Raw genomic sequence first — 131,779 nt, forward strand, 5'->3', positions numbered from 1 at the left:
TATTGAATAATATTTGAGCTTTTAAAGTAAGTTCACAAAGAATCGCAATGTATACTTAATTTTAGAGGAGATTTAATTTCCTGTGATTGCTCTATTTCCAATCCCTCATCTTTAATTTATCAGTTATTTCTTTCATGAATGCCATAGTCTGTGGAAGCAGAAATCTTAAGCGTTCATAGTATCACGTGCTTGTCTGTAGGATGCCAGATTTTGTCATTAAAATAGTTTGTATGCCTTACCTAAAACAGTAGTTTCTTGGGAAAAGTCTAGAATGCTTGTTTATGTAGATGTTAAAGTGCCTTTGTGTAAGTGGTAACGTTTGGACGCTTCATGCAGAATGAAGTAAAGAAAATATGTAACAGTCTTAGACAAAGGTCTCAAGGTCTGCAGAGGAGCTGGTAGCAGAATATAGTCCTTTTGATTTCAGCATTTGTACTTCAACTAAAAAGCCATCCTTTGGGGCAGAGATGGAGCTGAATTTACTCAGAATAGTTTGTTAGCATAACTAACATAAAATGTTTTGGCGCCTCTGTCTTCCAGAATGTTTTTCAGGACACCGAGAGGTATAAATGACTGATTCCTCAGCGTCCTTGAAAAATGTGTGCTGTAATGCCCCTTGATCCTTTGACAGTTTTTCCTTTGTTTCCTTGTGTTTGCCTGGTTTACAAGCTCTTTGCAAGAGAAATTGTTTTGGTTTGTGTAATCACTTTTCAGCTTGTAATAAGTAACATGCTCAATAAATAACAATAAATCTGTCCTGAAATATATAGTTAAATAATAACAGCAAATGCAATGAAAAAAAATTACAAATAGAAGAAAACAGGAATATGTTTGCCTATGTAAATACTTCCTGATGTTTAAAAGTAACTTTTCATGTGACGTGTTTGTCTGTTCCAACTTGAGTGCCTGGATTTTTAATGAATTCCATCCAAAATTTCACACAGGTCACTTTGTTCATCAGCTCAGAGCTTATTTCTTATTTGAAGAATGTTCTGTGGAATTACACTTTCTTTACATGGTTTATGATTTGAAAGGAATTACTCAACCAAGTCTCCTGAAATGTTTACCTCTACTGTTCTCGTATATTTCTGCATACTTTTTAGTATCTGTCTGTGATTTGTTTTGTTCTCAAAGAATACAACTGTTAATTATCCTCTGTTATTTTGAATTCTGATGTGACTTCTTATTGCATGCTAGTTAATGCATACTGTTTTTTCACAGAAATTCAAGGAAAATTTGAGTTTGTTCTTTCACACTTGTTTAAATTTTAATTGCTTTTTCAAGTAACAAACAAGCTTCAAGCTAAGACTTGCAGATGTTGAAAAGTAGGTCATCTTGTTTATGCACAAACTCTGCTTGCTGTACTGCAGAGTGATGGTCTATAAAAATAAATTAGAAGGATTTTCCTAGGATTAGGCAAGTCAATAAGAATGTTAGAGTATCCTTATTGCATCCTGCCATGAATTAACCATTATTTTTTATTAGTTACTCATCTATTGTAATTCTGTTTTTTACTTAGTTAGATTTACTTTAACTATCAGACTCTGGATGAGTAATTTTTAGGGAGATTCGTCACTGAAAATGTAACCCATCGAATCAAAGACTGGTATTTAACCAGCATTGATCCAATGCTTTCCATAATTTTGTTGTCTTGGTAGGGTAACTTTACACAGGACCGGGGAGGGACTTTTTATCAAGGAGCGTAGCAACAGGACGAGAGGTAATGGTTTTAAACCAAAAGAGGGGAGATTTAGATTAGATATTAGGAAGAAATTCTTTACTGTGAGGGTGGTGAGGCACTGGAACAGGTTGCCCAGGGAAGTTGTGGATGCCCCATCCCTGGAGGGGTTCAAGGCCAGGCTGGATGGGGCTTTGAGCAGCCTGGTCTGGTGGGAGGTGTCCCTGCCCATGGCAGGGGGCTTGGAACTAGATGATCTTTAAAGTCCCTTCTAACCTGTATCATTCTATGATTCTATGATCCTGTGACTGGTGACCACGAAGAGAACAGGATCATGCCAGACTACATAGTCATACCATCTTTTTAACTATGAAATTCATTTGAAATATGGGGACGTGAAGCTTTTTCCTTCCTTCACCTCATGTTAGTCATACCATATCCCCAATAAGCCATTCAGTTTGCTAAAGTGATGCATAAATAGGGTAATAGTTCCTGTCTTTACTGCAAAAACGTATTATTTAACCATTAGTCAGAAGTGTGAGGGTAAGTGGTAAAATACTGATGTTACAACTGGTTATATGGAGACTACATGTGAAAATGATGTTTAGTGTCTTAGCAGCAGTTCATACTTAGCTTGTGCTGTTTCTTAGATTTGAGCTGCCATTTGTTGAGAGAGAGTAAAAATTCAGGATCGCATGTGGTAAACTTAGGTAAACACTCAAAAGGCATGGTCAGATTTTTGAAAATTTTGCTCCACCTTATCTATGCTGCTTGTTCACAGACAATATCATCAGTGAACTGATTCTAGTGAGTTGCAGTTCCAGTGATTCTAGTGAACATGAAGCTCAGTTTTGTTTTCTTCTTCTGAATCTCTTGCCTCTTTATGACAGTAATAAGAAAGATATTAAGAAAATTTTATCAGATTTCAGTGCTTTTTATGTCAGCTTGGTAAACAGCACAAGAATGGTGATTCATTTACCCCTGCTAGTTTCCAGTCTTGTGCCAAGCAAAACTAGAACTGGAAGAGAAAAAATTGTTAATACTTCATTAGTCGTAAGTTTTCCATATTATATATCTCAGACTGTAAATGAGTAGAGTGCTTCTGCTAAAATCCATATTAATGCCAAGCAAGACTGGCAAACTGGTAACAATGGATGAGGAGAAGGCTAAGGTGCTCAACCACTTTTTTGCCTCAGTCTTCCCTGGCAACCTTTCTCCCCACACCTCTCAAGTGGATGGACCGCAAGGCAGGGACTGGGAGAGAAAAGTCCCTCCCGCTGTAAGAGAAGATCAGGTTTGTCACCACCCGAGGAACCTGAACATACAGAATTCTATGGGACCTGACAAGATGCATCCCAGAGTCCTGAGGGAACTGACTGATGTAATTGCCAAGTCACTCTCCATGATACTTGAAAAACCATGGCAGTCAGGTGAAGTCTCTGGTGACTGGAAAAAGGGAAACATTGCACCCATTTTTAAAGAAAGTAGAAAGGAGGACCCTGGGAACTACTGACCTGTCAGCCTCACCTCTGTACCCGGCAAGATCATGGAACAGATCCTCTTGGAAGCTATTGCAAGGCACATGGAGGACAGGGAGGTGATTTGAGAGAGCCAGCATGGCTTCACCTAGGACGCGTCCTGCCTGACCAACCTAGTGGCTTTCTATGATGGAGTGACTACATCAGTGGGAAGAGCTACGGATGTCATCTATCTGGATTCTGTAAGGCCTTTGACAAGGTCCCCCACAACATCCTGCTCTCTAAACTGGAAAGAGATGGATTTGATGGGTGAACTGTTCGGTCGATGAGGAATTGGTTGGATGGTTGCATTCAGAGGATAGTGGTCAATGGCTCAATGTCCTAATGGAGACTGGTGACAAGTGATGTCACTCAGGGGTTTGTACTGGGACCAGTACTGTTCAGTATCTTCATCAGTGACATAGACAGTAGGATCAAGTGCACCCTCAGCAAGTTTGCAGGGGACACCAAGCTGAGTGGTGCAGTCAACATGCTTGAGGGATGGAATGTTAGCCAGAGGAACATGGACAAGCTTGAGAAGTGGGCCTGTGTGAACCTCATGAGGTTTAACAAGGCCAAGTGTAGGGTCCTGTACCTGGGTCGGGGCAACCCCTGGTATCAATACAGGCTGGGGGATGAAGGGATTGAGAGCAGCCCTGAGGAGAAGGAATTGGGGGTACTGATGCATGAAAAGCTGGACGTGAGCCGACAATGTGCACTTGCAGCCCAGAAGGCCAACTGTATCCTGGGCTGTGTCAAAAGAATCACGGCCAGCAGGTTGATGGAGGTGATTCTGCCCCTCTAATCTGCTCTCATAAGAGTACTGCATCCAGCTCTGGAGTCCCCAACATAAGAAGGACATGGCCCTGTTGGACTGAGTCCAGAGGAGGGTCACGAAGATGATGTTAGAGTTAGAGGACCTCTCCTATGAGGGCAAGCTGAGAGAGTTGGGGTTGTTCAGCCTGGAGAAGGCTCCGGGTAGACCTTATAGCAGCCTTCCAGTACCTAAAGGGGGCCTACAGGAAAGATGGGGAGGGATTCTATCAGGGAGTGTAGTGATAGGATGAGGAGTAATGTTTTTAAGCTGAAGGAGAGTAGGTTTAAATTAACTATTAGGAAGAAATTCTTTACTCAGGGTGGGGAGCCAGTGGAACAGGTTGCCCGGAGAAGTTGTGGATGCCCTGTCTCTGGAGGTATTCAAGGCCAGGCTGGATGGGGCTCTGAGTAACCTGGTCTAGTGGGAGGTGTCCCTGCCCACGGCAGGGGGGTTGGAACTAGATGATCTTTAAGGTCCCTTCCAATCCTAACCATTCTATGATTATCTCTCTCCGTTTCCCTGCCTCCTCCCATACTGCCTGCTATATTCCCATCTGCTTCTATTTTAGAAACACATGAATATATGTAAATAGATGAACCTGTACAATTTTTGATTTATTTAGTGATTCCTTCACTTTCTTACAATGTATGGGGTTTAGTGATAACATTAGCACTTTAAACTCAGTGGGGCGATAGAACAAAAATGGAGGAAGTTGGCTTTGTTGTTTAGACCATTGCTTTATTTTATTATTTAAGATTAAACTTGCAAAAATGACAAGGCTAGCTTGATGGCATTCTGTTTTTTCACCGGATGACTGGGTTTTAAACAAAACTTTTTCTTTATGGCAAATGGCTAGTTCCTTTAAAACTGAATAACTAAAAAATGAAACGGGTCCTGTTTTCAGCTGAAATTTGATGTGTTTCAATGTAAGTAATACTCTAGTAAGTAAATAATTTTCATTTTTGATGCCACTGCTTTCACTTCTTTTTGTACACTGGGTTCTTTGATTTCACTACATAGTCTGCTATGCATACTGAATCTTACTCTCCCTTCTTTCCCCCCCTTCACTAGGAGGAAAGAAATAATATTTCCTAGCTATTTTATTCTTCACTCCTTTACAGATCAAGACACATTACAAGGAAAAGCTTAAGGCAAAGAGCACATTCAATAGCAGCCACGTGACTCAACTGTCGAAGTATTTAGACGTGATTTAACCCTTGCTAGCACTTTATAGAAGTTCTAACCTGTAATGTCTTTTATTCATTTATGCACAAATTTCCATTGCATGATGTGAGTGACTATGCAATGCAGTCTGCAGAAATGCCATAATTGGATAGGATATGTAAAGTGGGGCAATAATCTCTTCATCTCATTGTCTCATTCTGAATTATTAAAATAACTACACAGAAGTTTTTACAATACTGACTGCGTCTGTTTTAGCTACCAGATGCTAGATTGGAATTGTAGGTCTAGGTGATATGTTTTCCTGGAACAATTAGTACAGTTGGCAAAGTGTCATTTGGTCACAGAAGCCCCTTTTTTGGATCTGAAATAGAAACAACAAACTTCAAAATTAAATACTGTTGAGAATAATTGATCTCAGGTTATATGAGAAAGGAGATAGCTGGTTCCTATGGAGTGAAGCTGAGAGGGAGGATATAAGCAGGGCAGAGAGGTGCCAAGGTGATCATTTACTTGGGCAGAGTGATGGGTAAATTATAGCCTGTGGGACAAGAACATGTTTCAATCAGAGTTAGTAGGAAAGCCAGAAATAACATAGCTTGACCTTCAAATTCTGTTTCTGGAATTTGAATTTGGAAGGAAAGGGAAACACAGAACAGCACAACTTAGTGAATGATTTACTTCAGTTTACTCGATTTGCAGTCTGAGTAAATGTAATATAGGTAACAAGCACTGAAGCAACAATACTATTTTCGTGCAATTTTAAAGGCATTTCTTCAGAGGAAGTTTGCAGTTGTTCAAGTTGATCTGAAACATCTTTTGATGTATTGCATATTAATTTTTTGCAAATAAAATACAAGAATAGGCTGGGATTTTTTGGTGTTTTGTTAATTACTTACAGTTCTGGCAGAGATATTCTTGATGGCATTTATCCTCTTATAATACAGTTGATTTGCTTTAGAGACTATGTGTCTTGAGTGTGTGTATCACACACAGACCCCCTGAAGTCCTTTGAAATCAAAGTAGTTAATAGTTAATGACAATGTATTATGTGCTGTACTGTAATTCTTACTGCTGGTTCTATTTGCAGAATATCTGGGTTTTGGGCCAAAACTAGCTAACTGCATGAACCATCTTGGTTTTTCTTTTCCAGCTGTAGTGGTGTTATTTATTCCTTTTCTCAGATATTCTCAGATATTTCTCAAATAATGTAAAATGCATTAAATTAGAAAGTAATTGACGGTATTCTGTTTTGATACTGCTGTTCATGTACTAGGTTTGTTACACTGGCTTGTTCATGGATGACTTGGTTTCAGAATTTTTTTGGCATCAGTTTCATACCTTTTTCTCCTTTAAAAAAAAAAAAAGAATTATTTTTCTAAATAGTTTGCCAATTCTGTGTGCCAGATGTTGTCAAGCATATTGTCTCTAGAATATGTCAACAATGTTTAAGAAATGTGTTTGAGAGGGGCATCTGGTATTTTGGTAGCTCATCAGTATTAGAACTCAAACTACAGTATCTTTTGATCAAAATGCATCTATGAGGTATATGGTATGACTCGGTGATTTGTGTAGCACTGGCTCAATAATTGCAGAAGAAAAAAACCACATAGTGTACTGAAGATAGTGCCTAGCTATTTTGGAGGTTATTTCTCTTCTTTTGATTCACATAAAACTGAACTCACTATCTGTTTGCTATGGCAACTATCTCTTGATAAACCTGTTGCCTTATCTGTATGAGTCACTCTTGACAGGTGTGATCTGACTTGTCCTAAATGGTGTAGAAACATCCATAGGCTCTCTGATGGGTCGGCATGAGGCATGCTCACATGTAGGTGGCAAGGAACAGAATCCCTATATTGAGGTTACAGATTCAGATTTAATGTCTGTTTTGACCGTGGGAAGACATCCACATAGTCTCTTGCACCCATAAATGAGACATTGTTGTCACTTTTGTCTGTGTAACACTGCTGAATACTTGTATGTGAAGTTCTCTGAACTGCATTTTGTATGTGTGTATATAATATACGCACATAACAAGGGAAGACAAAGTTATACATAACTGAAGAAATTTATTTCAGTTGATATTCAGTGTCATTGTGTGAAGCATTTTTAGAATATATTTATATTCAGATATCACACAAAAATCAATGTAGGATGCCATGACTGGTACAGAGATATGGTAAGAATTTTTATTCAAAATCACATCTCATATATAGAATTTGGATTTGCAAACAATACTTAATTTTAAAGTGAACTGAACCAAAGTCTTGGCAGTAATTCCGCTGAAAGATTAGTAGCTCAAAATCCATGTCTTGCTTTTGTGGCATACTTACATTTCTGATGATATTTAACTGAAATTAACCAATACTCCAACTGATACAACACTCATAAAGTGAGCAGAAACAATACAGGTGGATTGTACAAACAAATTACAAAATTACACGCTTTCGGCTGTATCTGTGTTATATCTGAATTTGTATCTCTTATAGTTCTTTCTTTTTAAAAGTGGAAAAAGATATTGTCGTCTTTGACCTGATGGGTATAATCATTTTTTGCATGGGTAAGGCAGAATTTTGACTCAGCAGGCTACCAAGCTAGTCTGCCATGAAAATATTTAATGTTATCATTAAATCAAATCAAGCATATTATTATATTGGCCTATCCCACCCCCTCCTTCAAATCAGCTGCACTGGAGGTGAGAGGTGACCAAAAAGAGGTCTTCTACTGACCTTGTTTTCCCTCTGACATAGTTTTTATACCCAGTCAGATTCATTCAATGACTCAAAAACAGCAGCATATCTGCAGTGTCTTCATGTCTATCTACTGCTAGGGTTGTTATCTTTGTCTGGGTAAATAGCCAAAAGCTCTGTAGATTTTTTTTTTTTTGAGTCTGAAAATACATCCCAAATGTTCATGACAAAATTATTTTTTTTCTTTTCTGTTTTTTTCTTTTTTCTTTTGAATAGCATTTTTTTGTTTGGAGGGATATAACAAACTATCGAGCAAGGCTTTCTATTGCTGTTTCTTCAGCCTTTTTCTTGCTTTCCTGAGTCAAGCTGGCTATTTTGCTTTAGCTAGCCCATAAAGATTCCAGGTTTCTAACCCAAGAATGAAGCTAATTCCTTAATCCTGCTTAAGAAAAAAGTGAATTTCTTCCACAATACTTACACAAGTGACACACATCATGGCTCTAACAGTGATGGTTTAAAACGCTATTTGCCTGTACTTCGAGTCCATTTCTTTCTTTTTGTTAAAGCAACCTAACTACTTTTACTAAGACATAATCATAGTTTGACTTCAAAGTGTTAAAAAAGTGAAATGTGTTAGACACATGACATTCGGTAATACTAGATTATTACTCCTATCTAGTAGAAATATTCCCATGAAAGCACCACAGAAGACTTTGCAACAGTCATTATGATCAGAAATGAGGAAAAGTCTATTAATGAAGGATTATATTGAAATAAATTATCTGTATGTAAAGTATAATCAATGTTTTACTGTTAATTTCAGAAAGAGTTTCCACAAGTCATGACTAGAGAGAGATTTTCAGTAGAATGAAAACAAATATTAATGCACGTGAGGTGTGATAGCAGTTTGGGAGTTCCTGCCAAGCACTAAGATTTCAAGACACTGTTGAAATTAGTCACCAATTAAACTAATGTAACTTCATGACATTGTTTTGACCTAATGTAACACAGGAAGGAAAGAAGGGTTGTTTGCATTTTAGAGCAGTATTTAAGCACATTTGTGAATTTATTTTTTTCTTTGATGGTCATAATTTGTTGACAGTTATATATATGGGGAAATCCTTTTGACGTTTCTACCATTGCGGATGCTGTTTGGACTTTTGAGGCTTTGAGCAGCCTGGTCTGGTGGGAGGCGTTCCCTGCCCAGGGCAGGGGGGTTGGAACTAGATGATCTTTAAGGTCCCTTCCAACCCAAACCATTTTGTGATTCTGTGTGATTCTGTGACTTTACCTTTGCATTGATGCTTGCTCTATCCCGCATCCAATTTAACCAGCAGCCAAAGCAGTAACGAAGTTGTTACTCAGCAACTCATGAAAATGTGCTTTACAACTTGTGTTCAGATTGAATGCAGTAGTAGTTCCAGGTGGATTTAATTTATTAATAGAGAAGTTTATTAGCCAAAAATAAAACCTGAGTCTTGTTGTACTACTAGATAAAACTCACTGCTAGGTTTTGATTCCATCTCACATTGAAGAGATGACACATTTTCTTGACTGCACTTTCTTCCTGTGTTTAGAAGACAGTCTGACTTATTTTTTCTGTTTTGAGTTACACTGATTTATGACGTCGTTAAATCATTGATTATAAATGTATTGTTAATTTTTGAGAGTGACCAAGAGTCTAGCCTAGAGTGTCTCCCCAACTAGAATTAGTACTATATCTTGGGAAATATTGGTCTGTGGTTACATCTTTAGGATGTACAATACCCATTGTGTATGTCTTACCTACCAGATGGTAGATTGTATTTGTATCTCCTGCTTTTCACTCAGAAATCTTTCACTGTCTACTCTTAGTCAGTTAATATACAAGTCCAAGATACTAATTTGTCTGTAATAAATTGTATAGTAGATATTTAAAAACAGTGTATTGTGGTATATACCCACAAGATGGCAGATTAACTTTAGCATATGTGACCTTCAGCATTTGATGAATTTTGTTTTTAGACGTGAAGCCTTAATGTTTTATTGATGCCAGAAAGCCTCTGCCTGCCTGTTAAATGGGTATCTGTTGGAAAGAGAGTGACTATAGGCAGAGTGCATAAGCACATCCACTTTGTGCGGTGGTAGAAAGTCAAAATTGAACCAATAACATATCTGAGAGCACTGAACCACTCTTTTCATTCTTCCTAACTTCATCAAAACTCTGTCTTCTCTGCTAACTATTTGAAAGATAAAATGTTTACTGTTTACAAATGGTGTAGTAAAGGGTGGAAGAACACCTAACCTGATCTTCTTCTATGACAAGATGGTCCGCTTAGTGGATGAGGGAAGTTGTCTCCCTACACTTTAGTAAAGCCATTGATACTGTTTCTCACAGCATTCTCCTGGAGAAACTGGCTGCTCATGGCTTGGTTGGGCATATTCTTCGCTGGGTAAAAAACTGGCTGGATGGTCAGGCCCAAAGAGTGGTGGTGAATGGAGTTAAATCCAGTTGGCAGCCAGTTGCAAGCGGTGTTGCCCAGGACTCAGTATTGGGGCCAGTTTTGTTTCATATCTTTATCAATGATCTGGATGAGGGGATTGAGTGCACCCTCAGTAAGTTTGCAGATGACACCAAGCTGGGCAGGAGTGTTGATCTGCTTGAGGGTAGGAAGGCTGTACAGAGGTATTTGGACAGGCTGGATCGATGGGCCAAGGCCAGTGGTATGAGGTTTAATAAGGCCAAGTGCTGAGTCCTTAAGTTGGGTCACAACAACCCCATGAAATGCTACAGCTTGGGGAAGAGTGGCTGGAAAGCTGCCTGGTGGAAAAGGATCTGGAGGTGTTGGTTGATAGTCAGCTGAATATGAACTGGTGGTGTGCCCAGGTGGCCAAGAACGCCAACAGCATTCTGGCTTGTATCAGGAATAGTGTGGCCAGCAGGACTGGGGAAGTGGTTGTCCCCCTGTACTTGGCACTGGTGAGGCCCCACCTCAAATACTGTGTTCAGTTTTGGGCCCCTCACGGCAAGAAAGACACTGAGGTGCTTTAGCAGGTCCAAAGAAGGGCAGTGAAGCTGGTGAAGAGTCTAGAGCACAAGTGTTATGAGGAACAGCTGAGGGAACTGGTGTTGTTTAGCCTGAAGAAAAGGGTGGTGACCTTAGCACTCTCTACAACTACCTGAAAGGAGGTTGTAGCGAGATGGGTGGTGGTCTCTTCTCCTAAGTAACAAGCGATAGGAGAAGAGGAAATGGCCTCAGGTTGTGCCAGGGGAGGTTTAGATTGGATATTAGGAAAAATTTCTTCACCAGAAGTGTTATCAAGCATTGGAACAGGTTATCCAGGGAAGTGGTTGAGTGACCATTCCTGGAGGTCTTTAAAAGACATGTAGACGGGGTGCTTAGGTACATGGTTTAGTGGTGTTTTTGGCTGTGTTAGGTTAACAGTTGGACTTGATGATCTTCGAGATCCTTTCCAACCTGATTCTATGATCTTCCACACTGTCTACCACACTGAAAGAAGTTGTCCACAGTATTGAGAAAGCCAACACATGTGAATGGATCCATAGGAGCTGTAGGTATCCAGTAACTCTTGCCCATTTAGGGAAATAGAGGCCCAATGCAATTCAGCAGCACAACCTCTGGAAAATCTAGGTATGGTCTGTGATGGTAAATCTAAACCACAAGATGGAGAATTCTGCAGCTTGGCTTTTAGTTGTGGCTCTCCAGTCACCCATTTCAGGAAACCTGTTGAACACTGCAAATCCCTACCAGCCTGCATTTCTTTCCTGGGGAATCCCAGCGTGCTGGGAAGAGAAAAGAGATAGTCGCTATGTCTTGCCCAGTGTAAGGTCAAGCTAAGGTAGGGGCATGCACCCACATCTGAGAACTGTGAGGTGCTGCCTAATTCCACAATGTATGCATAACCTGAGGAATAGACTAGATATATAGGAATAAAAAGGAGGAGTTCCTCTGCTCCCATTCTGTTTAGGCTGTCTCCTGTCTGTGCTGAGATGATTTTGCCTGCTTATTTAATGATTTATGCTGCTTACTTCTTCCCTTCACTGTGTGGTACCATGATAGTAGTTTAGCCGGTTTCTGTGTGACTTTTGGTCAGCTGATGTTTAGAGTCTCACAAACTGGCAAAATGCTGAAAACTGGAGACTGTTAACTGCAGGCAAACAGTATATAATCATGTGCATTTCCCCTGGAAGAAAAGCAACGTGTTGTAACAATTGCAGCCCATTGTAAAATCTGTTTCTCTAATGCCTGCATTTTAGACTTTTGGACATAAAGCATCCCTGTTATAATTTTATGCTCAAATTTGCATTTTGAAGCATATGCAATAGGTCCATTTATGTAATTTTTCAAACCACTGTTTGTTTTATTGATTCATTTTCATAACCCTTTACAATTAAATCTGGAACTTCAGATTTTGTACTTTGAAAACTGATTTCATTTTCTTTGGTTTCTGTTAGGATCAGGTTATTTGGAAATGTGCTGTATGCATTCAGCAGCAGCAAAACAAAGCTTTGTGTTCTGGCTCATTGCCTCCATTGCAGGGGCAGACAGGTGGTGATGTCCTGTCACCATGACTACATACAGCCCTTAGGGAGGGCTCTTGTAAGATGATAGTAATTCCTGAATGGGGGGAAGGGCATCAAGATATACTCCTTCTAGCTGTGGGTTCTTTTGTATGGGTTGTGCTTGATTACACACCTACCCTGTTGCATATGTGTATGCTCACTGAAACACAGGAATCTGAAAGAATACATCACTGCAGACAGTGTGACAAGAGCTGCTCACATTTACCATTTAAAGTCTTTACACGGATTAGAAAGGCAAACGGCCCATTACAGTCAGCCTGCCTGAGCTTCTGCATTATATTGACCATAGATTTTCCCAGAGTTAGGCGCTTCAGAAGGAAAGGTATACCTGTTCTGAGGTGAAAGCAGGTTAATACGGTGGTGGTTTAGGGCATTAGTGGTTTAGGTCTGAACGGGAAGGGAGGGCTCTGTGGCTGTGACCACATCTAGTGACAGAAAGTATACATGCCGTTGTGGGAAATGCTAATGAGAGTAAATGGAAAAAGTCCTTCAGCTCTGTCTTCCCTCAGTACCTCCCAGCAATTTAGTTTGGTTGAATTAAGAAGCTGGACAATGCCTAGCACACACAGACTGCCAGCTTTTGCTTGTGAAAGAGGTCTAATAGCATTTTCAGTGATTAAATGTGGTTTGACCTTGTTGATGCTATAGCTGAAAAATGGGATTACATCATCTTTGGCTTTGGATTTGAGTGTCTCAAAAAGTGCCACCTAGTGAATTGCCAGTGTTTTCCCTTTACGTGCTTTTCTGTGGCCTGACCTGGCATGGCCTTGTTTAAACTGAGGTCTGCTGAGACCGCAGCTGGAGTTGGTGTTGCTGCAGGATACTTGTCGTTTCAGTTCCATTCCTCCTTTGCAGCAGCACAGGTAAACATCTCTGCTGCTGGAGGAAGTAATGCGTTTGAGTAAGGAGAGAAAAGCTTGAGAGGGTTGTAAGAGAGTTAAATAACATAAACTTAAAAATGGAAAAGGACTTTCAGACTTGAAAGGGCAGAACAAGCTAAATGAAAGCTGGCCTTGTGGTTCAGAAGGGATTTTTTTTGGTGTCTACATGACTGAAATTTTACTTTTAAGGCCCATGCAGGTGTCACCACAGCAGCACATGTCTACATATAATACCTGGTGATGATGAGTTGTGGAAAAGAGTTTGTAATCTGTGATGTTACTAATATTATTCAGCATTGGAATTTTCAGCCTAAAGTTCAGCTAGGAATGCTGTTCACAGACAACAGGAAGGTCTCCCTGACTCAAATTTAACGTGAGCTGACAGAAAGAAGGAGAGTATAGGGCATGAGGAGAGTAAAGATGGGAAGAAGCCCTGCCTTTTTAATGGAGAATTAATTAGAGAGAATTGGCTAAATGTAAGAAAAGTCTCCAGCTAGTACTTCCTTGAAGTGTCTAAGTCCCCGTGCTGAGTGAATGAGAGTTACCACCTGGATCCTAGTTTCCCAAGGGAAGAGACTCTGTATGTTTTCAGTGCTGTGGAGGAGTGCGGGAGCAGTGGTGAGCTGCGGAGAATGATTGGTCTCTTTGTATCCATCTTCAGATGCAGCAGTTCCGCCAGTCTGCTGTTTGCTCCTAATGATTCAGGAACAGAAAGAAGCAGTGACCTAGAAAATATAGAAATATTATTTTACTGTAAAATATTTACAATCTCTAGCTTCAGCTCAACACATTCTGCAGAACGATGAATTGGGAGCAGCCATACTAGGAAACTGCATTGTCTTCCAAGATTGTCAGTTACATATTTTAATTTGAAGTACAACAAGGAGCATTCTTGTATATACGTACAAACTGTAAAATAGAAGTAGAATGGTTAGTACCAGAAATACAGGATTGCAAAATCACTTTGAAAATTTACTAGCCCAGCCATCAAATTGCCCTGCCTGGTCGATTGACAATTAAATAGCGTAAATCACCTGGCTAAAAAAGCATTACTTGTTCTGGGCAAGTATTCTGAGACTAATAGAACAATGGGGGGCTTTGTATTTGTGTTACCTACTATGTTTTAGGACTTGTTCTTCCGTGCCAATCATGAAGACTTATCAGGTGTCAACATCAGAGTCCTTATGAACTCAGATCACAGTATGCAAAAGGCTATAATCATGCTGGGTCTGGGAACTGAGAATTCCCCTGTAGTGCTGTCCATTGGAGGCTGAGTACCCTTTAAGGCTCTTTGCCCTCAGTATTTATTTCCATGTATATGGCCAGCAAGTGGGATGTTACTTCACGTCTCCATTTGGAACTCTTGAGATTCTTCTGCTGTGTATCAGAAACCTGGAGGGCATGGGCAGAGGATGCAGGTAATTTAAATACCACTGCTGCCTTTCTGCATTTCCTATTGCACAACTTGGATGAACCAGATAATTTGTTCTCATTTTTTGTAAGAGAAGAAAAAAAAAATGTGCTAAATGGAGCAGTTAAAGGTTTTTATATCTAAAACATATAATTGAAAATATACATGTAAATTAAGCATTTAAAAATATGGACTCTGGGTTAAAAAGCTGCATTATGAAACAAAGATAACGGTAAAATAAAAATCATTGCTTGTCCTCATTTCTGCACAAACTCTGCAACACATGAATTAAGGATGTGCCTAGTGCAGATGGGAGATGTTAGTAACATCCTTTCTACACAGCGCACATTCATGGAAGTAGCATATGCTCTGCCAGTTTTGTCCCTTGTCACTTTCAGAGTTCGAAAAGAATGTGCTGTTCCCTGGTGCCTGGAGTTGCAGTAGCAAAATCCTGTCCAAAGAATAAATGATACCTATGATGTGTCCCACATGTTAGGATCTGACTATGCCAACTAAAGCTATCATCCCTTTTTTCTTCTGTATCTTTTTGTGCTTATGTATTTCATTTAATGTCTCTTAGTTGAGAGAGAGAATTTATACAGCTTTCCCGTTGAATACCTTCACATACTTCTCAGATCCTCCTCTGCTTATTTACGTGAAGAGGCAGGATAAGGCCTTTGGTGTTCAGCAGAGACAAAAAGCTGTTATTTTTTCTGGGTCAATCAATTTCCTTCCTTAGATCAGAGCTGGGATCTGAAGTGTATACCAGAACTAAGCTTCCTGTAGAGTCGTAAAATTAGACCTATCACTGTCATCCCCTGTAATAGCAACAAGAGAAAAAAATGTGAAGAAGTGTAAATTTTTGTGGCTGTTGAACTCAATCAGTTCCAGTTCCCTGGGAAAGCAACTCATAATACAACCACTTACAGTGTTTGTATGACATAATTAAAAAACCTGTGCATGTTACCTTTGAATATAGCTGCTATTATATGGCATGTTGTTAAACTGCATCTTTTAGTTTGCTGGATTTGATATCACTGCATTAGACTGAGGGGAAAAAATGGCATGACCCACTTTGATTTAGGATGGCCGATTTCACTCATTAGGACTGTACTTTGCTTGTACTTTGCTGTAGGCACATACCTGGGGCTATGCCTTCTGAAAGCAAACCTGACATTTCTACATTAGGAGGCTGGTAGGGCAGAGTGTTTGTGATCTATGTACAGGCTATAAGGGTTTTAGAATAAAGAGCAAATAACCCTCTGATACTGAAATTCTCATGAGAGGCTTATGGTTTTTTTTAAAAAACAATGCCATGTAAGATCTGGTAAATGCTTTTTTTATTTTTTATATGTGTTTCCTCTAAGAACAACGAATACGTTTTAGGGCTGATACCATTTTCCCCCTTTCCCCTTAATGTAGGTTATGAGAAAAAAACATTAAATGGTTCTTATTATACAGGAAATGTACATGGGAATGGATGCCTGCTTTACTGCTATAAATTGTTCATGATATGTCTTTTCTTATATGCATCAAACATAGCACTTGCTGCAGAGATGCATGTGATTTGTCTTCTCTCCTGAGAGATGGTAATTGGCTTCAGTTTACTTAGGCTACTGCAGTACAATTTATTTTCTTAGCTTAGCTGAGGCTCATGTTGCAGCATGTGTTCTTCTGTGAGGGTGAAGTATTTAATTTGTAAAGTGGTGGAGGGTATGCGTTGCATTACAAAGACAAATCACATCCCTGCTCTGTGGTGTTTAGTGGAAACAGATCAAAGCATTCCATGATCCCCCTTTACCTTGTCCCGTCTTGTTATTAAATTGTACATGAACTAATAATGATCTTTTAGAAAACATCCATTGTAACTAGCTCAATAATTTGAACACATGACTAATGAACTGTGGTTACTATTTGCTTTGTCTATTTATAATGAATTATTTCTGTGGTTTTCAGCCTTAGTGTTATTTCTCTTTTCTGAGTCCTATCTCTGTCTGGATAACCATTCTTCAAACAGGCAACAAATAGAAAATAATGAAAACTCATTTTAAGTATTAGGTTTTGTTGTCAGTTCAGTTGTCAGTTCTTTTTCTGCTGGGATTTCTTTATGGTTTTTCAAATTTGTCTATCTAGATGAAGAACTGAAGAGATGAACATAAAAATCACAACACATGGCACTTCAAGAGAGTTAAGCTCTTCAGTGTAAAAATATTCACACAATTGTAACAATCATGTAGCAATAATAAGGGTGTAACATGTAAGTCATATACTGGAGATGAGCACTTTGGCTGAGGGCTTTCTTGATTTTATTAATTCCCGTCATAATTTTACCTTCTAAATGATTGACTGTTGTTTTTTTTTCCAATAAAATACAAAACGCAATTCATAATGGACTAAAAAGTTCTGAGTACTCACAATTTCCTTTAATGGATTAATGAATTTCACAGTAAATACATTTGACTACTGGGGATCCTAACTTGCTCTAATAGCAGTCCCGCTTATCGTTATTGTGGCCAGTCTGCTACTACTTGGAGGAAATGTTTTTTTTTGCCACCACACGCTGAGCTTTCCTCTTTTGGTAATATTACTTCAGTGCTGAATTAGCTTCAGTTAATTCTGCAAGCTCATTACTCTTTTATGACTGTGCACATGTTAGTACTGCTGCATTAGCTCATGTGAGGCTCTAGGACTTCTGGGAACACTTGCTTGGGAACAGCATTAAGCTATGCTGCCCTATGAATTAATTTGCAATGTACTGAATATGTCTCCTTTCTGGGCATCCATGTGGAAATTTTTTAATCTAAAAACTCATTAAATAAAAGCAGCGAGTAATGAACTTATACTATGAGAGTGACCTAGCTCTACTGTCAGCCTTACTAATACTCTCATTTTGGCAATATGTGACAGATAAGAGGTTTAATACCTAGTGGAAAGCATTTTATCTGTGGTTGGAAATGTTGAAAATTCACCTGTTCATGGACATGGCTCAGTATAGTCATACAACAGGGATTTTAGTAGCCATAAGGGATCCTTCTTTGCCGACTGGAACCTGTGGAAAGGGACTCCAAGCACAATGTGGTAGGAATAGAAAACCATGCTTGACTGGGATAGCCATCACTATTGTTTGCTTAGTACCACATAGGGAGTTCTTTCAAGTGGCATTTCCGTTCAAATGATCTGGAAGTGTAGGAGAGGAGTGTATGACGTGAGATTTAAATTATACAAACTCTATTGATTTCTGTGGAAAAAGGGATAGAAAGGAAGAGGAAGTTCACAGAAGCAGCAAAGGATAATTAGGAGGAACATACATGCCCTCAAAGCAGTGAGCCCATTTCCAGTCCAGGTTAAAACAAGACTCTCTGCCATTCCTGCTGGTCCAGGCTGAAAGCATTGTCGATATTTTCCCTAATACAGTGCTTGGTAATGAAGTTGGGTACAGTAATCTTACTTTGAAAGACTACTGTAAGAGACTCCAGGCTCCTGAAAATGAACTGTCATTCCTCATCAGAACACTTGCCAACCTGTTCACAGAGCATGAGTTCTGCAGATTTTAGGTGCTATTTTGAACAGCTAATATGAATAGGTATGAGTAAAATGCAATTGTTAGATGTGAAGTCAGGGACCAAAGAGGCAGAAGAGCTCCAAAAGTCTCTGGAAGTAAATTGAATCATTTATGAGGTTAGATAAGGTACTCAGAGGAGTGCTGGAATAAATAATGTACATAACTTTGACTTCAAGGATTTACATACTGACATTAACACAATGTGATTAGAGGATTTTCTAATTCGGGCCTGGAGGCCAGGTACTTGTAAGGATGCCCAGACAACTGTGGGAGGCCATGTCTTGAGCTTTAACCCTGTTTTCTAAGAGGGACAGGGACCAGCTCCAGGAACTAATGGTATGAGCAGGCTAGACAATTCTGTGTGTTCTTGGTAAGGCATTTTTTCTGGTGTAGGTACAGTCATTCCTGTAAGCAAATATGGCTTCCTTATTGCATGGAATACCAACTCAGAGACTCTGCTGCAGCAATTGCTGATGCTCATCATATTACAGATTTTAATAGATTGTAGTGTTAATATTTCATCAATTATTTCATAGCTATCCAACCAATTTAGGGTTTGGCCAAAATATGGCTAACATGGCATAATATCCACAGATGAAGAAAAAACTGAAAGCATGCTGGTGAGCAAACTCCAGGAATATTCTACTTACTGCTATTTTTGAAATATAATATTTTAAATTTAGTAAGATAATATTGTGTTTCAATGTACTATAGCTTTCTGTCCTTGAACAGCATCAAGACATCCATTGTAAGTCAAAACTTCTAGTATGTAACATCTGGATATTATGACTGTGAACACTACTTAACACAGCTGAGTTTCAGTATGGTCCCTGTCTTGTGAGATTAAGTGAAATGGTATTTATTGCTTTTGCAAATTACTGGAATAAAAAGAATCACTGTACAATTAAAACAACTTCTGTCTGTTTCTGATGAGCCCTTTAGCTGGATGTTTTAGACAAACAACTTTTTTGCAGAGTTTGTTTGCACATTTAAGACTCATAAAGCGTGGGCAGCTTTGGTAGCAGCAGTGTGGCGAACTAAAACAATACCTTAGATACTGAGCGGTGCCTTTATGGTTCAGAAGGGCTCTTGAGGGTTAACAGAAAGGCTGTTGGGCCAGAATGTCTAGATGTCCTGTGTTATCCCCAGACAGTATGCTGGTGACAAAGAAGTAGAAATCAATAGGGTGTGGTCAAAGTTCTCAGATTTTTTAAAAATTGTTTTACATAAAAAAGGTCAAATGTGAAGAATAAGGTATTTAGCTCTAGTGATAAAGAAAACATTCTTTATTTGTACCAAAGCCAGTTTTTATCTTGCTTTAACCAACAGAAGGACAGAGACAAAGGAAAATAAATACAATAAAAAATGAAATCTTTATTTTTTGGCTCATTTGTAATATTGTTTACGTTGTTTATGATAATAACAATTTCCTGCATGCATTTCACCAACACATTACAAGTCAGAAGCATTTGTAAAAGAAAAAATCTACATTTAATGTTAGCTTGTGTATGAAACACAGAATGTCCTGATGTTCTCGATTTTACAAATGTGCCGTTTTGTTCTTGGGAAATATTGTGGATCCTATTTGTACAAGTCTAGTGCAGCGTGATCCAAAAAGAATAAGAATAGGCTATGTAAACAGACACTGCAAGATAGCAAGGATTTCATGAACAATGAGACTATCTTGGAACTTCTGATGCAAACAGCGCTAGAAATTCGCACATTCCCCTAATACTTTCCTTGCTATGTCCTGTTACCAGATATAACTATTTGGAAACAAGCTGGGTTCCAGATTTACACAATTTACTTCACATTGAAATATATGCAAATATAATATTAAAACAAGATAGTCTACAAATACTCATTTTTTTCCTCATAGTGTGATAATGCCAGTTTGAAATTACCGTGGTTAGAAAGTAAGCCAAGTGAATGAGGAAAGAAATATAAGAAACAGTGGTCTAAACTTGAAGACACTTTTCTTATATACAAAACTGTTGCCAAATGGTATTTCTTTACATTATTTATATATGCTAACCACATTTTCAACAGGTTAAACAGTTTGCAATATGGCCTGTATAGTCTGATTCTACACCATATAGTAGCCACTTCAAACTTAAAAGGCAAAACTAAAAAAGCTCATAAATAGCTGCAAACTATTGCTTAATGATTTGAAAGAATGAGGCCTGGTTGGACAATTTGATTCACTTCACCACTGACACATGGCTTCCTATAGTGGAGACTGTGGACAGTGGAAGGAGCAAGATACAGCAGCAAAAGCATTGACATGTATCAGTGATACTCTCCAAACTATCTATAATGACATAGAATATAACATGTCCTGTTGGGTTCTTGCAAATTACCCATTTAATTCTATACTTAAATATGCACGACAGTATACCATTAATATTTACATGGAAAAGGGTATTTTATTGATTCATTGGATGTTGGCCATAATGAGAGAAAACAGTAAGTAAAGAACAGTCTAGGAAAAAATTTGAGCTGTTAAAAAACCCAAAACCAATAGAACCCCCAGGTATATTTTGGTTAAGCTATTTTTCCAGTGCAGAAATTGCACAATATTTTTTAAGCTGTGAATATTTTAACAAAAACAAGAACTTTTTCATGTTTAATGATTTGCATAAAAATAAGTCATTGTAGATTCCTGTAAATTAGAGGAGACTTTCCAGGCACATTAATCTGGATGCACATAATCTGGATGCAGCTGTACGTGTAGTTAGAACGCCTCAAATTTAAAAGCAACCCTGAAACATGGAAATTCTTAAAATCTTTAGCTTTGTGCAATGTTATATTTTCATTTATCCATGATTGACAAGTGCAGCATGCCTATGCAAATCACTTATAGATGTACATTATAGAGAATCTGAGAGCAGAACACCTGGTCCTCATACCTCTTTCCCCAACATAAAACCTATTACAAAAATAGTCACATATAATAGTAAACAACTTGTGAATTAAAAAATGATAAATACACTAATACTAATTTTGTAAAAATATGACAAATGTAGCAGTTGCATTACAAACAGTGAAGAGAATTACTGTTCTACGTGTTTTGCAATGTGTGAAACACAAAAAAGTATCGTTTTGCACGCATTTTATGCTCCGTTTTCTCTGTGGAGCCACTTTTCCCCTCGTTCTTAGCAGTGTCAGCTGTAGTGAAAACAGTAACCTCTTGTCAAGTTTGTTACCCTCATTCACAGAGTCACAGTTTGATGATGAAGGTTTACTGTTTTGTTATAGGCACTGACCTTAAGTATATATATAATGTATATATACGCACACACACTCACGCGCGCACACACACACATATATATGTGTAAAAACTGTCAGTTTGGCATAAACCTCCTGCAGGAGTCCAGTTGATGCTTCACTCTCAAAGACTGTAAACAAGTTGTCCCACAAGCAGAATTCTTAGATCTTTATTTTTTATTTTCCCTGACATCTTTACCTTTGTAGTTCTTTTCTGCTTTATCTTTTTCGTATTTTTCTTTGTCTGGCTTTGTTACACTGTCATAAGAAGGTGGGGAAGTTGTAGAGGAACTCTCATCCGTTTTTTCTGGAGTGGAGTTTCCATTTAGTTTATCAATAATTATCTCTTTTATAACTGGTCCATCTCCTTCTTTGTTTTTATTTTTGTTATATATACTTGACACCTTTTTAACTTTTTGCATTAAAAGGTAACGCCTGTAAGCACGCTGAATAATGACAGCAGATACCTCCTCCTGTTTTCGTTTTAATGTGGTTGTAATTGGTTCATAGGAGACTTTAGAAGGATTGGCTGCCATAAACCGATCTTCCATCTGTATTCTGAGGGCATCCATCTCCCCACTTTCCCCCAAAACACGCTTTGTGAAAGCAAACAAGATGTCAAGGCAGTGAATTCTGTCGCCGCTTACCATGGGCAGATCCATTGCAATAAGCTGGACTTTGTTTGGTTTTGCTATAAGAAGAGGAGGATCTAACGAAGCTGCAAAATCTGATAGCTTACTGTATTCTATGAATTGTGTTGCATCGGGATCAAACTTCTCCCAGACCTCATAGAACATCTCAAAGTCATCCTCGCTCAAGGGTTCAGCGCTTTCTTCAGTAGCAACACTGAAGTTCTCCAAGATCACAGCAATGTACATGTTCACCACTACCAGAAATGAGATGATAATGTAGCTGACAAAGAAGAAGATCCCAACAGAAGGGTTGCCGCAGTCGCCTTTCACAGAGCTCCCCGGATGATCTTTATGGGGGTCACAGTCTGGCTCCCCACTGTTCAGAATTGGGGCGAGCAAACCATCCCAGCCAGCAGATGTGGTAATTTGAAAGAGGCAGATCATGCTGTTGCCAAACGTTTCAAAGTTGAACATGTCATCGATGCCAACTTCCCTCTTAACATAGGCAAAGTTGGACATGCCAAATATCGCATAGATAAACATGACCAGGAACAGCAGCAGACCAATGTTGAACAAAGCAGGAAGAGACATCATCAAAGCAAAAAGCAGAGTGCGGATTCCCTTAGCGCCTTTAATGAGACGCAGGATTCGACCGATTCTGGCAAGTCGGATCACTCTGAATAGTGTGGGGGATACAAAATATTTCTCAATCATCTCAGCTAAGAACATACCTAGAGAAAAGAAGTGAATGTTTAAAATATAGTTTTAAATCTATTCATTCCTTACCTGTAGAAAGATTGATTTATCACTATCTCTAAAACAATCAGTATAGGGATTCTGTCCTATAGCAAAAATTCATACAAGTTGCTACATTTTATTGAAAGCTGTTATTAAGGTGAAAGCACTTTCCTTATGTTGAAATGCTATCTAGGAGAAGGGAAATAAGTAAAAGAAGGAAGACTGCTTGTGGCAAGGTAGCTAGTGTCTGTCTAAGCTTTCAGTTATTCCTAAAGCAGCCTGGAAAGAGAAGTTCCTGTCTTAGATTTAATTAGTTCTTGAAGCTGAGCCTAATACCACTGTCTTTTATGAAGGACTATATTGGCTTAACTTCATCATTTCAACATGTAAGTCATATAGGAAACAGGAAAGTTCATATTCAGTATCATAACATTCTTGAAACAAATGTTCCCTTTTCCTTCCACTAGTTCTTTCTTGTAAGGGAATTGCTCTTACCTACTATGGAGAGAATCACAACCACAAAATCAAAAATATTCCAGCCTATAGTGAAGTAGTAATGGCGAAGTGAAATCAATTTCAGGACACATTCTCCAGTGAAAAGGATAATGAACACAAGGTTAATCCGGGATAAAATTGTTTCCATTTCTTTACTCTGGTCATCTGTTTCTACCATCATTGTGACCATGTTAAGGCAGATGAGTATCATGATGCTGATGTCAAATACTTGTTTGGTAACAAAATCAAAGACCATGCCTTGGAATTTGTTCTGCAAAAACAAAGATGGAATACAGTTTATACCCTGAAAATACTTGCCTTTACAAATGCCAAATGTGAAAGCAAGTAAGTCCCTGCAAGATTTAGGAGTGCACAGCAGGACCCATTCACAATGCACCAAACCCATGTTGGTTTAGTATACACCAAACCCATGTTGGTTTGTGTCTCATCCAGTTAGAGTGGATCAAAAAGTCTACCACTGTTGGCTGAAGGGACAGAAGGGAAACAGTGCAATAATAATAGTAATAAAAGTGTCAATTTATATTATTGGTGTTATAACTCGATACCCAGCAAGGGTACCAGCCAAATAGAAACTCATTTTCTGATCTTTATTCTTAGATGGTTTTAGAATACTAACCCCCACAGATGTCTCTCTCTTCCTTAAACTAATTATGCTTGGTGAGATCGTTGGACCATTGCAGTTGCATGTCTCAAATACGCCACGACTGCAATATCCTAGTTTTCCTTTAGTACTTATTTATGTTTATTGCCATATGTCTCTCCCTAGAAAGACTATTTTTAACCTCTCAGTGCATAAGGTGCAACAAGTTTTTTTTCCAAACACTGTAGGAGTTCAGTAAATAACAGAGTAGTTTCTTATCTTAGAGACAAATTTATCCTAGTTTATGCTTTACTCCCTGGGGCATTCTTTTATTCTGTAAGATTATGTGCATCTGTCTTTTTCTTTCACATTAGGTGACCACTGCCCCCTTCTGTCTTCAGCAGCAAGGGCCACTGCATCCCCATTTCCTACAAATTCTCTGGGAGGAGAAAAAACAGAAAATGAAGTTTATCCATGGTTAACAAGAACCAATAAATTATCCAATCAACTTCACTTTTCTAGGAATTAGGCAGGGAATTATGAAATTTATCTCATCAACCTTATTAAATCCTATAGTTCATACTTCAGAGTGTATGTTTTTAAATGAAATATGAACGATCTAGTATGCTGAATTAAAAAAAGTGGACAAATTCTATCCTTAAAAGAAAATAAATGGAAAAAATATTTTCTTTCCAGACTTATACCTTTCTCTTATTGGATAAAATCATATTCCCAAATGAGTATTTAATATTAGGGGTATTAAAATCAAATCACTCTTACCACTGGCCTCGGTATAGGTTTCTGTGGCTTTTTGGATCCCAGTTTTTTCATTGCATTGTAATATTTCTTCTGTTCTTCTGTCATAAATATATCCTGACCTCCAAAGTAAAGAAATAATATCAAAACTAATTACTGTCATGTCCACACATACACTTAACTACAGTATGTCTCTCTGTAAAATAATCATAGAATCATATTTGATTTATATAACAAAAGTGATTTTTTCAGGTATTTACACTGTGGATGCTCATATGCATTCCTAACATACAAAACCCCCTGTTACTGGTGCCTTGCCAGGCTGACAGTTGCATTTTTCCAGTGTCTTCATGCTCACTTTTGCTGACATCGCTAAAATGGTTCTTACTATACCGGTGCTGTTAAATAACCTGCTGATTAGGCTATGTTTAGTGCATAGGAGCCTGACTGGTGCCTTACATGTCCTAAATTCTAGTTGGACTTTTAGGATTACAGCTAGCCAGGTCTAAAAGTGGGGTAACTCTGAGGCACAAGTTGTGTCAAGGGAGAGTATTTGGGTCTCTTTAAAGACAGCAAAAAAATCACCTTTGATATAAACTTAAGAAAAGTAATCCAAATCATGCCATGGCAAATTCTTAATTAAAACACCACTGGAACCTTGACTAACTCAGATTAGCTTTTGTTTGCAGATGCAAATGCTGCCAGTCAGATGTGCAACTGACTGCCCGAATTTCAGTATAACGTAAATCGTGATTATTGATGAGTCTGAACTAAGTCAGATGGAAACACAATGTCAAAGTCACTGCTAAACTGGATATCAAAGCCCAAAGAATTATGTGTTTATGGCTCTTTTAAGAAGCTAAAGAATATTTCCAGAAGGAGAAATTTCTGTAGTTCCCGGTTGACTTTTACCATAGATTCTGTTTGCTACTGCTGCTTTTTATTTGGTGATCAGATAAAACCAAATCATATGAAACTGCTTTTTCACAGCATACAAAGATTTTGAATGATCCTGAGGTTCTAGTACTTTTGGGCAGTTGAAGGCTAAGAATTGTGAGGCTTCAAAATATTTTAAATGTGATTATTCACATTTTTAGATTTTTAAAGTTCTTTTAAATAAAACTATATGCGTTATCAATATAATTACTTTAAACATGCTTTTATGTCAAAAAATATCCTTCCTTTTATACCTTTGCTTAATTATTGCTAATAAATTATGGATTCTATATGTGTCTAAGAAGTTCGCCTCATTTCTTACAGAAGTGTTAGAAAAATAGAGCTCTCGTACACATTTTTTCTTGTATCTTTAGGACTATTCATCTTTCGGCTCTATTGGACTTACTCTTAACCCACTGTTTAATCAGGTCTCAGAACTATTATCTATTTCATGAACGCGGTGCCATATTGTATCCTCATTAAGTGTCAACATTTTATAAGATTAATTAAAATTAATTTATCTTAATTTTTTAAAGTTAATTAAATAAGAAACTCTTCCATGCCAGACAATATTACATCTAATCAAAAGAACAATGCACATTCCCTTTTTGCATCTTCATTTTAACTCCTACACGATTTTCAAATTATTATGAACCAATTCATTTGTCCCTCTTCACTTGTCAAAATCACATCCACAAATTTTACACAGATTATGTTTCAAAAAGAGACATTTTTATTCAAGAACTTGAAATAACTTTTGATTTTTATTAGCTTTACATAAATAAGCTATTAAAAGCACTATGGACACATTTAAAATACTTATCTTCTTTTTTTGTTGGTTGAAGTTGTCTATAATGACGCCAATGAAAAGGTTCAAGGTAAAGAACGATCCAAATATGATAAAGATGACAAAATAAAGATACATATACAAGTTGTCCTCATACTTAGGTTGATCTTCTACCTACAAAATATTATAAAGTTTTATTACCCATGAGAATACTAGATGTAAAAAACAATATATAATTTATGAATAGGCATATGCTATCAGTTAGAAAAGCTATAAACTGCTCTCAGTTATTAAAAAGACCCAACATGTCCATTACAATCAATATTTGGAGAACTGGAAGCTGACAGAATGACTTTTAATGAATTTTAAAGTAAATGTGCACACAGATATGTTTATGTATGTATATATACACAAAGTCCCTTGTCTAGAAGGAAGAAGCAATGTGCAACTGAGAGCAGTCATTAGTACTAAAAATTTTAACAGCACAAATCTAAATATTTTATATTGTGTTCAGTATATTTTCATGCAACAGAATCAATCAATTTTACTATTGCCTAAATCTCCCTGGAACTCTTTTGATCTTACATGAGTGTTCTTACATCCAGCTAAAAACAGATGCTTTCAGTAAATTTCTAGTGAGTATATGTTTTGTGAAATCCATTAAATTGAGGCAAATTTCTAAGGAGGATTTTTTTATTGTTTTGATTCTTTCGGATTCCACATCTCAACGCCTGCACTTCTACTGCACAATGTGCTAGATGTAGAAATGCTGAAGTTAATGAAACAGAATATATTACTCTGGGACACAATTAGCACTGTGTGATGATGGATATCACTAGAGTGACTATAACCTAGGTTGTATAGAACTAGTTCAGGCATCTGTGTTGCACTTTTTTGTACAAGGTAAACGTAGTTTTACTTTTGTAGCCAAGATAAAATTCTAATCCCTAGAAAACTTAGCAGATGGTCTTCAACCTTAAAATCTAATTGAACTTAAATAGCTAGATAACATAAGTGTTCAACCTAAAGAAAGAATGAAATGCACAGTTACAAATCATAAAACAAGATTAATAAATTCAATACGTAATAATTACATCATATAATCTTAAATTAATTCATACTCATGATTACCAAAGGAAGTGGTTAAAAAACCCTCTTATTTGTTTTTTTCATTAACATTAGGTTTTCCAAAAAAAGTCCAGTTAACTTAATTTAACTTATTTGTCTAAACAGAAGGAAGTGGAATTAATTCTTTCCACTACAAATTCCAAGATTCATGAAGTTACATAAAAGTTCCCTTCTAGCCTAAATGTATCTGAAAAAAATATATATTGGTGCTGATTATAATTTTAATTTCATTGTATTTGTAGCTGTTTAAATTTTATACTCGATATCAGAATATAATCAACAGACAATCGTTGAAAGTCTTACACTTACATCTCGTGAATCAACAGCAGCATACATAATATCCATCCATCCTTTGAAAGTAGCCTAGAAATAAAGTACAATTGTTTATCTTCCCTATAAAAATTCATAATGTGGAAGATAACTAGGTCACAGCATTTGGATCTTAACTTTTAATGAAATCATCTCTAAATTTACAAACCACATTTGTGTAAACCACAGGCATAATAAAATATTTTTCATAGTAATACTAGGTTTTTTGAGAAATTATTTTTTAGGTATTCCAAAAATATTGAAAATCAGGCTCTGAAGGTCTTAGTGACAGCACAGTGTGTTTAGAGCTGCAGATATTTCCTTTGCAGATGAAGAATGGTAGACTCAGATAGACATTAATGCTGGAGATGTTCAGGGAGAATCTACTGAAATCACTGGTGGTGACAGACATTTTATCAAGTTTACAGCACGATTTGATGGAGTCAACAATACAGCTTCTGGACAGATACCAACACGCATCTGAATATTTTTTCTATGGCTAAATAGCCATGGTATTTTTAGAAATTCTTTAATCCCACGTAACTAAAATGAATAGACTCTGTTCATAATCAACATTGGTTCTTGAGGGGTAAGATTTACAGAAGAGCAAAAAGTGAATTGTGAAAGAGCTGTGATTAACTTTTATAAAACTTTGCGCTCAGTTCCTACAGAGACTTGTCTAGGTAGAATAAAGAGTAAAACATATCTTTCATCATTGCTCTAAGGAGGCGATTTTCATGGACAGGGATTGTCCACTTTCTGAGGAACACCAAGGGGTTGGTGTGACATGCTAGTTGAAGGTGTGAGTGCCTGCTCATTAGCCTGGGTTTCCAAGCTTATTCACAATAAAGAAAAAAAGAGATAAAAAGTCTGTGAAATTGACAGATAAAGAGCATGTCTCCTGAGGATATTCAGGAGAGGAACGATCCCAAGGAGCATATTTGTGTCTGTGGTTGCCAGAAGTAGCTCTGGTGCTTTGGTATAGCTGCTAGTTTTCACAGGAGAAAACCTGCACTCTGGGAGTATTCACGTCCTCCTGAATCTTGCAGTGCAATACAGATTTACTAAGAAGGTATGCTTGGAGCCAGGCTTCACACATCTTTCTAGCTCATTTGACAACTGACAAGCATTTGGTGCACTTTGCATAGCACCATTAGAAGATGAGCAGTTTAATAAGAGCAATAAATATAGGAGAAGAATGGAGGGAGATGGTAATAGAGGCAATCAGCTGAAGAGGTGACATGATACATGCTTAAGGATGCTTTAATCTCTGCAGGAAAAGTAAAGGGAGGAAGCGAATATTTGAAAAGGAAAATAATGAAAAATTAGAAGAAAAAGAAATAAAGAAAGAGAAGAACTAAAGGTCCACAGTAGTGATGTAGTAATTAAAGACCAACACTGTCTGGATGGGGCACACAGATGACATTTAGACACAGCTTCAAGAGACTAGAAGTTTTCCTTATACATCTTCAGAGGCGAGTATTGGTAATAAGATGGTTCACTTTAATCTCTAGCATAAGGGTAGCAATGAGATCTGAAGTCAGAGAATTAGAATCATCATTCAGTACTACTCAGCATATGAGAGTCACATTGCCTTTAGAGGCAAAACATTTTAAGCCTGGTAGCTAATTTGAGAATCAAGGTCAGGTAGGGATACTGACCTGCTCTGGGGTAGAAGGGACAAGCTTACCCTTTTTAGATAACTTGGTGATATCAGAGCAGTAACAATCCCATGACATTCTGACATCTTTTCATACAGTGAAGCTGTATGTCAACTTACAGACAAGTGATTCTGCAAAGTTCAATCACCTAAACATAATTGTTTTCTTTCTTTCTTGTGTTTTGGGTCAGATATCAGCTATCAGAAGTTCCATTCTAAGCCAAGGGGCCTGTAAAGAGCTAAGGTCTTTACTCCTCTGGCATAAATAAAAGGTATGCTCAGTACCTAGAAGAAAGACGTTTCTATACCACAGTCCATAGGAAAAGGACTTGAAAGGCAAATACAGTTTACAGACATTGTATAAATAGCAGTAATTAATAGAATGAATGTGCTATGCAATATGATAACATCTAATACTTCACAAGGACAATACTATAAGTAACAGTATTTCGTATATTATAATGAATCTTTAACAAGCATTAATGGAATATGGTAGTTATAATTCAAGATTATTTTTTGTTATAAAAGTATTTTACATTTTTCTATTTTACCCACAGGTTAATGTCTTTGTAGTTTCATGTACTTCTTAATGAAATATTTTTATTTTAGTAGCAAGTGCTGTTTATCTGCAAACATCAAGAGAAAGTGTTATGTGATTAATCAGACCTAATACTCAATTAGGATCTGTGTGTCAGTAACTATCCATATTCTTCCCATGGGCAGCTTCTCCTTCTCTCAGAGGATTTCAGACCTCTTACACAAATATTATGATAATAGAGAAAGAATTGGCTCCATGCTACATGAAACATTGGGTGCCCCAATCTCAGATATTGCATTATTTATGATTCCTTACCCTAAACCCACTTCCAGGTCTGGAAAATCAAGCCCCTGTTAAACAAATAACTGCACTGGAGACACCAAGTTGATATATTTTTATTTTCACCATCTAACTTACAAAATGGTTCCTTAGATGAGTACAGCCATGAAGAAAAATCCACTCTACCTTGACCAGGCTGTTGGCAAAAGAAAAAATTATTCACAGTGTCAAAAGTTCCTAGATTAATGGATTTTGACTGTGAAAGAATGTTGCTGTGGATGTGTAATGATACCTAGGAACAGACTATGTGGGAGGCATTGGCCGGCCTTATTTGCTCACTTCAGACCAGACAGTCAGTTAGGTTGTCTGCCCTCTTTTAAGCTGCTATCTCCCCTCCTGTCTTAAAAGATAAGTGAGCTCATAAAGGAGGGGAGGGACCTTTTTAATAATTAAAGGGACCTCTGATCCTTGTCCACCATGGCAAAACTCATGAAATGCATTCCTGAAATTTATATTGTGCACCACTAAAGATTCTTGTACCTTTTTCGCTTATTATTTACACATTATTATCATCATGATGAGACTGTGTTATCTAGCCTTGGAATGGAAAGTTATTCTGCTATCATTAATACAAAAATTACAGGTAGCAATGCAATAGAGTTGTGTAAGCTGTACATCATCGCTGTGAAGAAATCATTTGCTAGTTAACAGTCTTAACTTGACCATTTTTCCTAGACTGCTTTAAAAAGAGCAAAAATAATATATATAAATTTACTTACTACTTGAAGCAGAGCAAGATATCCAGCTCCTACGTTATCAAAGTTTACTTTCACATTTTTCCATCGGGCACTTTGATTGTTTTTTATAAGTTCCTCACACTGAGTATAATTGTTGACATCACTGACATCAAACATCTCACCAGTTGTGGTGTTGACACAGTGATAGAATTTGCCAGCAAACAGATTTACTCCCATGATGCTGAAGATGAGCCAGAATATAAGACAAACCAGCAATACATTCATGATAGATGGAATTGCTCCTACAAGGGCATTTACAACCACCTAGTGAACAAATCAGACAAAATAGCCACTTAGTTTGTGAACAGAAAAATAAAAATACTTTTAAAATGTTAAAACAGCATTAATGTGGGATGGACAGTTAAAATTTTACATTAAAAATTTATGGGGGAAACGTTATTTAAGATTCATTAAAAACACTAACGAGACTGCAAAAAGCAAGAAATAAAATAATATGGAAACCAAGACAATGCAAAAGTCTGAAAAAAAACTCAAAAAGCAAAAGAAAACCTGTTAGTAGCAAGATGGATTCTTAGAATTTGTGTGCTCTAGAGAAAGAGAGAGAAATAAATGTTAAATTCCAACCATACAAATCAAAATCTATAAATAGAAAATAAACCAGAAAAAGATCAAAGAATGATGATGTGGAAGACTGAATAAAAATGTCTGCATGTGCAACTGTCATTACTAATGATTTTATTCTCAGAAACTTAATGTATATATTGGCACCAGTTTATTTTAGCGTCTACATACAATGTAACATAATTAAGCATATCTTACTTAGTTTTTATTAACAGCATCTACTAGAAGGCTTGGTTTTAAATTACCTGTCTCACTATAGTTGTTTTACACTTATCCATTAGGGTTTTTTTTTAATTGGCTGCATTTAATACAATTGAGCTACTCTATATGGGCAAGTGGCAGCAAAAGATCAGATGAAATCCCTTGACAAAAATTTTCACTTACTGTGATTGAATTGAAAGCAAGCCGCGGATATTCAGACAATAATTTTCTACCAAATCAAGTCGAGACTGCAGTAGTTTTTTGCGAATGGTTTTGAAAATAGTAGTATTTTTCAATTCACTAATTTGCCTGAAAGTAGCCTAAGATCAATAGAGGTTTTGCCCGTTTATTAGATAGGCACTTACGTGTTTGCAATGCAAATCATGTCACACATAGCAGTAATGGCGATGTGCCACAGGACATGCTCCCCTACGCTGGCTAATGTGGCCACCTCTAGAATATCAGCAGCCTCAACCCAGACAGGAACCACACTATTTATTTGGGAACGTAAGACCTATCACCAAACTATAAACATGGATTGCAGCGTCTAGGTATTTTGAGATGAAAGATTAAAAGATTTCTTAATAACATTACCGTGTTAATTTTTTATGCATCATTTTTTCCAGGAAATTTTCAGCAGACAGCTTGTGATACTTTGGTGGGGATTTTTTGTCAGATTGGCAGAATATGAAAAGAATAATTTCCTCAACAGCAATGATTTAGATGTGTAGGGGGAGAGGTAAGATGGCAGCAGATGCATTCATATGAAGGAAAGGACACTAGCTGAGAAAATTATTTTGCATCTCTCCCCTTCTATACTTCCAACCCTATCCTTATTTCAGGCATTTGTTCAGAGAACCTTTCCCTAATACTACAGCATTTATTGTGGGATTTTTTTCCCCAGACAGGTAGATGGAGCCACAGGGAGGCTTTAGTTTCTGGTATGTTACTGTTGTTACCTTCTTCACCTTGTTTTGTTTTTTGTTTTGTTTTGTTTTCTGGCTAATCCCATTCCATCCTGAACCACTGACAAACTAGCAGAGAATAGAAGTTAGGTACAGTTAACTACAGCTAAACTGGAGGAAAAAAACCCAACCCTCTGTTCTAAAATTTCTCATGTCCTTTTACTTTTCTATATAGGTCCACAAATCAGTGGAAATTTTAACAGTCAGGGGGCTGGGATTACACAACTCTGCAGCAGTGAGCCGGCAAATTTAATGAGCTCAAGGTCTGATCTCCAAATGTAAGCTGTACACATCTTGCATATAAGGACATGTCAGAAAGCCTTTTTTCCGCACATTTTTGCATGCATTCCCATTCTGGAGTTCTTTGCAGAAGGCCTGAGTGTCACACTTCTACAGTAATTTTTGTATGCATTCTTTCATTCAGAGTCATTCATTTTATCTCACCCTCATTCCTTCAAATCGTGACAAGGCTCTTAAAGGTCTTAAAGCTCTTAATGTCCGAAGCGATTTAATGGCACCAAGTTCAGAATAGCCCAAAGCATTGGCTATTAAACTAACCAATGAGACCTATAAAAATACAGGAAAAAAATTATTATTATTATTATTATTCAAATTATTATACACTTTATTTAGAAAGAATACATATTCAGCAGAAATTTCAACAGAAAGATCAACAGTGACAAATGGAGGAACACCATTCTTGCTTATATTGGCATTGGAGGCCCAATCCCACAATTTTCATACTTGCTGGAAAGGCAAGAGGTGATATGAAGGCATGTTCAAAAAAGGACTACATGCTATTAAATGTCTGTTATAGCTGGATAGGGTTTAACAGTCTGATGGAAGTGCACTACTGGTGAAGGATAAAACTTTCACAAATATTTAAAGACAAAATAGTCCTAATTTCAGTAACTTCATTAAGGTTCAACCTTCAGCAATTTAAATTTCTGAATACATTAGGATAGTTTATTAACTACTGAAAATATTATTAATATCTATAATCACTATTAATATGCTAAATAATGTACTGGTTAATTAGCTTTTGTTATAAATACTACTTCGAAGTCAAACACTCAGTTCATAGCAACAATAGCCAGGGTATCTATGAAGTGTATATTGACAGAGGTCAATATATTTCATGTATTTCACAATATATCTCACTTGCCTGACAGCTCTTTCAATATTTTTTTCTCTTCTAAGCATAGGAATATGCTTATGGGATAGATATTAACAGATGTTAGCATTATAACAGCAAGTGCTTTATTACCTACAACAGTAGTTAGCTCCTGATTCACGTTACGGCGATTTTATTATAAGCCAATCCACTTTGGGAAGGAGCAATTAATTTGCTTCTCAAATGGAACTAAGTTTTGAACAGCATTAATGTGAAAGAATTTAATTTACTTTGAGCAGTTTTGGAGACAGGAGCTGGGAAATATCATACCTTACTCATATTTTATTCAGTTCTACCACCAAAAGCATAGAAGACACATAAATGAACACAGGCATATTTCAGTCCTTGAAAAAATCCCTCAAATGTATATTTTTGTACCTCAGTCTAGAGACTTCTTCAAATAATTGGCTGTAGAGAAATGACAGGCATTCACTGATAATGGTGGTAAGATTTTACCCATTATTTGAAAAGGTATTTTCCTATGTTACTTGTATCCATAAAGAACAATTAGATGAATCACAAACACAAGAGTAACGAGATCATGTCTCAAAAGGACAATACAAGAGCAGATAGAAATCAGTTATTCATTAGTATGTTGCTATGTAAATTAATCTAACAGAAAATAGTATTTTAGTGAATTCATATCACTGTACCGTTCAACTGGATTACATGTCAGGATCTACTTCTTGTCAAAGGAAAGGCTTATTTTATGTAATGGCTAAGTTTGTGAAAGAACTTGCTGTGATTTATAAGCATATTAAGAGGAAAATCTTACTGATTTTCTGTAGTCTGTAACTGAGGTCTGTTCACTTACAAGAGATAACATTATTATTTCTGCCTTTATATTAATTATTTTCATTAATTGTTATTAATAATTGTCATTAATACAATTTATTTGTCCTGTGATTCTACAGTAAGAGAGCCACTCAATATATTCCAGAGGTGACAAGACATGGAATTCTCCATATTTTTAAAAGAATATTCATTGATTCACTCACATCAACAAGATACCCAGACATGACAATAAACTTTAGTGTAAAGACAGCACATTTTACAGATTTGAAAGAGCCTATGAAATATATATTAAAAAATATGTCTCTCACGGGGAGAGCAAGACGTCTCTTTCAAAATTGAATTCACATTTATGGCTCCTTCATTTTATACTTTTCTGCCCAAACTAGCACTGTGCCTTAGCTATGTTTCACAAACAAGACTCCATACAAGCTAGTTACATAGCTGTAGCTCCTGTAACTTCAATGGCAGTGGGTATATTGGCAGTTTTTAGGTTCTGATTGTAAGTTTTTCTCCAGCCTAGTTTGTGATTTCTGTTTCAAACTTCTTGCAGCTTTCTTACCATGGTGCTAGTGCTCTTACATCATAAACCTGAAGTTCACAGAGAAATACTTGATCTATTGTAAACAACACGTTTTCCTCTGAAGGACAGTTCAACCAAGAGGCAAAGATTTGCTTGGAATTCTTTGATATTAATTCTATTGTATATACAGCATAAGTATATACAGCTGTTCTGTACTGCTCTGGTTTTCTCAGTCTTCTTAGCTTGGTCTTCTGTCATCTGTTACACCTGGTTTTTGCTAATAGGTGAGAAAATAAATGTCTCTGTACACTGATAAATAGATTAATTTTTTTTCTTTTCAGACAGGAATGCATGCAGATGCAGTAATTTTAAGAAACGAAAATGAACTCAAAATGGTGGAAAGAATTTTTACATTTTTACATTCATCTCCGAAAAATGCAGGGTTTCTAATGTATACAATCTGTTGCAAAAAATGCTTTGAAACCTAGCAGTCACAATTAGCCCTGCTCAAGATCTTCAGTCAGGGTTGTCATCCAAGTCAGATCATTGGTCATACAGCTCCACATTGACTTTATTTCTATTTAGGCCTAAAATCTTAATCCATATGAATTCTGTGCTACTTGGTGATGTGGCTAATTTATGTTATTGGATTCCAGGTCCTCAGTGGCATATGGCCCTCCTCACTTCCAGTGCTGCTTAACCTATCTCTCATGTAGTTTAAGTGTTCAGGTATTACACTTAACTAAAAATAAACTGCAAGATTTGAAAAAAAAATTTCCAAATATTTTTCTTTCTATTGAGAATTTAATGATTTTTCTTATTTTTTGATAGATAGATACTATATTACCAGTTTTCCGGGCAGGCATTTTTGACACTCTTGGAGACAGGACACTGGACCCAATATAGCCTTTCTTATGCCTTATGTACCCTTTCTTATGTTATGGTCCTATGCTAAAATAATATTTTTTCTCTATGTACTTGGTGAATAATTCTTAATTTATGTTATTTTACTGGCAAGTGTTCAAAATTCATTTTGTTTAGATGCATAATTGCAAGCTATGATTCTGTTCCCTAACTCACTGAACAAGAGCCTTAGGTTTCATGCATATATCATCTGAATATCCCTTTGACTTAATTACTTGCACTAATTTCTGGATTATCCAATGTTATCGTAGTGTACCATGTTAGGATACACATAAAGACATATGAGACTGCCTCAGAAGACAGTGACATCTTCTTTATCTCATTTCCCAAAATATCAATATGCTCATCTTCTTATTTCTGCTTATTTTTATTATGAAGTTGTCAGGGCAGCAGTTGCCTCTTACTCTGTGTATACAGCATATAGTATATTAGTATAATGTGACGCTGATCTTTTCCGGAATGTTGCTGATGAGCTAATTCTTCTGAAAAGCTAATAAAAAGGTTGAGGGCACAGTTTAGTTAAATTACTTTAACTGTTTTAACAAAACACATGAAACATTTTTAGCTATATGAAGAAATATTATATAAGCCATCAATATGACTAACTTTTAATGTACTATGCGGCAAAGCCAATTGGAGGTGTTTTTTGCTACATTTATTTCATTGTTCAAAAACTGTACCCATTGAATTTTTATCAGGCATGAGCAATTTCAGGAAGGTCAAAGATTTCGTTCCACTTACGAATTCATTACTGCCCCATGGTATTTGGCAAATACATGATTTGTTTTAAAGTTACCTATTTCCGATTCATTCAAGTACAATTTATTAACACAATAATTTAGAAATAAAGCGTCTATACCAAATTACAGGACTACCTTATAAAGTTCAAAAACATACAGCATAAACCAGTATCCACTTAAGATTATCTAAGAGTACATATCATAGTAGAAAACTACACAAACAAATTTAATAACTGACAAACTCATTGGGTGTTCCCAGATTCCCTGTCTCGTTCCTTGATGTCATGTCTCCTAGCTTTGTTTGTGGCAAAGAGAACTTAGAGTCATTACAGCTCTACATCAAAATCTAGACATAATAAACTCATGACTGATGGCTTCTGGAAAAAGGGGTGAGAGCAGAAACCAAGGTACAGGATGACATACTCTGTAGCATCTAGTTGCACTGGGTTAATATATTGCTGTCTCAAGCCTTTACTGGATACCTCTGCCAGAATTAGTCTTCCAAAAAAAGCTAATATGTCCCTGCATCCAAAATTCAGTCTCTTAGCTTAAACCACTGATAAATGTCAACTAATTGAATGAATTTACCAGATTGTGATTTTGAGTAGATAAGGCACTCCACCCAAATATCGTCTCCTTGCTACAGATGTTGTTGCACATAACAGAAGAGTGGGGTGCAGAGATGGCATGATAAGGTCTTAAACTGAGGTAGCCAGATGTACCATCTGTCATGGCTGTAAACTGACAGAGCTAAAAATTGCAATTTCTTTGTGTAATTATTAAAATCTAATTTGATCACAATCACTGACAGCAACTATGGCTATTTCTCACAGTGAGAGACTCAGGTATGTAAGATATTAAAGGTCAAAGCCCTAAAGGCCTATCAGTGTTTACTCTTGAATAATTTTAGAGGATGGAATTAAACACTTTGATTAACTTTAGTCACTTCTAATGAAGAAGGGCTCACTGGTGTTCTTAGTGGGACAATGCCACTGAATCACACCTGTTTAAACTGCATGTTATAGAAACTTGTTGGAAAGGACCTTTGAGATCATCGAGTCCAACCATACACCCATAAAAAAAATCCCCTACAATCTCTGCCACTAGAGCATGCCCTGAAGTGCCACATCTAGACGTTTCTTAAATACCTCTAGGGATGGTGACTCAACCACCTCCCTGGGCAGGCTGTTCCAGTGCCTGACCACTCTTTCAGTAAAGTAATTCTTCCTAATATTTAATCTAAACCTCCCCTGCTGCAACTTCAGACCATTTCCTCTGGTCCTGTCATTATTCACTTGGGAGAAGGGGCCAACACCCACCTCTCTACAACCTCCTTTCAGATAGTTGTAGAGAGCAATGAGGTCCCCCCTCAGCCTCCTCTTCTCCAAGCTAAACATGCCCAGCTCCCTCAGCCTCTCCTCATATGACCTGGTCTCCTGACTCTACTACTGGCTACTACTGGCCACTCACCAGCCTGGTAGCTCTCCTCTGGACACGCTCCAGCACTTCAATGTCCCTCTTGTACAGAGGGGCCCAGAACTGAACACAGGACTCGAGGTGAGGCCTCACCAGTGCCGAGTACAGAGGCACGGTCACTTCCCTACTCCTGCTGGCCACGCTATTCCTGATACAAGCCAGAATGCTGTTGGCCTTCTTGGCCACCTGGGCACACCACCAGTTCATATTCAGCTGACTGTCAACCAACACCTCCAGATCCTTTTCCACCAGGCAGCTTTCCAGCCACTCTTCCCCAAGCCTGTAGTGTTGCTTGGGGTTGTTGTGACTGAAATGCAGGACCCAGCACTTGGCCTTATTAAACCTCACACAATTGGCCTTGGCCCATTGATCCAGCCTGTCCAGGTCCCTCTGTAGAGCCTTCCGACCCTCAAGCAGATCAACACTCCTGCCCAGCTTGGTGTCATCTGCAAATTTACTGCGGGTGCACTCAATCCCCTCATCCAGATAATTGATAAAGGTATTAAACAAAAGTGGCCACAAACCTGAGCCCTGAGGGACACCACTGGGGACTGGCTGCCAAGAAGATTCCACCCCCTTAATCACAACTTTCACCCCCCGCATCCAGTAAGGGGTGGAGATTCTCCCTGACTCTCTTTTTGTTGATGTATTTATAAAAACTTTTTTGTTGTCCTTTATGTTAGTGGCCAAGTTGAGCTCCAGCTGGGCTTTTGCATTCCTAATTTTCTCTCTGTATAACCTAACAAGATCTCTGTACTCCTCCTGAGTTGCCTCTCCCTTCTTCCAAAGGTGGTAAACCCTCCTTTTATTCCTAAGTCCTATCAAAAGTTACTTTTTGGAATTTTCCAAATTGGCCATTTTCCCTGCCCTTTAATCTTGCAACACTTGGGGACAGCCTGCTCCTGGGCCTTTAAGATTTCCTTCTTGAAAAGTGTCCAGCCTTCCTGGACTCCTTTGCCCTTCAGGACTATCTCCCCAGGGACTCTCTCAACCAGTGTTCTGAACAGGCTAAAGTCTGCCCTCCGGAAGTCCAAGGTGGAGGTTTTGCTAACCCCACTCCTTACATCACTACGAATTGACAACTTGACCATTTCATGATCACTGAACCCAAGACGGCCTCTGACCACCACGTCTCCCACTAGTCCTTCTCTGTTTGTGAACAGTAGGTCTAGTGAGGCACCTCCCCTGGTAGGCTCACCTACCAGTTATCTTCCATGCACTCCAGGAACCTCCTAGCCTGCCTGCTCTCTGCTGTGTTATGTTTCCAGCAGATCCGGCAGGCTGAAGTCCCCAACCAGAACAAGGGCTGGAGATTGCGAGACTTCAGCCAGCCGCTTATAGAATACTTCATCTGTCTCCTCATCCTGGTTGGGTGGTCTATAGCATACTCCCAGCACAACAGCTCCCTTTTTTGCCTTCGCCTTCATCCTTACCCATAAACACTCGACTTTATCATCACTGAAATCTAGCTCTATACAACCAAAACATTCCCTAATGTACAGAGCCACACTCCTGCCTCTCCCTCCTTGCTATCCTTCTGAAGAGCTTATAGCCATTCATTGCAGCATTCCAGTCATGACGGTCATCCCACCATGTTTCCGTGATGGCAACTACACCATAGCTGTCCTGCTGCACAATGGCTTCCAGCTCATCCCGTTTGTTGCCCATGCTACGTGCATTCGTGTAGATGCACTTGAGCTGGGCTACCGATTTCACCCCCATCTCCTTGGCCCTTTATCCCCAGGCTCATTACTAGTGGGCCTGGTTTTATCCCCTTCCCCCTTCGATTCTAGTTTAAAGCCCTGTCTATGAGCCTTGCTAACTCTTGGCCTAGTACCCTTTCCCCCTTTCGGGATAGGGTTTTCCCCTGTAGGGTTAAAGCAGTGTAGATTCTCTGCTTTCTATAGGAAGATAACATGAGTTCATACATTTCTTTCAAGTGCTGTCTGGTGGTGCTAAAGGAATTGCTGAATTAGCCTTAGGCACAGTAAGACATTTTTTACCACTTTCTGGAACATTGAATATAATTCTTCAAAAGTAGAAGGTTCCAACCTTGTTTAGTCATACTTTTGTTTATTAAATTAAAAAATCATGGGTAAAAAGTTAGCAAAATAAGCTGATTTACTTATGATGATGTTCTTTATAATTCTGAAAGCCTGCTCAGATAACAGCATCTCCGAGGCTAAACTGTTACTAAGAAACCATGGAGTATAGCTTAGAATAATCTGTTTAGGTTTATGTTACAAAAAGAATAATTAAAACATGAGTTGTAGTTTATCTAAAAAAAATTTCCATTCTTAACATAATCCTGGAAGGGAGCATCTGTCTTCTGCATTAACATCATCTTAAGAAAACCATTTACACTGCTCCATTCTAGTGTACATTTCCAGGACAGAGCTAGAGATTAACAGTATAACAAAACTAACTTGAGCAGGTTAAAAAAAAAAAGAGAAGGTCTTCCATTTTGAGTTATGGGGCAATCTAGCTAGGTTTTTTTTCCTCTGGGAGTCACAAATTTGATACATTTCTATTCTATATTCATAAAGAACAAGTATTCATGGGACCAGGATTTATGTAAAACTTCTCAAGAAATACGGCAGCTTGGGCAGAAATTACTATAAATGCACGTTTACCCTGGGATGCCATCTCTTCGTTCGACACTGAGGACATGTATAGCCAATGAACTGGGTCAGGTAATGTGTGAAGGCAAGAGACCAAAATATTCTGGGAGTAAAACCAGCTTTGATCCCTTCTGACAACATAAGCAAGGCCTTTGCACAGAAGTATATCACAGCTGGGAAGGCAGCCAAGAAATCTTGTATTCTCTTCTATCATAAACCCTGCCAAGTCATAGCTGATTTAACTATTGCAGATTGTCAGCCCATTAAAACTAATTAATTTTTAGACCAAATAGCCACTGTCTTTCTCTTTTACTAAAATTTATAACAGTATAGTTTGGGGGGATGAAGTACTGAGAAATCAGATGAAATCTGGACCCAATGTATTGTTGCACTTGCAAAGCTGCGATGTTTGTAGAAGAAACTTGCATAATGTAGTGTCTTTTTGCAAAGGAATAAGGTAGTATGATCAGAGTCCATTAAAAATCGCATGTTTCAAAATTAGCTTTCCTCCTCATAAAATCTCAAGTTTGATACAATTATTAACCATGAAGAATGAACAAACTGATGGCCAGACATCCTTTTCCTTCTGGCATATAAATGTACTTTAAATAACATATCCAGATCACTGCAGGCTGTGGCTAATGCAGTATAACTATACAATGTGAATTATTTTTGCACGTTTATAAGAAGATTACTTAGTAGTAATGAGTTTTACAACATAAAGGACTTTACTATAGTGAATTTTATAATATTAAAGACTGTGTACTTACATCAACAATCAGGAAGTCCAGCCAGCACCAGGCATTAGTAAAATATATTTGAAAACCATATGCTACCCATTTTAAAAGCATTTCCAAAATGAAAATATATGTAAAAACTTTGTCGGCATATTCCAGCATGGTCTTGATAGTTTTGCGCTGTTCAATGTATATATCTTCAAAAGCCTATGAAAAGATATATATTCAGGAATTACTAATGTTTCACAGAATATGTATGGTAAAAAATAAGGGAGAAATCAATAAAAAGTAAGGAAGTCAGAGCTTTCCTCTTGTTTTTCTGCATCCTCTTATTTTACTTATTTCCCACCTTTAACCATACTGCAAATTCAAGCAACTTTATGTATTCTGCACTGTCTGGAATAGAATAAATATATCTCATTTTACCAATGAACGAAGAAATAAACTCAAAGCACGAATTTTCGTACAGTGTGGTGTTAAGAAACTTTCACATACACACAAAACCCCCTTTCTTATACAAAATCTGTTCCAGATATGGCTATTCCATTCTATAAAGCAGTTAGGGAGATTACATTTCTATCCTCCCATCAATCAAACTTATGTCTAAAAGTCAAATTAAAGCGCAATGTATTTGCTAGAACGTATACTATGCACATCGATACTTTAGCAAATATTCAACTTGAGAAAGATGGAAAGGTGGGTAATGTAAATCTTATTGGAAAGTGGTTGTTTTAACTTGCTGTCACGCTCTTCCCTATCTCTTGCCTCCAAAAAAGGAAAAACATTAAGTAATTATTCAATTTTTTGTATGGTCTTTTGTAAGCAGAATCCAAGAAGTGGCTGAGCCTAGAAGGAATTAAGAACTTAAAATCATACATATAGCTATATATTCACAGTTAACAACGGTCCTTTGTACTCAAATCCCTTGCTGAACATGCTGAAAATTGGCAGACTATTTAAAACTTGAACATCTATGCTGGCTTAAATAAAATTGCACCACATTTACAGTGGTAAACCAAAAGTATCACTAAAAAAGTGCATGTGAAATTTAACAAACTTTTGCCAGTTTGGGCCAAGTTTCATTCCGTCCTGAAACGATGGAATCAGGTAGTTTTATACAGTGCCAATCAAAACAGCTCTTTCTGAAGCAAACTTGAATTTTGCTGTTGCTTCTAAGGATATATTTAAATATTTCAGCATATGCAATTTTTTTCTACTTACTAGTGCGCCACTGCTGAGGAGAATCATGAAGACAATGAAAGTCTCAAACCAGTTGTGCTCAACTATGCTGTAGCAGGTTTTTCTAAGATTCCACCATATTTTTCCTTTGCCATCCTCTATACTTACTTGACAACATGGAAATTTCTGCACACAACCTGCATTAGATTAAGAGATCCAAAAGCAAATTATTTCAAAGTCAGTATTTACTGTGGTAAATGCTCTTAGAAACTTTAACAAATTTTATAATAAATTTTAAATTAAACACTGGAATCCTCTTTTATAGGATCCTGAATATCTGAATTTAGATAAGTAATTTGGAGAGAAAACAGACAATGCTACACATAATTATGAGTAATCTCAATCCAAAAAACATTGGTATTTTTGACTGTTGGCATGTAACTGTTCCATTTGTTGATGGAGTCTCACAAAAATCAATTTGTTCCAAATTTCAAGGGCCCTTTCAAATAACTGAAAAGCATTTTAAGAATATAAAAGTTAATGAAGTTTCTTATTTACAAGATGTATGCAGTAGCCAGGCAAATAAAGTTACTCAAAGCCTGGGGAAACCGTGTTTTGGTATCTGAGTTTCAGCATTCTAGGCTAAGAGTATTTTCTTTCAATTGTTGAGGTCATGAAGGTCCACCAGACTTGAAAGTCTCAAGCACTTACATATGCCTAGTAATAATGCCATTTTACTAATACATCTCTGAAGTCAATAGTTATTCTACAACCTTCTGTAAAACAGGCTTCTGGTTCAAGAGCTTCTTCACTTTCAATTTCTGCTTGCTCGCCCTCTCCAGGAGGGGCAATGTCAACTGTGCTGCCTTCTGATGAACTGGATGCATTTATTTTCTGCAAGTAAAGTTCCACAGAAAAGTTTTTTCTCATTAGATACATATTATTTAAAAAATGGTACTGAATCAGATCATGCCAGTCTCTGACTTTTGAAGAATGCTACATTTATGCTGATAAATACGCATCACCATAAGTGAAAACAGTAATGAGATGTACATTGTATAGTTCTGTTTCCCAGTTTATCTTCTCATAAGGAACAATACAATATAATTTTGCTACTAACCTTATCCATATGTAAGACTTCTGGAGTATTCTCAGTAGTATTAAAACAGGAGAGCTTGCATGTACCACGCTCTCGAGTTATTTCATTTGCTTTACTGTATTGGATTACACTGAAAATGTGTCTTAGTTTTCTCAGTGAAATGAACTAACAGAAAGCTCCACATATATCTTCATGTCCACTACAGATGACGTTTTCCCAAACATACACCATATCTTGATTAGTGTTGTAAATTTAATGGCATTTAATGGCAAATTTCTGCACAATTTAATTTTTGCAGAAAGCACAAATTACCAGATCTGAAATCTCTTCATTGCATTCCAGTCTTCTGTGCATATTGAGAGACCTCCTGAGGTCTTTTCCATCCCAAATTTTTCTATGATCCTACTACTTTTGTGTACAGTGAAGTACTACAGTCCTTACTACAGTAAAAGCACTTCTAGATCTGAAAACTGCAAGAAGTGGAGATTGATATCAAGAAATTGAAATTAAGTAACTTTTTACCAAATGCATTGGAATTTGGATCAGGTCAAGCTGTTTTTCAGTCATGCAAGACTGCCCATAATTCTGTCCTTTTAAGAAAGCATATTTTGAAAGGACAAACCTGCCAAAGATGCACACAACTAATTCAGTAATTAGACACAGAGTTTGCAAGTTGTTTTCAGTTGTCGATACTGTTTGCATCTTTAATTGCTTTCATAGAAAATACACTCTCTTTTACTGTGAAATAGGGCTTGTAATCAGAAAGCAACATTAAAACACGCACAGCGGCGAAATACGCCTGGTTTACACCACAGAGCAGTAATACATAGGAATTTCGAGAGGGATCTGCAATGCACCTCTAACTTAAGTACTTTAAATCGTACAGGCACTGATGTAATAGAGCATTTGGTCACAGACTAGGTTTGTGGTTTCAGCTCAGCAGATCTGACCTGTATGAAGACCTTTCTATGCAAATTTTTTTGAGAAAATGCTTAATACCAAGTACTTTTGACATTTAGCTTTCAAGATAGTAACATTTTTAGAATATATAAAAAAATACTATACAGATTATTTGAATGGTTTTGCAGTAAATAATAAACAATAATTTTTAAAGAGGTATTTCCATGTATTCTCTCTTTCAGAGACACTGCTGCAAATTAAAACTAGTTATTTAACTCTTCAGTTAAAATCCAGTCCCTTCACGAAAATGCACTGGGGGCTAAGGGATTTTTTCTACCAGAAATTAAGTAAATGACATGTATAACCTTATATAGTTTGGTAAGCAACTTTTTCCTCATATTCAACTCTTACATAAGACGAATGAAGTTTAGAAAAAATTCATGTTGGGTGATGGATAATTTCAGGGTTAAGTTTCAAGAAGCTGCCCTTCACACACACCTGCAAATGTAGTCAATATAGGGTCCCTTAGACCTCAGGCTGCATGGCTGTTACTGCATTATAACCAAAAATAAAGGACTTAACTTAGTGCATAATAGAAAAGATTCCTAACAAGAACAGAGGTATGAGTTTGAAAGCCATTCTTTCCCTTTTTAAATGTTATGACCTGTCATACATGGAAAATCATGCTGACAAATGTGAAAACATTTGTATAAATACATTGAGAACTGGAGTTCCCAATGGTTAGTTTTTGCTTAGTAAACATGTTAAAATAACGTGTTTCCCTTTTTGATTCTGCACTTCCTCTAAGATTTCCAAAAATTATGTATGTAAAATAATTACAGCCATATTGCCTCTAAATGGAATCATTTTATTACTGGTCATGTAGATCAGTAAGTCTGAAATAAAATACCGTGTCCCTCATATAGTGAGAAAACTTTGTTTTCTGTATTACATTTACAGACCAAAATGCACAGTAATGTAACTATATTAAGCATCATTATTAGCACACCATCCTATTATCCACGCATAAGGCTGTCTTTTAAAAAGGAAAAAGGATTTGTGAATTAATTCTCTTATTATATATCATTGTAATATAAAGAAATAAGAAGTCTGAAACCTGTCACTGAAATTATAGGCAGTTTCTTCATTAAATAAAAGACAAATATTGTGAAAATAATCATCTGTCACATTCAAGTTAGGAAAATTAAAACTAATTCATGGCCTGATCCATCTTCATTAAATCAATTACTTAATAGTAGCAAGATAAAGGTACATAGCGAGTGTCAATTACTAATCTCTGTGAGTGCCAATTAAAAGGCAGTCAGTTTTTTTACTGCTTCTTCTAAACTGTTGCAGATAGCCCTGACAGCATAGTTGCTAAAAACCAAGTGACAGAAGTGCAATTTATAATCGGTATAAACAAAACCTACTATAATTCTCTTCATTATTTTTCACATAAACCATTCTCTTCATTATTTTTCAAATAATCTCAAACAATTGCATTGTAAAAAAAACCTCATTAAGTTTATAAAACTCCTCTTCTTTGCTTCAAGACCCTAAATTAGGAAAGAACCATTGCATTTTAAATAAGGCGACTTTAATGATCTTTTTTTTTTCCTAGCAATAAAACTAATAGGAAATTCAAGATACATGATGGATTAACACAATCTTCTTTTCACCTCATAAATGTGATTATCAGCCTCTAGAACACGCCATGCCCTGTAAATGCTTATTTGCATCTTCAGTGATAACACATTTTCCTTTACAAGGATACATTTGAAAGCAGTTGCTTATGATGCAGCATTCTCAAGGCCTGAATCAGCAAAACAACATGCTTGACTAGAGCAGAAGCCTGAGCAATACTGTGGAAATCACACACACAAATAAAATAAAAAATACGACTACCTCAATGAGTTTATATTTTTCTGAAAATAGTGTTACAAGTATTATTGTATAGAATATAACGTAAAAAAAATGCTTCATCACCAACCCAAGTATTTGGTTAATATACATATCATCAGCCTCCATACTGTCCTTTCAGAGCAGTGCATCTCTTTTCAACAGCTTAGATCATTAAAACAAGCTTTGACCAACAGCATGTTAATGTGCCCATTTACAAGAAAATGCATTCACTTAAGACCCGGTCTTGCTCTTATTTTACTCTAGATTTCAATAAGAGCAAGAGCAGGCTACTAAAATTTTAAGCTTTACAAACAGCTTCATGATTCAAGTGACAATAAAATAAAGGGATTCAGCCATTACAAATTGCCTTTTCAGCCACGTGGTTTTATCTTCTGAATCTTGAAAGCTGCACTGTAATCGAGTGACAGAATATATAATAACGGGGATCAATGATTCCAAAGGTATTCTAAACTGACTTTAAATCTCAGGCCTTATGATATTTGACTTTTATATAATATTAAGTAAACCACTTTAAAAATCTCTTTCCTTAGATTTTTATTTGATGTTTGAAGCATATCTTGGTTTAAAATTTCATCAGTACAATCTGACAATTTTCAGAATAAACACCAATATGATTTTTTTTTTTTGTAATCTCTGGGCAATTTATACTATGATATAATATAAATAGATCATACTATACTATAATCAATGGTACAAAACAACCATTTGGTTATCCTTTTGAAGCCAGCGAGACTCTGCCTGAAGGCAACAGCTTTGAATCCTGCTGTAGGACTGAAATCTCAATCGCAGCAAATTTTTGACGCCAAGTTTCACTAGGATAATTTGACCTCCTTAGTTTCATGTAACTTTGGCTTCTGTTCAGTATTTGCTGTCCCTACTCCTGAAGGCTCTGCCAATTATGCATAAATGGAGATTATACTTGCCTATAATGAAAAAAACCCTACGGTAAATATGCAGGGAATTTTATAAAAATGATGCCAACTACTCCATAGTCTTTCTAATTTACACCGAGTCCCCCAGCTCAGTCACAGACTGCTACCGTGAAACACATTCCAAGATACCACAATTTATGAAGGAGTTTAAAGTTTAAGAAAAGAGTATTTGTAAAATGCTTTGCTTTGAGAGTTTTTTAAGGAGGGTTATTTCCTAAGTATAATTTTAGCAATTATGAAACTATTTGCTCTGCTTACAGTTTATAAAACTCAAGATATGCACTGCCCAAATGAATAAAGATTGTAGTGTGTAGCATCTTGAAGATTTGCATTACAGTGCATTGTAGATTTAAAAGTATAACAGTGTAATTTTTATGCAAGTAGCTACTGATAGTTTAAATGTTATTCATTAAGGAAGTGAAGTAATCATTACATAAATCACTTAACACATTTCATTAAATATTTACATTTATAAGGGCTGAATCAAAAAGGGTTGTTTTTATTTTTTAAAAACTATGCATGCTCCCTTTTTCGTTGTCCTCTTAAACGTATAACATTCCAGTACTTTGATGATCCATACTTCAAAACCTGTAGAGCATGCAGTTATTGCTAAATACTGTATTAAATTATCCAGAAAAATCATTAGCAGAGTTAAAAAATGTATGTCGGGGTTGCCAGTCCCACCTGACCATGCTGTGATGTGAGTCCCATGACTCAGCAGAGAGCAGCTGTGCATGTTTCTACTGTCTTGCAATGGATAGGGAAGGTACATAGCTGAATAGCATGCAGGCCAGTCAAAATCCATTAAAAAGTGATTATATATATATATACATATATATGTATAACTTGCTTAGGTAACCTGTGTGAAAGTGGTGACACGTTGCTCTACCTGGTTAAAAAGCACCAGAGCTGCATTCTTGATTGCTCCAGCTTGGTTTTACCCCTGCGAGAAGTAAGAATGGTAGGTAGTGAAGTTCAAGACACAGGATCTTGGGTTTTCCTCTTTTTGGAATCTCTAATTCAAACATGGCTTTAACACAATTAAAACATAATTATTAAATATTTTATGATCAGTTGGCAAAAAGGGAAATACATACCACCTGAAATGTTCAACAAACTTTTCTACAGAACTTGTTAGTTTATTTTAGAGAAATAAGAGACACAGAAGCTAGACCTAATAATACGCACTCTGAAATTGTGATTCATAAATAAAAATACAACGAATTAAATTAATAAAGACATGGTTAGCAGATTTGGAAAGTATTACAGTATTTATATAGTGCTTAATGCATATTAATGAAAAATTTAAGGTTTGTTTTGATTTAATGTTCTAGTCTTCATTTAACTGACTATGTGATTCTCTCTTTTGTTTGCAAAAGATGTACATACAGTAAGCAAAAATACTTTGAAGATGTATGTCTTCCCATTCCTCCTTCATCCTCTAATAATGGTGGTAGAACTTATAGATCTCAATAAAAGCAAACCTCCTTCGTTTCTGTTCAAATTAAATGTGATGAAGTATCATATTGTTTAAGTTTCTAGTTTTAGATTTAGTGTGCTATATACTTCTGACTCTATAAACTCTCTCTAATTGTTCCAAAACAGGATTGGATTGGTGTCTGGACAGTGGCCCATCAGTGTATCCAGAGATACGGTGTCATTCGTTAGTTATCCACAGCTAGTCCATAACTTAAAGAATCTGTGACTTTTGAAGATACTGTCCCAGAATTGGTCAGTTTTAGAAAAGGGGAATTTAGATTGTTGGATATTTTAAAAGAAATGTGATAAAAAAATCATCAACAAATTGATCAAATCTCTACTGGTTATGTTTTGGCTAAGAAGTTTACTGAAGCTCAATGGCAATGCTTAATATTTGGGAATGCAATAACTGTGTTCCTTTCTTTTTATTTCACCAAGTCACAAAGGCACTAGTGAAGCCGATCAAAAAAATGAACTTATTCCTTGTTTTGAAAATTCAGTGGATTAGATGATGAAGAATAGTTTTAGTTTTATTAAAACCATCTGTTGTGATTTCAGAAGTTAATTGAGCAGCCTGTACTTACTATAAATATACTGTAGATATAAAGGCTTTTGGAATTCTGAATGATAGAGGCCTGTAGGTATATGTATTCCTTTACTTGTGAAATAAGCTTTCCATAACTGTGAATATCTTTGAAATTACTTTGCCATGTTGAAATTCAAAACTTTATTAATAAAGTTGTGATTCATATATAATGAACAATTGTTAAGTGGTACCGAAATACAATAGTTAGGAGTCTTACATTTGGTAAGATTAACACAGTCCATTCATTTCACTGACTAGCAGGCATATTTTATAACAGAAACAGCATCCACCATGCTAACTTTAAAAAGCACTAAATTATCCCCTTTAGTTACTTTTACTTTATTATCTTTAAAGTTAATTATCTCAAGTATCTTTATTTCAGAGCAGAAATCTGTTATTTCTGATGGTTATTTCAGTGGTTATTGCACCTCTATTTTCTGATAGTAGATATTGACAAAATCCTCCTTCAAAGTATCAATAAATGTTCACTTCTTTCAGGTACTTTCAGCCAACTACTACTCTAAAGTAGTAGGTAACTTTTAAATGTAATAAATGTTATCGTTATGCTTCATTCAAACAGAGACTTCCCCAAATTTTTAGTGATATGTGTTAGAAAGATCTGTTAAGGTCTGGGACTTGCAACCAGGTTCCAGAATAGATTCTTACAGATTTATGAAGTTATTAACTAGCAAATTAATTAGAAAGTGTTTTTATGAAGGGGAGGGGAAAGGGGAGGAAGGAACCAGCCTTCCAAAACAAACTTGGTAGCTAATTATGTACTATAGTATATCTGATAATAAAAATAGGAAAAATTACGATTTGTTCCTCATTCACCTGCAGTTACAATTACTAAGTAATGATCTTCTCTTGGCATATTCCTCAGGGGCACACAGACCCTGCCCCACTTCTAGCATGACCTGTTATTGCTGATAGACTTTAAATAATTATTCTGCTCTTAACATCAGTGGCAGTCAGTAAAACACCAGAAAAAAAATGATTCATTTCACAGTTCCTGTGCAGATCTAGCTTCCCACAGCTCTGTTGTTAAATAAAAAGTTATTAAAGGGGATACCTCCTGAGAGTATTTTAAGTGCTAAGTACTGCCACAGTTAAGGCAGGGAAAGTTTTGCCCTATCTCGTACCCCTCCTTTTGCAGACCAGGCCTTCTCCTAGGATGCATGTTGTCTCAGTGGTATCCCTTGAGAGGCAAAATAAAGCAAATTATGGTGTACTGTTCTAGAGAGGTAACACTGTGCCAATATACTCTTCGTCTTCCTCAAAAGACAATCAGAAGGCAGTAAAAGATTCAACAGTACTGTTGACTTGATAGATTGGGAATCTTCACAAATTCCTGTCACACATCAGAACATCTGTTCATATAGTACCAAAGAAGCTCGATTTTTATACACACAATAAAAAAGGGACTTTATCCTTTCCCTAAAAATCATCCAGAAGGAATGGAGTAAGGAATTCAGAACAGAAACTGCAGTTAATATAGAATTCACAATTTTCAGGGCACTGGTAAGAAATTCCTATCTTACTAGATACCGTTCACAATATGCAGACTCGCACTGTACAAATACATGTCAAACAGTTGAATGCTAAACAGTTGTGTGTGAGCAGAACTTGAGGGAAGCACTATTGCTCCAGCTTTGCAATGGTAGTGATTATTACATTCTATGGAAATCTTGAGGCTCCGCAGAAGTCCTAAACTTATCCTATCTCCATTGTAAATTTCTCCACAAGTTCTTAATATATACACCAACCATCATTTACTGGCGGATTTCCCACAGTCATGTGAAATTTTCACTTTCAAATTGCTTGTACAGACTTTTGGATTTGATTTCTCTTCCTGAAGACATACGGATACATCTAAAGTCCATAAAAAACAGCAAGATCCCTTTTGATTTATTATGGTCCTGAAACAACTTCTTAGAGGAAAAAAGCATGATACCCGAACCAAGCAAAGATGGGAATGAACAGAGCAATTGACTTGTGAAAGTCACCTTGAAGTTGGTAGCATTCAGAATTTCTCGGCACAACAAGGGCTCTTACTCCATTTTCTTGGGTTGTACTTACATCATATATTCACTTGGAAAGCAGAAGAGCTTCTGCCTTTGCATTGCACTTTGTTTTATTGTCAGCTGTTCTGATAGCATATATGGCAGTACACTATAAATTGAACCATTCGATCTATCTTAAAGAAGAAATAAACAAATAATACCTATGGGGTGATGTTATTTAACTTACATCGCTCCAGCGACACTCTTTACAGTGCAAAGCCACAAGCACTGCAGCAGAGAAAGGGGTAAAGACTGCCGGGGGATCAGGAGCCCAGGTGTGGATGGGAACTTCCCAAGCCAGCTCTGCTGCTGAGGCTAACGTGTCACGTAACCACACATTTAACATCTGCACAGCTTATAAGCCTCCCAACTTCCTAATGCATATTACAAGCTTTTAAAAAAGTAACATATTCAGGAAATTTTTAGGCACATAACTTAATAAGATGAAAAAAGTTACTAGGAAGGCATTTATCACTGTATTTATCAAAACTAACCACAAGGAAAGCAGAAAATTTATAGTAAAATGTCATTTTAAGAATATCAGAATATATGAAAAGACTTAGATGACTTCGCTAAAGGTTCATTGGAAAAGACAATTAATTTTTATTAGATCAGCTTACGTGAAAGATACTTAGCTCTCAGACCCAGAGTCACTTTGAAAGCTTTTTTTTTTATTCTAGTTGATCTCATAAATCATATCGCTTTACACTTCCTGAATCTCTTGTATTCTTAAATTGCATGGATAAGCACTGCAATACTATCTTATAGGTGATCATTGAAAAAAATCTTTGTCACATAACTGAGCAACTCAGATGACTGATAGGATATCTTGCTCTTAATCTTACAGTTGTTATGCAGAGTTGTTCTTTGCAGTTGCAAATAAACACACACACTTCATGTTCCCTTATGTTCTTTAGCAAAAAACCCATACTATGATTAACTGGATCGTGGCTTTCCATTAATGTTATGCGGTATAGTTTGGTTATTGCTGAGGAATACAGCATTATTTGCAAATATGGCAGCCGTATAGCGATGATACAGTCATGAACTTTCTTTATGGTAAACAAACTTTTTTGTATTAATGAGTTATCAGACAACATCATAGCATATAACCTAATTGAAAACATATTTACCCATGATTCCTGATCCCTTAAACCTCACAGTTCCTACATTTCTAGTGGCATTGCATAGAATTATATTCTGCTAATGCATTTATTAGCTTGTCATTGATCATTACCCCAACATACAAAGTTTACCTTGAATACCATTATCACCTCTTCATGATCACTTCTGGTACTTGAGCCACTTATATTTTGAGGCACGTGGCTTCTGATTTTTACACCAACTGCTGTCTCATTGCACAATAACAATAGCATAAGGCTTTCAAGTAAACTGTTTCCACATGCATCTATATTACAAGATTATTCTGCTCTCGAGGATAACTTGAGATACCACATTACCATGACGTTGATTGGTATCTGGATTACTTCAGTTCCGCCAGCCACAGTCTCTGAACCCAAAATCTGTATGAATATTACTCACAAAACTGAATACATCACTGATTTATGATGTCTCTGGGTTCATTTTTACAACTACCCTAGATAGAGAAAAAAATATATTTCTCCACTTATACTTGATTGCATATGCAAAGCTGCATACTCTTGATTGTTCCTTAGCCTTCTGCAATACTCTTATTCCATAAATTCTTGATCACATTACAGGTACTACAGAAAGAATGCTTTATGAAATGTGTGCTAGTCCTAAAACCTCATAAAATTGTGAAAGATATATTTAAAATTATACATCGTCCACATGCTAATAAACAGAGTATTAAAGATGTAAACTCTAAGGACTCCCTAGTATGCCATCACCTAGGGTACTTTTTTCTTGAATTATAATTACATAAAATAATAAAATATAAAATATATTTACATGGGATAAGACAGTTTTTTAAACAATTCTAAATATGTAATTAAGAACTATGTAAATGCATGGCTACAATTTAATCATTAAGATACAAAAAATCATACCTGTTTGCTTTCTTCCATATCAGATTCGCTGCTAAATTCTTCTGTATTTAAATTTTCAAAATCTGATTCTCCAACTGCAATTGGCACTGTCACAGTGAGGCCTGGGTTGTTTATGAATGACATGTAATCATTTTCATCGATTACGTATTTTTCCACACTGCTGCCTGTGCCTACACCACTGGTGGTTCCATTCCCGTCTTTAAGATAATTCAGATCTTTGCTTATTTCAACAGCAGTATGATTGGAAATGCAGCTGTCTTTCTTGTTGTTTAGCTCTTCAAGTGCTTTGATTTCTTCTAAAGCTTTCTGCTTTCTAACGAAGGCTTTTTGGATGAACTCCCGTATCTTTTTTTTAACATAATCTATTCCTTTCTGAATCCTTGCCACAGCAATCTGGAGATTGTTCATTTCATTATCATCATCAGTAGCAGCAAGGTTGTCTGAACTAAATGAGCTCAACAGCAAGGCCAGAAACAGGTTCAATACCTAAAAGATGAGAGAATACAGCTGTACAGTAAATACATACATATAAGAAGTGAGTATTTTTACAGGATACTGTCAAATAGCACACAATGTTTTGAAAAACAACATTCACTGATTTTAGACAACCACTTAGCACCTTAAATTACAAAATATCTCCTTATTTGTTTTGATCAGTATTCACTCAGAAGATGAAAACAGACAAGCTAATACATAATTATTTTAAACTTTTTTGGTCTTTGTTTGAAGCAGCACGGTTGCTTAGACTATAAAATAAAAAAAAGTTACAAAAATTCTAGCTATACACATTCATCAGAGGTTTGAAAGGCCTCTGTCTAAATCACTTAAAATCACTGGAATTTAAGTAGAATTAAACATGGTTCGTAAAATTAGATGGGTTTCTATGATGCAGGTATTTTAGAAACTTGTATCAGTTAATGCTATAATAACCTACTTACTTACACTTTCAAACTACTGTTTGGAAGATTATACCATGAGACTGCGATTTTTTGTTAATTCTGGGCTTGTCCCTTAAATTACATAAAGCTTGTCATAAAAGGATAAAAGGAGTATTTAAAAATTAATTTTACACTTTAATCCCTATTATTTATAATAATCCTATGTTGTTTGTAATTGGATTTTTTTTTCCTTTTTCACTTGGCAAAAAGTGAAAATTTTGTTTGCTCTTAATTTAAAAATGAACTGGATTTCTTTCATCAGCAGGCAACAATCTTCGCACCAGTGTTGCCTGAGGGCTGTGGTTTATTGCCTCAGAATTCAAACATCATTACTCTCGTTTTAATATAATCTCCTATAAACTGTGGCTATATCACTAAAGCTTACAAGCAATTAAATCATTTCATACTTTCGGTCTGATATACCACCAGGCATCAAAAGTTGTCATGATACGGCAAAATGGCATAAACAAACTTCCCCATAGTTAACTGTGTTACGTCTCTCATCTGTACTCTCTATGAGATTTAATTCTGCAGACTTTCACAATTCCAGAAAAGAACCCTGAAGGTAAAAAGACACTTGGAAGAAAGAAGACAATATGAATCTGAAACAGTATTTCTATGTTGAAGCTAATACTAAAAAAAATAGTCGAGTAGGTTACTGATCATAAATAACTTTCTGGAGCTCTGCACTTTTCTGCTGATATAATGCCAAGATTGCAAGGTCATGTGAACAACTAGGACACGAACACTTTGAATTCTATTTTATAAAAATTTAAATCACATTAAAATATATCACTAAAGGAAGAGAATTTTGTCAAGTAACGAAATACGGGTTTTATGCATATCAATCATAATGAACTGCAAAGGTCAACAGTAAAAGAAACTTAAAGTAAAAGTGTAAAAAATTATGCATTCCAATTATAATCCTGATTTCTAAGAGTTTCTCACCAATGAAATATGTACATATTGAACCTTTGGTATTTTAACTTGTCATCTTGAATGAAAAATTCTCTATAAAGGTTTCTTCTATAGTTTTGAGTTAGAAACTTTCAATCGTATTTTTAGAATGTCCAATCACTCTGTATTTCGTTTTTGTTTTTTACACCTAAACACGCCAAAAAGTTCAGTACTTAAATTCAAGTGATTCTATATAAGAAAATCTACAATATACTTTATTTTCATTAAGTCAGAAGTATTAGTGTTGGAATTAGCTGTAATGGGTGTAAGAAAGTCTTAGATTTTTTTCCTCCAAAGAAGAAGCTGCCCAGGAGCTGGTGCAGCATAAGCTTTATTATTTCAAGAGCAGTTAGGAAGACATTTGGATTTAAACAGCACCTCTCAATTAGCTGCAGCACTCCCACGATAGGGTGTTTGATTTGACATTTTGATGTATTCCTTAATTCCTGGACCCGTAGTGAGAGTACTTCAGTGTATGGAAATGAGTGAAAAGGGGGAGAAGGGAAGCATCATATATTTTTACTCAGAATCTAGCACATTCAGATTTATTGTTTAATTCTAAACAGAAGTATGACAAACATTCTCATTGCCTAGCTGTAAGTTATGTACATTTTGCATCAGAGTTAATGTTCAAAAATTTTTCATCATCACGTACCACTAGGTTTCCAATCACCATGACCAGCATGAAAACAATAAGGCACATGGTTTGGCCTGCAACCTCCATGCAGTCCCACATCGTTTCTATCCATTCTCCACACAGCACTCGAAATACAATCAAGAAAGAGTGGAAAAAGTCATGCATGTGCCAGCGTGGAAGCACACAATCACTGGAGATCTTGCAGACACATTCCTTGTAGCTTTTCCCAAACAGCTGCATCCCAACCACAGCGAAAATGAAGACAATGATGGCCAGCACCAGGGTCAGGTTCCCCAAAGCCCCCACTGAGTTGCCAATAATCTTAATCAGCATATTTAGAGTTGGCCAAGATTTTGCTAACTTAAAAACTCGAAGCTGAAAAACAAAAAGGCAGAGGAATCATTAGTTTTAGTTATGAAATAGAAGCTAGGTCCAAGTTGTTTATCAGAGCATATCAGTTTCTGTAGATTAATTTGTTCTTCAGTAGGAACACATTATTATTTTAATGGAAAGCAGAGAGCATGGAGTTTGGTGGGTGCCTAAACTGCAGTGTTCAGCATTTCATCTTAGTGATAACACATAGAAAAAAACCCATAATTTCTGTTTGCACCACGTTTGATTTTAATATTTTCGAACATCCACTTACAGATGATTACCAAACAATTCTTAAAGACATTTGAGAACTTTTTACTATTTTCATCATCTTTGTTACACCCTCTTTGCTGGCTTGGTTACACATTTCCCTCAGCACCACATTAGGTCTTCCAGGCTTAGTTAGAGGACAATTTGTGAAGCAACAATTTGATGCTGATATTGTGATGTCATTCAAATCATAAACACTAACTTAAAAATAATATTCAGTAATCAAATTATGGCATGTGAAGTTGGGTACCATTGCAACTGGTGCCAATAAACTAAGTCATGACTTCCTCCTCTATATATCAGGAAGTATCCTAGGTTTTCAAGTAATGTGATAACTATTACTTTTAAATCATGAATTGTGCCTCCAGTAAACATACCTGTAAATTAGTTTGTGTACAATACTATTTGCTATAAAAAAGTCATTTCTAATATAAGCTCAGTAATATTTCAATTTAAGTGTTATCCTAAAGTCAGACTGTTATGACTCTTTGTTATATGTAATGGAGTTACTAAATGTTTATTTTTGGTGCCATTAAAATAAATGTTGTGAAGAGAGGATCTACTTTGGGGGTTTATGAGTAACAAAAAGTAATGTTCACAATATAAAGAGTAAAATGTTACGATTCTTTATGCTGGTGGCAATATGTATGTTTTTACAGATATTCAGCTTTGATGAATCTTAATGAAATCAGCACAATGAAGATTTACAAAATCTCAAAAGGTAGCAGTTAGTCTTATGCTGGCAAAGGATATCAGTAGGATAGCATATGAATAGGATAATTTGATACCAAAAGATATCAAAGGATATCAATTGACAAACACCTTAAACTTGTACTTATCAAATATGGCTTGCGAGTTAGACATATATGAAAAACAGTGTGAGTCAATTTAAGTATATAATATATCTTTACAATACTGGTAATTATTACAGACATGGAGTGAAACAATTGCATGCAAATATTTCATTAGCAAGGTATTTACCAATCTGAATGACCGAAGAACAGATAATCCTTCAACATTTGCAAGACCAAGCTCCATTAAACTAAGGCTAACAATAATGCCGTCAAAAATATTCCAGCCTTCTTGGAAATAATAATAAGGGTCCATGGCAATTATCTTTAGTACCATTTCTGCTGTGAATATCCCAGTGAATACCTAAAACAAAATGTAATTAATGAGTTGAGTTGTTACGAGAAATTTATATAGCTGAGTAAATTTTTCTTATCCGGTTTGAGTTCTCATACCTGTTACTTGTACCTGTTATTATAAAAACCAGCTGATTGCTATCTCCAAATGCCATCAAAGTATTTCTAAACACTGAAAACTGATAATTAATAACAAATTACTAAATCACGACAGATATAGGGGGGCAGAGGTTTGATACGCCTATAAAACCAGTCAGCAGCTCAGCTCCAGTTCAGATTTGACACCTGCTGGACTATCCATCCAGCAGACGATGTGATATGATCCAGTGTTTTCAGTCCTGTTTCTAGAGCATAGTCCCAGTAAAGCAAAAGAAGACTTGACAGCATTTTTTCACCCTTGCTCACAGTCTAATCAGAAGTGTTAGAAGAACACTCTCTCTCTAAGGTCTGTCTTTTAGGTCAGAGGGTGGAATAGACAGGGGAAGTTGGAGTTTCTTACACTGGGCTTTTTGTAAAGATATAGAGGTTTCACACACAGCTACTATTCCACCTGATAGCTATTTCCTTTTGGGAAAAATAACTTCATGGTGACAATGCTCTTTGAAATATTTGGAAGTGGCAAATGTGGAATTACCAATGCTTCTTAGTGTTTTAGAGTCCAGTAGTTAACCCAGCATTTTCTTGTTACGAGTAGTGATCAGTGGTTTGTGCAGCATAATAAAGATGTTTTGGAGCATAATGCAAAATGCCTAAAAATATATGAATATTCTGCACAACACTCAAAGGATATGCTAGATGATCCAAAAGTCTACTAAAGTACACCAAAGTACTCTGCCATTGCCTTGTGACAGTTCTTTACACAGCTTGTTCTCAGTCCTCCTTCAGCAAGTTTTATGGAAGCAAAGCTGACTTTTTACAATCCTATATAACTACACTCATGATTACCTTTCAATTTAAGAAGATTAGGAGGTGGATATAATGCTGGGGAAACATTCACGATTGCCAAAATGTAAATATTAACATTTTAAAATGTGTATACTTTGGAGAAACTAGAAATACAGCAAGAAACACTATCCTATTAATTTGATATATAAGAGACGTTACCATATAGTCAGAAGAATGTAAGAGATATTGCTATGTACGGTAAAGAGAACGCAGCAAAGAAGATTATTCTTGACAAAACTCATATTTGTCAAAATAATTGAAAAAAAAAAAAGAAGAATATTTCATTTTAAAATATTTCCTTCACAAAATAACCCATTCCATCCACAAACTTTTTCTTGAGCATAACTGCATCTGCAAATAGGCAAACCCCCCCATTTTAACAGAAGTAAACTCAAGTTTTCTTATAATTACTTAGGACTTTTGAATACTGGATGAATTTTAGTATTATGAAAATGAATCACTGTGTCGTAGAACTATTTCTTCCTTCTCATTAAAATGCTACAGAAAAGGCAGAGTCATATTTGTCATATTTAATTTATCATCAAACAGACCGTGATGTCACAAGCAAAGAGTAAATTAACATATTTTGAATGGAAATCACAAAATTAAGGTTAATAGATAAATACAGTGAGGAACAGAGAATTTAATTGAAACCAGCAGGAGTTGTATTCACTGCATATATATAGTCCTAATTGAGGATACTGGATTGTTATAAAGGTAGTTAAAAATATGACTTTTACTAGGCTAAAAAAAAATTGTATGGGAAAAGGCAGAAGACCTTGTAAGTATAAATGATTGGAAAGAAATAATTTCAACAATATGACAGACCAACATTTTAAAATACAATATTCTGTAATCTGTGATGAATATAAGAATATGCTAGCAATTAAATCTTCGTCCAGGAGAAAGGAAACCTTAATGCACACAAGAACGCAAGTCATAGAAGGATGTATTACCAGTATAAGGAAGATGTTCAGATTTTAAAACATACTCTGACTGAGAAATATATTACTGCTCCATTTAAATAGTAGCAGACTTTTCAAAACTAATCTTTTTGAGTGATTAGTTCAGAACACTTGGTTGGTTTTGATTTTCAGGACTGCATGCTGTGTGAGTCAATCCAGACCTCTCCTGCGTAAACTATGGTAGTTATGTGACCTAGCGAAAAATTAAAAATGTATGAATCTTCTGAAACAAACATTTGCAAGGTTCAGTCCTCTGCTTCCTGAGGCTCAGGAGAGAAACACACAAGAACACGTTAAGTGTTATGCCACATTTAGGTATCTCTTTAGAAAAGGAATTATATGTAACCCTAAATGTCTGGATCAGGTTAAAATCAGGAAAGGCACTACTAATAAACTTACAGATAGAAGGTGCTTTTTGTTAGAGAATAAATCAAAATCTTCTAGTTTATTATGTATTTTTTAGTTACCTAAAGTGGCAAGGACTTACTGCTAACAAGAAATATGCCTTTCTTAGAAATGTACTTTCACTGTAGTGTAACTGCAAAAAATTCAAAGAGAAATTACGACATCTGAATATTTCATCAATTTCTTACAGAAGAAATTTTTTTTCTGTGATGGAATACCAGTACCATGGTAAAAATTAGATAAGCTACTTTAACATTTTATAGAAAAAATCCAGAATCCAGTGAAGAATGCACTTCCACACATATTCAGTTTTTTAATTATAGTAGTTACAAAACAGGTTGATGAAAGTTAAAGGCTCCAGCAAAAATCATTTTATCTATGAAAATCATATATACGGTTTCTAAACTGATTATAAAAACCAACCTGGAATAAATTTATAATCAATGTAATGCATTTCTTCTTTTAGAAAAGGGTATTTTTACACCACGTACTGCATGACAAACCACTTACCAGGTTCCCCACAGAAAGGACACTGCTAAACTGTTCTGTCATTGGGTAATGTTCCATGGCCATAAATAAGGTGTTTAAAACAATGCAAATAGTTATAGCAAGATCAACAAATGGATCCATCACAACTAAATTGACGACGTGTTTTACTTTTAACCATGGGCTCCAGCAATCCCAGATCAAGAAAGTATTTGCAAATCTGTACCAGCATGGTGGGCATTTCTGTCTGGATTCTTCAAGCTCTGAAAAAAAATAGGAAACAAGTAACAAATAATGAATATTCCCTTTATACCCTTTGGAAGTTCTTGTTTAAAATATGTAAAAAGATTAAAGCATTCAAATAAACAGCTCACGCTAACACGGGATTTCCCTCACCTATATTTAGCCATCTTAAAGTTAACCATCTAATTTATTTAAGCTCCTCTACAACCAGTGGACAGTCAAGTTATCTCTGAAGAGTGAATCATCTCAGACATCTATCTAAACAGAGAAATGTGTTTGTCTCTTTCCCATGACAGTAGGGAGAGTCTAGACAGTCTAGTCTAGTCTAGTTGACTTGCTTACAGCAGATGCCTTAATTTTGGATATTAAAAGTTAACATGACTCCATTGTCAGTGAGCTGATGTATATGATTTGTATAAGCTTCATAAAACATAAAATTTTTTTGTTATGTAACATGCATACATGTTTTGATTTCAGGTACTAAAAGTATTACGTTTGCCACTACACTGAACCAGTACAATATCGTAACAGATCAATGACTCAGTGAGCGTACTTATCATTACTTATTTAAGTCAATATTTTTAATATACAGAATGTCTGTTTTCTCATTTTAAAAATTATCATTTAACTTTTTTGAAAATTTCTTGTACAGTTGCAGTGTCTATTAATTGCAAAACAGGACAACAATGTTAATATTAGCAGAACAACTCTGCTCTCAATTAGAATCTTTACCAACTATTTTTTCTTCCATTTCACTGTCAATATTGTCGAAGTTACAGAAGAATAGTAACTTCCACTGAGTTAATAATAGCAAGGATGAATGCCTAATGTGATGGGAAGTTTGAGGACAGGCCAGAAAGAAGATTGATATTTACTTAAGTGAGATATACTTTGACTACAAAATATGTAAGAAACGGACACAATAGTTTCAATAACATTTCTGTATAGTAGCATCAACCCAAATCTGAAATCTGCCAGTTTTCAGACATACAGGGAGGTGCTAGTTTTCCTCAGAGCACAGAGAGGTCTCCATCACCATGACACTTATGGGTGATATTGCTAAAATACAAACATGTCATTTTACAGCATTTGCTAATAAGGATTTAGTGCTAAACTCTCCACTTCGAGGACCAGTGGATTGCTTTTTGCCGCTAATATTGTCATATATGGGTGGAATTACGGGAAGTTAAAGGGCAGTTGCCACAGCTCTCAAACTCATTGAAACTAACAAGCTCTCCCGCTACATCGGACTGTCACCTCCACGCAGAGAAAGGTATCATAAGTAGCGAGAGTCTTCTATAATCTTTATAAACCATAACAAAGACAGTGCTTCCAAAGGAATATATGCATTGGGTGGAATAATCAAATTTATGAACATGTAGTGCAGAACGCTGAAAGGTAGGATGGGAATGGCCTTGGATAAAATTGGCCACTCACACTGGCCGCTGAGTTGGCACAGAAGACTCCACTGCTTGCACTTAGCAACTTCTGAAATAATGGACACCAGATGTGGGTAAGGAGGTGCCTTATCAGGACAATACAATTTACATTGACATATTTCTGGCCAGAAAAACAGAAGGACAAACTATTTAGCTGGAGGAAGAGAGCAGCACTCTCTAAGGAGATATCTTCTCTACCTGGGAGGAGAACTAAGAATTACACACCAAAAATCAAGAGGTACCAACAGTTTACTCTTGCACTAAAGTAGGAAGATGTACTCAGAAAGATACATGTTTGCGAGAATGGTTTGTGAATACTTCTAGAAGACAATGAACAATATGAACTTTGTATTTCTGAATTACAACTAGTTTGGGATCTATTTGTTTACCTGAGAGCAAAGGGCTTCAGAACACACTTCACAAAGTATATTTCAATTCTTAAAGTAATCTTAAGAGCACTGTAAATTTTCTTGATATTTTATTGTCCTTTTAGAATATGTGTTGCAGGACATCTGCAGGGTTTGTCTGACTATAACAGCTATCACACTGTGCCAGTATCCAGCAGATAGATCTTTTAAGCTTATGAAAATATTTTAATGGCATATGTATGAAGTGTGAGCATACTCAGTTTCCGTTAAATAAGCAAAACTGTTACAACAATGTATGTTTTTTTCATATAGCAAATACATTATTTTTTAATCTTTGATATCTTAGAAAGTTTAAGAAATGCTTAAGGAAGGCAGTTCACGTGCATTGACATGGGTTGATTACAGTTGGTTGTTTTCTTTAAAACTATCATTTTCATTCCCATTTTCAGTTGTCTATCCCTGTATTTTAAGTCTAAGGGAAATGATTGTTCTAGCACATCACTGCCTTTATCATAGCAATTCCTGTGTATCTTAATTGATTTTTCCTGTTAATGTCTTATAGGAAGAAAATCCCTGTATTCTCTGTTTGAGGCTCAGGCAGTCCCCTAGCTATGACTATTTTGTCTCTGTTAGTCCACTCAATAGAGTAATATTTTGGAAGGTGCCATGAAAAATAAATGACTAACCATTTAGAATGCGTACGTGATCGTAGAAATGCTCAAAAGCCTTTTGTATCTGATGTTCAGAGATTTCACATGGCCAGTTTTACATTTACAAAGGAGATTATGTAAATAATTGCTCTGTACATGTAGTTAGCAGAAATTCACTGAACTGCCTGTCAGATAAAATGCATCAAATAATACCTTCCATTGTGTTTGTAAGTATGCTGGCTATACTCATTGCTCTCTGTCTTGCAGCAGAATCTTCCAGCATTTCCATGGAAATTTGATAAGAACTCAGTCTTCTTTTTCTTATTTCTGTTTCTGTAGTGGTGCCCTGTAAATGAAATACTGCGGAATTAAACCATCCTTTTCAACAGCCAACTAACAATATTTACTGTATAAATATTGTAGTGATAATCAAAATGAGCTTTGTGCAGCATACTAGACTTTTCTTACACACTGAAGGTTTCTGTGTAATTTCCTGTAGGAATTTCTTTATTCTTTATTGAGGAACTCAGTGGGAATTTTGTACAGTGCTAGGAATAATCAACTGGGGGACACAATACCAAAGCAATGTGGGACCAAAGCTGGTTCTCATTTAAATCACTGAGTGAACAAAATTTTTGCTAGGTATCTTTTTGCTAGTGATTATTATTATTCTTCCAAGGAAAAATGATCAAAGTTGAAACCTGTCACATTAATTTCCAGTAGCTAGTCATGTCAAATAATTAAAGTGCAAGTACAGAAAGAAGTGAACTATTATTTAAGAAAGTAACTTTTATACGAGAAACATAATTCTAGGAATTAATTATCTCTCTAACATTATGTACTGCATTCCTAACCTGATAAGCATGGTTGGAAAATTTTATAGGACAAAAAAATTTCACATCTTTTTTAATATTTCTTATATCTAATTCTCACCCACTGCAATGCTCATACAGGATTTGTGATATATGCTTGCAATGAATGTTTTGTATGGCTTCTAAAGTCTTTTCAAAGCAATAATACCTGGCTCTGATTTAAATGTGCCTAACAGGTCACTACTCAGTAGCATGTAGGTGTCCTTACAGTTGCTTTGCTTTTCTTCTGGAGTGTGACCTAGGGATCTAAACACAGGATTGGGATTAAAAACTTCCTAAATCTTAGTTCCTTCTTACCACTGATTCTGTGATTCATGGAAACCACTCACTCTTTTTCTCATTATTCTGTCCCCATCCAGAAAAAGAATAAAAAAGGCCTGCAGAACTCATAAAGGATTTCAAGGTTATCTTAGTGTGAAGATGAAGAAACATTTTTGAGAGTTCACTAGTCCTGTTTCTTTAAAGAAGACAATTGAGTTAAATGGCTAAATCTTTTTTCAAGTGAATGTATTTCTGAAATAGAACTATATACGCATAACCTTTGAGGTAATCTGATTCAATTTCGGGTATGAAGGTCTATATCAAGATAGGAGAGAAACAAAAATAAAAAGAAATGTGTAAGAGTAATGAAATCTTAATACTTATTTATAATGAAAATACTTTTCAGGTTAAATACAGTGCCATTATAGCCACCAAGATACCATACTGAATTCCTATTAAAATGCTATGTATGGAAAAGCTTGCTTTTTTTTAAAGTTTGAAAGAACATCTTAGTTTACAGAAGTCTGAAACTGAGACTGAAATGTAATGTAGTTGCAAAGGTACATAGGAACTGTACATCTTTTTCTCATGAAAGTTATGAGAAAAATTTCTTCCAAGATAAATGCAGTAAGGGGTACTTCTATTAACTATCATGGGAACAGTAACTGCATTCTCCTCAATTTTGCAGATGTTTTCCTATACATATTTCCAAGTTATATCCTTCGTTATACATCACATGTCTACCTTTGTTGATGAGGTGAAACAATATACACATTGTCAAATTCAATTTATGGGTTTTTTTCTTTCTATGTGCAGATCTCTTACTGAAGGATTATCCTGAAAGGGTAATATAATACTTGACTGAGACTCAGACATAGGAGGTTGAGCACTTTTATTCCCTTATGTTCTGTTATTTAGAAACTATTGCAAGTTATTTCACACAGCTCTAAGAAATGATAAGGCATGCAGTAAGAAAAAATTCTGTGCCAGAGCCAAACTATAATAATTACTGGTTCACTTATAATTACCTCTGGTATAAGCTGACCAGTAGGTGAAGTTAGAGTTGAAGGTCCTCCAACCAAGGAGACAACTCCATTGCAATCCACAGTGCTGTGCATCTTCCCATTTACTGGAAGGGCTGGTACCATTCTAGATGACACACTCGCTTGACTAATATTACTGTTGCGCCGTTCTCCGTGTCGATTTGGAACAAAGAGGGAATCTCTTCTGCTCTCATTGTCTTCAAGAGTGCTGTGCTCATCATCAGCAAAGTCATTTTCTGATCCTATATCCTTTGCGCGACCTCTGAAACTGAAAATGCTTGTTTTGCTGTTGCGCCTTGGTGAGAACAGGGAACCACGAATACTTAGCAAAGACTGTAAAAGATTTAAAAAAACCCAAACAATAACAGCATTAGAACTGAAGTTTTAAGTTCTTGGCTTTTCAAAGAATAGTTACAGTGCTGGAGGAAGGATAGTCACTATTTCCTTCAAAAGTATCAGTATGTCCAGCAGGGGAATGTGCTCATTAGGGGACCTGAAGTAGCGGGGAAAAATTCTTGTTAAGGAAATGTAGCGAACTGAGGAAATGTGCAAAAGACATGAGTAAGGTTGGACAGTTTTGAGCAGAGAGGGCAGGATGAATTGGTATGGACCCATGACTGTGCTGAAGACAGTTTTCCACATCACTATCAAGGTTTTGCAGGTACTTCTCTTTTATTCCTTCTTCTATTAGAGGACAGAGCTAAAAATCTTTTACTTTTCTTCTCTCATTCCCTGGATTCCTAGGGATAACAACTCATTGTTATCTATTCTGTTTGCTAGAGGCAGAAGTGGTCTTAAGTTTGGTATTAAATTCAGTACTCTAAAACTAGAAGACAGAGGCAACAGCTTGGGGAAGCCCTGGTGGTACAGTGTGAACATGACTAGTAGCACTCGGGCATAGCACTCTGGGGGCTACAGCAGGCTGCACACCTACCAGAAGGTACCACTTGGCCATCAGGCAGCTCAAAGCAAGCATTCACCAGGGACACAGTTACCTAAACATATCCTCTTACAAATGAGAAAAATAAATCAGTGGTTGTTGGTAATTCATCTTTTAATTACAGGAGAAGCTGGTTAATGGAATGTTCTTCTCCCTTGCTACATATTTTATTAACAGCATTCATGAATAAATAAAATGAGTGCTAATTGTGGAAAAAAGAAACCTTACATTACGCTTTCTTCCGTTCTGCATTTGGACAAATCTTCACATCTTGGTACATCAAAAACTTGGTTTGAGATGATTCTCAATTTTTCACTAGTTTTGCAGGTAGAAAGTACTATATGTAATAGCAGTGGGTTTTATTCCAGGATAATTAAAGGGAAAGTGACACTTTGAGCTTATATTAGTTTATTATTAGTTTTATATTTTTATATATATATATAGTGCTTATATATAGCATTATATAACGAGCTTATATTAATACTGTGAAAACCAAACTCTGAATATATACATATATCAATACATACGTATGTCTATATATACATACTCAGATTTATGTATACATACATACACACACATAATGTGTGTGCTCAGCTGGTTATAAAGACTCGCGGGTGTTTACCATTATGAGATGTATTTTTTCTGCTCTTGCAGCTATACCAAATTTTAATAATTTGGGATAAAATTTTCTATGCTGGCTGTCAGCTTCAAGCTGAGTTACTTGAAGAGTATCAGCCAAATGGGTTTGCTAACCTGTTTATATAAACTTGGCTGGAGAAAAAGTGCTGTTTTGTTTATGCTTGAAGATAATTTTATCTAAAATAGTCTAGCTGCTATAGAGCATGACACCGAATTCTGACAGCGGTAAACTAATTACTGCCCCCTTTGTACATTTCTTTGTAAATGTATTTGGCCAACCTACAGTCCTTCAAAAAAATCACACATTCACTAGGTTTCTTCTGACTACCATTGCTACCCTTGTTTTTTTAGAGAATGTTTCCATGGCTGCTGTTTCGTTTGTTGTCCAGTCTTTCCAATATGTGTTATCATGCTCTGCGCATGGCTAAATGGATCAGACCCCTCAGGGATTTAGTAGGAGTAATGCCTGCTCTGGAAGTCCCTGCTGGATTGAGACAAAAAATATAAGCCAAAATGATGGCAATTCTAACACATGTAAAGGCAGAAATATATGTGCCTATGTGCTCTTGGAAAGTAAGGTATGAAAGGAAAGTTTGGCTTTTTTTGCAGGCTGCATCATTCATTTGCACATGGAGTATTGTAGCAAAGGACAAAATCTCTACAGGACCCAAATGGGCAGATTATCTCCCCGTACCATTCTACCGTGTTGTTTCATGCTCTGCCACCCTGTTTCACCAGGGAGCTAACTGCAAGGCTAAGAAGGGAAATCAGCTCTTCCTTTACTGATTTTGTGCCCGTAATCCTTCCACTCTTATGGCAGCTCGGTTTTATTTCAGTTATATGCAGACAATGTATGCCCCAAAGCATTTTTACAACTGCAAAAACAATTACCCAGACAGTCTTTCATTAATAAATTATCCTCATTTAGATTATTTACTTGATAAAGGTCTCTCTGTATTTTAAAATGTTAAATTAATTTTAAAAAAATTATTTCAGATGATCACTTATTTCCTCCCTGCTGTGTAATTCATGATGTCTCAAGATGAGCTGTTTCCTGTCTATTGCACCATTTCCTTCTTTTCTTTCCAATCTAAGACATATACAATATTTGTTTTCACTTGATTTTAATGGATTATAATTATTTATTCTGCAACATGAATTCACATTTCATTTTAATGCTATCAAAAGTCATTTGAAGTGCCTTGCTTTCCCAAGCTACTTAAGTTTCTGTGGAAGTTTCACAGTTCTTCCTTACAATTGCCAGGATGAAAGCTTTCTGCGAGTTTCAGAGTATGAACAAATACATGCAACAATGCTTTACTGCATGTTAATAAAGCTACAGAAAGTTTACTGTCTATGGAATCTCTTTGTCTCAATTTCTCCTCCCCTTAGTATACCTGCTTCTATATTAAGTAATTTTTCTGTGCACCAAAAATGTATTTAATATAAACATAATATATTGTTAATCAATCTCTTCACCAGAACTATGTAAAAGAGCATCTGGGAATTTAGACTAGACAACAGAGAGGCCTATTATCAAGTTGTTAAAGAACTGGATTAGCAGTCAGAAATTCCTTTCTGCTCAGACTTTGTCAGTGACTCTTTAGCACGCTCAAGTCACTCAACCATCCTCATCTATGAGGTACGGACTCATATATATATCTGAGACAGAACTGTGCAGTCTAAGATTAGATCTTTGGCTGCAGCTCCTTTGCACCAGCCTGACTCAAAGCCCACTCCAATTAATGAAAGATTTTTTTGGAGCAGCTTTGTCCCAAAACTAATAGTACATTTTATTAGACTGGAAATATACTTTTACACTATTACTCAAAGGAGTTGAGTTACATTTAGTATTTTTCCCTTACATTTTTTAAAATTTCTTATCCAGAGAACAACCTGGTCATTCTTCTTAATTATAATAAACATTATTTCACTTCCTTAGAAATGCAAATGTATCTTTTTCAGACCAGGCATCACCCCTTATACTTGACTAATTACAGAGGCTTTGTCTCAAATTAAGCTTTCCTCCCCTCAGTGCATGTATTTCAGTGTGAAGTGTTTCTGCCACTGAATCTCATATTTTTTATCAGTCTCTAAACTAACACGCTTGATATGACCGTTAAATAAGATAAACATTGGCAGTTAAACCTGGGTAGTACTGGTAGCTAAATGTCATCTGTTAGCTGAGACCAGACATGATAATTTTGAAGAGGTGCATTTTGAGTGATTTTTCTACAAATACCATAACTGTGTGTAGACTTGAAATAAGCAAAGGTATCCTTAAGTGATGGAAGTGATCCTTTGATTTAAGGGGGTAGAGCTTTGAAGTTTGGATTAAATGGTTTCCAGAGGTCCTTCCTAAACTATTTTTTCTACGATTGCAATGATTCTCCATCTTGTGTAATGAATTTTTAATGAAAAAGAACAGTATGATTAAATTCTTATAAATACGAGCCCAAATGATCCCTATACATTTTGTCTTTGTTGTGGAGTACTACAGCTACTTTTCTCATTACCTACCATTTAAAGAAGCTAAGGAAAGCAACAGAAACTAATGGCAGTGTGTAACTTCCTATTCAGGGTATTTTGACGATGGGGTCTGCTAAAAAACCACATATTTACATAGTTTTGAAATGGATGCAGAACAGAGAATCTAGTATTCATATCTATATGAATACTAATCAAAGAATCTTTGATTCTTTCTCCAATCTACCAGATACATCTTCAGAAACACATTTTCAGAAATGTTTTAATTAAGTTTACTGTTGTCCTTGGTATGTTCTTTTTATCCCTTTGCTAATAGAATGGGTCAAATCATATCAAACTAACACTGTCGCTCATCTTTTACATAACTTCCAATATGTAAAGCTGCTACAGGAGCTGTAATGTCAGTCAAGAGCAAATGAGAGTAGATGAACATGCTTTAATAAAAAAAGAGTGCTGTACCTGGTGAGGAGATGTAAACCTTTTTTCATATGTCAGTTGACTTCCTTCTGTGGAGAAGCGGAAACTTTTCCTTCTGATACTATCTTCTGACTCTGACTTGGGGAACTTATCAATATCTCCTCTGTTCTCTGCTTCAGACATTTCTTTCTGTCTTCTTTTCTTCCTTCTGTTTCTTCTTTCTTTAGCACTCTTTGAGCTCAACTTTGATGCTTCTGAAGAACTTTCCAAGAGTTCTCCTAATCCCCCTATACCACTGAAATCTCTTGATGCAACTGATGCTGCTGCTACTGCTGCTGTCGCCTGTCAGGTTACAAAGCAAAGTACTCTTAACAGGCCAAAAATGAACAATTTTATAGGCTTTTATCAACTGTTTTTATTATCACTGTGGTAATACTGCTGGTTTTACTCAAGGGTTAGAGTATGCAAATATATATAAATAAATTGAACTTAAGATAAACTATTGAGTTGTATAGCTCCTCATTGTTTAGTAGCATGAGCTACTTGAAGCGTCAACTTCAGCAGAACAATAGCATCACTATTCCTTAAAGACTGGCTGCACAAGACACTGGTCTAAAATTATGGTAGTCAGAAAAGTATAACCATAGGGCTTTTTCATTTATTTCAGACCTGCTTCCCCATTTTCTCTTGAGAAAAGCCCCACATCATGCTCCGATTTGGCTGATTCCTTCAGAGTCCTTACAGAGAAAATGAATCCCTAATATCCACCATAAGAGTTAATGTATCATAATCCAACTAGCAGCCTGCAAGTAGTTGAATCCAGTCTTCCCTCACTGTCTTCACAGCAAGGACACTCTCCTCACTTTCCTTCTACCTTCACCGGCAACAGGTACACCATCTAGACAAGTCTTCATGCTCTCCTTCCCTCCTTCTTCATGTTTCCCCTCCCACATTTCCCTCTGTAACAGCACTCTAGGTCTTTGTTATAGATACACAGAGGTACATTTATTGCCTGTTGCTGCTGCAGCCAGAGAGAAGAAAAAGTTTAGGTTTCCTCTCTGATGGAAAGGGATGAGATTACTTATTGGAGTGAAGAGCCATCCCAAAACTCAGGACCAGTAGCTTCGACTACAGTTGTCAGCCTAGCTGATTTAGTTCATTAAGAAAACCAGTTCAGGTAGCCATCAAATAAAGGAATAATTGAGAGTGTGTCCAGTACTCTTTGTAGAAAGAACTGTCTGGGAGATTGCTATGGGATTGCTATGAGATTCTGCAGTGGAAGATATGTTTGGGAAGTTGATGGGCTGCTGTAAGCTTACAAAAAAGGGTGGTGTGAGTAATGGCAAGAGGCTAGGGTTATGTAACACAGATGACTGGTAATTATCCGGCAAAACATATTATATTCAATGCCCAGTATTTCAGGAATGATGAGACATCTCTCTACAGCAGGAAAGGATAGTTTGAAAGTTCATAGTATGAATATATATATTGTCCTGTTGAAAATGACTATATGCCAGATGAAAAGCAATAGAAAATCAGTCCAGAAATTAGAGAGACTTCTGACTCACGGAGCTAAATTCCTGCATATATTTTACTTTCAGGTAAGAAAACCTCACACCAAGGCTGTTCAGAAAGTACAATTTCCACCATTACCTGAGCTTCTTCTTGTTGTTTTTTCAGTTGTTCCAGCATCTGCTGAAATTCTGCCTCTTTCTGCTCTGCTTCTTCCATGGTTGCTTGATTCTGCTCTTCGTAGGCCATGGCAACCACAGCCAAGATCAAGTTGATCAGGTAGAAAGAGCCCAGAAAAATCACCAGGACAAAAAATATCATGTATGTTTTCCCAGCAGCACGTAGCGTCTAGGGAGTAGAAAGTGTATCTATATATTATTCCACCACTTATCTTTGATACTGCAATAGCATTATGCTTTCAGCTCATGTACAAATAAGCCTATTTATATAATTTTGTATGTCACCTACAGTTTACTTTTTATGTCACAAAAATTTCTTACCAGCTGATACAGGTTCTCCCAGAAGTCCTGAGTCATTAGCCGAAAGAGTGACAAAAAAGCCCAACTGAAGGTGTCAAAACTTGTGTAACCATAGTTGGGGTTTCTACCAGCTTTCACACATATATATCCCTCTGGACACTGCCTATGTGAAACCCAAACAGGAGGTTACTTAGTCATAACTTTTATTTCCTTCTAGAAGATATTTGTTATCTTTTGGAAGAATATGCATTATTTTTCCACAGGAAATCCATGAATTACAATTTAATTCGTTCAGAAAAAAAAGTCATAAGAAACGAACTAATAACACAGTAAATGAAAGATACCCTTTTCATCCGCTCACTGGTTGAAATGACCTAAATATTTAAATTCTCCTCAGCCACATTTTGCAAATAGAATCTTTATTCCAAATGAATAATTTCCTGGCAGAAATAATTGCTAAAATGTTGTTAAGGTTACAGACAGATTAAACAGTATTATTAGCTAAATCCAATTGTACTGTTAGGGATCTCCCACATAATGCTGAGATATTTTTATTTTAATAAGCTTCTTCACTGTTGCCAGTAAGGTATCGAAGTTCAGCTAACAATTCTGGGCTCATAACTGGGCACATGTGTATGGCAGAATTTGCCAGTAATGAAGAAGAGTTAGGCTTGAAAAAAAAGATTCAGTCCTGAACTATGAAGTCACCACTGTGCTTTCTTAATATTTTACGTATTCTCTTTCTCAGTTCTAACCTTTGCTTTCATCTTACTTTTTTCAATCAGTACATCTCCAAAACAGACTTTACAAGAGTTCAGGTTTTATCATTAACACCAACATAATTTTCCAATCAAGCAGGAAGAAAGGCTGTTAATGGGTATTTTGTTTAGCCAGAGAGTAAAATATTTTGACTTGAGTAAGAAATCATTATTTAGCAGCAAAACTCTTTAAATTCTGTAACACTGCTAAATATGGAGTTGTGAATACTATGGACAGGTTCCATGTTATTGCTTTTTCTACAGAACACAACAGAGGATTTTTGAAAGGGTCTTACCCTGCATCAGAGCTATTACCACAAAGTAGGGCATCTCTTTGTCCTTCCAAAATGTAAAAATGAGCTGTGTAGAAAGCATTAGAAATATATGTGAATAAATCAAATGAACCTGAAAGTACTACAAAGTAAAATAAAAATAAATTGCAATAAAATCAGAGTGGCTAGCTGCTGATCACTTTGTAATTTGTTTAGGAACCCTTCTGCTTGTTTTACTTGTTTATTGTATGTATTTGATATCTGTCAGTCAGTGACTGTAAGCAGTTCCACATAAGGCAGGAATATAAACTGTTCAATATTCTTTGTTTGATCACAAATTGTTACATACTATAGCCAAGAATATATTGAAAATAGTTATATCAATCATTCTTACTTTCATCCTCAATGTAATCCTTCCAGTTAAATGTGCTCACTGTCATGTTAACAAATGTACCATTTTCATCCATTGTGCTATTAAAGTAGGATATAACATTTATTTCAAAAGTCGAATTGTCTGGAGGCCACTGCAGGCATTTATTCCTCAAGTTGCCCATGAACAGCTGCAGCCCTATTAGTGCAAATACACTCAGACAAAACACGGTCAGGATCATAACATCTGAGAGCTTCTTCACGGACTGAATTAGGGCTCCCACAATAGTCTTTAGGCCTGCAAAGAGAAAAGATCCATAGATTTATCAAAGAGTATCTTTGCCCTTCCCATACAATTAAGACATCATGCAGACACTTAAATTATTTTTTATTTCTCAAAAAGTAAAGCTTTTCATGAGCAGCCTTAGACATTGTGAAGATGAATGAAAGAAAAAGATTCTTTTGTATGAATATGCAATGAACATATAGTCCAATAAACTGAATATATAATGTTATTCTCAAGCAGGAAATTTTATCAATCATGCTTTCCTGATATAGATTTGATTTTATTTCTTAGTTTTTCTCTGCATTTAATATTCTGCCAATAATTCAGTTTCCAGTTAATACTAAGTATGACTTCACAACAATATGAAGATAGAATGAGATAGAATGGCAAGTCATTTTGAGGAAAAAAAATTAATATTAAATATGACTTCGCAACAGCATGAAGATAGTATGAGTTATAATTGCAAGTAATTTTGAGGAAAAAAAATCATTTGCATTTGATAAATTTTCCTGTGCAATGTTTATCTCCTTTTTGGTAGCTTTTTTATTTTTACTTGGTTGTTTTTAAGACTAATGTCAATTTTAAGTGGTAAAATAAAGGAAAAAATTCAAAATCAAGAAAGCCATAGCACTAAAGCTTATTTAATGTAAAAGAGACAACTTGTTATAATAAAATGCAGAAAAACAAAGCAAAATAACCCATAGGCCTCATATTTTATGTTTCATGCAAGAATCTGTTAAACTCAAAGGCTGATTTTGCCAAATAAAAGAAGCTAATGCTGGAAAGGCAAAGAATCATAATCCAGGGTTATGATCCGTGCCTTTTGTTGGTTTTTTTTTTTTTTTGGCAACACGAGCAGCAAACAGCAAGACTTATGCTCAAAAGAAGTGAATTTGACTTCAATGGAATGAAAGTCAGCCTCGGTGTTTAACCTAGCTCTCACCTGGAATGACTGATATTGTTTTCAAAGCTCGGAGAACTCTGAATGTTCTCAACGCTGAGACATTGCCCAGGTCCACAAACTCTGTCACATATCTGTAATAGGGGAGTTCACACACAAACACAATGACAGCACACAAATAACAGTTGGAGATACGAGGGGCCTAACACCTTACACCAACTACTTCTTACCTGGAATTACAGAAATAGTTTTCAAAGCTCTCAATACTCTGAAAGTTCGAAGAGCTGAAACATTGCCTAGGTTTACAAATTCTGTTACATACCTGTAGAATTAAATCACAGTTATTCAAAATTGAGGCAGAGCTTATACTAATTACGTGGGTCTTCAAAACCTCTGTGGCAATATTAGCAATCAAACTTCAAAATTTACCTGTCTCTTCAGTACAACTCGATTTTATAATTCTTTATTTTCATCAATTTTGCTTAAATGTCATTGACGTGAAACTCACTGATTTGTATTTGAACAGCTAATTAAACTAGTTAGCTTATAATAGGACAGTGACATGAAGTCAAAGGGATGGCTTCCATTCTGGTGAGCAGAAAACTGTAGGACATGAAATTAGTGTGCTTCAGCAGTAATTACACTAGTGGACGACACTCTCTGCTGGCTCCTGCCATGTTTTAATTTGATTTAAGTACTAAAATATGTGATACGTTGTCTAAACTTCACAGGTTGCAGAAACTAAATAATTTTAAATCAATATATTTATTATAATATAATTTGCCACTAATTTCATGCCCTAAAAGTTAAAAAAGTTCTTGAACAACTTACGCCATTAAAATGACACTGAAGTCAAGCCAGTTCCATGGGTCACGCAGAAAAGTAAAACCTTCTAAACAGAATCCCCTTGCAAGAATTTTGATAAGTGATTCAAAGGTATAAATTCCAGTGAAAGTGTACCTGAAAAGCATCAAAGCAGGAATTATGGATTTTTGCAAATTTACGCAAAAGACAGTGACATTCTTTATCAAAGATGACTTACAAAAAAAGAAAAGAAAAACTATTCAGAAGTGAAAGGAGGAAATAATTAATTTAACTTGCCCCCAACACTTAAGAATGTAGTTGTGTTCAGTAGATGAAATTTGAACCCAACATATATATACTCTTCATTTTATAAAAGGTTGATTTAATTTCAGTTTTTGTGCTTGCAAATAATTTCAGATTCTAGTATTTATTGATACATTTCAGACTTTGATATTTATATGTACATTCTCTGGCACTCACAGGGCAGCCTCTGCTTGCATTCACAAATCAGGTAGATGTCTAAGTGTTCCAAAAAATGAAGACTTTTTTTTTAATGTCAAAATCAGACAGTTTTGTGAAAATCAGTTCTGGATAATAACTATACTCATGCCTATAATACAGGTTTATTTAATAAATAATCGTTAAATATAAGAAAGCATGCCCAGACTATTATTCTTGAAGGTGTGGAGATGATTACCAATTTACCGAGTGTGGGAACAACCATTGATTTAAAAACATGCAAGAGTCAGTTATAACCAGTGTAATGCAGGGACTTCCTGAGACCCACATGGGTCTGTGTGAACCCCCAGAATAAAGGAAATCTACCTACAGACCCTACTGCTCTCCTTTCCAACTCTCAGCAACCCTAAAAAGCCATAGTCACTGTTGAGCAGACTGGGAACATGTGACTACTAGTGCCGTTTCTAAATATAGCATTCAGGGAAGATTCTTTAATGCAGTGAAATAAATAAATAGAAATCAATAATGGCCATTGGAGAACAGGAGGGAATGAAAGAAACCACAACTGGTTAGTACCAGGTTTTTCATGAGTAGTAGTATTTCAAAGAAAAACGTGCATCTGTATTTTGTTAGAGAACAAACACGCATGTATAACCATGAACAAGAAAGGAAACAGAGGTTCTTTGTGGTTTCCTTACTTCTATCAGCTCTTTGTTACTCCTTCACAGGTAAGACTCTTTCCTCATTGGTTTGAGTTTCTTGCGGTTTGGGTGTTGTGTGTGCTTGCTGTGGCTGGCACTTGTGAGTTCACATCAGTGAGCTACACTGAATGTCCCACTGTGCTAACATCACGGATACTCAAGCAATATAAGGCTGGCCTCACCAATGACACGCAACAATTTTACATGCACATTTGAAGTTCCGGAGCTCCTTTTCCAATTTATGGCTCAGAACACCCAAGGACAAGAGCTCGTGTTAGTACTTCACAGTAGAAGTTCAGATATTCCTCAGACATAATTTTAAAGAACAAGGCATTAGTCTTAAACCATTTAAATTACTTAGGAGGAAACCAGAAAGATATTGATGATCTCATGGAATCTGATTCTTCATGACTCTGGAATAGCCCAGAGTCATGCAGCTTTCCATAAATGCTTCTTGTTTGGAGCCACACAAAACCAAAGACATCAATATGAAGAAGTAAAAATGTTTAACTTACTCTACATTCTTTGTCCAGTCTGGAGGGTTACTCATGGTCATAAATACACAGTTGGTCAAAATAGTGCACATGATAAGCATGCTGAATAATGTAGATTATAGTCAAGGCATGTAACTCAAAAAATTATGACAGTTTTATAACACATTAAAAATATTAAGTTTATAAAAATATGTACAAATAATGTGACATTCTAAATAAAATCTGAAAATAAAGCTTTGAACATGATTTTATCTATTTTAAATAGTAGGCCATCTGGCATGTTATGGTGCACTTACTGTAAAACAATGCATTACTTTTATAATTATGGCAGGTTTAGGATTTAAGTGAAACTTAAACACATCCTTAAGTATGTAAAAATATGAAATGAGTACCCAAACATAAATACTCATTGAAGCCACGGGGATCACTCTAAAAGATCTTTACGCAAGAGGCAACTTGGTTGTGGTTGTTTACTCCCAAGTAATTCTTTGGGCATGACAGAAATATATTTGAAAATATTCTCCTTTATCCTGACCTGGATCTTTTATAGGACACCCACCTCAATGCTGAAAACACAATGCTGAAAAAGTACGCCTGAAAAAGCAGCTCTTTCCTCATGCTCTTTTGTCCTTGCTAAGTGAGTCTAGCTCATGAATAGTACCACTGGTCTTGGAAAAAGTGTGACCTTAGATATGTTCAAGTGCAATGGTTTGTTACTAATTTGGCCTTAGCTGCAGGGCTTAGTGTGGGATCAGGTCTCCTTTTGCATATAAAGCCTGATATTTAAACTCTGACAGCTTTAGGTGGTTCAGTAGAGAATTCTCTCAGTAGGAATGAAGATCATACTGCAATTCACATGTGATATTGCTGCTTTTTAAGTGTGACCAGCATATGTTTAGTTAGCATCGTACACCCACATAGACATAATCTGTATATCTGTATGAAAAGTATTATTTCGGTAATTAAATAGTTTTAAATGGCAACGCTTGAATCAACATTAAGAAAAAAGGATATGAATGTACCAAAATCTTGATAGCAATTTTTCTGATGGGATTAAAAGGAGTTAAAATGTACAAGGCAGATGTGGCACTGAATCGGAAAATTGCCTTTCCCTTATTCAATACTATGAAAGTCTGCAAAAAAGAAATACAAAATTAAAATCCAGTGTTGACTACATAAATACCTTTACCTCATTCTAAAGGATTCCATTCTGTGACTGGGAGGTTCAAGGTCCATTCTACTGTCTACCTGTGGTAGGAAAATAACTGATACAGTGGAGTAAGTCTTCCGCAGCCAACTCTCCAATTTGCTAAATTTCCCAGCTTGTGGTCTGAATTCTGGTATTATTAAAATTGCTGGGAATTATCATCACCAATTCCAGTTTATCAATAATGGCAAAATGTGGCATTTCATGGCTAAAATATTTTCAATTTTATTTCTAACAAAATCCTCGATTAAAGTCAGAGTTTCAAATTAATCAAATACATTCTACCTTGTGAGCAAACACTAACAAAACCAAAACAGCAAAAGGGCAGTTCTAAACGCCAGTTTGTATTTGGAACAAATACTTGACAGAATTATGTACACATATATATGGTGACAAGGATAAACACCTGTCACTAAACAATTAACCATAATTTTAAAATTATTTTGCTCTCATTTTAGAGTTTTAAATGCTACCAATAAAAACTATATGTATCTTCTAAAAATGTATCTGTGAAAAAATAAGAGGGATTAATAAATTGCCAGCTGACATCATTCTGAGCAGTCTGAGACAGATGTACACCAGAATTTGGCATCCTGTAACCACAAATCTTTCCTTCAAAAAAATGCTGTTTTCGCTTTTAACAATATGCTCTTATTTTCCCTATATGCGAGCACCACATTTAGGTCATTATTATCTTTTAAAAGTTGACCTATGGTTCGTGTTCAGCTTCATTCTGTTCCTGTTGGCAGTCATCGCCTAAGTGTTTTCATTTTTATTCCAAGTGTATTCGTGTGTGAGGTTTACTTGCATCTTTGGCGCGGTTTGAAATTTCTTCAGGGCATGCCTATTCTTCATTCCTTTCGCTCTTTGTCAATGGTAATGGCTCTGCTTTGTGTTACCATAATAGAGTCTTTGTTATGCTCTCAGCAGAGCTATATCGTATCACTGTTCTCCATGTTGATTTCCATTCTCTGTAAAAACTGGGCTGCGATCAGAAAAATGCTGCCCTCTCTGTGGCCTTTACTGCCTTTACGGCCTGGTCTGCCGTCTCTGGGAGAGAAGGCACACCTCTCTACAGGGGGAAAGAAGACAGGTAAAGAGTGTTGCCGGTGCCTGTTCACGGAATAACATCAGGCGTAGCACTGAGGATGACAGAGAGTGGACTTACTCTCACTGGCATTGCTCTCTTCCCTACAGTCCTTCACCCCCTAGAAATGGTAGAAAGAAGCTGCCTGTCCCAGGGTCACTGCTGCAGCTGAGCCTGAAGACAGACTCCAATTCACATGTGATTCTCCCCGCATTGACAAGTCGATGATTAAGAATAGTTTCTGCTATAAACTGGAGGAGGGATGACTAATTCTAGGTCATAATTTAAGATGTCCGTTTGTTTTCTGTTGAGCACATTAGGCTGGTATGTAACATAAATACAGATGTTACCTGTGACAAAAGATTCTGCTGTTTAATTACTCTCATAGACTAGCAAGTCCATCAGCAGCCTCAGTTTTTACACTTTTGTTCCAAAAAATCAGCCTGATTTTTCTGATCATTGGAGGTTAGAAAGTATTCTTCAGCACTTCTCAGGTTTTCTGATACTTCATTTGTAGAAGACTTGTTTAGAAAACTTTAGTCCTGGACTTATTTATGCTACTTTACTCCTAAATTGTTTTGGAGCTATTCAAGAAAAGGGTTTAGTACACACAATTATATTGTAAGCAAGAATCTTCATGGAGCTGTTGATATAACCAAAACAATATAAATGAAAATAACCCTTGGCAACACTCCCTCTCTGAGCTTTCATTTTTAAAAATTTCCTTAATAACGTTAATATTTGTATTATCTACAGCACTGCTTTTTTAACTTTGGCAACTGTCAGCTTATGCAATTAGATATGGATTTTCCTTTATTTTCCATTCCTATTACTGAAGCCATAATTTTTAAAACCGCTTTGCGAACCAAAGGCAACCACAAATTTAGCCACAAAATTCAGAGCACTATTGGCATGATTTTTTCCTAACAAACAAAATAACTTTCTTTACAGTTTAATATATTTTATGTCTTCATTTTTTTATAGTTGCTCAACATCGTTTCTTATCTCGATGGCAGGCTGGGATGCTTCAAATCGTTATCAGAGCAACTGTGTCCGTTTCCTTCTCTGTTTCAGAGACAAGGAAAGATAAATCCAAGCACTTGTCCAAGAAACACTGTCTGCATGTTTGAATTTAGAGTTATTATCCACAGCTTCATCTTCCTTCACTCTCTTTACCAACAACACTTTGCAGGTCTGTCAGGAACTGGGAGAACGTCTTGTTGCTGCTAAAGGAGCATGCAGAAATCAGCAGATAGAGAGTACAGAGCAGAACCCGCTCTTACTGTCAGCTGTACCTTTTATTAATCTGTGCAGGACATAAGGTATTTTTAATTATTCACAGGCTGGACTATTTCAGATCCTGGAGGAATTTAACACAGTCTACAACTAATCCCAGCTACAGAGATACACTTTTTTGTTCCTTGTCATTCTCTTAAGTAATATAAAGGTAGTCTGTTTCCAGATTGTGTGTATCATTGCTGTGAGATCAAAAACCATATACTCTACTGCAGATCCTGACTTTTAAAAAGGTCAAGGGGCAAACTTTTTACTTGAATGGATCTGTTTGAACTAGCCTTTCTATAAGTCCCTGGTTTGCCGTTCACGTGAAAATGAGGACTTTGTATGACTGTGCAAATCAGAAGGGGAAGTACACCTCTTTTAGGAGTTTAAATTCTTCGTGGAGCACAACTATGCTATTAATGGTCCAGCCGTGTTATAGCCTTGCATACGAAACGCAGGCATATCACTTTTCTCTCACAACACATAACCCTTTGCTCTGATTGTTCTGCATGAAAACTCTCAGTTAGTCTTCAGAGCAACAAAACTGTCTTTTTTTCAATTCCTTAAAACCTAGCTTTTCTCTGGTATCTGCCATAGACTTCTAATTGACAGCTGTGCAGCAGAGAACTATCATAGCAATCCCAAGCACTGAAAGCAACAGTTTTCATTGTGGTACTTCTGTATGACCCAAGATTTACACAGAGTCTTTATATGCTAAATATATGTATATAGATATATTTTGTACATATATAGATAGATATATGTTTACATATGTTGTATAGCTGTAACAGAAGCAAAGAATATGGTGAGAGTTCATTATTTCACTAACTTGTGCGGATGCTACCTGGTTATCTACAACCATCTCCCCTGCAAAATCATGCTTGGAAAACCTTGTTTGTCATATCCAGTCTTACTGCTACATTGAAATCAGGAAAATTCAGTCATGTTCCCAGGTTCAGGCAAGCTCAAGGAAGCTAGATCTTCCTTACAGGTAAATAAGAAGTAACTCCACAGATGTTGAAGGAGTCACAATATAGAAGACTGTAAATCAGTTCTGTTAGATTAAAGGATGTTTCCATATATTTAGTGGCTTGATGGCTCTAACTATTATATTTGTGATTAAACTTCTCAAATGTAGAAAATTATATTTTATTTTGAGCAAAAGATTACTCACTCACTTTTTTATTGATATAATATGGGTCCAGGTCTTCCAAAGGTTCAGATACCATTCCTGGAGGTATGTCACCGTAAATAAATGGCAGTGTCTTTCCTGCCTCCAAGTCACTGTTTGGTTTTGGACCATTTTCGTCATCGTCATCTGTATGTTCTTGCTTGGGCTTTTTAGCTTTTTCTTCTGCAGAACGCTTTTCAATAGCTGCGAGAGAATCTCTAGTAAAATGGCGGAAGCTTTCAGGTCCTGGTGGTACCAGCAGTGCCTGTGCCATGTTTTCATCCTGCAAATTTAATTACTTTTAGCCTCTTGCATAAGAATGACCTATAAAAGAAAATTAGATAATTTAGGAAAACTAGATTGTACCAAAAGAAAAAAACCCCAACATTTGCTTAGAAACACTTTCCAGGCCTGAAATAGAAGCAGCATATTTCAAAGCTGAATAAAAGTTAAAAGCAATTCCTCAGAATTTATTTACATATTTTATAAATTATTTTTCAGCTTTTTCCTGCTGGTGTAGGAAAAGACAGTACTTCTGCCTACAAACACTGCTCTGCCAATGTCCTTAGACTCTCCCAGTTAGAAAATAATGATACAAGTGTTTTAACAGTGTATCTTCTTTTAACAGCAAGTAAAAATGCATATTCTATGAAGTAGTCTTGAAAATTGTAAACTTATATTTTACTAGTTAATACATTTTATCTTCCCATATTTTTCATGTATCAGTAATCCAACTTTATAACAGCAAACACTTCCATTAAATGAAAAAGAAGTTTTCATACGATTAATGCTGCTTAAATGACAGCAACTGAATTACGGGAGGAACAAGCACAATTCTTTCTTACTGACAGTTTACTGTGCTGAAGGTTAATGTTAGGTACCAAAGCAGGTTAGGTTGCATTTATTGACTGTGCATGAGCTGTGAATAAAAACCACAAGCCTTTTAAGTAAAAAGAAACAGGCTGTATGATCAAGACCATGTGGAAAAGAATGCTGCTTATGATTTTTTGCAAGGTAAGTGTCATAATATTATTTCAGACTAAAACTACTTTGAAATTTAAGACTCTGGTTCCCTATGAATGTCTTTGGTGCCAGTGCTGGCTGATGTAGTCCCTGCTGCCTGAACCAAAATCTCCACTGTACAACACGTCTCCTTATGAAGGCCTGCAGCGCATCAGCTGAAAGTAATGTTCTTTTCTTTCTTCCAAGTCCTTCTGCAGCAGGACCAGCTGCTTAAACTGATGCCCTGTACAGCACAGTGGAGAGGTTTGAATGGCTGGAGGGAGGGAATGGCAGAAGGAAGGCAGATCTGGTTAAGGAGCAGTGCTACCAAGTAAGAAATGATGATTTGATGTCTACTTTGCAAAAGGTTGTGGCATAGTATAGTAATAATTTTGATTGTGAAAACCAATTTGTAAGAGTGAATTTCAGCGCCTGGAATGAGTTCTAATTGTGTTTTCTGTACCTGAAGCCATGTAGCCTTCCTTACGTTACCTCATGAATTTGCGACACCTGTATTCTGGAGTTGCCACGTCTAGATTTGAGACAAAATATTGTATTCATTTGCATTCACTCAAATAGTCTTTCTCCTAAAGCTTCTTGCTTGTCTGGAATAGTTTGTAGAAATTGCACACATACACACAAAGTGCCAAAGTCATGATCTTATGAAATAATGGATTACTTTTCAAATGACCCCCCAAAAAATCACAACTTGTATGAAGGTAGAGGGGGCTGTTAAAAAGCGCTTGAAGAATCTACAGTAGAAAACTGGAGGAAAGAAATAAAACTGTGTATTCCTAAATCTGAATTAGCAATCCAATGACATGGTGGGTAAACCTGCTCCTGTGCCACCTCAAGACTTTATCTCTGGAGTGGGTTCAAAGCACAGCATCAGTGTGTACAATCCCCACTGAGATCATTGAAATAATTTAGTCGGTAGATTATAGCACCGAGCATCTAAGTAACAGAAGAGCAGAACCGAGGTACCTGACCATAAATTCATAAATAAAATATACTGTAATGTAGACATGGAGAAAACTTTTCTCAAGGAAGAGTCTGGAGAACGATGAGTTAATGTAACCCACGGAGTCACAGGGCTCCTGGAGGGGCTGGAGGTACTGATGCAGTATAAGTGGAAAAATAAATTGTTACATCAGCCAGCACCTCCAGCAGGCAACCTTATCACATGTTGCTGTACTGAAACTTCTGCTACTAATTTTTAGTTTGTACAAGACAGAAGCCTTTGCTGATACTTTTTTTTACTAATGTAACTCCCAATTATAAGGATCCTAAAGTCAACATTTTCCTTTATTTGAGAATTAAAAGCACACATTCTCTGGATACAGTCCACACTCCTTTGATTATTGCTTTTGCCCATCCAGAATTAATAAACTAAGAACATGTTTGAGGTTTCCTTTTGGTCTTTCTGAATAATTGATCCCTTTATTACACATTTTACAGGTCTGTGATTCAAGTTGTTGATCTAGGTACCATTTTTATGAAACTTGTTGATCTAGGTACCATTTCTATGAAACTAGACTTACTAGGTGCACCCTCCTAGAGTCATCAGTGGGTCCATCTTCTCTTTCTAGTTCCGTGCATTTGGTTAGGCTGCTTTTCATCCGTTAACAGTTATGGTTATGAATGCTATAACAAAACACATTGTCCTCACTAGAAATATATGTATTTGTATTGCTAGAAGTCCACAAAGGGGCCAATGAATGACTGGGAAAACTAATATTGGCAGACTTAAGTTTCACTGTATTTCTCAGACAGTCATAAAACATTCTTTAAAAAACCCTTCTTGACAAGTTGGAAACATCACTTGGGTTCTGCCTCCACTACTGTCTAGTGCAGTTATATCTTTCCTGGCTGCTGCTATTACCCAAGAAGTTTTTTCCTATACTAAACATCCCCAAGTGTTTTAGTTCAGGTTACTGAGCTTAATAGAACAACACACAAATATCTGTTTGATTACTGTTGCTATACATGCAGTAGTTTAATAGAACAATGAAACAACAGTAATTCTGTTCCCTGCACTGAGCCCTGAACAAGCTCTTGGCAGCACTTGGAACTATGAACCACTTGGATTTTAGTGATAGCTTCCCTCTTCTTCCTTCACTGGTTTTAAAATTGCTTGTTATCCTATGACTAAACTGCCAGGATATGAATGATACTGGGCAGAATTCAGACAAAGAATTCTGTCTATCAAATAATTTCAGAATAGCTTTCATTAAAAAACTATCTTTAAAGGAATACTGTCAAAAATACATGTAAGACCTGAGTGGTCCAGGCCCCTCAGTACCTGATACTGCTGATACTTTCAAGTATTTGAAATACAATTTGGGTCTAGATACCATGTGTATAATGGTCTACAATTCAATAGATTTCATTAGAAAAGATAAGCTCCAATTTATTAAAGACATGTTTTTGCCAAGTAAATCCATTTAGTTGTATTTGAGCATTGCATTCTATAAATCCTTATCCCGTTTTCCTTCAGTACCTTCCTTTAAATAGTAAGATTGAACAATAAACACTGTCCATATGTTCTTAATTTTATGCATATTTCAGTTAATTATATTATGTCTATGGATAACTTGTTAAATTTTATTTTTGAATATAATTATCTTCTCATCATGTAGAAGATGACTCAGAAAGTAAGTGAAATATCTGTGCTAACAATGTCAAATTAATTTGTGTGTCTGAAAAAGCCAGAAGTCGCCTTAAGTATCTATTTTTATGATATTTTAAATCAGGCAAATGGTAAAAGTGAAAGTATCGGTGTAAGAACCAAGTGGATACTATAATTATTTATGAAAACAATCAAGTTATCTAACAGGTTATATGCATTCTGGATGAAACAATCCACATACAGCCTTCAAAGACTTCAAGGTGGAGAAATAACAAACCTTGCAGACGAAACCTTGTTTCTTCTGATGGGCTGGTTTTTTGCTTTTATAACACTGGCATCAGAATTATTTTCCTGTTAAAACCTTGACAAAGCTGACTACTGAGATTTTCATTCCATTAAAACTGAAACACTGGCACACAAACATGTATTTGATTAGAGTTGGAGTAAGTGCGAGGCTAGCAAATGGAATCTGTAAAATTTTCTTAAGCTAATCTTTTATTTGAAAGGCTGTAATTTGGGAATAATATCTTCCTCAGTGCCGAGCACAGCAACAGCCGCTCAGATGCTAAAATCTGGATTAAAAACCTCTGCTCTAAATCATTAGTGTTAATAAGACTAGCTGTCTCCCATTAGGCCAGTAAAGATATTTGTCCAAATCAAAAAGGTGGGGCTCCCATGGTAGGAGAGACGGAAACAACAGCGCTAATGGCACCACTTCAGCATCACCTAGAGATTATTTTCTGCAGCTTTAGAAGTAAAAAGTGTAGCTGATCACTGCTGTTGTCGTCAGAAAATCACCTCAACTCAAACTACCACTGTCCTGAGAAGGAAAGGAGTACAGAGGGAGCGTACGCAGGAAGAGCCTAAAGAAATGAGTCATCTTAACTCCCTCTCTTAGTATTTGGGAAGTTTTTTTGCAATATTCAGGTATTATTTTTCTGGAAGTGAAGATAAGTTACGTTTAAGCTACTATGCTTTGATCAAATTCCAAATTGGGTAATGCTGCATTCAATTCATCCTAAAAATAAAAGGATGGATAAATATTAGTTTGTTATGAAGACAATCTAAAATAAAATATTTTTATTGAAATTTCTTATGGTATTTTTGCATAGAGGCTAATTTCCTTATCTGCTGAAATACTCTGAAGTATTTTTTTTACAGTTACAGATTATGTTTTCATAACAGACATTTACCTTGTATTTCCTGGCATCTTTACACTATATTTTATTGCTTTTTTACTGCTTTAAAAATATTCCCCGTCCCTGGAAGTGTTCAAGGCCAGGCTGGATGAGGTTTTGAGCAGCCTGGTCTAGTGGGAGGTGTCCCTGCCCGTGGCAGGGGGGTTGGAACTAGATGATCTTTAAGGTCCCTTCCAATGCAATCTATTTTATGATTCTATGATTTGAATGAGAAACAAAACTCCAAAAATTATAAAAAAAAGCCCCAAAATGTCACTGCTGTAATTCAAAGTGGTAAATGCAACATAATGAAGAGTTAATTGAGATATCTAAAGAGATATCCGTGGGTCCTAAACCAAGGAAGCCACGAATGTTGGTTCCACAAAAGGAGGAAAAGGAAAGGAAAGTGACCTCAAGGAAAGGAGTGACCTCCTCAAAGCTGAAAACAGCCTCCAGCATTTACCACCTGCTCAGGACCTGCCTCTTCTTTAAACTGTAATCTACTAATTTAAACTATGATAATTTGTGTTTACAGATCCTAACTAACTAATAAGTAGGATTTGTTTTCCTTTTTTCCATTCCTTCCAACATTTATCATTCATCTATCGTGTCATTTTTTTAGAGTATAATTTATCTGTAGCAATTACTATAATTTTTGCCTGGATTGGTACAGTCAGCCTCAGTGGCCTGTAGGCATTAGTGTTACGTAACTATTCAAAATAAAAAATAACCACCAGGTATTTATTAATAAAATTAATAAATCACAGAAGACAAAAATACTTACTTGTTATAAGAATATTAAATCAACTAACAAGGGTATGTAACAGAAATAATATTTCCTTAAGAAAACCTTACTTTAAAAAGATTTAGAATGGGATAGAGATATATGACTGAATATGAATTGGTGGTTCACATTGAAACATGACCAAAGAACTGCAAACACAGGAAATACTAACGAATTAATACTAACGTGGTGCTTCAGGGATGTTACATGCAATTCTATTCAATGTCCTCAATAATGACTTGCAATAAGGTGTGAAAGCATGTTAACTAAATCTTAAGAACTTCAGTCTCAGGAAAAGAAAGTACTGCAAGAGTTTGGAAATCTGGGCAGAACATAATGCATTCAATCCCACCGGTGAAAGACTAGGCAAATGGGAAAACATTCAAACCAGATTAGATTAGAGACTGGAAAGCAATCTCAGACCTGTCCGAATGATCCAGGAGCTACTTCTCAGAATATCTTTGGGCGCTGCTCTCTCTTACCAAGGCGTTGCTGTGGATAGTCTTTCCCCTGGCTTATTTGCCTGTTTGTTCCCACTGCCATTCCACACACAGCTCTTTTCTTCCCTCTCTACCTCACTGCAACATTTGCTTTTGAATTAATTTTGTCCTATTTCTTCTTTCCTCCTACCTAGGAGTGGCCATAGTGGCTTATGATTCTTACATCAAGGCTAATCTATGCTGTACCTAGTAAACTGGAGTAATCAAAAATAAGTAGGTTATGTAAAGAAATGAACACAGATTCCTCAGATACACACCTGCAAGTTGTAGAACCCCCAAAATAAATTGTTTGACCTATTTATTTAAAAATTGACCAAAACCTCTAGAAAGTCTTTAAATGCAGGCCTGCCCTATATTTTCTTTAACACCGTAAGTTGCCTCTGAGAAGGTGTGAAAAGAGATCAAGCGCGAATACTTGAAGTATGGGAAAAACCTGAAGAAGGCAAAATGAAAACCATATGCAATTTAAGAGGAAGGGTCTCTTCCCAACCTACTTTATTAATATTTTGCAAATACCTTCCAATGTTAAAGATCCTTACATTCCAATGGAAAATAGCTACAATACATGTAACACAATTTTCTACCGCTAGACCTCATTAAAGATGTTAGTTTCATTTTCCCACTGATATTTTAGTGAAGACATATAGCATTATATCAAATGGCCATCTTATGAAATGAAACATTATTTCTGGCTGAGAAGAAAAGATGGTCTTACCTTTATTTTTCTAAGAAACGCCAAATCTCAGAATTTAGCTACTGGATCTTTTGCTATCATGAAAACAAAAAGGCTGCATTTCTAGCAGAAAACGGAATTGGTAAGAAAATTTTCTCCTTGGGAGCAGAAGCTTCTCCAAGACTGAAATCTCTTCAAGACTCTGTCATTCTTTGTTCCTGTGTCCAAAGCTTCTCAAAATTAATTGCGGTAGACAAAGATAAGTACATAGTCACATAGACACATTTTTCCAACCTAATAGCAAAGAGCAGAATGGAACATGGGTTAATCCACAAAACCTAACATAGACCAGAAGTACATTTAAGAATATCCTTAAGTGATATAAGTTTCAAAAATTCCTTTATTCTTTTACCTCCATGCTTTAACTAAAAGGGAAAAATGGATCTTATTGAGATTATTGCATGACTTGTGCAGTCTTTAGTAGATACAGGATAACCATGTTCAGGTTAACAGGAGTGTTCTCATCTGTCACTTAGGGAACTTCAGAGTGTATCATTACTCCCTACTGGATTTACTGTCTTTAACCAGGAATAGAAGTTAATTCAATCTATATTTGCATGAAAATATGGATACTTCTGCTTATCATAGAGAATGTAGGTATAAGTGTTTTTCTTTGTGTGACAAAATTTTTCTTCTGTCTCAAGCAAAGTAATAGCTGAAAAAGATAATTTCTTCTCCAGGTTCTTCAATTCCATCACTACAAGAGCTGACCAAGGCTGGCTATGGCTTCCTCAGTCTTTAAAGCTATAATAATATGAGCATGTAGTTCATTAAATTTAAATAGTCTACTTACATCTTGCAAACTTTAGTCTTCAGCCACTGAGATTGAGATGAGATGTCTTTGAGACATTTATTCTCATTTGAACTAGATATATTTCTGGCACTTTTTGTACTTTTTAATGTTGTTACTTTGTTTTTATTCCTAGAGAAGAAAAGAAAAAGAAGACATCCCTCTCTTTTAGGTCTCTGCTCCTGCCAAAGGAGCCCTTAATAATACTTTTCTCCACATGTAGTGAGAATGAGCAGCTGCTGTAGAAACTCTAGATAAAATAAAGAAAAACTGTGTAGACACACATCAGGTCAAAGAGAACACAAAAGGTGGAAAAACAGAAAGTGAAAGCTTTCTACTAGACTACTGCTTCTCCTATTTATGAAGATAGAAGCTCTCCAAGTACTCCTACAGAAAATATATTTAAAATACTAATCTGGAATTTACCTAGTACTAGTTACTATTAATCTAGAATTACATTTTCACAAAGATACAGTAAGTGATACCACAATTAGAGCTTCTATTTGTTTAATAATGTAACATAAAGTCATCCTGACGATTGCTAATAGCAAACTCAATGTCTTGGTCATTTTGACTAAGGGACTGATTCAGCACATCGTACTGTGGTGAGTCACTACTAGAGAGGCTCCACTGAAGACATCTGAAAGCTGTGTCTCCAGTACTACCCTCAGGGGATCATGACTCTCATACTGCCACCAATGATACTTATCCACCAATGCATATTTTCCACTGAATGCAGCTTTCCCTGGGGGTACATAGGGGATTTCCCCATCCCTTTGCCTATTGGGTGCATCTGGATTCTGCCTCTGAAGTAGCATTGTGGCTGAAATCTGATCTCATGGTCAGTGCAAATAAGCAAAATGCGTAAGTGGTGTTGCTTGCAGGCTTTAAAATAATATGAAATAAATATATAAATTAAAATAATATCCCTACTATAGCTTCCTAATAAAAGACTAATTGCTAATACTAAGCATTCATATGACATTTATTTTCAAAAGAGGGGGTGTAGCTTCTATCCAGTTGTTAAAATATTTGCCAGTTTGCAAAATGTTGAGAAAGTCATCTTTAATGTGTGTTGAGGAAATAATCTTAAATGTGAAAATTGTTAATAACACTAGCAGTGCAGGTAATTTCAATAAATCTGTATTTTGAATTAGGGCACAAGGCAGTCACATAGAACCTTTTTTCACATGTAACCCTATCACCTAGTCTCCGTCTCCCTATTTATTATATCCTGCATTTGTTTGTACTGGCTCTGTCTCCAATGGATAAGGGATGCAGCTGTGTTATCTACTAATGCTATACATCTTGGTAGTATAGTAGTATCAATGGTAGTCACAGCAAAAATTGAAGGAAAGAGGTTGGCAGAATTGTGAGCCCTCTGTCTCGAATTTATAAGAGGCCTGGGCCATGTCAGAGTAATTTCATTACAGAATTTCAATTAATAACTCATGTCCTACAGTTTTAAGCATCACTTTTCTGTATAATGCAGATATTTGCAATACATTAAAAGAAATGTTTTGCCTTTTTTTTAATCTAGTGTCTTTGTTTGTCACCCCAAGACTAGAAATTTTCATAGGCAGGTCCAGATTATACAGTTTTATTGGAGCTGAAGGTGATGACAGAGAATTATTTTTGCTGATATATTGTTCACCAAAATCATTTTTGTTTGGGGTAGATTATCCTGATTCAGCTTCCAAGAGTGAATCATAGGTAAAATCTCAGGCAGAGTTAGAGGGGATTCCTGATGGACAGACTATATATATTCTTTCCTGGGGGACTCTTTCCTGAACTCTTCTGCCTCTATGGCATCAACATTTATTTTAAGAGTGGTTGGAATATCCTTCAAATTCTGAGACATGATATTGCTTCAAAAAAAGTTCCAGATGATACCCTCATGCACTTGAGCTCCCTTTCAATGTAATGATGAGCTGGAAAAGATAGTTGCATATTATTGTCACATTGTCTCATGGCAAAATACGTTGATTCCATCTGAAATGTGATTTAGAAAAGAAATGGGGCTATTCAAAATTAGACACTCCTATAAAGATCATTATAGCATGATACCCCAGTGATGGCTTCAAGTAAGTGAAATCTCATGTTAGAGACAAATGCCAGACAATGAATGGAAATCTCGGGCAACTATAGGGATATTTGGAGTGTTAAGTGATTACAAAAATCTTAACCTGTTTTGAGATTAACAAGAAACAGCATTATCCACAAAACTACTTGACCAGATTCAGAATTATTTGTTGCATGCTCCCCCTACTCTAGGTTCAACTAGTTCCTAATCCTTTTTGTACTGAAAATTTAAGTGTGGTGACAAGTGAAACACTGGAACGTACACCAGTATCCACTGTGGAGGTGTTAAAGGAGTCACAATAAAATATCATTTAGCAATTTCTAAGTACATCGCAGTATCAATTTTGCTTTGTAAAAAAAATGGAAAGCTCTGTTTGTAAAGTAATACTCTTTTCTAAATTTTTCTATGGAAACTTATGCAAATGCATTTGCAACACAAAATATCGCTTATGAACCTAAAAAGAAATAACAAACTAAACTCAGAAAATTAACTGAATCATTAAGAACCATGCAACTGGAACACTTACTTTCCTAGTCTTACTAAGCCCCAGAAACTAATCAATACAAAATATGAAAGAATTAACTTTGTATAGCACAAGATTAATGGATCGCATTTAGACTTTGACAGTTGTGTATGAAACTGAAAGGGAAAAAACTGAAACTTCTGGCTGGGAGGCTAAGACACAATTCTCAGCTGAATGTGATCGTTACTACACAAGGAGGAAAATGCACAGAAAGTCAACATGAAAACAGCGTACTTTATACCTGTGGCTTAACACAGCCTATGAAAAACATACATGGATTTTTTCAAGGCATTCATTCAGGCATCATGGAAGTGCCTAATAAAACTTAACCAACTCTAAATTTGGAATGTTTTCCGAATGGATTATGGAAGTATGATTTTGATCTAGTCACTACACAACTGTAATGAATCCAAAGGAGCAGAGCCTATGAGGTACAAGTTGTACCACCTCCTTAAATGGTGTCTCTTGTAATGTTGAAATTCAAGTATATTAAATAAATATTGTACCAATTAGAGGACTTTAGCTTTAAGAAACACACTACAGAATGATAGCTAGTGTTATAGCAGCTACTAGAATTCTGGTGTATTATAACACAAACTAAAGCAACTTGGGATGTATTTCCTACATGACAAGTAACTTAAACTGTTTTCAGTAAAAACCTTTCAGGAAGACTCCTTTAATACTCAGTTACAGCTTCACTTGGTAGAAAGAAATTCCTTCCTAACACAGGTGGTTGAATTTTTTCTATATTGCTTTTGGTCTGAACTTCCGTCTCAGGTCAGACTTTTTCATATGAACATTTTGGCCTTAAATACTAGTGACAGGCTTTTCTTCAGGCATTTAATCTGAATGGAAGTAAACATTAGGATAGCCTTCTCTATTCTTTCAGTTCAATCTGAACTTGGACTCTTGGGGCCTTTTGAGATTAACTACTTATTTCTGTCATATATATATATATATATATATGTATATATTCTGTCGTCCATATATATCATTATAAATAGATTGTCTTTCTTACTGTAAAACTTCGCACTATTGCTTTCACCTGTCATACATGAGTTAAAGTGAAACAGAATTTTTAGAAAAGATTCAAAGCTGTTTGTGATGAGTGGAATTTCCTTCGTTCCTTGATAGGGTGCAAGAGTGCAAGTTAGGCATGTGCCTTCACTCATCATTTAAAAGTGCTCTCTCTCTCTCCGTGTAACATAAAAGTTATCGCAGGAAATCTGAATTTTTGGACCCAGTTTATATTTAGGGAATTCTTTTCATCTAAAGAGTGCTTTTCAATGGAGAACACACTCAAATATCTGTTCAAATAAGAACAATTTTTCTGTCGTTAAAAAATCTCTCTCTTTCACTGTGAAGTTAGGTTAACTTTTATGAAATGTATACGGTGTCTTCATTCCTATGACTTAACGTCCTAATTTTGTAGTCTACCAGCTTGATTCTTATGACTTAACCACTGCACAATAACATATCCATTGAAAAGTAAATGCTCTTACCCCTAGTTACTGTAGAGAAATCTCAGTGTTCAAGGAAAACAAGCTGGCATCATGTTAACTGCATCTGAGAAAAAAAAAAACATCCTGTGGCTTTAGGTGGGACAGGCAAATTCATCTTCAGGTTTCCAAGATCGCCACACATATATTTCAAATATGAATAAAAAGGGATAAAAATATTCTTGTATCAAAGTCTCGGTACAGTTACACAATTGTACTTTGTGACTGGCTTTCAAGAAGACAGTGAGAGTTGTTTGCTAAGAAAGTGCATTCATTTTAACATCCGAAAACTTCTTATTTCAGCATATTTAAAATTCAACCAAGAACTTTGGTTTTCTGAGAGTATTTTTTTAGCCAACATACATTTGGAGTTCCTCAGCGTGTCCAAATACTAAAAGATAGTACAATAGCACATAACAAAGGCAGACTTCTCAGGATACTCAAACCTATGTAGGCAAGAATTTGGGACATGGCCCAAATTCAGGCTACATGGGCTCAGGAAATCTCTACTTCTATCCCAGGACTAACAGACAGTCAAAGGACATGATTTATGAGAAATGATGGCAGTTTTTTTCTCAATGAATGCTGTAGCCAGGCCACATAGTGCTAGGTTGCCCTATATAAAAGGAACTATTTCTCCTGTGAACAATTAATTTCCTTTTACTCCTTGCTCATTTAAATTCTTCATCTTCATTTTTCTAGTGATTTTGAATACAAACTTGTAACTTCTTAGAAAGCTATATACAATCATATATAATATTTTATGGGTAGGCAGACCATGCAACAATTTATGCTAGCCCCAAATTTCACACACAAATGAAAAAGGAAGTTTCTCACTTCACATTGTTCTTAAAATAAATTCTGCCAGAAGACCAGAAACATTGCTCCCCTCTCATATCAAAAAGGAGGGCCTAATATTAAATAAGCAGTGTCTAATTTAAGCATAAATCATCTACAAATGGAAATTGCCTGCTACGTCTCTCTATCCAAAGATCTTCCTGTTAAGTGGTTATACCGTGGTAGCGTAAAAGGGATCACAGAGCCAATAGTACTGATACTCTTCCAAGCCATTTTCCATATTGGCATCTGTGATATCCTCTCAGATTTACTACTGCCCCTCATACTTTCATTCAGGAAATCCTGCGAAGAAATGTGAGGATGTGCCTGACGCAGTGCAGGTAATAGGGAGTCAGCTGTATGTGCTGTGCAGCTGATCCATACTTATATAGTAACGGCAACACATGTGAAACACATCAGCTTTGCTGAGCAGGTAGCTCCGCACGTATGCAATCGAAATATCTGGGATGAGCCAGACTCACTGCATACGGACTACACAGTCAATATATACATATTCAAAACGCGATCATTTGATAAGGATATATGACATGCAGAAAGTTGACGGATCAAGTCAGGAATCCAGAGAAGTAGCAGGAAAACCAATTTCAGGTTGAAAAGGGGCCCTGTGCACAAGGTAGCGCTATGATTACACTTGGCTAAGTAAAACTACTCAGTAAGAAGAGATCAATAACAATAAAGAATGAATGACTAGACAAGTAATTAATCTGACCATAAGTAACCTTTTCCTTAAGGTTTTTTTCATGTGAAAAGAGCCTCATAAAAGCTTAATCTCTTTAATTAAATTTTAACTTTTTAGTTGCATTTTTTACTATAAAAGACATTCCATGATCTGTCTTAGTTGGTAGAGTAAGTGAACAGTAACTTTTTGTAGGAAGACCTTACCAAGACTGGTGACTACTTTAAAGTTTAGCAACAATTTGAAATGACAGTTTTAGGGTAGGTTGGCTGGTGCTTTTGGTTTCTTTTCATTTTTTTTTTGTAAGGGAAAGAAATAATTTTGGGATGTATAATGAACAAATGAGAAACAAGATATTTTTGTGAACTAGAATTTAACTTGCTTACTCCTGTTTAGGATTACAGTGATAGTAAGCCCACATTATGGTTACTCAAGAGCATATGGTGCTCCTACTCTATATTTATATTTTGATGTAATACAGTCCCTGCCTGAGCTGCTCTTATCCCTAGTCCCTCTGCTTTACCTCATAATAAGACAAGGAAAATCAAGCAATAACACTATCACAATAATATCCTAGGCATTCCAATTGTCCACAAAGAAAATTTTTATGAAAGCACATGAACTGCTTGTAAGATACCAGATCCAATATCAAGGTCCTATAGGAGGGCAGTCAATACCAAACTTAGAGAGAGAAGCCATTGGCAATGTGCTTCAGAGCTTTTAATTAGGAGTGGTAGCTGTAATGAGCAACAGCAACTTTCTGCTGAAGAGGATGCAGTTTCCTAGAGATGGATTTTATGGAGGTTGACACTTGATTGGACGGGCTCACTGAAGCCACAGCTCAGAGTGTGTACATTTGTTCTGTAAGCAGTCTGAACTAGTGAGCATCAATTTTATTATGCTATTTTAAACCTTTTATTTCCTCAAGTGGGGATGAAAAAACAATAATCCTGCAAATGGCAACAGTCTATATTACTGATTAACAGCTATAAGGTAAAAAAATATAGAACAGTTGAACTGAGTGGCAAATAAGCTAAATAGACTTTTCAAAGTTAAGTTTCTAACTTCTAACTAGAATTTTCTGATAAGGAACAGAGTAACTGTAACTTCCTGAAACTTACTTTCATCAGCCATTTTCAGAGATCAACAAATAGGTCATCTTAACAAATAAAATACCAAATATCAGAAACTTGCATTTATTTTCCCTTAGGTTTAACTCAAGCAGAATTCAAGCAATTTTTTCATTTGTCACCTTATTGGAAGAACAGCATACAGGTAAAAAGGGGCAAGATTTGCACTTTAGAGAAAAAGGTCTCAACTTTCTTTCCTTGCACAAAGAACTCTCTTAGTATCTGCTGTTCTCTGATCCATCAAAAGTTGTGGGACTCCAGCAATGTAATTAATACATAGCATACACATAGCAAATTATACAGGGCTGAGAACACAGCAGCCGAAAAAAACGGATACCATCAGTCAGAAAGTTCCATCTTACATCCCACCATCCTTTTGCTTCTAAAATCCTTAGTCTTCTGAGGGCAAATAAATTTATCTCCGGGCCTAATCTTCATAAGGTACAAGTTAACTCATCTAATGCTATCATCTGATGAAGAAAAAGAGATGAAAACACAAAATGTGTCATCAGCACGTTAATTAAAACCCCCATACTTACTATACTTTCTCCTTTCCCTTGATCCCTCCCCACTCTGAGTTACCTGGTAATAAAGGGAAATGACCAAATTCCCACTGTGACAGAGCCTGAGAAGGCACAGGGGAATTGTTTCATGTTCTCCAGTGAAAATGTGAAAGCCTCTACCTCTCCTAGCAGCCAGTATTATCTAAACAGAACTTAACAATACCGAGCTTAATTGGCACAGCTAAGAAAATCAGTATGGGCCCTTAACTTCTGCTCGTTAGAGGGAAAAAACATAAGATAACAACACAAGCATAGTTTCTATAAATATCAAGGCCTAATAAACAACATTAACAGGTGCTGTGAAGCTTCAGATTACTGCAGCAGCTCACATTCTAGTCTTTAACAATCTTTCCTCCCAAAATGGAGATGTGTAAGACAAAAAAAATAAAATATTAAAACTGTTACAAAGTCATCTTCTGAAACTGTTTTCTTGACAAATCAGTTACGAAAGCACAAACACGATATGTTTCTAAAAGAAACATCATCAAAATTGCTATTATTTATTTATTTTGAAGTTACACAAGGACGCCACAGGAATATTGATTTGGCAGCATAAAAAATACAAATTAAAAACTTCACTACTTAGGTACAGGCCTCACTTGCTACTCTGAACACCACCTGAGACGCAATCCGACTTTCTTTTTCCTATATGCATTGAGATGGTGATTTGTAAACAGTGGGCTCTTCATCATGTTGTGCGGTGGGTTTTTTGTCATTTTTTTCATTTCTACTGTTTTCTCTTGGAAATATTTTCCAAATTAATACTATGATATCATATATTGTTTTAATGTGAACGTGTGTCTTAGAACCACTACTGAAAAAATAATTCTCATATCAAAGTGATGTTCAATAGATATTTTCCTTTTACCTTTAATAACCGTCTGCTTTAATTATTACTGATAACAATGAATGAGACAATAGATAAATGTAGAATAACATGAAATATAGTAATTTTTGTGCTGATTTATTCAAACAGTCCTATTAAGAATGATATGTTAAGGTAGACAGTAATGTTACAGACAGAATGTGAACTGTATCGTCAGTGTGGACCTCTGGTTAATTAACAGTTCGTAAGCCCATTCTCTCATACACACAGACACACAACCATGGAAAAAATGGCACAGAAAGAAAATATTTCCTTACATATCTTTTACAAAATCTAGCTAATAAAGGAATTTCTTCAAATACCATATACATATATATGTATATATATACTATATATATATATTTAAAATAGCAGTAACAAACCACATAGATTTTATTCCTGGATCATCAGAGCCTGAGATGCTCAGAATCTTAGGAGACCTGGTGTTCCTGAGCCTGAAAATCACCAGATTTTTCTTCTTAGGAAACAAGGTCACTTTATAAAATGCTAGGAATTAATTTAGTATACCTTCATTATAAAATGATCTGATTTTGCAAGTAAGACTACTGCATTGCAACATCACATTAAGAGGAAGAGAGGCCAGATACCAGATTTAATGAGGTTAAAATGAAAAAATCACACCATCATCACAATCAGTCAGTACAAAATGGCTTTGAATTCCCCATTCCATCTTTGACTCTACCTTAACAGCAAACCAGAGGGTACAATCCGATCTGAAATGTGGAAAAGATCATATTGCTAAGATTTATTATGGGTACAATTAAATGTTTTGCCAGCTTACCTGATTGAAAGAGAATGACAAATCACTGCAAAGCCCAGCATCCAAAAATAATATGATAATATCTGTCTGCTCCTGAAATAGTCCAGATTTCCATCCACAAAGCTGTGCTAATTAATTATAATTTCTGTATTCTCAGTGGAAAAGAAAACACAGAGACCTTTCCAGAATCCTCTCTGATTCTGCCTCCGCTTCCTGTTCTCAGTCTCACTCTACGGTACCCAACATATATCAGAAAACAGCTTATTAGGAGAAGGGGAGGGTGAAGGCTGGGGGAATGGAGGGGGAGAAGTGAAAAAAATGCAGCACCTAACGTGGCAGCTCCACCTACTGGTAAAGATAATGAATACGTACAAAGCATCAGCTTACGAGGCGTCTTTATCCTAGTTTATTCTGATTTACGCTTCAGACAGCTCCTGTGTAGTAAATTCCTCCAGACACGAAGCAGAACACACCAAAAAACGGCACTGATTATTGAATAACCCTTTTAAAGACTTTTTCAAAAAATAATTAAATTTAAAAACTGTTATCTATATATATTCAGCAGAGCATTTCATTTTAAATGTGCTGTTTCCCATAAAAATCCACGGGAAGGGAGGAATGTGTAAATAAGAGAGCATAGATGCTGACTGCACCCCTAACTGGTGTATGTTGAACTTGCTGATTGTCTTGATACTGTCGTATTCATTAAATACTACCACGCATTTTTGGCATCATGTTAATTTCTTTTATGTGCGTAAAATGTAGTATGCTTATGTTAAAAGCATATCTCAGTCTTTCCCTTAGACAGGAATCCTGGCCATGTGCAGATTTTCATCTGCTTACCTAGGATTCCTCTGGCCATCCTGGGAAGAATTATTAGAGCAGCAGCTCCAGCATCGCCTGGTCCACGGGCAACAGTATTGAGTGAATAATGTGCTTCAGGCAACATATTATTTTGTCCTGCATGTCAGTTTGAGGAGTATTGTGTCTGTGGAAAGCAAGCGGTAGAAACGCTGAGCAATGTCAGCAAGTACGTGCGATATATTGACTCCTAGCCTTGGGTTAGAGACCACTACAGTTCCCAACTAATTTAAAATCAAGCTACCAGCTTTGTTTAGTCATCTGGGATTTAATGAACAAATGTGATTCCACAAAACAAGAAAGAAGAGTTTAAGAGACAATGAATATTTTGCTATCTGGTAGCATCTGTATTTTCTTTAAGCACCTCTTCAGTAGCGGCTAGAGATAGTCCCATTCTGTGCCACTGGTCACATACTTTGTTTTGGAAGTGAAGACCCCAGGGCAGCCAGCACGTATCCCGCCTGACAGCCACTACCAAATCACAACTACACAAGGCAGCAGTAGTGGTGACAACTGCCTACAACTGATGTCCCTTATCTGTAATATGATACAGATATCCCCATTTCAATTAGCATACTTAAACCACGATGTTTAAGCATTTGTGTCAATTTGTGAGTAGCCCTTTTGATTTCAGTTAAGCTTGCTGCGTGTTTGAGAGATATAAATATAAAATTCCTGAATTTGGCAAATAACCCCAAACAGAAATACATTTTCAGAGGATGTATGTATTCTGTATGTACAGAATAATCTCTATATATTAAGTGAGAGAGTTGTTCCCCCAGCTTGCAAATGCAGCTGCATTACTTTCCTTGTATGTTTTTGTAAAACTGGGGAGCAGGGGGACACTCCTGATCACACGGTTCAAGCAAATTCCCCCTTTAATTTCAAGGAAACTTTGAGGGCGTGAACATATACCACAGTCTTATAAGAAAAAAAAAAAAAGATTTGTTGGTGGCTGGTCACAAGTGGTGTTCCCCAAGGCTCAGTATTGGGGCCAGTTCTGTTTCATATCTTTAGCAATGATCTGGATGAGGGGATTGAGTGCACCCTCAGTGAGTTTGCAGATGACACCAAGCTGGGTGGGAGTGTTGATCTGCTTGAGGATAGGAAGGCTCTACAGAGGGATCTGGAGAGGCTGGATCAATGGGCCAAGGCCAATGGTATGATGTTCAACAAGGCCAAGTGCCAGGTCCTGCACTTGGGTCACAGCAACCCCATTAAACACTACAGGCCTGGGGAAGTCTGGCTGGAACGCTGCCTGGTGGAATAGGATCTGGGGGTGTTGGTCGATAGCTGGCTGAATGTGAGCCAGCAGTGTGCCCAGGTGGCCAAGAAGGCCAATAGTGTCCTGGCCTATGTCAGGAATAATGTTGCCAGCAGGACTAGGGAAGTGATCGTCCCCTTGTGCTCGGCACTGGTGAGGCTGCACCTCAAATACTGTGTTCAGTTTTGGGCCCCTCAGTGCAAGAAAGACACTGAGGTGCTTTAGCAGGTCCAGAGAAGGGCAATGAAGCTGGTGAAGGGTCTAGAGCACAAGTGTTATGAGGAACAGCTGAGGGAACTGGGGTTGTTCAGCCTGGAGAAAGGGAGGCTGAGGGGAGACCTTATCGCTCTCTACAACTACCTGAAAGGAGGTTGCAGCAAGGTGGGGGTCGGTCACTTCTCCCCAGCAGCAAGAAATAGGACAAGAGGAAATGGCCTCAAATTGCCCCAGGGGAGGTTTAGACTGGATATTAGGAAAAATTTATTCACTGAAAGGTTTGTCAAGCATTGGAACAAGCTGCGCAGGGAAGTGGTTGCAAATGACCATCCCTGACGGTTTTTAAAAGACGTGTAGACGTGGTGCTGAGGTACATGGTTTAGTGGTGGTTTTGGCTGTGTTAGATTAACGGTTGGACTTGATGATCTTAAAGGTCCCTTCCAACCTAGATGATTCTATGATTCTCCCTTTGATTTTAATATTTACATTTTCAAACTTTCAGAAGTTAAGAAGAATGTATTTTTAATAAAAATGCTCATTGTCTCTAAAGCATTTTTTGCTTTCATAGGATTATGTTAATTTTGCAAACCCATGAATGAACAGAAGCTGGTGTCTTGATTTTAAACTGCTTAGAAACATTGTTCTGCAACTGTACTGTGTTTTGAAAATCAAACCAGTCCTTGGATAGGACTTTAATTTGCTTACATGCTGCATTTCATTTATTTATTATTTTTAATCTTAAATTGTGTTCTTAATGATCTTTGGCAGTTTTCTTTAGAAAATCTTTATGTCATAGTCCAAATGCAATCATCATCTTGTAACATCCTAGTTAAGGGTGGGTTATCCATGTTGGATATGTTTCTCCTGGAAAAATAAAGAAATTCTAATCTACATAACAAACTATTTCAACCTCATCAAAAAATAGGAAACATAGTCCTTAATACCAACAGAAAGGAGTATATAAAAAGCAGTTTTGAACCTGAGCTGGTTCAGAGATTTGATTCTCTAATAAGTTTTATAGCAACGTATTCTTAGAATAATTAATTTTTGTGTGCTGATGTTCCAAAAGATGGTTAGATTAATGTCATATTGCCAGAGAACCACCAATACTGCTCGTTTGTGTTTTTTTTTATATTGATTGCAATCTTCTGTGATATACCACTTGGCACAATGACTGTACATAATGTATTCATCTATACCAAGAAAGCCTTCTCTTAGGTGTAGGTCTGATATTAGAGAAATGTTGTGTCACTGATTTAAGCAGTTCAATTATCAACCCTCACACTAAAAAAAATAATCCAGAAAATAAAAGTTTTGTTTGTAGAAACGATAATGCCACACAAAGTCATGGTAAATATTCATTTATGAATATGGCTCATATATGGCTCATATTCTTCTTTAATCAATGTACAGGATTGTCTGTATAGTGATTCAAATTCATTGAAACCAGTCAGAGTCTTTGATTTACTGAAATAGAGTTTGAATCATGTTCTTAAGAATTCCTTAGCTCTTTTTTAATCTATCAGTGGAACAACAGGGCAGAAACAAATAACTATACAATATGCATAAATACATGTTTATGCTATAAACACATCAAACCATCTATATGGAACGACCCCCACCACCACCATCCCTGAATTTTTAAACATGAAAATTTCATTTAAAATACGATGTTTCACCAAAACTCTGTATAATATATATACATGTGTGATACATACTATGTATATCAAATGTACACATACTATGTATACAAAATCTTTCTCCCTCCTTTCCTCTGCCTCACTAGATCCTACTGAACAGTCAACTGCCAGATCTAAAAATGTGAAGTGGTCATTTAAAAGACAACAACAAATAGACTGCTTTGAGAAACATAATTTATAATGATGCCAGCCTGGCACTTGTTTCAATCTAAATTATTAGTACAACTTTTAATGAATCATCACTGAAAGTTCATTTCAGAAATTACATTTAAAAATGTAACTTGGAAAACCCTGACATTTCTAAATAATCTGTTTTTCTGGGAATCCTGCCCCAGGTGCAGTTATGCTCTCAATAATGCGTGAATAAATGCAAAGCTATTCAATCACTTTTAACTAAACAGCTGAAACAGAAATGTTGAAGCATTTTAGATGCAAAGAGAAAAATAATTTCGAAGTGTTAAACATGAATAAATATAGCCCTTGTATGAGGTCTCATATGAGGGCAAGCCCGTACATAGCTCACATGTAACTTCTCAGCAATACAGTCATCAGCTTGTTTTAACAGAGAATCATAGAAGTTGGAAGGGACCCATAAGGATCATCAAGTCCAACTCCCTGGTCCTCGTAGTACCACATAAAGCTAAACCATATGACTAAAAGCATCAAAAATGTGGTTTCATTAATATAATAATTTTTGGACAATAATGCTCTTTAGTAATTCTCAGGCAGTTTTGTGAACACTATACATTACACTACTCATAATTTGTCAAATTAACACATACTTAAAGGCACCAACACGTAAGACATAATTTCGTATCTATTCCTTCAACTACTTACCTGTATTAGCCTTTGAAAGTGACCTAAGTTGCAGTATTTAGCTAAGTGTGATGGATTTGACTTTAATTCAAGTTCAAGACTGGCTGATAGAAGTGTATAAAAATATTTTTTCATCCTTAGTTTCTTTCTTTATTTCTCCTTTTTGTCTCTAGAGCACAGAATCAAAAAACCTGTTTTTAATAAATTTTGTACCAGAGTTACTAATGCATATTTGCAAGCCATTGACATGACATAGAGCCTTTCCAGCTAATAATCTCCCCTTTTACTTGAAAATCTATTTTTATTTTATTGTCGCTTAGGGTAAGTAGAATTTAGGGAAGGCAATGCACTCAACTGCAGTGGAAGAATCTGGTCTAACATTTAAGATCAGTGGTAGGCCTGCAAAGGAGTTCCTGCAGTTTCATTTTATTAAAAAACTTGTAGGTTGAACATGTGAAATTTCAAAACTGGGAAAGAAAATGCAAAATGTGGCAAGCAATCAAATGTTACAGAACAGAACTGCAGAACTTCCTGGGGTAAAGGGGAGCCTGAGGATACTCCTCAACACCACGTCCTTGCTGTATCATCAGTAATAACATTATATTCTGTTTGTATAGGATCACTTAAAAGTATAAGGACTTCATAGTAACTCAAGCCTTTGACCACTAAAATATTTTAACAGGCCATAGAACATACTACAGGCCGCCCAATCAAGGGGAGCCTACTGACAAAGCCTTCTTACTCCAGATACAGGAGGCATCGCACTTGCAGGCTCTCATCCTGCTGGGAGACATCAACCATGCCGACATCTGCTGGAAAAGAAGCACAGCGAGCTGTAGGCAATCAAGGAGACTCCTAGAGTGCATGGCAGATAACTTCTTCAGCCAGGTAATAGAGAGCCCTACCAATAAGGATTGAATATCGGACCTTCTGGTCACCAACACAAGTGAGCTAATCGATGATGTCAAGATTGAAGGCAGCCTGGGCTGCAGTGATCATGAACTGGTGGAGTTCACAGTCCTAGGGGATATGGGTCAGGTGAATGGTAAAGTCAGGACCCCGAATTTTAGGAAAGCAAACTTCTCTTCACGCTATTAGTCAATAGGACCCCCTGGGAAACTGCCCTCAGGGGCAAGGGAGCAGAAGAGAGCTGGCAGGGCTTTAAGGAAGCTTGCCACAGACAGCAAGAGCTCTTGATCCCCAGATGTAAGAAGTCAGGAAAGGTGGGCAAGAGACCAGCATGGCTGAGTCGAGACCTGCTGGTCAAACTAAAGGGCAAGAAGGAAACACACAGGCAGTGGAAGCAGGGACAGGCATCCTGGGAAGAGTATTGGGACACTGCCCAGTTGTGTAGGGATGGGGTCAGGAAGGCCAAGACACAGCTGGAGCTGAACTTGGCAAGGGATGCAAAGAATAATAAGAAGGGCTTCTACAGGTATGTCAGCCAGAAAAGCAAGGTCAAATAAAGCATACCCCACTGATGAGCAAGACTGGCAACAGAAAGACTGTTACCAAGACTGATAACAATGGACGAGGAGAAGGCTGAGGCACTCAGCCACTTTTTTTCCCTCGGTCTTTACTGGCAACCTCTCTCCCCACGCCTCTCAAGTGAATGGACCACAAGGCAGGGACTGGGGGAGAAAAGACCCTCCCACTGTGAGAGAAGATCAGGTTCGTCACCACCTGAGGAACCTGAACATACAGAATTCTATGGGACCTGATGAGATGCATCCCAGAGTCCTGAGGGAACTGACTGATGTAATTGCCACGTCACTCTCCATGATATTTGAAAAGTCATGGCAGTCGGGCGAAGCCCCCAGTGACTGGAAAAAGGGAAACATTGCACTCATTTTAAAAAGGGTAGAAAGGAGGGCCCTGGGAATTACTGACCTGTCAGCCTCACCTCTGTGCCTGGGAAGGTCATGGAACAGATCCTCTTGGAAGCTATGCCAAGGCACATGGAAGACAGGGAGGTGATTTGAGACAACCAGCATGGCTTCACCAAGGGCAAGTCCTGCCTGACCAACCTACTGGCTTCCATGATGAAGTGATTACATCAGAGGACGAGAGAAGAGCTATGGATGTCATGTATCTGAACTTCTGTAAGGCCTTTGACAAGGTCCCCCACAACATCCTGCTCTCTAAACTGGAGAGAGATGGATTTGATGAGTAGACTGTTCAGCGCATGAGGAATTTGCTGGATGGTTGCATCCAGAGGATAGTGGTCAATGGCTCAATGTCCTAATGGAGACGGGTGACAAGTGATGTCCCTCGGGGGTCTGTATTGGGACCAGTACTGTTCAGTATCTTCATCAGTGACATAAACAGTAGGATCAAGTGCACCCTCAACAAGTTTGCAAACAACACCAAGCTGAGTTGTGTGGTTGACGCACCTGAGAGACAGGATGCTGTCCTGAGGGACGTGGACAAGCTCAAGAAGTGGGCCCATGAGGTTCAACAAAGCCAAGAGCAGGGTGCTGCACCTGGGTCAGGGAAACCCCCAGTATCAATATAGGCTATGGAATGTGAATAATAATTCCTGACTTCAGAAGGGCCTACAGGATAAATTAATTTTTTTATCCAACAGTGCTGTAGAGAACAAGACTGAAGTATTTTAATATTCCTTGCAGTGACCGAAGAGGCCAGCAAGGCCTAGGAAGCTGTTATTTTAGGCACTATTATTTTATTCACAGGACACAGACCATGTTCAAAAGAGTCTCTTGTATATATATGACAAGACAAATAAACAAAGATGAAATGCAAGCAAGCAATTTCAGAGTGAACAAATACAATTTCAGATAGACAGATTTTAAGAGGCGGACAAATGAATTAAATGATACCTCAGCAACAAGTGCAGTAGTGCTCTCAGAGCTAGTAACAAAATCTAATAACGTTCTCCCAGGACACCTATCAACAGAGAGATTGCATTCATATGTTTTCATTCCATTTATTGCTACTGAGTCATGTGGTTTAATTGGTCAGATGAAAGGTAATCATCACTTGGAGAGAGGGGAGGTTTTGTTAAGCAAACCTCAAGTTATGATTTATTTATTTGCTAGTCTTTAAAAGCTGGAATGCCTAGAAGAATTGCTCTGTTTAATAACATATGCTTGCCAAGTTGATTTTGCATTAGAAAGTTTCTCTGCATCCCACAGTATGCCTGGCAGTTATCCGCACTGAAAATAGTACCTTTAGAATTAAAGCGTGAAAATATACTACACTGAGAAAGATGACACAAAATTTCAAACAATTGACTCTAATATGTTAAAGAAAAATAACTTTACCTTGATCTGCTTTTGGCCAAGAATGATAAAGATACAGAACATGTAAACTGTTTGGTGCGCTGGATCATGAAGTAAGCACAAGTTCATGTTTTAATGGTTCTGACTATAGGCATACTAATTTCTCAGAAAGCAAAGATGGAAGTGATATGTACTTTCAAAAACTGTTGTACACATTCCTTTTCAAATCTGTCTTTAGCATTGGTCATTAAAAGTGACTTCAGTGTTAGCCCCAGGCAGGCAAGAAATAACTGGCTTTACATTTTGAAAATATTATGAATGTGATTTAAAATATTCCCTTCTTCAAAAGTAATTATCAAGACCAAATAGTTTTCATTGCATAGAAAAATGTTCAGAAATCTTTTAAAATCCAAAGCTATCTTTCTTCTTAGGTGGAGCTAAAAACCTGTCAGCCTGCACTAATACATCTTGCATGTAAAGATTTTAGGTATGAAAAAAATGTAACAAAATTAAAATATTGCTGATGTTTAGTAGTCACCAGGGTAATTTCTGTTAAAGTAACTCTGGAACAGGGGAAAAAATATGCTTCATATTTAGAATCATCTTAAAGTTCAGTTTCACTTCGATGAGTAATTTGCAAAGGTGACTCTCAGACTTTAAAGGCAAGATTGATAGGCTTTATGATTTCATCAGAACTAAATAACAAAGGCTGATAACTTCTGATTGAGATTGATTTATGTCTTTTAATAAGATGACACATCAAGGAACCATGAACCTGTTCACTTTGCAGGCCTGTCTTTTGCCTTATCAATTTACAGATTCAGGTCTAGAGTTTTAGCGTGTGAGAGATTTATGGATACAAATGACAAAAAGGAGAAGCAAGCGTTCTAAATATGTGAAATAGCTATTTCTTTGAGGCATGTAAAGGACAGGCGTAGATAAGTGTCTGTTGGCCAGGATAGCTACTGCCATTGCTCCTTAGGCTTAATACCCTATGTGCTGTGGAAACTGGAGTTTGACCTTCTGCTCCATCTCTTCTGGGTAAATGTTTCTGCATGATTTAATAGAATGGTTATTTTTTATGCAGATGACTGTTAGCCATGCTCGGAGAGGCAAAGAGAAATTTCTGGTAGAAACGAGCTCTATCAGCATGGTTGAATAAGCAGAAAGATTATTCTAGCTATTCTAGTTTTAAGAGACTTAAAAAAATATCAGAAAATGAGATTTATTATATGGGTATTTGTTTTAATTCCTACATAATTACTATTAATATGATCAATGAAACCATTAATAAACCATGATTGTAGGTGTTGTTGGGGAGCTTTAGTAGATTTAAAATTCACTCTGAGAGATTTACTGGAATTCATTGGTTCTTACAGCGCTCTTATGAATTTTTCATAGAAAAACTATTTTCTCACATACTTGTAACTGGACAGGTTTGTGCCACTGACAAATGCAGGTTTTGTATGAAAACTTAAACTTAGAAAATTCATGTGAATTTCAGAAGTTAATTTTTTATTGTCTTTGACTTACTGTGGCATTTTATTGTGGTATATGTTAGACATCATATCTCATTTTCATTGTACCCTTCACAGAGGATACAGAAAAACAAGCTAGCTTTGCCAATAAGCTTTACCATTAGGATGTAATTGTGATATATATACAGATTTAAAAAATGAGAGCCTGATAGACTATAGAAGCATGAAGATTACAGGGGGGAAAAAAAAGGAATAAACGTTTCTCTGAGTTTGGGAGAAGGAAAATAGTGTTTATAATGGAGCTGAAGTGCATGTTTCTTCCCTGTACTCCTTTAACTAAATGGTTACTCTACAGATAAGAATTATATGTTAGTATTATTGTAAGTAATGAAGTTCATACAATCTCCAGGTATCTTGTAATACTTTTATCTCATTGTTTTTGTATTTTAGATTATATTAATTCACATGATCTTTGTTTTTTAGATAGCATAGAAATTCCTGTTTAGTTTATGAAGTAGGTTAAGTTAATACTCGAAATTTTAATGTTACATATTCCAATGAAATTATTGTTCTGTGAAAAGTACATTCAGTAAGTGACTTAATTAAAGTAGGCTTCAGAATATCGGCTTCACCGATTTAGGCCTATACTAGGCCTATCTTGATTCATGGTGTATTTCCATATATATACGAAGTTATCAAAGTATATTCAAAAGTATTTAATGTTACAAGCACTTTTGGAAGACTCCGGGCATTTTGAAGGGCGAGGTCCTCGCGGAACGCCAAGATGCGCTTCAGCACCACGGACAGCGCCCACCCCCCGCCATTTAGACGCAGCTGTAAAGTTAGTAAAAATCGTCTGTACTTTTCACCGAAATCCTTTTACAAGGTATAAATACTATTTTGACATAAAACTGTATTTTAGAGCAAAATTTCATTAAAACAAGGTCAAAGGAGAGTGTACCTTCTTGTGGCAATAGGATTTTTAAAACATTCAGTCCATGCTCACACAACAGGTATTTTGACCTATTATTATAATTCCTTGAACTATTTTAGTACCTTGGAGTTCTGTCGTGGTCCAGGATCCCATTGTAGGGATTGAATAAGCATATAAATTGATCTTTTTTCCTGAAGAACTGACAGTCCAAGGGTTTGTGATAACTGTGATGAATGGTTTAAGATGATACAAGTAAGAGTTGCTACTGAAGGAACAGTCTGTCCAGCAACTTCCCTGTGTTGACATTAGTGTTTTTTGTGATGAGTTAGATCATGGATCCTAATTAAAAATACCACGGTTTTCATCTAGATCCATTTCTAGTTAACTCTCTCACTTTTTCCTCCCCCAAACCCCATGTTTTGGTGCGATGAAATTTTCATCCACAGCTGAGAATTGTTGAGCCACCCCACAGGCAGGCAGCTGGTAGCTGTTTGATGTGATAGAGCAGGTGTAAGTGCCAGAAAACTTTTAAGGAAATAGAGAGATAAAAGCAGACACACTCAGCTACGCCGCATTCCAATATAAGGCATTCTTTAGTAACAGTAAATCCAACGTTGCCATCATGGTGATGGTGGCTAGAAGTAACTGGGGTGGGGCAGTCAATTTACATATTAGTCTTTTATAACTAATAGCATCCAGAGTGCCAAAGAGCAGTTTCAAGGTGCTATAAAATACAGAAGAGAGACTTGGATGAAAATAAGTACAGCAGATCACCACAAAAACCTCTTTATTGAGAAACAATGTAACAGTTCTTGCTAAATACAAACATCCATTCCTTTTGTCTTACATAAAAATTTAGTTTTCTCTGGCTTTCAATAAAGATATAAATATAATTTATATTTTGCAGAACCAATAACCAAAGGGAAAAAAGCAGGCACTTCTATTTTCTACTATTTTGTAGTGGTGAATTCTGAATAAAGGATGAATTTTTTATTTTTAAACATAACGTGCATTAGTACATAGTAAAATAAAGACATCTGGCAGAACCTTGAGTTTTCTGCAATTATTTGCATGCATATGTATCCAATACTTAATTAGAAAAATAAATTGTGCAGTTTATATCTCAAACTAATTTTAAAAATATCTAATCATTTATTAGTCCTAACTAATCTACTTACTAATATGCAATTAATATGCGATTTAAAACTAAAATACAATTGTTTTGATAGGGTGTTAAAAATCCAGCTGAGCTCATTTCCTTGCCAGTAGGTGGAGCTAGCACGTAATATGCTGCCTCCTTGTTTCCTCCCCCTCCCCTCCCCTCCTCTCCCCCCTCCCTTTTTTCCCCCCACAACCAATTTTCTGATCGATGCTGGGATTCAAAGAGTGAATCTCAGAACAGGAAGCAGGCGAAGAGACTACAGAATACTGCAGAGGTTCCTTTGTTGCTTTGATGGGGAGGTTCTTCCTTCATTTTTTTCCTTTTTCATTTCAGTGAAATTAAGACTTTACAAGCTTCTTTGCCCAGGAACCTGAACCTGCAGTAGAAGGAGCCTCATCATCTACAAGCGTATGGATATTTCTTATGCCATGATTTGTAATTCTCTTTTAATCAGGTAAGACAACATGATATTTAATTAAAATGCTTAAGCAACAAATTCCAGTTGTTTTGTACCAAGGTTCTCCTCTTGTGGTGCCACACCTAGTTTTCAATTAATATTAATAGAGCAAGAGGGGAGGATATAATAGCCATCTTTGCCACTGTATGGATTTTTCATAGTATTTAATTAGGTCTTAGCGCAATAATAGAAAATGTTGTTCTTTTGAGTTCTCTGGCCCTGTGTTTTTTTAAGATTGTATGTTTATAATTAGATTTACTTTTTGAGTTTGTATTTTTTGTCTTAATTGTGGTAATTTGTTGCTGATGTTTTGAAGTGGTCATCCACAAGTATTTTCTTTTTCTACTGGAGGTTATAATGGTGCTTTATCCAGAATACAAATTGGAATGTATTTTAAAGCATATGAATACATCCCTGGGATCGCCCAATTTTAATGCAGAAATGTGCTGTTGCTTCTTTACACCGTCTTCAGTCAGAGACTTTCTTTACCTCCTAAATTCTCTTTTTTTTTTTTTCCTGTGAGGTATAGGAGATTTACAGGATTCTCCCCTCCCTCATCTCCCAAAACAGCCTCTCCCTGATGCAAGACAGAATGGAGGACTTGTCTGTGACTAAACATGGTCTTGCAGTGCTGCAGATATCATATGAAACACATGTGAATCTTGTGAATAGTGGTTTTTTTTTATATATATATATATGAGAATGAATTTTTATTTCAAAAACATCATTCCATATTGCAAGGGAAAGAAAAATATTCTTTTCAGTATTTTTTTAGGTGCATGATACACACTGGGAGAGACAGCAGAATGACTCAGGAGGTGGGAAGCTCATGCAGCACCCCCTGACTCTTCTTTCAAATCTTCTGTGGTTTTTTTTCTTACCTTCCCTTAATTACAGCAATAATTTAGTCGGGAAAAACACCATAGAAATGCATTGACTTACACAGTCGCAGATCAGAGAAAGGGCTCAGTAGCCAGTATGTGAGAAAAAAGAATGTGTGATTAATTTAAATGCATGTTGCTTTCTATTATGAGGTAGTAAGTAGGAAAGCACTGAACCAAAATTTTCGCACACCTGTATAAAGGTAAACTTTTTTTAGCAGTGATTAGTGAAGCAACAGAAAATTGCCTGTTGGGATTTGAATACTAGATACTACCTTGGCTTTAGATAATCCCTTAAATATATGTGAAATGTTAAGAAGGTTCACACGCATTCTTGCCATCTATGCGTCTTGCCTGCTTAGTTGTATTTTTCTGATCAATGTTTACAGTATGTATATATGGGTATGGCTCAGCTGTTGTAGTGCCTGAAGATATCTTCACTAAACGGTAAAGGATCATCCATTCTTGAACAGATTTGGAGAAAAGATGAATAATCACATCCAAATGATCTTCAGGTTCCTCCAGTGACAAATGCATTAAATAAACGATGCTCTCCTAGGTCTATAGGCCCCAATTCAACAACAAACAGGCATGTCAATGGATGACTCACATTCTTAATATTAGGCAAGTGGATAAGTACCTGGCTCTGTTCTCTTGATTTTTAAACTGCACAAATGTTCAGGGAGGGAATAACGTTTTTTTTAATCCAAGAGATTTTGCAGTGTTCATAAAATGCAGTCAGTAGGCCAAACTAGTATATAGCTTCAAAGACAAGCTACAGATTTACCTTTAAAAAATAAAATCTACTGAGTTGTTACAGGCCTTGAAGGAAAATATTGAATCTGAATTCTTACAGATTTTTGAGTACGTTAATTGCGAATATTAGTCTTTGGGAAACACAAACACGTAAATGGCCATGTCATATCAAAGCATGATACAGTTACCTTTCAGTAGCAATGGCTAAAGTCAGATGTTTCTGGAGGAGTCCAAGAGAAAGTTGACCCTAAGAGAAAGCTGTCCCTCCCTACCTTTTGTGAAACTTAATTTTAGGGGCCTTAATTATAAGCCTTCTTGTTATTTTTGCTCATCTGAATTACTCTAACTGAAGTGTACTCTGTACATATATAAGCATCAGATCTCCACAGCAGAGACCAGCAGACTCACTATGCAGCCAGAGCAAGAGCCCAGCAGCAGTTACGCTGCCAGTGCTGCTTGCTCGATTTCTTCCATCACAGACCTTGATGAACGGATTTGCTGGGTCACTACCTGCAGCCCTGCTCTACCCCCAAGTAGCCCCTCAACTCTTCCCGCAAGGGAAAAGAGAGGACACTGAAATCTAATATATCCTATCTGCTTGAATCATACTTGACACCAATGAATGCAACTGTAATCCCTCTTTATGCATGCAACTCTCGGCTGCAGCATGAAATTGCAAACAAGGTTTTTACTGTGTTGTTTCCGTTGTTTTAAGGGCACACACACTCTCACACCAACTTCTCCAGAGCACAATGTGGATCCTTCATGGCAGCAGACCCTGGTCCTGTACTCCCCCAGAGTGGGGGCAGCCTCTCGTCCATAAGAGCTCCCCTGTTCCTCTGCTTGTCCTCAGCCCCAGCTTGCTGAGCAGGCGTCAGGGAGCCTGGAGGCCTCCTTTCTAGAGGCTTCCTGAAGCCACTCGAAAGAATCCATTTCTTGTCCTTGCTCTCCTCTTGCCGACACCTACCAGTCTGAGAAATGCTGGGTTAAAAGACATTTCTGTGTTGTGACCTGAATCTCCTGTTCTTCTCTTATTGTCTTTGAAAGATAAAAAATATATCTGATTTCAAAGAAGTGTTAATGAGGGGAGGTAAATGATGTTGTGAATCACTGAATACCATAAGGATAAGAATTATTAAAAAAGCTAAGGAGGAAATTAATAATTCTGTAATCACTGCACGTTTGGGAAGATATGCAGTAAGGAAGGTCTGGGACCAAAATACTGAAAGAGGACAATTCAAAGAAATATTAAATAACTATATTCATGTTGTTCAGTTCAAATTCCTATTGTTTCCAATCTTGCAACTTTACCTCTCTTATTTCTGCTCCTGAATCTACTATTGTTCCTTTTTCCACCCTTACTACGATTTTAAGTTAGGCTGCTTCCTCTTTCTACCTTTTACCAGTTTGGGACCAGCAGAAGGGCTTTGCTTCTGCTGCTGGTCGCAGCATTTGATGCCTCAGCAGCTATTGTTATCAATTGCACTGAATGGGCTGCTAGTGCAAGGCAGAAACACAGTCAACACGTGGCAGCTCTATAAGTATTTATTGCAAGCTGCTAAGAAGCTTTTTCTGAGCATATTTAGAAATTATTTTACAGAAGTACTGAATGGCCAGATTTCAATAAATTTAAACGGGAACAACAAAATGCAAACTCTTATATTGCCTGAGCAGCCTACTTGACCAAATTCAGGCTAAAGAAATTGTAGTAAAATTTTTCAAAAAAAAAAAAAAAAAGCTGGAAATATATTTTAATACTGCAGTATTACCAACGTACTCATTAAATAATCACAAAAATAGTTTTTAATCTTCCTGTTGAAAAACCTCAACAACATAGATTCGTTGTTCTCTCCTTTTAGTTTCTAAACTTGGTAGATTAATACTACTTTCAAACTTTTCCCAATAAGCAGACCACAAATGTACTTTTTCTATTAAATGGTGAAGTTTTATTTTTATAAGCATTCAAGCTGAAAGAAATTAGAAGTATCATGAAGACGCATGGATGTGCATCGTCAAGTTCTTTCCTTTTTAACTTCATTGAAAGAAGTATCTTGCCATTTATAGTGTCCTTAAAGAAAGAAATCAGGATGAGGCCAACAGCATAAACAAATTCAATCTCAACAATTAAGGTTTGGCAAAGCTGAAGGAATTGTGAAGAGATTCTCATGATGGAAACTATTAAGTGAACAAAACTCTGTCAGCTCTGTTCATAGTATACAGAAAAAAAGTTCAAAAAATATGAAAGAATTGGCAAGAACTTATTTTTTAGGTCTCTCTATCTGAAGTTCAGTGATTGTTTCTATATAAAGTTTTCTTAGGTTTTGTGCAATTGAGATAGCAGTTGCTTCTTGGTGCTTAGCTTAGCTTCCCTTAAATGTGGGCAGAATCTGATTTTGGCCGGATGACTTCTTTTGACCTGCTAATGCTAGCTAGCTCTCACTCATCTTCTTTCCAGAGATCCTCACAAATACCTCTTATGTGGTGAAAACGATCCTTTTTCTTGATAAGGAAGTCTACACGTTCAATAAGATAATGATTGCTCTGTGCAGTGTGTCATTACCTTACTTAGACAAACTGATAACATATGACATTAGCAGACATGCATTTTAGGATGATGGATGTCCAGGTTTTGAACATATAGCAAATATTCTTCTAGTGGTCTAACATGGACCTGTTGTATGACAGGAGATGCGTGATTTTTATGCCATATGGCGCTGCTTGTCTGGTCTTAAATGGAGTTGTAACATACAGCTTTTGAGTACATTTAGAAGATGTCAAATGACCCACTCCAGACAAAAAAATTGGGTACCATTCAACCCTGCACTGAAAAAGCATGACTGCAGCGGCTTTAGCCAGCACTCAGCCTAGTATTCTGGTTTCAAAGGCAGTGTATGTGCTTCTTGGAACTGTACAAACCCACCTGGTTATTTTGGCTGCTCGCTTGGCCTCCTAGCCTATCACTCCATAGCGTCCTGGTCACTGGTACTGAGCTAACTAAACTAAAGCTACAATATTTCCACATCTACTGCTCATTCCTCTGACAGTGCGAATTTTGCTTCAGTTAAACTGTTAACCAGCAGGCTTTCAGAGCGGGGCAGAAACAGTCTTTCTGTTTGAATAGGTGTTATTTCTATGTTATTTTTTTCTATACCATCCTCGCCATGTCTCACCCTCCTCAGTGTAACTGCAAAATCCTCAGCAGACTTTGACCCCAATGTAGTTTTGTTTGATGATAAATCTAAATGACTCACTCTGAAATTAGGAGTCTGACTCAAGTTTTCTGAAGCAATACACCGTGTTCTAGGCTCACCCATTTGTCTTGGTGGGATCACAGATATATTGGGAGCCAGATTCCACATACGTATTCAAAATGGAGTCAGATGCATGCAGAAAACTTAGACGGTCTGTGATCTCGAAAAGAATAGTGGTGAGGGTTTAATGCATCATAAACTGCATACAGATAGAGCAAGGTCAGAAAGAAGTGTCCTTTTCCTAGACACTGTTTGAATTTGCTCTTTAAAAATGAGTTCCATAAACAGGTGCCAAGGAAAAGAACGTTGAAGTAGCACCTGAGTATCTAAACAGACCGTGTACTTACAGGGCAAATTTCTATACAACCACAACTACTATGAAACAAGTACTCTGCCCTGGATACTTGAAATTTGACGGCCTATCTCTCAGTGTACTCATTGTATTTTGTTTATTAGTAAATATTTGTACCAAATGCAAACCAGTGGAAAATCCTACCTCCTGGGCCACAAGGCCAGCTTTGTTAGATCTGTATTTCCCACTGGAAGTCTCTGGAGAGGTTATTCTAACTGGGACTGTGGCACGCAAGGTCATATCACGAGATCATAACAGGTGTATTTGTAGAGTGCGAGAGCTTCATATGTTTTCTCTTTACTGAGAGTCAATAATGAAACCATGGAAACTAAAAGAGAAGTACGGATACCAGGCAGAACGAAAAAAATCTTCCATCTGTGGTTGCGTTAACCTGAAAGCAGACATGGGGCAAGCGCTACACGATTATTTCCAGATCGAGACTTCACTGATGGCTGCACAAACATCCTGATGGCAAGTGCATCCGCGCAGGTTAGATTTTGCAGTGCAGGGGCAGGTTTCCATTTTGTAGAAGGCGAAGAACCACAGAAGTGCTGACGGTAGGCAGTCTCCTAGGTACCACGATAATTCTCCTAGTGAAGCAATGATAATACACTTTGAAAATACTGGGATGCAGGATGAGCTAATGTTTTATTTTCGTTTGGCTTCTGGAAAATACTAATAGACAAAATGTAAAGCACCCAATTTTACTGCCAGTAGCAATGGTAAGATGCAAATCTTGAAGTTATTAAGGAAATCAATTTGATTAGGAAGCAATAGATTATGAGTGTTACTGGGCCACATTTATGAGAGTCACTTTTCAATAGAATAATATTTTACATCTTGCAAACAGTTTGCTTTTGTAGTTTTGTTGGCTAAACATATGCAACTGTCACAGAACATTTTCAAGAGTTATTGTTTCAAATTTTCTTTTTTACAATATTTTCAGTTAGAGTTAACATTTAAAGCGCTCCACAGCCTTTTACAAGATTTGTGACTGTAAAAGGTATTTCTGCTTTTTCCAGCTGTAGCTTTTATGAATTACATGATCTTTGATCTGAAGCAAAGCTTTGGCCCTCTAAGCCAAGCTGAAGGCAGGTTAGCCTTTGCACAGAGAAAAATCTGTTGCTCTACCCTACCAGTATCCTTCAAAAAAAAATAAATTATTAAATTTGAATCTAAGCCTCAGGGTATGAAGATGATGACCTTTTAATATTATATAGGACACTTGGGTGCTATCACTCATGCTGATATCTTGCTCTCTGAGAGGCAGAGACTGGGAACCCAGAAGCATTCCCCATTGCTGGAAAAGGCATTACATTACTTTTCTCAGTATTGACCTCACTCCCAAATTAGTTTAAGGATTCACACATTCTCAAAATAATCTGTCCTTAGTGAGAAAAATGATGGATATGATGCAGAAATTGAGTGAGCTGGTATAAATATTGTGAAGATGGGCAAACGGCTCTGAAATTGTGAGAAGGAAATAGTCCCTGGGAATCTAGAGAAGAGAGATTGATGGGGGGAAAGCAATGGAATATAGGAAGGGGAGGGAAAGAGAAATTGTAGGAGGGTACACAAATTCAGTTCATACAAGAAAAAAGCAGAACCCATTGTAAAGCAAGTGTTGAAATATGTATCCGTTTTCCTGTACGGAGGTGAGCAGTGTGGTGTGCATGGCTCCAGTGGGAAGACCTCCTTGCAGTGGTACAGCTCCAGGTTGCAGGTGATAACTGTGCACAAAGAATGCCTGCAAGAACTCTTTGGGGAGCTCTTGTATTCCCTCTAATCAGAACCTGTTTTGCTGGCTCAAACATAGTGGGAAAGGAAAAACTCTCCTGAGGAGGTTTTCAACATCTGCTCCCTTGCTTTATTCGTATGTACCAACAACTGCAAATGGAACATACTCAAAAATTTACAGTTAGGAAATTATTCCAAACGAGTAAATTTTCAAACTCCAGTGAACAAATCACAGTTCCAACTCACCCAGCTATAATGGGCTGCAGTAGCCTAGGCTCTTGTAGATTATCCCAAGCAATCCTTCTTTTCCTCATAGTTATAAAATGATTTTATAATGAACAAGCCTCCTCTCCCCGCCCCCCCTTTTTTTTTAAGTTACCTTGAAACTAAATCTGCTTTTTCAAAGACTGACTGAACTTTACAGCTGTTGGTTCTCTGTGGTTTGTTTCATGAGTTTTTCTCTTATGAAAAAATTCAGGAGACAAAATAGATTAGTTTGGGGCAGATAGACGGTGTAACTATTCAGCTTTCCATTTCTGGCACATTCCCATATTTAAAAGGAGAAGCGGTACAGAAGTTTTCTTCACTACCCAGGAAACTGATGTCTAAGTATGAAATAAAGCACCCATTTTATTGCAATCATACTTTGCCATCAGGTAACCTCCTAAGGGATTCTCATAAATTTGGCATTCTAAAAAGGTATGTTCCAGCTGAGACTCATGTTAAATCGGGGGACTGTTATAAGGCATACGTTGCAGACTGTCAGAATAAACACTTATAATGATCTCGGATCCTACATTTATGAATCTGTGTTGCTCCCTCAGGCCTTTCGAGTTTCTTGATGGAATAGTGATATTACCTTTCCGCTCTTACTTAACTGCATATGTCTGCCATATGCACTTTGTCCCTCAGGATAACTTGATCCATAAAGATGTTTTTATAGCGTTCAGAGTATTCTCAATTAATGTCTTGATACAACAGCTAGGTTATCAGAACGCTATAAAAGGCAAGCAGAAACTGGGCCTGGCAAGCTGTTTCAGGGTTGTTTGTTTGGTTTTTTTTTTTAATGGCATTTCTATTTAATTGTGGGCCAATTAACTACTCAGTTTCCTTTCAGATAAAAAAAATCTTCTAAATTTAATAGAGAGTTGTTTAATGCTTCCTAATGTTGTATATCTGACTGAGCTTTTCATTACTCCGAGAAACAAACATGCTGGGTCACCAGGGATTAGTGGTGATGTTTGCTGTCTTCCTTTGCATTGGGGGGGATGAAGCTGTAGCTCTTAAGTTTTCTTATGATTCCTATATGATGGTCTGGGAAATCCTAGATAACCACTCAGCTCTGTTCTGCACAAGTCACCAACTGTATTATTCACAATGGGATGTGATTTCATGCTGTTTGGTTTAATTTTTCCTTTTTGGTTGCCAAATTTTCAATATACATCCAGCCTGATGTGCCTCATGCTGGTGACATCTTCATTTAAAAGACGTATTTACTCAACTGTAGAGATGCCTGTAGTGTGAAGTTTTGGACAGCTGGCAGAACTGTAGTAAATCATAACTATTAAAATACATTAATATATATACTAAGTACTATAACAGGAATATTCAGTTCTTACCCTGCCTCTGTTAATGTGTATCAGCATGCAAACCACATATATTTTCATATGTCATTCTGTTTCCAAAACCACACATGGTTCTGTTTCTCAAAATGTAAAGTGGGAATAACGTTAAAAGGTGCAAAATAAGTGGCTGATATTTATTAAAGATGTGTGCAAGCACAAGGTTTCACTAAATAGTTCACATTTAAAAAGTCGCATTAAAAGTATGTTAGTAAGTGGCAGAGTCAAGCAGTCAGTTATGGGACAACGAAATAAGATTTTCTTTACGTTGTGGGAATCAGACATATTATTTGTAGCCACCTGTGAAAAGCAGGATTTAGCGAATTGGCTGCCATCATATCGGAGTACTGAGTAGGATTCATCTCCTCTCTCTCCCTTTATAGTCAGTGGAGAGAAACAGGCACTTCTAGGGCACAACTTGCCTCATCATAAGATATCTATCTAAAATAGGTCAGAAGAATTGCCTTTTAAAGGATCCATTTTTCTCCAGTGAATATGAAAGGAGTTCAGATTGGCTCAGATGTGGGTGCCTGCAGATACAGACATCTGACGCCAGGGAAGGTGAATCCTACCCATGACACAGGCAGAGGTAACATCCAGTTCTGCAAGGCAGCATCAGCATACAGACCTTACACAAAGGGCAGTACACTCTGTCCATGTAGTTATTGTCCTTTTCCTCCTCCCAACTAGTCACTTCTCCTAATCCACGTGCAGCACCAATGAGTCAAGGAAGTCTCCTCCAAAACAAATCTCACAGCTCTTAAGAGCTTGTCCATACCATGTACTACAGAAGACGGTGAATGTTGCATTATAGTATCTATTGATAAATGAACAAAAGTAAGGCAGATGTCAGTTCTAGCATATGCTGCCATTTGAGTCCTCCTTCCTGCAATAATAGGAGTTTTTTATTGGAGTGTTTCTACACAATTTTACAGAGACCCTATTGATATCCATATGAACGACTGGGAGTTACTGAATGTACGTTTACACATACTTCACAGACCTCTGACTTGCCATCCTTATATTTCTCTATAAACTCATTTTCAGATCTTATTGTCCATCCTTCAAATTAATTCCAGTCATCTCAACTTTTTATTCTCTCTCTTGTCCATTCAGTCTAAGCTTTTTGCTTTATCTTATCTCCGCTTGCCCCATTATACTGGCTCCCCCCCTACCCTCCTTCGCTTTTTCCCAGCCTGGTCTCCTGTGAGGTCAAACCGATCAACCTAGATGATTTTCTTGGTCATAATAACCTGCAAGTCTTTGAGCTTTTCTTTTCTCTCCAGCCAGCCTCCAGGACTACTATAGCTAATTTTGAGACAATCTCTTTATCCAGGCAGACAGTTCTTCCACGTATCATTTCCCTGGAGGTTTTTTCTGATGCCAGTCTTCAATCCCAGATACGTCTCCTTTTCTTCTTAGCTCCCCCCCTTTCCTTCTGTATTTCCTTCTGCATTTTTTTTTAATAACCAACGCATAGGATCATTAAGAACACAAAGACAAAAGCATTCCCAATCTTAGGTCAGCATGGTCCACAGAGACACAGATTTCAGCTGCAGGAACATCCCCTCAGCTGGACACTGGAACATTAACAGAAAAGGCATTATCTCTGGAATTCACACCGTTAAACCTCTAGGGTGCTCTTCCAAATATATGCAAACTAATTTTTCAAGTCTGGGCAAGTATTATAGACATCACTCCAACAGAAAAGTCCAAAATTCAGAATGTTGTTCTGCAAAAAGTTCTGCAAGACTTCATAGTCATACTTTGAAAATTGGCAGCTATAAAATTTTAATGAGAAATATATATGTCGCTTTTTCTTGGAAATAGTTGCATCATTTGAGTTGAAGCTTTCCTCTAAAAATCTGGCTGAGGCAAAAATGGAAAATTTTAGCCCCAGCACTTTAAGTTTAGCATAATCAAGCAAGGGAAAGGAGGGAAAAAAAAATAAAAGGAAAACAGGACAGGTCAGGCATCTTGGTAACAAACAGTACTGCCAGCCCCACCTATAATTGTCATGAAACACGACAACCTGTAACTAGTAGCTGGCTTGGACCCATCTGCACTCTATCCCTAAGGATATAGTAACAACTGCTAACCCATAAACCATCATAAGACTAAAAGAATATTTAAAAGTAAATATGGAACCTTGTCTATGACTTTCTTTCCAGAATCACTGAAACCACTTTGCTTCTGGCTTATTTGAAGTGGTGCTTCCCTAAAACAAAGCCAGCTATTCCATTCCAGTGGCAGAGCGAATCTGGTGAAGGCACTGTGTGGGGTAGGGAGTTGTTTGTAGTTGTGCTTTTTGCTGTTTCTATCTGTTTCGGAGACCTTGGTTCGGAGACCAGGCGCAGCTACATAGTAGGACATGCAGGTAGGGGCATGAGTAGTGCTGATGTCAAAACACAGCCTGTGGCATCCTGCCCTTGGAGGCTGATGGATATCCAGGGAGTTAATGCTTCTTTCAAGCTGCATTAACTCCTGCAGGATCCCCTCGGCAGCTGGTGCTGTGCAGCTGTAGGGAGCCTGTCGGCGGCAGCGCAGTTCCTGGGGGAAAATTCTCATATGTTATCCAGCGAGATGTTTGTTTCCCTCATGTGGGATGGTCCTCACGTTTTCCGTGTCTATTGTGTTTTGGTTTTAAAAATATGCTCCTCAGGAGGCAGTTGTGTTTGTTACAAATAAACTATGTTTCCAATTGCAGGCCTATTTAGAGAATACTCCATTTAGATTCAGATTCTCTTTGTTTATTTTGAAAGTTACAAATTAGCTAGGTACCTCCTGATGCTCTCTCACATATACCAAACCTAAACTCAGGGCTGTAGCATGTGGAGGTTATTTTCCCTTAAAAACATAACAACAGCTTGAAGTAAGGACAACATCTTTTAAAAACAGAGATGATGTAAAAACTGTCCCAGCACCCCACTGCCCATGTCCGTTTCTATGGTTTTACAGTCACCATTTCCTGGTTAAAAAAAAAAAAAAAAAACAACCACAAAACAAACCAAACACCCCCACACGAAGAAGGGGAATTGGCTGACTGCAGACAGTATGGCTGACTAGCCGTATCCAATACAGAAGGTAAACAAACTTAACATAAGGAGGGATAACGATCCCCTGTCCCATCCCGCCTTGGTGGCAAAGCCTGGATTTGGTACTGTCCCTTGCTCAGCTCGTGGGACAGAGGGCAGCTCGCCCTGCCCGGTCCGGGCCTGGCCCAGGGCCTCAGCTGTTCCTCCCTGGTGACTCTGAAAGGCGGATTCACCTCATCCCCCCGGAGCGAGGCCCCCCTTCTCCACAGCACCCCCCCACACGCACACTTCTGCTTCTCTGCAACCCTGCCCCGCGCTAAACGCCTGCTTTTTTCCGCCCCTCCTGCGTCTCCCGTTTCGTTAGGCCCTGCTGAAGCAGGCAAGGGAACCTTTCCTTCTGCAGAAAAAACAATCTGCCTGGAGCAGGTTTTCACGGGGAGTCTCCGCAGCCCGCGGGCGGCGGCGGCGCTCCCCCTGCGCTGCGCTGTCTGCCAGGCCGCAGCGCGGGTGCCGCAGCCGCCGGGCCGGTTGCTAAGCAACCTCCCCCCCCGCTCCCCTCGGCGCCGCTCTATGCCGGCGAGCCCCGCCGCCATTGCGGAGCCGCCTCCCTTCACAACCCGACAGCTCCCCGACCGTCTCCCCGGCCGGCTTTTCACTCGGCGTTGTCTTTTCGAGCGACATCGGGCTGCCCGTCTTCCCTTCTTGTCGTCCGCTGTGGCACGGGGAGGTGACGAGGCACCTGATGGCGTGCGGCCGGCGGGGGCGGGCTGGGGAGGTGGCACTCTGGGAGAGCTGGGCGCTGCGGCCTGCGCGCTGCACTGCCGGCCTTCCCCCTCCTCTCTCCAATGCCCATGTTAGCGGCTTGTTGGCTCTGCCAGGTGAAAAGGAGCAGGTGGAAGTGAAGGGGAAGCTGGTTGCAGCAGTTTCCTGAGGTGGAGGGGTCCTTGGCCCTTCGTCCTTGACTTGAGGGGACTTTGGCCCAGCTTCACAGTCAGAGCCTGACCTGGGCTTATGTAAGGAGTACCCGGAAAAGCACGGGTTTGTGCATAGGTTGTGTTTGCAATGGAAGCCAGTAAGGAGCTATAAAAGTTGAAACGCACAGTATTTTCCACGATTACTTGTCAGTAGGTTGAGAATCATGGTTTATGTTGTTCATCCAAAACTGCTAGGTACTTGTCAGGGGGATATTAAAATCTCCTATCTACCTGGTGTCTTTTGTCCAAAAGAATAGAAGTTATATGTGATTGAATTTTATGTAGCTATGCTGTGGTTAAGATTAATGGAGATTTCATTCTAAACATCTTTACATAATGCCCATACTGGGAATGTTAAACTCAGGGATCTGGTTTGTCAGGAAAGAAATCACAGCATGTTTTATTAACAGCATAAGTAGTCAGCACATTCTCCTATTCAGGCATCTGGAAATATCTAGCTCATCCCATACATATGGCACTTCTGTTATCATTACATCTTTGAATTGTATAGTCACTCTCCCCACACAAACACACTAAAAATGGATATATCTCTAGCCTGACACTTACACAAGAATGTACTTGTGAGGATACATTTCTCACAACGGATATCAGGGCAAAAATTGATTTGATGAAAAGCCCACCTCAGCTAAATGGCTGAAAGGCCTTAATCACTTAACCAGCTTCATTGGGGATTTGGTGAATGCTCTTCTTGCATTACTTTGTCTCCCATGTTGCTGTTTGCTTTGGAGACAATCAGTATATTTCTCTTTTTGTAAAGGGAAACTTGAACTGTTGTTTTGAATCTTTCTCAGGTGTGAATTGCCCTTTGTTTGTTCATGGTCATGGAACACCAGAGGAGCTCATCTGAATCTGGCAGAAAGCTTATTTCACTGTATACAAAAAGAAGTTAAAAAACGTCATTTTCATCAAGTGAAAAAAACAAATTGTCTAATGCTAGAAAGAAGGACTTAAGGGCCTCTTGTCCGGAAAAACAAATAGCCTTTTTGTTTATTCACTGACATTTGATTGAAAATCCATTCAGAGACCATTTCTGATAAAAGAGGAAAATAGAGTATGTAGCTATAACCAAATGTGAGTCATTGCCAGTTATTGGCTAACTGTAATGATCAACTGATTTTTACCAATATATTTTTCATGCTTCCTTGGAGTACATCATGCTATACCCCTATGAGCAGTACCCCAACGTAAGTTTTAAAGAGGGTGAGAAAATTGATTTGAAGGAACTTCCAAATTTTCCCAATAGAGGTCTGTGTATATCTATCGTCACATTAGATGATCCTTGCCGCGCGTTTTGCATAAAATGCTGTCCTGATGTCAAGATGTCCATGTTGAAAGGCAGAGGGTGATTGTGGTCACCTCCTGATCTTGGAAGAGCACCCCTGAGGCTGCTGTAACAGAACACTAGTCCAGTTTGATCCCTAGATTTGCTACTGTTTGGGCATCTTAATAAACCTTTTTTGCTTTTTTATCCTACCTATACTGGTTCTGCACCAGGTACAGGATCTGTGCTAATATTTGTTTGACTGTACAACAACTGTTAGAGCTCGGTTCAGCTCCAGCATTCAAGCATTGAAGATCCATATATTCATACTCTGGTGCCTTAAACCCTGTTGAGCTTTGCAGTTAGGACAAGCACTAAAATTTGGAAGACACTGTAGGTAGTCACCTAGTCCTTTGCACTCTGTAAGTGAGGGGACATATTAAGCCTCCTAACTTCTTTTCTGTAGTGTGATGGATCAGCTCTTTGATCTGGCTGAAATCCAGCCACTTATTTGTAGTTTTCATCCAGACCAGCAAGCTGATCTGGCTGAGGTGCAGAAGTGCTCAAAGCCAGCACAGTGGGAAATGACCAGGGTAAGAGTGGGTGGAGAATGGGTCTGTCCCTTCTGACAGGACCGTGTCATATTGGCATCTCATATTGGCTTAAGATTTTCAGAAATTGCATTTTCAAAAGTGATTCGCTAGTTATACACCCATTTAAGATGTTGGACAATGTGTAGGAAGCTGTATTTTTATATAGCTCTTCTAAGAGCTGTTTGAAAAAAATTGTTGTATAGAAACACCTACTGTTCAAATCTCACAGTTCTGCACATAGATACTGTATGAAGAGACCTCTGTCAGAGCTCTGACTACTGAACGTACAATGCAGTATAGTATGAAACACACAAACCTCCAGCAAAGTAAAATTGATTTTTATTTGCTGTCTACTAATTTCAGCAGTGGAGTGGTGAAACCATAAATCTTAGCAGAGATACTACACCAGCTGTAAACCTTCCACCTTCAGACAGAGCGATCACATGTTATACAATCTTTCATGCAGTGCCATGGGCTGCTGACACATCCAGAAAGGCTATAGCCCTTTGAGACAGAACAGGTTTTCTTCCAGCATCTATTTTACCCGTGTTCAGGAATAGCAGTGATGTGAGGTGCGAGTAAGTGAATGAAGTATGAAATGGTTCTTTTAAACTTGATTGTTTTAATTTCTTTTTTGTCAGGCTAGGGGGAAAGGAAAATACTGGAAGGAGAGAGAGGTGAGAAAGAGAAACTGGGGGCACATCTCTCCTGTTCCGCACCAATGCTCCCTTAGGCGCTCTCATCTCCTTCTCTGTAAAGAAGTCCTTCGAACTTTCCTTCATGTGATGTCACTTTTTTCTATCTTGCACCCCACTGACTCTTCAAGAATTTTCTCAGACAACAGTGACTGAAATCAGAACCCGTTTCTTTTCTGCTACTCTGTATATAAACAATTAGCTCTTGCTCCCTTGAGGCGTGGGGAGAAACACAACAGATGGAGCAGCACAAAACAATGGGAAACTACACTTATTAAGACCCTAAAACAGTGAGTGTTACAAGTTTCTTGATTCTCATCCTGATCAGTTTTGCTACAAATTTCGCACTCATCACTGATCTTTCTTTTTACAAGGCCTAGCCTTTCTTAAAGCCCTTGAATGATTGTGGTGTGTCTACTCTATTCATTCTCTTATTTTCACTGGTAAAAGGTTTTCCTAACAAATCCCTCTCGCTTCAGTTTAACCCCACAACCTCTTTCCCTATATGCCAGATAGAAAACAAATTCCTCCTCTTCCTTGGAGGAGCTTTCTAGACACATAAAGACTGTTGTTGTGTCTTCCATCAATCTTTTCAATGTAAAATTAAGACAGAAAGAATTCAAATAAATTCCACAATGCCTTGGCTGTTTTGTCATAAGTTATGCTTTTATTGCTGTGGTCTGAGTTCTTTCAGTTCTTTCCAGGTGGCCCCCATATTTTTTTAAATGTAGTAGCCAACTTGGACATACTGCTCCAAATAGAAGAGTAGAAGATCATTTATTTCACAAGTTTATAAATCCCAAGTACTTGCTTTTTTTTTTCCACACCCCAAGACCAACAGTCTTCACTTATGCTTGGTTTGTGATGCGGTAAGTACTCTAGATCTTTTCCTGCAGAGCTATAGGTGCGGTGCAGTTTTGTTCCTCATCCTGTAATTTTTCAGTTATTTATTTTTGCCTAAATATAAAACCTAGGACTTGTATCTCTTGAATTGCATCATTTTTTTTGAGACCATTTTGTTATTTGTCAGGACATTTTAAATTCTAATACTGCCCTCCTGTTTACCTGTAGCCCTTCCTGTTTCATGTCGTCTGCAAACCTACCAAACATGTTTTTCAGTCATCTAGATCACCATGAATATTTTAGTAGTATACTAAGCGGTTTAAGTAGCGTGGGGGAAAGAAGTGACAGGAATTTCTTTAGATTCAGTGTATTTGATTAAATGTATGCTCTTTACAAGATTAAATGTATAGTATTTACAAGAAGAAAAAGCTCCCTTTTCCCTCTTCTACCCACTTTTTTCTTTAAATGCAAAAAATACTATTTCATTTTAGAGCATAAACTTCAGATTTGTGTTAAGATTAAAGTTCATAGAGTAGTATTAACATATTTTGCAAACTACAACAAATATCACAGTAACCTATACTTTGGTCAAAGTTGCTCATCACTATTGTAATTTTGGGACAGATTTTATTTAAAATTTAATTAATTGTTTCAGCAAAGAAAGTGGAAATATGCCAATGTAATTTGCTCCGATCAGAAAGTTGGGAGGCATTGTCAAAGAAGGAGCAAGCTATTATACAGAAAGGACTAGATGATTTTGATGACTGGCGTTACTGGAATGAGATGAAATTCAGAGCTATAAATGAAAAGTCATGCACTTAGGGACAATTCTAATATAATACAGGAACACACAGCTAGAGAGTAAAAGGATCACAGAACGACGACAAGTTGCCACTTGTGCATTGTAATGCTCTGCTTTAACATGGAACAAAGACAGTTAATTTTTACAGATTTCTAAGGAGAAGCTGGTAATCTGTTTTCCTTCTGATTTTATTAATCACGATTGTCTGTAGATGAAAGGCTCCTAGACAGTCAGGAAAAGACTCAGAAGTTTCTCTCAGCTCTGTCCTGTCAAAAATCATTCACCCTCATGTAGAACTTCTTTACATGTTACACTGAACACTTTTTCAACTCCACCCTTTATGTGGGCCATGAGTGTTTCGCTAGCTGATTAAAAGACAAAGTCCGGTTCAAGCTTTCAGATGTGCCATAGTAGTGGGAAGGTGGATATCACTGGTGACAAAATTACTCATAAAATGTACCCATGCTGTAGGTAGGAAGCTAGACAGCAGTTGGAAGTTATCTATTACCAGAATTCTCATTCCATGTTTATATTTTAGGTAAATTTTGACCATGTTTGAACAATAGTTTTTAAATGTAGGTTATGTTGGATTGGTTTTTGATTGATATTTACTATTTGATTTGATAATTTTCCCTTCCTATCTCTACTAATTTTATCTATTACATTTACTATAGCTATGTAGTATCTAATTATTTTAATATATTTCAAGGATTGGTACTAGCTTCTCTAGGTGTACTAGTGTGGTCTCCTTTTTAAAAGTATATATATTTCTCTTTTAGACTGCAAAGATCATACTGCATTTCCTGCGTATTCTGTCTCTCTAAAATACTTGTTCTTTTTACCTTACAGCCTAGTAAGTCTGTAGACCCAAGCGTCTAAGGCAGTGGGATACAACGTCCCACCGGCAATTTCCTTTTTGTCTTTACACTGTCCTTCCTAACACTATGCATGTAGATTGTATAGCACTGGTGGAAATCAAATTGAGATCTTAGGTAATTTCAGACCCATACGATAAGGAATAAATAATCAGACACTTCAATTTACTATACCATTAATGGCAGAATGAAGTTCCTTTTCCATATTGTGTGAATTAGCCCAGCCTTTCAGGTACTTGGTTTATTGTAACTTTCATATGCAGCTGCATAAACACATACATACCTATCCACACATATAAATAATCAAAATACTTTTGTAGATAGAAGTTCCTTTACCCCTTCTGTGAATCTGTGCTGTCTCATAATCCTCTTATTTTGAGGCTGCAGAGCAGCTCCAACTAAACAACAGTCCTAATTAGACCCAGCCAGAAGTTTTTATCCAGAGCTTTTTAACAACAGAAAAATTGGTTACATGGAATTGTTTGCAAAATTTCTATTCACTTCACTGATTCATTTGTGAAATTAGAAAACCCTGTAAAAGACTTTTCTAAAGAGGCTTTTAATATTATTTTTAAATAGTGTAATATTTAAATGATTCACAACCAAATCAATACTTCTGATGTATTAAATTATATTTCTCATTCAACACTTTTTTTTTTTTAGTTGATGAAAATTTCAAAAACACTATTTTGATCTGGTCAAACTGTTCATTCTCTCACCACAGTTGCCAAAGAACCAAATTATCAATATTTGTCCTACAGTGGCATTCCTTCAGCTACTGTATTCTTTCGTTCTCCAACCTTACTCACTTTAGAGTGACCCTTTGCTCTTTATTACTTTCCACAGCTTCTTTAGTCCTTTTCACAGCTGAAGGAAAGGAGATGGCAGAGGGACAGAAGTAAAGGACTCCCTGAAGGTCTGAATTTATAGATACAGGAACGTGTTACTTGAAAAGTTTGAAAGAGATTTGGGTATGTGTGAGAGAAGGAGGGAAGGGGAGAAGGTCGACGGTGGTGAAAGAGAAGTGCTAAAAAAGTTTTATTAGTGCAGCGGGAGGAAAAGTACGAAAATCAGTAAGCATAGGAAATACAGAGAAAGTGAGAGAGTGAGAAGGAGGATGGCATTTAGGGGGAGTGGTGCCCAAATGTGATGTCTTATTGATTTACTACATGGGAGGGGCTTACAGTGCTCCTGATCATCTAGTCTCGCTCCCTGCTACAGTGAGTGATTGCTGTACAGGGATTCACCAGTGCAGCGAACACTCAAAACTGCCATTCTTCCCTCTCATTGCTGGCTTTCCGAGATTTAGAAAGAATAGACATCAAATATATTGTATAAATTTATTTTAGAAAACTGATACAAGCTACAGTTTAAAATAATCCAGACTGCCAACAATACAGTAATCCAGTTTGGATTGGTTTGGTTGTACGCTGCCTGTGCAACCTCCATTTTTCTATTTCTCTTACTTTGCTATCCCTCCTACTTTCTTTCTGTGGCACCTTCACAGTTTTAACAGCTACGGTCTCATCAGCAGTAGCTGCTATATAGTCAAAAGAATTTTTGAAAATCCTGAGACCCGTCTGGTTATATAAAATCGTGTATTTTAGTCCCAGAGTCTCAGTTTAAGCAAACGAGCATGCAAAAATTCTTTACCATTTCTGACAAGATTTTATGGATGTATATCAATACCATCTAGTGGCAATAAGAGTTATAGCACTTAGTAAGCTCGCACAGGAAATTCCATATTTGACTTCAATAACCAGGATCCTTCAGCAGGAAGTTAGGTGTGGTCTGTAGAAGGCGAATTTAAAAAAAAAGAAAAAAAAGAAAAAAGAAAAAAAAAGAAAAAGGAAAAGACATGATGGAATTTTAGCTGCAGTCTTCCTTGGTGCCATTCCAAACCCACATGATTGCAAGATTCTTCACTGGTAATGAATTTTTGTTTCCTGCAGTATTAAAACAGGATTATGCTTCTTTGCTGCTTTTTTTTTTTCTTTCCCCCCTGTAATTAACAATAAAATCTAACAGGATTCTGCTGCAGGACCACTTTCATTTTCCTAATTAACCCTTCCGCTGCTACTAGTCAGTGCAGCTTCTAGCAGCAGTTTGCTACAGACCGTCCATGACAGAATGCACCAGGTGCCTTTGCCTGCAATGGAAAAGCATGCTGACAGGGAGACCTGCAGGAGTTGGGATGTGTCTGGATGTCTGTGTAGGTGTAAATTGCTATGTGCATATGGTTGAAAAGAAGGAGAAAGCATTGTGTTGCAGTTTATTTAGCAGGCTTAAAAAATATGAATTTGTTGCAGCTGTGCTGGAGTATGTGTATTTAGCGAGACTGTAAAATAGGATCATGCTGACTGTATTCTAACTATTATATCATTTTAATTTGATAATTGTTTCTTGGGTATATTGTCTTACTCAAAAGTTGTTACTTTTTATTGCATTTGCTATATTTTTAATGTGCTTACTCAGGAGAAGGGCTCTTGAGAAAAATTCTTGAAGGCTGCGGCAGAGATCCTGATTATGATTTCAGATCAAAGTAAACCAGAATATTTTCCACTTGTTCTTTTAACTGAACTGACTGGAGACATTAAGAAGAGATGGTTCTGCTCTTCTTAGTGAAAATTGTGAAAAATATATAGAACTGATATTGTATCAGATGTAAAAGATCTAAGTGCAGTACGTAATGGTTAAAGATCATTTTTGTCTAATTCAGCAGTTCTTCCAGTGCACAGTGTGTTGCCATGCAGGGGATCTGAATGCAGGTGCTTATGCTTGAATCTTGTTTCCTGAGCTGGCAGCTCTGCAAAGGCAGCATATTTGTACCCAAAGAGAAGGAGCATCTCGCATTGCTTTCAACTGATGCCTCTGGCCTTACATGGCAGTAGTGGATTCTAGGAGTCATTTCTGGTCCTTCTA

At 37.0% G+C, this 131,779-nt stretch overlaps 1 protein-coding gene across 16 annotated transcripts; it reads right to left on the bottom strand.

Annotated features, from left to right (window-relative positions):
* Nucleotides 1-21,763: 21,763 nt before the first annotated feature.
* Nucleotides 21,764-82,709, bottom strand: LOC128912499 (sodium channel protein type 2 subunit alpha-like). Of its 16 annotated transcripts, none has more exons than XM_054208508.1 (27): nucleotides 82,443-82,709; nucleotides 78,704-78,822; nucleotides 77,711-77,800; nucleotides 76,063-76,191; nucleotides 75,274-75,365; nucleotides 74,070-74,342; nucleotides 73,700-73,763; nucleotides 72,667-72,808; nucleotides 72,308-72,514; nucleotides 70,738-70,996; nucleotides 69,737-69,759; nucleotides 66,157-66,504; nucleotides 64,209-64,341; nucleotides 61,320-61,558; nucleotides 58,331-58,504; nucleotides 56,726-57,082; nucleotides 54,176-54,661; nucleotides 43,937-44,057; nucleotides 43,206-43,360; nucleotides 42,018-42,191; nucleotides 33,442-33,564; nucleotides 31,232-31,513; nucleotides 27,976-28,029; nucleotides 26,575-26,712; nucleotides 24,840-24,944; nucleotides 23,459-23,729; nucleotides 21,764-22,956 (listed from the first exon to the last, which is right to left on the bottom strand). In XM_054208508.1, exons 1-27 carry the CDS (start codon nucleotides 82,707-82,709, stop codon nucleotides 21,764-21,766), a joined length of 6,018 nt encoding a protein of 2,005 aa, XP_054064483.1. The 16 variants fall into 16 exon arrangements, with proteins under 16 accessions (XP_054064483.1, XP_054064484.1, XP_054064475.1 ...); XM_054208509.1 differs by lacking the exon at nucleotides 75,274-75,365 and adding an exon at nucleotides 75,462-75,553; XM_054208500.1 differs by lacking the exons at nucleotides 69,737-69,759; nucleotides 75,274-75,365 and adding exons at nucleotides 65,860-65,868; nucleotides 75,462-75,553 and having other exon boundaries at nucleotides 66,139-66,504; nucleotides 70,697-70,996.
* Between the last annotated feature and the right edge of the window lie 49,070 nt (nucleotides 82,710-131,779).

The sequence above is a fragment of the Rissa tridactyla genome, chromosome 7, assembly GCF_028500815.1.
Source record: "Rissa tridactyla isolate bRisTri1 chromosome 7, bRisTri1.patW.cur.20221130, whole genome shotgun sequence".
Lineage (NCBI taxonomy): Eukaryota > Metazoa > Chordata > Aves > Charadriiformes > Laridae > Rissa > Rissa tridactyla.

Excerpts from the sequence above, each read along its gene's own strand:
- LOC128912499 (XM_054208500.1), bottom strand. The coding sequence starts at position 82,709 with ATGGCACAGGCACTGCTGGTACCACCAGGACCTGAAAGCTTCCGCCAT. Across the intron at positions 78,823-82,442 it reads CATATTATATCAATAAAAAA|ACTTTCATAGTATTGAATAA; the intron begins GTGAGTGAGTAA and ends TCTTTTTTGCAG. Across the intron at positions 28,030-31,231 it reads ATCTTGCTCTGCTTCAAGTA|GCTACTTTCAAAGGATGGAT; the intron begins GTAAGTAAATTT and ends CTTTATTTCTAG.